This window comes from Nesoenas mayeri (genome assembly GCF_963082525.1).
Source record: "Nesoenas mayeri genome assembly, chromosome: 3".
In the NCBI taxonomy this organism is placed as follows: Eukaryota; Metazoa; Chordata; class Aves; order Columbiformes; family Columbidae; genus Nesoenas; species Nesoenas mayeri.
Genome location: NC_137544.1, coordinates 104,061,756 through 104,205,934, shown reverse-complemented (window position 1 = coordinate 104,205,934; position 144,179 = coordinate 104,061,756). Strand labels below are relative to the sequence as shown.

Genomic DNA, 144,179 nt, shown 5'->3' with positions numbered 1-144,179 from the left:
GCTGCCTCCTGTGTGAGCACATTGCTCTGACAAGCAACGGCACTGCAGTATGCAGCAGGACCAGGTAGATCAGCAGGGGAAATGTTCTCATAAGCACAGGCTATTTACTCTCAATTTTTCCCTCAGCTCACATTTTTTTAGCACAGCTGTTTTCAGCTTTCCAACTATCCCTACAAGGACAGAACGATTACATCCTTATGGGAATTGCCACAAGCATTCAGCAGCTTAACCCAGGTGCCAAGGCACCTTTTTCCACAATAGCAAGAAGGCAAATACATCTTCCCACCTCTTGAAAAGTGCTACTTGCTTCAACTGCTTGAGGAAAGACAACCTGCCATCTGCTTTACGGTGTTGTTTCCTTTAGCTACAGCCACTGGTGCTGGTCTGGGTGGCAGGGGACACTGTGTCAAGAGGGCTAAGTCCCAGCTGCCACTGAGAATCATTAGAAATTGTCACTTCTCTCTTCAACAGGAGAGGTTGCTTCCTCCCAACTTGACTGGCACAGCAGCATATGCAGGGATCTATCTACCACTGTCCCACCCCATGCAAAGGGTAAAAAGCATTGCTGATAGCTAAAATTAGAGACACACATACATATCAATGCAAGGTGCTGCCCTGTGTGCAGGAACGGCACAGACCCCTGGCAGGAGTGGGCAAAGGAAAGGCAGCAGCCTGGGAAAGGCAGCTGCAAGGCTGGGAGAGGAACAAGAACACCCGAGATACAACTGCAAACAAGGCTACTTCAGCAAACAGGCAGCATCAAGAGGGAAGTTCTACCTGCAAGGGTTGCAGCCCCCTCACAGAGACAACAGCACCTCCCCCATGGTCTTCTAAGGCTTCGGGCTCCTATAGCCACTTTTTTTTCCTCATTCCCAGGTCAGCAAGATGCAGAACATTCAATGCATGACCTCACGCTACTTTGGATGCAGAACAGCAACTGCTCTCCCTTGATTTTTCAAATAAATCTGTCACGTTGCAGCATAGCGGGGTCAATTGTCATACTGTTTTGTAGCCACAGACATCTCTCAGCCTAGGTACTGGTCATGTATTTGAAAATTCTTCAAATGCCATGAAAACCACTTTAAACTGTCATCCTAACCTTGCACCAAATTGGATCAAACTTCTCACTCAATCCCAGACCTCAGCAGAGCTGCAAAGGCAGCATCTCCACCAGGAAAGCAATGAGTTCTCATGTCTGCCCTCTAAGTCTCGAAGAATTAGACCACGAGCACTCCCAGATACTTACAGACTAGTTATCAACCTGAGCTAGTGCAAAATCATTGTGTTCAACAAAACCAAAGCCAGTAACAGGTCTGCTTTCCATGAGAAGGTATGTGAAGTTCTCTTGGAGGCTCCTCAAGCCAGCTTCAGTGCATCTCAGTCATATCCTTGCCATTTCTGACTCCAAAACTACCTCAGTTCCAGCAGAGCAAAGAGATACACAGCATCCTATCAACAGCCCTGCTTGAGAAGAACTTGCACAGCTGCAAGCACGAGCAGGCAGAGCCAGGTCTCAGAGCTGGCAGGCTGCTTGCCTGGGGTTTGTGAGCTCTGTCCCCAAGTCCTCCAGCCACAAACAGAGCCCCCCGAGCACCTCATTTTGACCACAAGCCAAGAGGTAAACCCAGCATTACCTCAGCAGGCTGTTACCAGGTGCTCCTGCACACAAATAGGTTGCTTGAACTCCTGATCACTAAGAGGTGGGCAATCAGGTAACCAAATGAAAATAATTCCTTTAGTGTTTCATCTCATCTGCTTTTTTCTTTTAACCCCACCTAATGCAGTTTACTTCACGAAGAGCCTTCTAGATGAAGAGTAACAGCACAGACTAAAAAGCCCGCACCTGCAGCAAGCGTTCAGTGCCAAGCTTTCTCAAGTGAACAAGAAACTTTGCACCTTCATTCAAGGCAACAGTTAAGTGGCCCCACTGCTCCTCAAAAGCCACATTTTGTTCTGAAGCTTTGATAATCTTTACATCCTTGGCACAGCTTTGTAATAACCAGACAAGCTCTAAAATTGTTCCTGTCTCATAGGTACATTTCTGAACGAAAAGCCAGCAAAAATAGCCTGCGTGAAATCACACTACCTGTAGCCCAGTTTACAAGCAGCACTGGCATATGGAGACTAAAATGCCTGATCCTCTCTCGCCTATATCTAGCAGCACTTCTTGGGGGGAAAGTGCCGTGTGGAAGAGAAAATAGCTGGAAAGATGCCTTAAAATCCCATTAAGTTGCACCTTTCTTCCTTGTGAGTGTTGAAGGGCATGACAAAAAACAAATCTTTTTTGTTGCAGATGTACCTGTCAAGGAGCAGCACATCTGGCTACGCGGGAGCAGCTGTCAGCCTCCAGCTGCAATACAAAACCAAAAACTGCCTTTCCTCAGCATACTGCAGACGTGCTGTACTGAGGTACCACATCCAGAGAGAAAAGAGTGGACACTTAAATAATAAAGAGGCACTGAGTGAAAACAGGAATCGGGTTCAAAGCAAAGAAGCGGTCCCTCTTGCAGGTGGCAGCTCAGTGAGGAATTCCTTGGCTGGGTGCTGTAGACAGCAAGTGTTCACACACGTCAAGGGGAAAACAGAGAAGTTTCTGGAAAAGAAAACTACTGATGGTTTTATGCATGTTCCCACAATTAGGGACAGGAGACCAGATGAGGGGCATCTTTGATCAGACCACAGATATCGCAGACTATGTAGGAAGAGACTGTAAGTACCAACCACTCCAGTCACAAGAACTGTCTGTTTCTAGCAACAGTTAAAGCAGCTTGATCTAATACAAATTGTGTATCACAGCAGTATTTCATGCTTTAAGTTGATTCTCATTGTCTGTTTTATGTATAATTCTGTATTTTAGAACAACTTGAACCAAATGAATTTGCACAAACAGCTATATTTTTCATTACTTTATGTAACAGATTTTTCATTCACACACTTTCCATACACAGCTACTAAAAGTACATGCATATACTGACTGCTTGTAAATGCAAGTCTATTTTTGTCTTGATAAGTAGAACGCTTTCTAATTTAAACCCTAAAAAGGTGTTATGCAGAACCTCAATGACTCTCACAAACCAACCTTTATTTGCCTCTGTTGAGATGTCTCTTTTCCATGTTCTAGCCTAACTACAAACAAATGTTATCCAACAGCAAGTTGAACAATACACCTTAGACAACTACTGTTGGAACATTTAAATGCAGACCACTGCAATAGCTTAATCCCTGACAACAAGCTACGGCCCAGCTTCACCAGCAGCACTGCTGGCCCCAGCACACACCCACTGACACAACCTCTGCTACCGAACACAGCATGGGTTAGCATGGCATCCTTGGCATGACTTTATTCCTATAATCTCATGTGATAAACACATTTTCCCATTAATCTCTCAATGCTGACAGTTTTAAATATAGGTAAAGTGTTCTAGAGCTACAACTTAAAATACTAAACTTCAAGAATACAAACTCACACCTGCATGCTTTCAAAATGTCTGTGTGAGAATTATATTAGATAGATATTGAAGTGTTCTTTCTTTGTAGACAGAGCTCACAGATCATGACCAGCTCAGAAGTTCCAGTTAAACTGTAACTTCACTCCAGCCTCTGCTTACATTACAAAGCCATCAAAAAATGCAAGAGAATTACCACCACTCAAGCATGAAGAGCAGACCTGTAGTATGTTTGACTCAAGCATTACCATCCACACAGCAAACAAAAAATTCCCCCGCCCCCCAGCCTCCACATACAAAAGCTTTATGACAAATCGCTTAGACTAGATCCTTTTTTTCTAGTGAAGCATTACTAAAACTTTGCTGAATTAATTAATGTAATTGCATCACATAGAAAAGAATCATTATATAGGACAAAGATTTTGTGTATGCTCTGTTGCTTTTCAAGGCTGTGGTGGTTGTGTGCCATCTCAATTGTTATACTTTCTAGAACACTTTTTTTTTTTTCTGGTAAAACATTATGGATTTTGTTGGTAGAATCAATAATTCTCTCAATACTAAAACCGCATTTTATTGAAAACTTCTAAAAGGAGACAATCCTCACAACTAAAGCAAGACTCTGGCACAAAATGTGCTCGGAATCTTTTACAAAATAATTACAATCCAAAAAACAAAAAGCCTACATAAATTAGTACAAGTATCATAAAGTATAAAAGCTACAAGACAGGAAAATGATAGTTCTTGCAATGTAAAAAAATGCTTCATGAGCTGTACCCTCCTCTCACACCTTTCACGATGTAACTTTCGTTCGGGAGATTATTTCATTCACAAAACTGTTGTTCTTTGCCAACACATCGCTTCTCAACTCTTTCAGCTTCATTTTGATGTCTTCTTCTGACATATCTGTCAGAGGCAATGCTTTCACTTGACAAAGAAATTCCTGAATTATCTTTTCTCCTTCCTGAAACAGAGGGAGGAGAAGGAAAACAGAAAGGATGTTTAGATTGCAAGCAGGATTTTTCTGAACTCTGTCAAAGATACAAAGTATTATTTAGCATCAGAAACTTTTTGCAGGCAAAACCCACTGTTATTTTTGTCCTTGTTCTCAATACCAGAATGATCTAGTTATACTGGGATCAGGAGTTCCTCCCCTTTTCAACCCATAAGAAAAGAGCATCATTTGATAAGCAGAAACACAATATTTAACACTGAGAGCTCCTATATGTGTTCCACATTTAATTCCAGCATGCGCCCATATTCGGTGAGGATTGCTAACTATAATAGCATCAGAGTGGCCATAGTACCCAAACTAGTTACTTTTTTTTGAGAAACTGTAAATGAAAACCAACATTTCAATATGCAAAAGGAAAGAACAAATTGTAACCAAGCAACTGGAGAGTGGCCGTCACCAAGGAGAGCAGATGATAATTAAGCTTTATGCATATGCTTTTACACAAACAGGCAAAGTGGAACTTCTAAACAATCTGAATTGAACAGCAAGAACAAACACTTCAATGAATAATATTCGGGATCCCTGTATTAGAAACAACTCACCCAGAATACAGAATTTTGTCTAAGTCCTCTCCATTTTGAATTTTAGGACACTACTACAAAGCTTTCTTAGTTTTATCATGTATGACTAATGCAGTATGTTTTCAGTGTATAAGTCTCCAGTGGACCTGGAAAAGTAATAGCATGCATTTCCCTCTAAACATGATGTTAACAAAAGCAGACAAATTGTCTGGGTGAGCTATGCCATTCTATTGCCTAGAGAGCTTATGAAATATCATGTATTACTGAAATATCCAAGAATAAAACACGATACTGTATTTGTCAGAAGTGTTTGCCATGTCAATTTAATTTACATCAACTTAAGACCACACAGCCAGATCCAACTAATCTGAAAAATACTTTGTCATGACATCTAGCAAGCTGGCAAAAGAAAGGTAATGGTGCAGCAACTGAGGTGGTTGGAGGGGGAACCTCCTGGCACTAAGAGGTATGACAAACGGAGACAGGTCATCAACAACATCAGATCCACTTACTGATCCAGGAACAAATACAGTAGACTTCTGAAACTGAAAACAAAGTCACATATAACAGCCTCTGTCTAGAGCAAAGGCTTTTTAAACATATAAAATGCTTTGGATGTGGACTAACACTTCAAGGCTTCCATATACTGGAATATTACCAATATTGCCACTGAGGTATAGGTGGAGACAAATGAGTTACAGGGCTGCAGAGTTTCAAGCCAACTGCTGGGACACAAAACTAAGATTATGAGCAGATGCATATGTGTGCAGTAAGGAGGACCTGTCTACTGGCAAAAAACAATACAAGTTGTAAGGCAGCAGGTTGCTTTCTCAGGAGGCTCCAACAGAAGTCACTGGAAGGACTCCTAATGTAGCAACAAGACAACATGGGCTATGCTGCATAAGCTTCCTGCAAGCCATTGTTCTCCTTTACATCACCCGGCAATGAAGTTTCTTTTAAGAGAAAGTGAAGGGAGAAGAGAAAAAACAGTTCGCTCAGATGGCTTTACACAACTGTATTATGCCATGTAAACATAATCAGGTCCATGCTGAGATGTGGGTTTCCTGAACTTGTGCTTGAAGCCTGTACAAAGCCAAGAGCATTTTACTTCAGTTGAGAAGAGAGAACCAAGCTAAAATTCTCATATGTGAAATGGGAAGAGCTTCACGAGACCTGTAAATCAGACATCCTAAGTCTAAATTGTTGTGTCCTTCAATATGATCAGCTTGTGAGATGTGTTAGCACTGATGGGACATGGTAGGGCACAAATGAGAAAGCTGTGCACTCAGCTTTTCCCTGATGGGAACAGATCTGAACATGTTCATGTTGAGCTTCAAGAAATCAGCACTAATGAGCCCTCATAGTAAGGGGGAGCAAAACCAGATGCAACCCACATGCAGAGCCAAGAATAACCTAAACAACAACTAAAACAAAACCTGCAATTTAAATCCAAAGAAACATCGCATAGAAACTGAGTAGCCAACAAAAGTGATGAACACAAAATACTGGCTTGGTTCATGCATAAAGAAAACCCCACAGGACAGCCAGAGACATAGTCCCTTGTATGACTGCAGTTGCATGCCAATTACAGTAACTGCTGACCATTGGTCTTCAAGAAAAAATATAGTTTCATTCTCATGACTGTTTTGAAATAAAATTCTTTTCTATGTTAACTTAAAATGAATCTAAACCAAACCCCACTATCCTTGAACATCTCTTCCACCCCTAATGGACACACTTTATTATGGAAAAATGAGATTATAAATGTTAACTATCCCCAAGCTTTTGGGGAATCTGAATCATTAAACTGTCTTCCTTGGGTTATTCCAGCTAAAAAAATTTAAAAAGCATTCCTGATAGCAAACCTCTCTTTCTCTGTAGAATTTCTTGGCTGGTGGCTCTCCGTCAGATTCCTTGGACTTGCCAATGTTTTGAAATTCCTCCAGCTCCAGTGCTTTCTCTCTTGCACTTTCTATCACATGTTTTGGGAAAGCCGCCAACTCTGCTACGTGTATTCCAAAACTCTGGTCACAAACACCTAGATGCAGAGAAAAAAAAAAAAAAAAACCAGCAAAGAATTTAAGAGATAATATGGCTACACAGAGATCACAGAATCACAGAATCAACTGGGCTGGAAAAGACCTCAGAGATCATCGAGTCTAACCCCTGGTCCATCTCCAGTTCATTTACTAGATCATGGCACTAAGTGTCATGTCCAATCTCAGTTTAAAAACCTCCAGGGACGGCGAGTCCACCACCTCCCTGGGCAGCCGTTCCAATGCCTGATCACTCTCTCTGTAAAGAATTTCTTTCTAATATCCAGCCTAAATTTCCCCTGGCAGAGTTTAAGCCCATGCCCCCTTGTCCTATTGCTGACTGCCTGGGAGAAGAAACCAATCCCCACCTGGCTATAACTTCCCTTCAGGTAGTTATAGAGAGATGATATGAGCAAACTTGTAACTCTTCTTTGTTCTGAAGAATTAAGCATGTGAGTTCATTTGGTTCTCCCAGCATTTTCTGATTTACCTTCTGGAGTATACACAATAACACAGACTAAAGAATATGCTCTTATTTAATTACGCTCCCTTACAGCAGTAATTGCAGAGCTCCAGAAGTGCTTCAAGAAGAAAGAAAAACTCCTCAGGCAGAAAGAATTTCCCTCTAGTATGTGAATGAAATTGAATAATGGTTTTTATTAAAGTTCTTCAGCACAGTCTGTAGAATATGGTAATTCATGTAATTTATTTTTTAATATCTCTCTTGCATTTTTCTGTATTTATATGAACATAAATATGTGTGTATATAAATATAAATATTAAAAAGGTTGCATTTTCAATCACCGTTCTCCCCCTTTACATCAGTACCATGTAACTCTTCAGTCTCCAGGAGTTGTCTTTAATCATATCAAAAGCTTTCAACTTTAACTTTACACTTACTTCAATTAATACACTGTTTATAACATTTGGTTGAGAAAGAAAAGTTCTCAAAATTCCTCAAAATATGTAAATTATACACAGTTACATAAAATAATTTTCACTTCAATATCAAAAACCCTGTGATAGAATCTGTCAACTCCATTTGTTTACATTACCATAATTCCGATTGGCCACCCACAAATACTACTACATCCTTTTAATTCTGGTCTCCAGCAAGGAGTTATGAATAAATGAATTACACATGTAAAATGATACTTAACTAATTACCCATGAAATACTGAATAACGGAAGCATAGGTAAATGAAAAAGCTTCAAATCTTTTTCTGTTTTACTAATTTTGTAATATCTCGGGTTTATTAAAGGAGTTTAATATTTTTTAAGCAGAAATTTGTCTTCTTGATTTTAAATTTAAAAAAAGCACACCTTCCCAGACACAAAGCTAACTCAGGTCTCTGCTCAGTACTTTCTGTGCCTCCTAGCAATTCTGTCGCACTCTTGAAGCATGAAGACAGGGATTAAAATAATGTTTCAAACTTCCTCGTCATGCATTTCAGATTTAATTACACATTTCAAATGACATGAAACCTGTTGTTTCAAAACACAGCTGTATCCGAGCTGCCTACACTCACATCCTGGCCTCAAGAACATAGCCCTTCCAAAAGGGAAAGAGCACAACACTAAATGTAAAAACTTACACAAAAGATATCAAATTTGAGACCAAGTATTTTAGGATGAAGATTTCATAATGTTGTATCTCTCATCTGACAGAGGCTTAAGTAGATAGAAACAAACTATTGTGCCTCTATGCTCAATAGCACTTCCAAGAAAATGGATTAAACGACACTACATATACGAAGACAAGATGTGTATGACCAAAGATGGCAAAAAATTGATTGAAGAACAATAGGAAACTGGGCTTCCAGAGTTATATTCAGGACTAGAATGAGTAAGTTAATACAGGTTAAAAAAAAGTGGGGTGGGGGTCTGAAGGAAGATAATTCACACAACCATCTGGTGAATATTAGGGGTTTTTATCATAAGACTTGCTATTCCAAAGGATTTAGAAGGTAGAAGGTTTAGAATCGGTGTATGTTTCCTCCCCTCCCAGCATAAGTACTCAAAAGTACTTAAAATAAGGCACCTAAATAAGGATGTTTGAAGATACTATACATTGCCAGCTCTCTCTGCATTGAAAACACTCATAGTTTCAATGTACACTTGCAGTAATTTATGACTATACTTGTCTTCAGTTCCCATGCCACATCAAGTCACGTTTCAAATATCGATTTGAGCAAGGCCTTCAGAGGGTTGTGGACCTTCACTTGGTGGAAGGAGCTCAGCATGTGCTGGAGAACACGGGGAAAAAGGGAACTAGGAAAGAAGCCCAGGTGCCACCTCTCCACAGGAACAGGCTGGGGACCAGGGTCACAGCACTTTGGGGACTGATACTCAGACACAAAGCCTAGGGATTGCCTGGAAAAGTGCATGAACAGAGAGAACAGAGGCCATTTCTAAGGAATAAAGACCTCAAAAGACAAGGACAGAGAGTTAAAAGAAAGAAGACTGTGACAGCCAGAGATATCCTAACTGGCTTTAAGCAGACTCTCAGTAACGGCAGAGAAGAGCAGTTCTGGTCGTGCTTTGATTCCCCCCGCTCAGAGCAGTCTCCTAGCTTCACAGAAAAGTACCCGAAGCCTAATTGCAAGACTACATCCACAGGGGAATACAAAATTAGAAGTGGTTATACAAGCAAAGGGCAAGAAATGAAGTAATTTCACAGATTTAAAACCAGAATAAATGATTAAGAAATGGTCAATTAGTAACGTCATAAGAGTAAAACTAGCATGGTACCACTTGAGTGAGGCTCAGATTAGGATATAATAAAAACACATTTACCTATTATCTAAAGTCACTTAATAGTATGGTGATAGCCTGTGAAGATTATAAAAAATACCTTTAAAAGTATAATGGTAAAGTGTAATAATTGGACAGCATATTAGAATCATTTCAGAACAACATATGCCAGAAGTAATGAAGTGAAAAGTCCTAAATTGGCTAAAGAAATCAAGAAATACTAGAGAGAGTTCTAGGCTAACGTATACTGAATATGCACTGATCCTGAGAAGCAGAGTTATTATGATGAATTAGCCAAGCAAAAGCAAGTATTTGGTATTATGTCAACATGACAAAACAGCTTTTAAAATGAGGAATGAAGTTCAGCAATTGTACCTGTAAGATTAAATCCTAAATGAAAAAGAACACCAGCCTTCAGGACTTTACATACAAGACTAGCTCCTTAGCCTTAACAAGGGTGGCTGACAGTTATTGTTTTAGTAAAGATAATAGCCTAACTCCTCAAACAGTTATTCTTCATTTGAGAAAACAACACCCCACAAGGTAAGTTGTTGATCGGATCCAGTATCGCCAGAGTGTTCTACAGTAACCATGTTCTACCCACCTGAGGGTCACCTAACTCATTCCTCCGTTGTGGAACTCAGAAAATTAAGAGGTATTTCTAAGTGAAAACATAGTATAACAGTACTCTGCCCACATGTAAAATCAGAATCTCAGCCCAAAGGTTGGCAACCAGACTGAAATGCTCTTATGGGAAAACCAAAAATCACTGTAGAGTTTACAACTAAATTAGACTGCCATAAATTACCACACCCTGCAAGCCACTGTTACACAGCACTGCTTTACTTATCAGAAACACAGGCTCCTGCTGAAAGGAGCAAGAACAAATTACTTGGGACACAGAGAAGCTGGAGAAACCGCTTACTGTGGTTAACAGATGAAATTTTGAAATTTATGCCCAATTAAAAATTGTCTAATTTAATACCAAAAGGAATAACTGGATCTACTAAAGGATTTAATTAAAATACATCTGACTCACCTTACACTAACAAAACAGGCTACTGGTTTTACTATTATGCCATTTGCTAACAACTAAACATATGATGCTTCCTATATCAATCTACTGCATAAATTGGAGAAAACCTTTCTTAAGTGACTAAGTCTTATTACAATAGACATTATTAAAAAGTGTCAGCACATTAAAGTTGCTCTCATTTATTTTAAAAGAACAATTTAAGCAACGTAAGTCTTTTCTATCAGCAGGTTAAAATGGCTGATTTAGGAAAACAGAAAATAACATTTTCGAACCCTTCCCTCCAGTCTTTAAAAAAACAAAATGGGATCAACCTCAAAAGCCTTGATTGAGTGGCAGAAATAACCCAGAAGTCTTAACAAATAATCATCAACATCATCACCAATTGTGTTCACACACAGAGCTCCTGCCATACACAGTCTCTATGGACAGAGAAGAACACGTCTATTGTAAACCCTAAGCCTGGAGTACAACATCAATTTTTTTTATGACATGGTTTTGGTTCCCCCCCCCCCCAAATTAAGATTTCTTCCTCTCTCAAGGCAAAACGAAGTTTCCTCTATTCACCATTTACAGAATCTTACCTTCCTTGACACGATAAAGCATCGTCAGTGTGTCATCACTGGTCAGAGCAGTAACATGTAGGTTATTTACGGTTGGCACTTGGTCAGCAAGAGCTGTCAGTTCATGAAAATGTGTAGCGAACATACAGAAAGCACAGATTTTGCTAGCAATGTATTCTGAAATAGCCCATGCTAAGCCAAAGCCATCATAGGTAGAAGTTCCTCTTCCCAGCTCATCGATGATTATCAGGGAGTTTTCAGATGCTGTCCTGAAAACACAAGAGTATTTTATAAACACTTGAGAACAGCATGAAGGCTGGATATTGGAGTACCACAAGTTATGTTGTAGAAGCAAAGCATAAAAGAAGCAAAAGATCTTTCCTATTTACATAACGACAAATGAATAAAGTGCATATACAGATCTTTCTGAATTAGTTTCTCTGTCCCACCTAGACTTTGGCCTCCTGGTAGCAGCTCTCTATGACCACTGAAATCAACAGAAGGCTACTTCAAGAACTCACGAGCCTGCTAAAAAGGACTTAAGATCCTCCACTGAGATTCTACCGTAGAGGAAATCTTAAATCCTTCTTTCTTCGAGCACCTCCTTTCCCATCAACCCCAACCAACCAAACCAAATAAGCACAGGACTTACCTAAGGATTGAAGCCGTTTCTAACATTTCAGCCATGAAAGTAGAGACACCTTTCAGCTGACTGTCTCCAGCCCCAACGCGAGCCAGGATACAATCCACAATGGTGACTTCTGCAGACTCGCATGGCACAAAACACCCAATTTGGGCCATAAGAACAATCACACCTGTCTGTCGGATGTATGTTGACTTCCCCCCCATGTTAGGGCCTGGAGAAGAAATTTTGCAAATGAATTAGAACGAACAGTCATCTTTTCAAATTCAACAGTTCTTTTAAAGAACAGGCTCTAGATTAAAACAAAGAATGTTTAAACTTGCTTTGTTTACTCTCTTGCGAGGAAAGAGCAGCACACTTGTCTAACAGGTGCAACAAGTAGCTCCACTACTACTAAGGCTTGCTCATATGTCTTACTGAAAGTTGTTTTTTCAAAATAAAAGTGATTGGAGAGCATTAGGGGCTTCGTAAGTTGTAGGAGTTTTCAGAAGTATAAGCAGGCATCTAAAACACATGGTCATATCTAAAACTAATAAGCTTTAAATTAAAAGTCATCAGTATTACTGCTTAAGAATGAAAATAATTTTTCACCTCCAACACCAATTACAATTTGTCTGTAAAAATGAAATATCTTAGTTACAGACTGGGTACAAACTAATGGGTGATTTAAATTACAATCTAAAGGGATTCTGAGTCAGCAAAATCAGATATTAAAAAGCTAATTTTAACCGAAGTATTTTCCAGAAAACTGTTCATTACAACCAATTTTATACTTTAGCTAACCAGAAAAACAGGCATATTACCATGCATTTATTCTGATTTTTAGTTTTTACTGATTTATTTATTATGTTAGAAGTGTTCATTAATCATTCTCTAATTTCAGATCTTTGCTACTCAGAATGTATGTCAAGGACATCTGGATGGAAATTAAACTTCAATTAAATATATGAACACTAAAAATGTTTTCCTGTGTCATAAAATTATCTTAATTACACCAGAGAATAAGGAAAAAATGGTACAGTCATTAAAGCATGTTTTGCATTTGAAATCAACTTTAATACTAAACAAAGAAAACATTAACAGAGAAGCTGCTTAAAATCTTCCCGCAGACGGTGCCTACATGGCTACAGTACAACTGATGCCTGGTGGAATTTTCCAAATCACTTAAGCAGGTATAGGTTGCTGGGCTCCTGAGGTATCCTGGCTTATGGAGATACAGACACTAGGGCAAGGAAGACATATATTAAGGACGGACTGATTTCTTATTTCCTACTGTCCTAGCATTCTCTCTCTTCTTCCCAAATGACTGTTTCTAAATTAGTAATCACTTTCTCCAAACACTGCATTTTAACTACAATTGTAACCACTGATTCCATGACTGTTAGTTTGGAAGATGAAAAATAAGTCTGCATGTGCATAAGCACATAGAATATCCACTATCAAAGGAAACATTTCACAAGAACATTGTGGACATTTTCTTTTTTTAACGTAATACATAACGATCGCTTATAAATACCCTCCCTTCTTTTCCAGAGCTAAATTTTATCCCTCATACAAAAACATGAACAACTTACTAGGCTGATCACACTTTGTTGATTAGAGAAGTCATTTTGATAGAGTTTATTGGGTTGTTCATTTGTTTACTCTTTTTTTTTTTTTTTAAAGACATCATTAACTGGAAATACTTGAGACATTTAAAACTTATTATAAACAACAAATGAAAAAGAGAACGGAAACATCACCAGTAATAATGTGGAACATCTGCTTGCCCTTCTCAAATGTAACATCATTGGGGATGAAGGCCACCTCATCCTGCACTTCGACGCAAGGATGCCTGGCACCTTTCAGCACAATCCTTCCTTGTCCCTTGTCCAGAATGACAGGACGGACGTATGGCACTGGTGCTCCATTTGACACGTGAGCAAAACTGACAATTGCATCTAACTGAGCTATCACATCATTCATTGTCTGCATTGGTTCTGCATAACCTGTTTTTTATTAGAGACATAAAAATTCAACACAGTTAGAAATTTTTTTTGGTTTTGCTGAAAAGACATCTTAAAGCCTTTATTGAGTCCATAAAATTAATTCATCTGCATTAGAAGTCAATTTTTATTTGAGACAGCAGTCACCTTCTTTGAAAGTCTAAGATGTAATCCTAAAGTTTCCCTGCTTTTGGACTACAAAGGGAATTTCTTCAGACCAGGAACAGGAAGAGGTGAGGCCATGCTGATTGTTTTGCCTTAGCACGAGACACAGAGAAACAGCTTATCTTAGTACAGGAAGGCAAATGCTCACAATGGCAAGTGCTGGAAATCCAGTATGTTTCCTTCCTCAGTGACATGCTCTATCTTGACGCTCGTGCAAGCAAAGAGAACAGAGACACAGCACCGACAATTCAGACACAGCAAGCACTGGTGTTCATGTGAATGCTAGGATGGAGAGGTCTCTAAGTGCCTGTGACACCAGCACCCCCAGGACCAGTTTTTAAGTTTTGTTGTTTGTTTCAGTGAAAGGGATGAGGGACAGGAGTTTACAGAGGCAAACCATCTAACAACTGCAGATGGAGGCATGTGTCAGGAGAGGTGAGGAGCAACCTGCACGGAGAGTCCTACCTCTGCAAAGTACATTTACTCTTCTAACATCACCTCTTGAACTGGCTAGGTGTAGATAATTAACAGGACTCAAAGTCACTTTCATTCATTAATTACACACATAATCCAGTCTTCTTGATTAAATTGTCCCCACTTGGGGAAGAAAAATGCTTTTTAAATACACTTGTTAAGTCTATGACTGCACACCAGAGAAGCTTTAAGCAGCAGCAAAAGACTTCATTAAACATACTAGGTATTTATAGATGACATATTCAAGCTAATCCCGCTATATAATAGCCAATTAGCTTTCCACATAAATACACAAACCTTCATATGCTACACACAAAGAACACCACTTGAAAATTACCTACATTAAAAAAAAAAAATATATATGTAACAAGCTGATTTTGCAATATACTGGCAAATTCTTTATCATGACAACAGGTCATAGCTTATGAAGACTTCCACCGTAACTTATTACATACACAAATATATTAATATATCAGCTTCAAAGTGTTTATCTTCAATCTATTTACCCTTAGCTTAAGAATCATTGGTGCTTTCACTTTCCACTTCCCTCTTTCAAAGAACTAAGACTGTCCTGCTGGAACTAGTGCAATATTTCCGGAATCCTTCAGTCCAAATTCCCAGATGCCTCTTCTCCGTTTGGTGAAGGATAGTAAAGAATGCCCTGCAAGAGGCAATCTTGGAGCAAAATACATGGAAATTAATTGTGAAAACAATAATTTTTTTACTGTACCATACAGGTAATGACTAACTTGATCTTATACTGCACACCAACGTTCTTTCTTTACCATCCTTCACAGACCGTAGGTCCCACTCCTCACTTCTTTGTAGTCCTTTACCTCTTCTGGCTTCTACTTAGCCTACTGTTTGGGTAGAAATGCCCAGAGTCGGGGAGGTGGATGTGGCCTTTATGGGCATATTTTTTTTCCTTGTATGGGATTAGCATTTGCACACACCCCATCATGGCACATTTGCAGCAATGCCAGGAAAGTGTCTGATGGCAGAAGACAATGTATTTCAAACTTTCAACAACTGCGTAAGAGCCAGACCTCATTTTTCACACTAATTCTTTCAGGGAATGTTATGGTTCTCTATATAAAGACCTAGAAAGTAACTGCAAGTCCTCCCAGCATTCTAGACTGTGATACACATCAACATTGACACATTCACCTGAAGCAATGTTAATGATTTCCTTAACAATTGCATCCTGAGCCTCTTCATACTCTTCTCTGTTCTTTATATATTCATCATTGACGGAGCTCAGTTTGCTGTGAACAAAACCACAATATTTAGAAGCCGTGACATTCTGTCTTCACTGCTGTAATGCCAAACTTCTGGACTCCTATGAGTCAATACCAGTTGTCCCCACCTGTTTTAACAGTAAGGTTCAGCACAAGGCAACTGCTCTATGATTCATCCACACCAAGATATCCATAAGATTAATTCCAAGTTTAAGATCACAAACAAGGGCCAAAGAAGCAATTCTAGAATCTCTGAACATATCATTAAAAACCTTTCAGTAGTTACTTGTTATGGACACACTATGTGACAAGGATTTGCTCTTAAAGCTGAATTTCTGGCCATTTTGCAACAAGATGTAGCACATTATAGAACTGGCAGAGGAGAATTGCTGCTAAGCAACTGTGTAATTAGCCCAGAGTCCTACAACAGGCTTATCAGAGATTAAGGCATTGATTTCTTTCATTTAGTAAAAACCTCAGTGAACTACTGTCACTAAGAACAGGTTTTAGTCTCCAAAATAAGGTAAGCTAAAATGAACAGAGAGTTTAAAGATGTGTTTATTCTTCTCAAGCTTGTCTCTGAACATGAAGTAGAGTCTGCAGGACTGAATATGAAACATATGCAAGTAGTGCATCCACACTATAAGCAGAAGTCAGCCTTGTGCTTCTAGTACTATCTACAGAAGCAACTTTAACTTAACTAAGCACAGAGAAGTCTGTTTTATTAGAGATCTATGGGCTTCTTCCCTAAGTAACAGATGACACAGTAGAGAGTACCATCCTCTCAGTTACAGAAAAGCTTAACTTCATCATTATGCTTAGAATCATAACATATTTCGCAGCAAAAAAACACTGTTAAATTTCAGGGATGCTTTGAAAAATTATCCTCTGAGTAAATGTTAAAACAAAATGCAATTAAGGCTTACACTTCGTTCATTTAAGCAAACTGGTGTGAAATACACCAACATATCGGTTGGTGTGAACCAATATCATTGCCCTCCTTTCCAAAGCAAAGGATTTATTACGATGAAGGTGAGTGATTAACAGAAACAGTCACTATTGGTAATAGCACTGGCTTGAAACCAACCTTGCCCTGTAAGCAGTGGTTCTCACATGTGTCTGTCAATAAAGATCTCTCTCAAACTCGCTTCTCTGATGCTAACTCCAGCAGGAACTGTTATACAAAAAGCAACAGCACCATGGTTTGTTTGAAATAGACTGTACGATGTGTTAATCTGCTATTTTTATCCTTCCATATATAACATACATATGAGGCTAGTTTTCTCCTGGACCTGCCCTAGGCAGACGAGGAGGAACTTGTCAGGAGGTTGAAGTCCAGTTAGGGGCTGATCATTAGCAGTATTTCTTAGGTCTGATACTATTTATGCTTTAATTAACAACTTGAGTGTCAGGACTGAATGCACTCTCAGCAAGGCTGTGAATGCAGCACATTAAGGGGAGCTGTCAGTATGCAGGAGGATGGGGCTGCCATTCACTGAGGTATCTACAGACTAGAGAAACAGGTAGAAAAGAATTTCAACACAGGTATATCCCAAGTCCTGCACCTGGGATGAAATAACTCCATGCAATAGTACAGACTGGGTCCAAATGACTATAAAACAGCTGTGAAGTGACTTTGTTTTCACAAAGAGTGGTTCAGCACTGGAACTTGTGCCTCACGAGGTTATGAAGGATGCTTGGAGGATGGGCACCTGGGCAAGGCCTTGAGCTGCCTCATCTAGCTTTGGAAGAGGATCAAATTCCTAAGGAGGCTTTGCTTGGAGTGAGGGGCTAGACCAGCTAACTTCAAGAGACTGCCTTAAATCTAAGTTACTACCTGATTCTGCACATGCAACTTTCTACTCCTGTGTAAATATAATGAAGTACAGAAAGAGATTCATCTGATGAGTGAGGTAGTCCTTGCTTCTTCTAAATAGCTTTAGAAGTGCTAAAAAGTCAACAAAAAGTACAGATTTTTTGTATGGCTGACAGAAATGCTGTCCAGACATGGAGACACTGAAACAGCATTGATGCAATTAGCCTGAAGACTAAAATTTTTAATTACCTTAATCTACAGAACTACAGAATGCAAGTCAAATACATAAAAATAACAGAAATTACAGTGTAATTTAGAACAACAACAAAAAAGGTCATCATCAACAAAACTGCTGCATGTCATATTTGGTGATAAAACATAAATAGCTCTTTTCCTGTTGCAGCTTGTGAAAGTGTCTGTATAAACACTCACAATGAATGCAATTATGCTACTAGGTGCAGCTAAAACAGAGAAATTAGCCCAAGTCAAAGGACCAAAAATAGCTAACAGTTGGCAAAGTAAAAGGGAAATGTAGCTTTCAACAGAAAGTGTATGACTACTCCTCCCTCATGCCAGTCTTGCTCAATATCTCAGTCTGTGAACCAAGTAAATGGGTGAAAATTCAGCCATTCAAGATGTAGGGAAACCAGTTTGACAGCAAAATTATTAACAAAGGAACAACTTTATTTCTTTCACAACAGGCTTGAAAAACTCCCAACACGATCTCTTACCTGTTAGTAAATTTAACACCGTTCTTCTGTGTATCAACTATTGCATATTTTGAATTGTTACGGAGAACTTTTTCCTCCTTGCAGGTTATTCGGAAGTGGTGTCCAAACTGTGAATTAGTCTCCAGTTTGATACTCTTGCCAGCTTCCAAACCTTTGGTGAAAGGAAAAAAAAAAGCAAAACAAAACAAACTGTATTATCAAAAATCCTCCAGTTCGTGCTAATTCTGCTCACTAACTCCCATTCGTGTGATGTAGGCTCTCTTAGATACACTATCCAGTACAACTGCTTTCGTTCTGTACAGCTATGAGAAATACCCAGGCCTAACAAGTTTACTGATTCATTCTCTGCTCTTACTTTGATATGTTCTCAAACTGCATATTCAAATTAGATTTGTGATTACTGTATTGTTATGTATTCTCCAGAAATGTGAATAAAGTTCACAGCACACTGCAAGGCCATTCTGCATCACTGCTGTAAAGGAGAGTACCTGTAGTATTGTGATCCTTTTACTAATACATACATGCTGGTGAGAGTTTTCATTCCATCCTTACATAACCTGACCTTCCCTTCTTTTTATCCAGGTCTCTTGTTCAGACTAAAAAAAAAAAAAATCGAGCCTAAAAAACCCACACAAGCCTTAAAGGTGTACCCTAAAGTAACTACAGCGTTGCCAGTTTCCTTGTCATATTTGCATTAAAAATTGATATTTTTTTTTAAAGTTGGTATTTAAATGCCCAATTCATCAGCTGCATATATTTTTTTGCATAGGATAACCAATTATTTAAACATCTCATTTGCTTACATATCATATTTTGCAAAGAATGTTGAAAGAAAACTAGTGTGTCCTGAATTGACACTCAGGAGAATGCATTGGGTGGGGGAAGGGGGATGGGGGCTGTGCAAAAAGTTTCAATTCACGTCCTCAAGGGCAGTAAAACACAACTAGGCTTAGCCAAGACTCAGATGAGTTATAGTTCTATAAAATGAATTACTGCAGGATCTTGCAATATACAGGACAATTTCTGCAATATTCTGGAATGCTCTCGTTAAAAAAAAAGAAAGTCAAAAATTACTCAGTTTTTAACAGATTGTACTGTAGCAACTAAAGTCACCCCAAACTACTAATAAAATAACAAAAACATTCCTTAACTCCTCTACACCAGTTTTCATCACTTGATCTCAAAACATTTTACAAAGGAGCTAAGAATCAAAAGAAGTTTCATAACCTACCTAGTTCTTTAGCTGCACTCTTTAAATAGGACTGCATTTTTTCTTCCAGTTCATTCATTTTCTCTCTTAATTCTGTCAAGTTAGGATCAAAAGAAGCCTTGACAAGAAATTCATGATTTTCCACCTAGGAAAAATTAACAAGAAAAAAAATCATGTGAACACAGGAAGTAAAAATTTTAAAAATCACCACCCTGATCATACAAAATGAAATCAATTTACTTAATCATTTACTCAATTTATTTTTATGTATAATTTTGTAATGCAGTGCTGCTTGTGACAACTGGTATTTGATTCAACTACAAAACAAATACATCTCAAACACTTGTTTTCTCAAATAATATATTTTATACAAGCAAAATGCACCAATTTAAAAGATTCCTTTATTGTGAAATGGAGTTGTCTGCACATCTATTTGCATACAAATAACTGAGCAGTAGGCAGGATAAAAATGCAAATCAGAGGAAATTGTTATGTACATAATCTGTACGCTAGCCTAGACTTCAACAGCTAATCAAGACAGGTGTAAAAGGATGGGTTGTTTCAAAACAAGTCTGTTGAAGTAGAAGTTTCTGAAACACTCATTTCTTCCCAAAACACACTCAAGAGCTCATGGAAGAAGGCTACACAGTATCACCAAAAAACCCTATCCAATTTCAACCCAGTTATTTTGAGTTGAAAAGCATATACATTTCCTCTCAAGACACATTTTCAGAGGCACAGATGAAGTTGTATTTCACCTTTTTCCCCTCTCTTCCCCATGCTTCCACTGCCAGGTGGGTGTTTCTGATGACCTTACAAGCTTCTAGTTGAATTTGCAAGCACAGCTTGTAACTGCTAAATAAAAGCAACTCCACTTTCAACATACAAACTTTTAAAATCAACAAAATATTAGCACTGTTGTCCAACATGGAAACCAAGCACTGGATTTCATATTAGTAATATATTTCATTTAAGTTAAAAAACAACATTTCCATGAAGCTTCCTCCAGCTGCAAAGGTGTATGCAAAGCAGCTGCAAATACTTTGCAAGACACACCGAAACAATATGGTGGTTTACATACAGTTTCACTTTTACCCACAAGTATATGTTAGTAAGAGAAGGAACGAGAAGAGGAAAGGGAGATTCACAGTTTCTTTTTTACTTCCCTGACAATGAAACTATCACCCTGGAATGCACTGAACAACAGGAGCTGTAATGGCAAGAACCACTGCATACATCTTGTTCTACTAAGGACAACAAGCACTTGAAACCTGCAGTACATCAAAACAATTGTAAAAGCATTAGACTGAAGGCCCCCAGCTTTTGCAGCAACTTGGAACAAAGACCTGGGAATGCAATCTAAAGAGGAAAGCCACAGGGCTTATACATTTTTTATTTGGAATAGGGGGAAAAGTCAATAATCATATAAAGAAAATACATAGCATACTGTATATTCAACGGTTTCTATTTTTTTCTGAGAATGATCCTCTACCAACAGATACTTAATCTTCCACAGAAGTTCCATCATGGAAAACTGAATCATTGGCACCTGTTTTCTGTGTGTAATTACCAGCATGGCAAAGGATTATACTCAGCTATACCTTTTGGTTCCAGCTGTGTTGTCTCCAAACACATTGCAGTGGCAAAGGTCTCCAATAGCTTAATCAGAGATGTGGACTCCACAAAATAACAGATTATGAGATTTTGAAGGACCATCCTGAATCTTGGAGGCATTAAGAAAGGTGTATGAATGAATTCATTCTGTTACATCCCTGTTGATAGGCTTTCTCTTCCCTTTCCCTTAATAATTCTGCAAGAACAGCAATGAACACGCAGCAGAAGAGACTGTTCTGGTTTTACAGGGCAGACCGTGGATCTGCATCAGAGGCTGGAACAACACGCACAGCAGCTCTTGTCATGACTGGCTTCACGAGACAACCAAGGCTGACAGTCAAGTGAAAAGTTATTTTGTTACAGAGCTCCGAATAACTATTTGAAGCCTGGCATAAACCACAGCAATCCCATAACCTTAGGAGAAGACAGGCAGCATTGCCAAGGACCCGGTCTAGCTGTGGCTCCCGCCTTCGCCCCCGCTGCCATGTCAGAGAGGCTGACAGGCCCAACGCCGAGCCCTGAACTTCACCCCTCAGGGCCTCCTCGCCACAGACAAGCTTTCATTTCACTGCAGGCAAAGATCTGTACGTGGCTAGAGCTTATAATGTGCAAAAAAGCTACATTACTGCCTCATCAACAGCTCAGTCCAGCTGTCCTGGGGATGATGAAGTTGGTTTTCATGTGTTTGTTGCTAATTCCATTACAGCTTCAACAGACCTGTGATGACAAATAAACCCAGAGGCTGCTGGTGTACAAGAAATTAATCATAAAATGCCATGAAGCTTCGAGACAGGAGCATTAAAATAAAATTACTTCATCTTCTCTTTACATTAATAGCCTAGTTTAGGGACTATAGCAGTTCAAGATCACATTCACAGCAGAGTCAGTGGCTGGCAGCTTTTCCAGGTGTAGATACCAAGTCTTTAGGACATCTAGCAACCTATATCCCATTTACCTCAGCTTGAACTTAAAAGTGTGTAAAATCCAGGTTTGAGGACAGCTTCAAATATATTTAATTACATACTCCAGCTGCTATAGGGCAGCTCCTTTCTCATTGAGGCCTCCTGAAGTAACCCTTAGCAAGAGACAAGCAGAACTGCTCCATGTGATCAAGTGCATAGAAAACATTTTTAAATTAAATTAAAAGTTCAGCTAAACTGCTAGGGAAGTAAAATGATTATGGTTTACTAAAAATATTAAAAACCAGTGCTACTAATTAATCTATAAAAACATCAGGCACCCACAACTATATTACCCTCCAACATTCTTGTCAAGCTGTGCTCCTCCTACAGCAGGATCTCAGCTATAATTAGGTAAGTTACTTAAAGCAAACTTTTGGTTTTCCCTTTCGCAACCCTCAGTGTGAATATGGCAAACAATCTGGCAGGATAAGCGTTAACAGGAATGTGGTATTTGAGTTCTTCCTGCTTTTTATCTAATGAACTTACCATCCCTTACAGTCCAGTAAGGCTACACTTCACCAGAAAAATGGAAGAAGACACCAGTGAACCCAACTCGCTCTCTTATCCCCAAAAGAAGAATAAAAATACTCATAACTGTGACATTTCGCTGATAGATTGATCACTGAAATGCACTTAAGTCTAAATTACAACTCAGTACTGCATTAAATACAAATGTTAAATTTCGTTTAGAGATAAAGGAATGCAGCAGACACATCACAGATTGGTGTAAATACTATTGCCACCACCTTCACCCTATACATAACCTTTTACTGGCAAAAGTCATGCAAAGGGTTATAAAGAAAGCAAATGCCTTAACATAATATGGATTAAAAACAGCTAGACATTTCCTTTTGTTCTACTAAACACACTGCATTTTTTTAGTGCAAGTTTTTGCTCAAAGCTACTCTGAAATGAACGTTCAAAGTATAAAATACTTAATGTGGTAAATAGCAGATTAACATCCCAGCATTGACAATGCTTTGATACTTGCATATGTTTACTTACATGAAATGAGACCCAAGCGAGTCACATTTGCAAGGGGTGCTCAAATGAACAAGGTGACAGCAAATAATTTGCAGACTCTGGGACTATGTTGAGCTAACTAGCTAATCTGAAAAACAAGCCCTTCTGAAAAGGGCTGTGCTTTTAATACTCAAACCAAAATACTATATACCATAAGCACTAACAAACTTTGAAGCTGCCCTGACTTGAGGAGGTGGTTGGAGTAGATGGTTTTCCAAAGGCTCTTTACGATTCTGTGAAAGACAGGAATGGAAGCGACAGTTTCTCAACTATATTACAGCTAGGTAAATGAATAACCACATCCCACACTTTTTGAACTCAGACGTTTGTTTTTATATTAGAACGGATTATTGACATAACTTAGTTGCTATGACAACCTGGCCTTCAATCACACTAAGAATAGAGCTGGATGTTTTGTTTGAGCTCCCTAAAAATCTAAGAGAAATTTCAAGTCAAAGTTCAAGGTTTAACATTCATATGGAGAAGGTTTATTCTTCTCATAAAACCAGTGTTGGCTTATCTATAGCAATCTTCCAGTATCTTGAATGGGGAAAAAAAGATCCAACACACCGGATTCTGTGGACATAACTGACTTGCTGTTCTGTTTAGAAGGACAACAAATTTTAAAGTAGAAGCTGAAAAGAAATGTGAAGGGCTGGACTAAGAAGGGTAAAGGCTTACAACAGCTGTTGGCTTTAAAGAAAACAGAATCCCAGGGCACACAAACTGCATCAACAGATGGTCTGTAACTAGTATACAGCTATAAATTTCTTCATTAGCATATATCACAAATTACAGCAACACATCAATCAAACAGTCTTTCCTTAAACAGTAAAACACAGTTGATGAATGCATACACAGTACAAAGAGATAAAAAGCAGCGCTTCTGCCTTTGGAGAAAAATAAGTATCTTTAAAATTTTAAAGCTACGACGGTTTTCAAAAGTTCAACATCTTGCCCTTACTACCATGCATGGCACATGGTTAGGTATATCTCATATTTCTACAGTCAGCCAAGACTGACATTTATGACAATCCTAAAAGCCTCCCAAGTTTTCCAAAATAAGCGAAACATCTTACTGAGAAAGAAACACTAAATATAATTCTAACCACACAGAGGAAACAGTGGTATTATAAAAGCATGTACATTTCAAAATGCATCTAACCAATTCACTAATATAATGAGAAAAAATGACATACAAAACTAAAAAACTTGGCATTGGTTTACCCAATTAAGCAATGGTTCATGGTTTTGCTTGTGTCCTAAGCGTTCAACATTAAACAACAATTCAGCCATTTATAGTCATCCCTGCTCTTTCCTGCTACAGATTTAAGGAACAGGACTGTTCTCTCCAGCTTACTTTCACCAGTTTTTCCTCTTAAAAAAAAAATATGCCACGTTTCCCTTGCAAGCATAGCTCAAGCAATACTAATCTTTTATACACAGCTGTAGGTACAAGGCTAAGTTAATTGTAGTAACTTTCTCTCTAGTGAGAAATGTCTTTACACTGGAAAGTAAAGTTGATCTTTATACCTAGGTGAATAATTTTTCAGAGGTCAGCTTAGTTTTGAAGACTTAATCTTACCATATAGAACCAAGTCTACTGAACTTTGTAGAAGTAGAGAAATATGTAAGTAATAAACATATTCTGGCTACTTTGTAGATTCGAGATGTATCACAGTAACTTTGAAAATATTAAGAAAGCAGCAGAAAAGCGACAAAATAACTTCCCCACTTTTAACACTGTTGAGGTTTTTAAAAAAACGCTTCAGGTCCACAGCATCCAAGTACCCAAAGCATTTTTTCATTGAACAGATAATTTCAGACAGTCAGTGAACATGCTCTTGGTATTCAACTGCTACACTAGTAACAGTCTATATATTCCATGGCTAAAGTATCACTAACTACTTAATAAAGATGATCAATTAAATTTAGTGAGCATGGAGCAGATTGCAAAGTTCAATAAGAAACTTTAATTGCTAAGTAAACCCCCTCCCACACACCAGCCCATACCTTATCCATGTCCAATGTTGTTTCTATCATCTCTAGAAACTTTGAGAAGTCAGAGAAGATATCATTAAGAGGTGTTATAAATACTGCCAACAACAACATCTGGTGAGCTCCTGTTAAGAATAAACAAGAAAAATCATCATTCACAAAACCCCACAACTTCACTAGAATTCACTTATCCAAGAAAAACAACACAACTATACAGCTGGTCAATTTTTATGAAGATTGGTTATGAGTATATCACTGATACACATATATCATTTTCCCAAACTGGCATTATCCGATTTATATTCCAATTAAGCTTGTACTTATTCTGTCATCTTTGTTTATATCTGCTGGTATTAATTCCCTTCTCCTATGAGTCTTGTTTTCCTTAAAAAAAGACCATCTACTCTAACCAGGTCTTCATAGTCACTGATCTTTCCACTAAACAGGAAGTCACCAAACTTAAATTAGTCTTTTCCAATGCACTTTGCTAGGACAGATACTCTGTAACACCAAGTATAACTCCATAGCACACATACTGGTTGGTAGTCCACAGAACACTGTAAGCACCGAATACAAAATGCAGTTCACAGTTAAGTTAGTGCACACAGATACTGCCCATTTTGTGAAAGTAGTATTTTCTTCAGGCCTACAAATAAGCACCTATCCAGCAGCCAGCTGGGAAAACACCCTGTCACTAAATGAATGTTTACAGCTTTGCAGCACTTCAAGTTACGATTTAATCACAGGAAGATTAGCATTATTGACTATACCATTCATGCAAAACTCCTCAAGAAGAATCTAATACTATGAGCTTATAGTCATGGGATTATGTACAGAATTACAATATTTGCCTCCAGCATTCACAGGCAAGGCTTTGTACATTAACAGAGAAATACAGCATAAAGCTCTGGCTATTCTAAAGCCTCTCAATTTCTTACCAGACTAGGGAAAAATTCCTAATCTTTCCTAAGAAAAAATTCTGCACAAATTTACAGAAGTCACATGGCAATTACCCAAGTGAATAAGTGAATTTCTCTTCTCTCTCACAGCACGGTAACTCAAGTAGAAAGAAAAATTTTGGTTTGTTTCCTTTTCCTCCTGGGCATTTTTGCTTCCCAGCTCCCCCAAGCTATTAAAGTTAAAGCTCTTAACTGATGAGTAGCTATTAATAGAGGAAAAAAATTACGTATTGTTGAGAGGCTACTGAATTTGTAAAAATGGAGGCTTCTGCTGGCTAAAAATCTTCAAAACTGAGAGATCTGAAATAAAGCACAGCTTGTTTACTATTCCAGATCTCGTGCTCGCTCCATGTTATATCTTTTTTTTTTCCCCCTCTTGTAAGAAGATACATCTAAACCAACCTAGAAAATAAAAGGAAGAAACTGAAGAGCAGAAAAGAAGTTTCACACACATTCTTCAGAATGGACTTAGCATTGCCCAGTGCACCAGCTGACAAAGTACCTGGCACACACAATGAAATGATCCCCAGTAATCCTGAATTAATGAAAACTTATTGTTCTTGAACTTAAAAGTAGCAATTACAATTTCTCTTCTTGAAAGGATTAAACTGGGAAGTTTCATGATACCAGTTAATTATTTAAGTTTGAATGGTACGACTTCAGACACCATAGGAAGACATCACATTCAAAAATCAGAAAATATTAATTTGTTAGGTAAATAAAATACTAGTGTATTTACATATATTTATGGTGTGGTTCAAACTGATACAATGCAAAATTGCTTTACACTTTCAATCCAACTTCATATTCAGTATCCAACAATTGAAGGAAGTAAAATAGCAGAGTCAGTGAATACTGAGAATCTAAGTTGTATGTGTATGCTTTCATTAAAAGAATAACATTTGGCATTAAAAGAATATGAGCAAAAAAAAGAAAATCATCGAAAAATTCTAAATTAAACTCAAACTTGTCTTGTACCTGCATTCATAAACTCATACAAAAGATGCATGGTAAAAAAATAACACTTTTGCACCTACTCAACATTAATGTAAGCTAACCGTTGACACAAAGAATAACAGACCTAAGTACTGACAAGAGCAGAGATGCATACTGATCACAAAGCCTATCTGCTCCCAGGTACAGTTTTTAATTTAAACCATAATTTATTTATTGAAGCAAAGATAAGTGTTTATTAGATGCATTAAAGACTTCACCATTAATATGGTTTAAAATGTTGTAAAGCAAGCACTAATGTTCAAACTTGAAACATTTATATAGTTAGCTTTGCAAACAGAAGTATGAAAACTGAGGCTATTCTGTCAAGGGAAAACAGATAAATCTCAATTACTAAATGCACTTAAACCAGCCACTTCAATGGTACAAAGGGTCTTAGAAAAAATGAGGAGGAAAGAACAAGGAGTAAAAAGGAAATTAGGATAAAATACAGAACAGATCATACCTGTCTGAGATAAGTGACTGCCTAAAAGAAAGGGAAACCTGCAGCGCTAATCTGGGCTCTGCTAAAGCATTCAATAGGGTGCCACATGGGATGTTAAGATGCAAGATTCATGTTTAACACAACAAGCAGAAGGCAGATAAAGAGGACATCACCAACTTGCAAAACATGAATGAGATGGAAGGACATTAGCAATACAGTTCCTCCAGGGCACATACAGCACTTGTCTTTTTACAATGTGTGAATCAGTGATATTAATGCACAAAAGAAGGCTGCTTATAAAATTCACTAATATATACAATGTGTAAGATATCAGTAGACGAAACTAGAACAAAATAAACTAGGAGCATAGTAACTGACCTTGAAAACTGGGCTAATAGAAATGAAGTAAAATTTAACAGTAAGATGATGCATTGATAGATAAATGAGTTTCCTGTGTGAGTAGTGAAATAACCAGCTGGAAATAACAAAGGATGGGAAACAGTCAAGTTGATCACAAGATGCTTATAACACATCAGTGCAACAGTCATGGAAAGAACAGTACCAGAACACACAGTAAGGTATTTCCATAGCAGTAAGGGGGTATTCAAGCTGCTTTATATAAGATGGTAAAAATACACCTCAAACCCAGAATGTAGTTTTTGTATCCTGCATATTTACAGGTTTGAAATAAGGAGTGTCAGTATGAGATGAGATAGAAGATGCTTCAGCAGCTTCTTAAAGACAGACATAAGTACCTAGATTTTATGCCCCAGCAATTTGACTAATGAACAACTGTTTCCTTTTGCCAGCAATAGCAAAATGATTTGATGACTCAGAGTCCTTTCCTGTCTTATACAGGTTTCTTCTGTTTAAAAGATTAAAAAATCATCTTCACTTATTACCCCCCCAGCCTTCATCATCCATAAAAATAAGCCTCTCAACTTCATACCCAGGGAAAGGCAATCACTGCTGATCATCACTTCATGGTGTAGATACTCTATGTCCCCATAGCCATTCATGAGAAAATAAAGTTCTGAAACCGGCAGATACTCAGAATTGTCAAAATGTTTCTGACTTTCTATCTCTTGATGAGTTTTTGTACAATCTTAAACAGGAAAATGACCAGATCCAGTCTGAATCAGTCATGTACATTCAAAACTACCAGTCCATTCTTGTACTTTAAACAAGGGCATACAAGTACAAAGAAAATAAAAATAACACATTTCACCTATTTTAAATTATGTTAGATATACTGCTGATAAATGCCCTACTAAGACCGACTGATTCACATGTAAAAACAGCAAGCACCTTTTGCAGTCTATTAATTTTTCCATATGGCGATCTTAGCAGTTTGCCTCACACAGCTTGCTCCTCAAAACTTCTAAAAATTGGATTGTTTCCCTACCTCAACGTTATGACAGAGAAACTCTGTCGATCCAAATGCCAACTAATAGAAAAAGCAGCAAAGACAGGAAGCGAGCACTTTGAAAAAACACCTCAGTTTAAGATAGAAATCCAGGAGCTTCATGCTAGAGCAAAACCAAGCAGACTCTGTTTTAAGATTAATATTTTAGAAGTTGAGTTTCTTTACTTCAAGTCTTAAAAACTATAGTACAGAGAAGAAGATGATACTGGGTAATACCTACTGTCTACTCAAATACATGAAACAAACTTTTGCAACCATACCATTTCAAAAATTATTTCTCTTTAAGGCTTCGGTGCTTGCTTTATGCAAAGAGATTTTCAAACAAATTAATGGGCTTCTACAAAAATACGCTTTATGACAAGCTAGGACCACTACTGCTGTATTGAATCACCTCCCATTATTATGACACTAAACTTATTCTGCATTTTCTTGGCAACACATACTAAAAAAACAAGAAATAGCAAGCTTTATATTTCTGAGACTTGCTTGTCATAGCATTGAGCTTCCTACTAATGAAGATCAAAAGAAGCCCTGCCATGACACTCTTCCTAAATACAGGAACATTACAATTAAAAAAAAGCACCATTCAAATTATACCAATGATGCTTAAACTGGGGTTTTTTGCATTTAATTACAACTCAAAGAGCAAATTGTCTTCAAAAGGAACATAACTATGCTGTACAAATAGTTATCTTGTTTTTAGGATCACAATACACATGCAAATGGTCAGGAATTCTTAGAGATAAGTCAACATCAAAGGTTACCAGGCCACCACCCACAATTCCAAGTATTTCAGCTACACACTAACTGGAATGCTTTTTTGTATAAAGATTTGGCTATGTTTTTTTTTAAGTATCTGGTTCGTATTTCAGAATTCCAGCTCATTTCAAATTCAAATATCTTTAAGTTTTATTCCTGCAATAAAAGTACACAGGACAAAAGTAATCTTTGGAAGTCTGCACACTATTTCTTTGTATCATCAATGTAGTATAAAAAATTGAAAATAGACAGGAATAGCATTACCTTCATGTTTTTCTAGTGCTTGTACAACATTAGGTAGCTGATTAATAGCTTGATACATTCGGTAGCAGTCCTGTAAGGTTGCTGCTTGTCTCTGAAATTTCTTTGCCAGGCGGTTAAGATCTGGGAAGCGACGCAAGAGGTCTTCTTGAAGGCACTGACGTAGTTCTGGATCCACCACAAAAGCTTCAACCAAATTCAACCTAAATAAGAAGTTTCATAACAATTATTAGCATGGCATGGTCTAGAATTCTTTCATATCGCTAATTAGAATGAAAACATTTATCTGGCAGTTCCTTTCCTTTCTCTATGGCAGTATCCATTGGCCAACTTTCTTGACAAAAGAACAAATTAAGCTAGGACAATGCATGAGCTGAAAAAGCAAGGGCATTTAGCCTATGTCATGCTTCTGTAGTTTTTAACAGTTGGGCTATCTAATGAACAGCATTGGAGTTAAACTGTTTCATGTGAAAACGCCAACATCTGTTCTGTAGGTACGTCAAAGCTCACCATCTACTTTGAGATTAATCCTTTCCCCACCCCATAAAAAAAAAGCCATCCAGTAGTGTATGGGAGAACAGATATTAAGTAGCAAAAACCCACACTGTAAGAAAGAAACCCACACTCATGCCAGAGTTTAGCTGCCTGTGGTCAAAGCCAACACTGACACTGTGCAGCTGTGCAACCCTGGATCACAGAATCAGAATCCTTGAGGTTGCAAGGCACCTCTGGGCATTGACTACACCTACCCCTTTACTCAAAGTAGGATCACCTAGAGCCAGCTGCCCAGGACTATGACCAGTCACAGTTTGGGTATCTCCAAGGATGGCCCCAGCATCAACCCCTGGGGTACACCACTAGTGACTGGCCTCCAGCTGGACTTCACGCCCCTGGTCACAATCACAATCCTTTGCACCTGGCAGTTCAGCTACTTTTCAGTCCACCACAGTCTACTTATGTAGTCCATACTTCCATCATATGTCATGGAAGACAGCAACAAAAGCCTGCTGAAGTTAAGATAAACAATATTCACTGCTCTCCCCTTATCCAACAACCTAGTCAATTTATTGTAGAAGGCTATCAGGCTGGTCAGGCATAACTTTGCCTTCAAAAATCCATACCAACTGCTTCCAATAACCATCCTGCCATTTGTACATTCAGCAATGCTTTACAGGATTATTTGCTCAATCACATTTCCAAGGATGACAATGGAGCTGACCAACCTGTAATTCCCTGAATAGTCCCTTCTGCCCTTCTTGAGGACTGGAAGAAAGCAAACGTCATTCCTATCTTGAGAAGCCTCCTCCAGCCATCATGATCTTTCTGAGACACACACGACTGGTCCCACAATGACTTTAGCCAGTTACCTCAACACTTCTAGGGGGGTGGGTGTGTGTGTGTGTGTGTGTGTGTGTGTGTGTGTGTGTTTAAGGTGTAAGAAGTCTTATTTGGGCCTCCTCACCTTCAGCCAAGAGCTGCATTCAACCTAAGGCACTCATCCTTGGTTCTCACCTGAGCCATGCTGCAGCCATGCCTGTGCCTGGCCATGCACCCCACTGATCCAGACCGTGACCCATTGACTCAACTTCCTTGCTTCATCTCAGGTCATCACTATGGACTTGCCTGGAGACTCAGATTGTTGGCTGAACCTGGTTACCGTCACCAGACATCACCCCATCTGCCTCATGCAGGCACTGGGGGACTGTGTCCTCGTCAGTGAGGGCACTGTCTCTACCTGCCTTGTCACCATTGACTCCCACATTGCCTTCCCTTCAGACTGCTCTTGCTGCTGTTCTCTGACACTTGGGGTTGGTTGATTGGTTGTTTTTTTTAAATAGTGAAATAAATATTCTTTAAGTGCTGAAAGCAAGCATTAATCTCAATGAGAAATGACAGAGCATTAAATTCTATTTTCCCCAACAGAAGGTAAGAGAACTTTCATCCATTTCTTGCTTTCTTTTTTGCATCAGTTAACACTGTCATCCTTACATAGTCCATATTACTTGGCATTCACGGTTAAACAAAGAAAGTCAGATATTGCTCATTTTGGAATGCCATAGAGTTCAGCATTCCTTGATCACACTTCAGGAATACAAAGGAAGAACTGCCCCTTTCAGAGATCTCCATACATGGTATACTATGTTGATTTCTGGTTAAGCACATTAACATGCTATCTATCAATATATTGCCTTCATCAGGGAAGTTAATTAAATTTAGAGACATGCAAGCAGAGAAATGACAGCTTTCACAATATTATTTCTACTGTTTTGCTTACTGGCAGAAAAATGCACCAGTTTCAATGACAGGAACATTTGCATTTTCAAAGTGCATTGGAAATTACTTCTTTGTTGTTTTGAAAGCAGCAATCTCTACATTACACCATGCAGCATTCTGCAGAGAGAGCTAGACATCTGCAACAGCACACAGAGGTTAACATGCTACGCTGCCTCAGCTAACTACTAGCAGACAGGCAATAAAGAAACAAAGGCTTCGTCTAAGGTAACAAGAGATAGAGACCCCTGGACAGGTAGAAGTACATTTCTGTACATAAAAATTTCAAAAGGCATGTCCTCTGTTGCATAAAGTGTTTTACCCACACCACTGCAGTGAACCTTCCGTATTATACTGAACAGAATCAATGAAAATCATCTGCAGGAATGATCAGGAAAACTACAGGCCTGTCAATCTGACCTCGGTGCCAGGGAAGGTCATAGAGCAGATCACCCTGAGAGATACCACACGGCACAAACAACACAAACAAGTTATCAGTCCCAGTCAACACGGGTTTATGAAAGGCAAGTCCTGCCTGACCAACCTGATCTCCTTCTATGACAAGGTGACCCACCTTGTAGACGAGGGAAAGCCTGTGGATGGTGTGTACTTAGACTTTGACACCCTGTCCCACAGCGTTCTCCCAGAGAAGCTGGCAGCTCATGACCTGGATGGCTGCACTCTCCGATGGATCAAGAACTGGCTGGATGGCCGGGCCCAAAGAGTTGTGGTGAACAGAGTCAAATCCAGTTGGTGGCCGGTCACGAGTGGTGTTCCCCAGGGCTCAGTATTGAGGACAGTTTGTTTAATCTCTTTATCAATGATCTGGATGAGGGGATCGAGTGCACCTTTACTAAGTTTGTAGAAGACACTAAATTGGGTGGGAGTGTTGATCTGCTGGAGGGTAGGAAGGCTCTGCGGAGAGATCTGGATCGGCTGGATCATTGGGCTGAGGCCAGTTGTATGAGGTTCAACAAGGCCAAGTGCCGGGTCCTGCACTTGGGTCAGAACAACCCCAGGCAGCGCTGCAGGCTCAGAGAAGAGTGGCTGGAAAGCTGCCTGGCAGAGAGGGATCTGGGGGTGTTGACTGACAGCAACTGAACATGAGCCAGCATGTGCCCACGTGGCCAAAAAGGCCAACAGTGTCCTGTCTTGCATCAGGAATAGTGTGGCCAGCACGACTAGCAGAGTGATTGTCCCCCTGTACTCAGCACTGCTGAGGCCCCACCTCGAATCCTGTGTTGAGTTTTGGGCCCCTCACTACAGGAAAGACATTGAGGTGCTGGAGAGAGTTCAGAGAAGGGCAACGAAGCTGGTGAGGGGCCTGGAGCACAAGTGTGATGAGGAGCGGCTGAGGGAACTGGGGCTGTTCAGCCTGGAGAAAAGGAGGCTGAGGGGAGACCTTATCGCTGTCTACGACTACCTGAAAGGAGGTTGTAGCATGGAGGGGGTTGGGCTCTTCTCCCAAGTAGCAAGTGATAGGACAAGGTGAAATGGCCTCAAGTTGCACTAGGGGAGGTTCAGATTGGATATTAGGAAAAACTTCTTGCTGGAAAGGGTTGTCAAGCATTGGAACAGGCTGCCCCAGGGCAGTGGTGGAGTCACCATCCCTGGAGGTGTTTAAAAGGCATTTAGATGAGGTTCTTGTGGACTTGGTTTAGTGCTAGACTTATGTTATGGTCTGACTCTATGATCCTGAGGGTCTCTTCCAACTGAAATGATTCCATGATTCTATGAAAAAGACAAGAGAAGAATCCTACCTCTACATTTATCCATTCAACTATTGCCTTAATAAATAAGTTTAAAGATTGACATTGCTGACCCATTATGGTGCTTCATTTTTAAATAGGATAGGAAACATAGGGAATCTTTAAAAGATACACTGAAGTTTCAGCATGTATACAGAATTTGTGAGGAGTAGACAGGAATACACTTAAGGTACCAACTCTAAGAATACAGACCAAGATTTCTACAAGTAACGTCATAATAGCCAAACAAGTTCCAACTCTGATCCCTGTTGGTGTTTTTGAGCAGTTTCTAGCTTTCAGGCTTCTGTAAAATGCTTTGAAGGAATAACTATAATTATATGATTCTGCCACAGCAGATACATTGCCATTTCTATTAAAATTCCCCACAATTTACCTAAAGACCTGCCTTAAGACTCGCATCACAAACTTCTCTCAGAAGCACCAGCAGCAACTGGTGACTAAACACACTTTATAAAGACTAGATTTTTTTCCCATTAAAAAAAAAAAAAACCAACAAAATTACACCTAACAAAACTGCTTAACAGCCTAAATATTAGCCCACTAACCAAACAGCTACCTACTTTCCCAAGGGATTACAGAAGGACTAAATCCCATCTGCAGATCTTCCCCTCAAAGCATCTTCAGCCCTGTCAGAACTTACTGAAAGCAGGGGCAGTATCTGCCAACTTGTTCCACTCCATAGGAACCAAGTAAGTTGGTCATTTTAGTCCTGTAATACGGAAACAATTCCTTGGGCAAAAACAAGACAGGATTCACTAAAAACTTACTCATAAAGCATACCCACGTGTTCTTACCCTGCTTGGTCTTTAGCAGTTACAGTCATGGCAAACATACGCAAGACGTTGCACTATTCTGATGTTATGCCCTCTCACTTACCAGTGATACACAGGATTTGTAAACCTACTTCTCAATTATCAAAACATCACCACACATAAAGAGGCAGTAGTCACAAATACCTTCATATTTTCTTACCTGCAAAGTTGCATGAATTTCTAATTTAAAATACACTTTCTTCACTTAATAAAAGTACTAAGAAGAAAGCAATACACACATGTGGAGGGTTTATCAAATTATAAAAGTGAATTTTAGTCTAGAAAAATGCTACTCTTGCCTGGGGTAGTAAAGCAGAGTTGGGTGGTTTTATCCAACCTGCTTAAGTTACAGACTACTCTGTGATTTCCACATGAAAATTTCCAGTATAAAAACTATCTTCTCTGACTTCGATCACCAATCTCAGACATGGAAGAATGTGTAAAATTCAATTTTGTCCTCTACATTAGATCACAACTTGCCCTTTGACAGCCTATGTTTAAGGCCAGAACATTTAGTTTCTCTTCCACGAGGTTCTTCCTTACACGATCACTAATCCTAGCAGTCACATGCACATGAAATTACTTCTTGAAAATTACTAAATTTTGCAGTTGGAAAAGACCAGCAGCAACAATCTCTATAATGTCACTGAACCTTATCTTGAAAACCCAAATGCACAGAGAGTTGCCTTCATTCTGAGACAAAGATGCACAACACCCTTTCTGACTCCATGTGAAGCTCTGTAAGACACAGGCAGATTATGTTCTTTCTTTCTATACGCATTGCTTTATATTTATTCTCATTAAAATCCAAACCATCCCTGTTCTGTCCAGTCAGTCAGCCTGTTTTGGTTTTCATTAAAAGTTTGATCCTTATTTGTGTCACCTATAAAAATGTCAGCATCTTACCAGACAGTTGCCATCCTGATCATTAGAGAATATCTCAAGTGCAGCTTCTGGACTGGAGCTTATCTTTGCCAAGATTAAAACTTTTTATTTTTTTGCTCGTGCTTTTTACGAACAAACCCTTTACTTTCATCCCGCGACTCAGCTTGTTCAACAGCCTCTTGGATAAGAACTTGTCAATGGCATTTTGAAAGCTCTAATTTATTCTTTTTCTTCCTCCTTTGTCCACAACAACGACAAGTTCAAAGAATTCTCAGATCAGCATGATACAGTTGTCCTCTGCCAAAACCATGCTAATTAGACTGACATCGCATGACCTTCCTAGTACTGTTCTATTTTCCACCCCTATATTTGCCAAGGCTGACAGGTTTGTGTTCAGAGAACATTTTGCAGAGCAATTTCCTGTATGCTAAGAAATTCATAACAACGTTGCTGAACAGAAAGCACTACATTAAGATAATGCAACTATAAGCTATGCTCAATGCTCACAAGTAAGAAGACATCAACTAACAGCTTGTTTTTAAAATAAATACAAAAAGAAACACATCAAAAAAAATCCAAGGAAGTGTAATGAAACAACAGCTGACAACATTGCATCACTTGTTTCTGTCACACAGTCTAAAGGGAAAGAAAAATAAGGCAAAACTTTCCACCACAGATTTAAGACAGCACAGTCAAGATAACAGAAACAATTATAACTAGTGAAACCACAGTAGAGCACAAATGAAATCTTTGTTTCAAGATGGTTATTTAAATTTAAATTAAACCACAAAAACAGTAAACGCAATTTCCAAGTAGTTTTCTTGAACTTGGAAATGATATCCCCCCCTTTTTTCTTCCTGCTATTCAAAACCATAGCTATTTATTAGCTTTGAATTCTGGGCAATAAGAAATAACATTAGGCTTAAGATGCTCTTTGAGACACATGGGGAAAAACAAAACAAAACAACAAACACCTATTTCCAAGCTTCTGTTGGAAATGCTGGAATCCAACTGAAAGCATCTAATTATTTCCCACGTTTTATTGTTGATAAAAGGTCTCTCTTGGATCTACTATTAACAGACAAAAGACTAACACTCTACATCAAAAAAAAGCAAGCAAAAATGTGTTTTCTATCTAATAAATGGCACACACTTTCCCAAGTCACATCACATCACAATGCTTCTGTTCCACCAAGATTTACATCCTGTTTGACATCAGAAAAGATCACTTCTTCCTTTCCTAATGTGAAAACGTTAATCAAGCCTGATTTGCATACAAATTTTAAGGAGGGATTAAAGTCCTTCTGTCTGTAGAAATAATATATAAACTAACAGATTAAAACAAAAGACCAGAGTTAGAATGAAGAGAATGGTTTTAATGCCTGATTAGGATCGACCAGCAATAAATAAATAAATAAAACACCAACAAACTAGTGAGCTGTACAACAAGAGGAGTTAGAAAGAACCTAGGATTTCATCTCTCCTGCACCAATGTCCTGCAGTTCTGCACCTCTCCGTGCATGCAGGAAAGAGAACACTTTCTGCTTTCCACAGGAACCTCTACTTAGAAAAAGGGCTCTGTAGCTTTTTATATTATGGAACTTGGATCCCACCATTTTCCCTCTTCTAAATGGGTTTTCTTTTCCACACAAAGCACTTGGGATTTCAGCGCCCTGGAAGAAATTCACACTAGAGCAACAGTTGATTAATACAGTAATATACAGGGTGCTTCAAAAAGATAAACGCCAGTTTGAAATAATACTGCTTGGAAATTGGATCTGTCTTTTCAAAACACCCTGTATATGTATTTAATAATGAGTAATACATATATTTAGCTACTACTACAGAGTAATAACTTAAAATGCCAAACTCTGGTAGACATTTTCATGGCAAAAACTGTACCAACTAAAAAGTCCACATGACACACAGGAAAAAAGTTTCAAGACTGAAATCAAATTAAGAATGAACTTTTCACAGGAGAAGCTGACTTACTTTTAAGAAGATCTCAAAGGTTTTAACTCCCCTGGCTATACAACAGTCAAGTCTTCTGAAGAGCATACATTTGTATTCTCCACTTGCTAAAGGTTTTCTATGACTGCAGAATAAGATCAACTTTTCTGTCCAACTGTTAAACTTGATTACAGAGAATTTTACCAGAGAAATGCCACTTACAAAAGCAGCATATTAAGGACTGCTTTAGGATACACCAAGACTTCAATCTCACTACAAAAGTTTCAGAAGATACACAGTTATATCAGTTTAATTTCATATTTTCTTTATACAAAGGAAAGTGGTAAACACTTCATTATATCATATATCATTATATCATATCATTATTTTGGTTTCCCTTGGATTTCTTTCAAACTCAGATCTCTTCTTAATCAAAGGCAGTGGAAGTAAACCTCCCCTGGACACGCTTAACCCAGACATATAAAATTGATAAATTCTTCTTTTCCAATCCCATGGAAATTACCAGAATAACATAATAAACTACAGCCTCAGGTATTGCCTCCTCAATAGGAGGGCAAGGTAACGCCAAGCCACCATTTTCCCTCTTCTAAATGGGTTTTCTTTTCCACACAAAGCACTTGGGATTTCAGCGCCCTGGAAGAAATTCACACTAGAGCAACAGTTGATTAATACCAGCATTTGTGTTTTCCAGCCAGAAATGAGCAAGGCACTTTCCTAAGCTCCCTGTATAAACTTCCCCCTTGTGACCCAGTTGTTCCCTAGACACACACCGTCTTTCACAAAAACCAGCTGAAGTCCAGTTGTTACCATCTCAGGCAAGCAGTAACTATCACCCTAAATTTGCAAAGCTCGTTTCACGACAGAAAACCCCAGCATGCTTTACCGCCTTTGAAGTATTAAGGCAGACACCTAAGATGGGCACATGGGAGCCTCAAACAACTGAAGCCCACTATTGGGAATGACTTTGTTCCAGCACACATCTTAGCAGCACAAAAATCACACTGACCATCCCAGGTCATTTTGCCCAATCCTATCAGAGTTTTCACATGAATTTATACAAATAACAACCAAAACTTCTCAGACGAGCGCAAAGAAATAACAACAGAAAAAGATGTAGACAACCCACACACACTTTTGGAAGTGCTTAGTATCGCAAATCTTTCAGATAAAAGATTTTGTTATGAAACTGGAGTAACCTTTCTAAACAATTTGAAATAAAAATAACACAAAAACTGAGGAACAAGAGACCAGCAGCTTTAGAGAGACTAACACAGGCAAAAGCCTTACCTTACTCAAACACCACAGGCTTGATATCACTGATCTTTCCAATCCTCTACTGTTGCTGTTTAAACCCAGTTAGCAATCCAACCACAACAGCTGCTCACTCACTCCCCTTCCCCATCTCCAAACAGGGGAGAGGATCAAAACGCAAGGGAGAAACTCATGGACTGAGATAAACACAGTTTAAGAAAATAAGAAAATAATACTAATATACCACTGCTACTACTAATCTATATTAAATGGAAATAGAATGTAAAATAAAAGACACTCAATGCAATTTCTCACAAAGTCCGCCCTAACCGAGCAGCCAGTCCCAGGCAGCAGCACCTGGTCCCAAACAGTCGATCCCAGAGAGAGAAGAGAGAAAAAAGTAGAAAGGCCCAGAGGCCTCCACAAAACATCAGGATGGCAAAAGGCCGAACTAAAAGAACTCTCAAACAGAACTCCACTGAAACAGAGCACAACCGGAATGGGTGTCTGTCTCCCTAGCCTCCCATGCTGCATATTTACAGCATGATGCTAATGGCACGCAATGTTCTTATTGGATGTCAGTCAAGCTCTGCTCCATCTATGTCCCCCTTCCCAGCTGCCTCACACCTGTGGGCAGAGAGCTCAGAAAGACCTTGGCTCCCAGATGACAACTAAGATAACAACAAGCTCTTCCATTCTCTTTATTCCAACTCAAAACCACTGGAAATGTACTTAAAGAAAAACATTAACTCTGTCCTGGGGTGTTTCCTTCTTGTTCTCAAACTAAATCCAAACAACGACTATGAAATAGGAAAGCTAACTGCATGAAGAAAATTAACTCACTTTAAGTCATCTACTCAGTTGAGACCAGACACTGCACAGACAGAAGTTGCTCTGATTTTTGGCTGTGAGCCTCCAGCTGCTGCCAATATTTACCCAAACAGCAGGAGCAGATTTGCAGGGGACTCCCCACAAGCACCAGTTCTTCCAGTACTTTGAAGACACAAGATTTGAATCCAGGTTTTTGCTTCATCAACAACTCTGAACACTGCTCTCTGGATGAGTTGTATACATACCTCTCTAGTAAATCTTACATATGAGAAAGCATATCCCAAGCAAGAGGTCAAAAGGTTTCTGTTATTTTGATGAAATTGGTACAATTTTGTCCTGCAATATCAACATGTTCTTCTGAGTAGGGTCTCTTTCAGCTCTCCCAAATATGTGTGCATGCACAAGGGCCTGTAGTTCAGAAACAGACAACCCACCGAGTTCCAACAGTCCTGTGCAAAGGGCTTGTGCCCAGGTAAGCAAGGCTGCTTCTGACTCTGTGTGCCAAACAAACAGCCTGCACCTTCAGATGTATTCCCCTCCACACTTAACAGCTCAAGTTCTTCCGTTTCCCACCCGCTCTTGCCCAAACCGTGCAACCTGTTATCTCTCTTCTTAGCATGCTAGCACAAAGTTGTTTTGTTTCCTCAGTTAAGAACATGTTATAAGTGCTTCTGTAATATCAAATGACTTCACAGCTTCCTCCCCTGAAAACCACTGTTACAACCTAAAAAAAGCAAAGAGCTAAACTAAAAGATGTAGTTTGCCTAAAAAACAAAACTTTCAACCTGACAGTGAAGGAGCACAACAGCTTATTTGAATCCTCAATTCAGAATGTAAAGTCCATCACTGTTTTATGTGGAGGATGTGAAATTACAGGCTTCTAGTAATGAAGTGATATTGTATAATAGGGCAGACTAACAGAAACAGCAAACCGGGAACAAACAGTGACACACTGATGCATCTTAAAATTTACCTGTAACATTCATGTTCTTGAAGACAATGCTATCATCCCAATAAAATTATAGGAATCCTTGTACTTTGATGACCTTAGAATCATAGAATCATTTGGGTTGGAAGAGACCCTCAGGCTCATCTCCACACAAGTATCTGATACCCACAGGATGTATTTAGTACTAGGAACTGGCCTTCATTCCACTGTTAAGGACAGGTTTTTTGACTGAACTCACTACTACTGTCTTTTAATCTCAAATTATTACTTGAAACACTCATGAATATGCTGAATATTTCTTGCAGCTCCACTGAAATATTCTCTTGTAATGCAGAGGCCAAGGTTTGAAGGGCAGGTTTAGACCCTGAAAGAGCCACACAAATCACACTGCATGTACTTCCAGAGCACTGGGTACACAAAATGTGCTATTAAGCAGCTGGACAGAAATGCTCTGCAGCAGGGTCCCTTGCTGTTTAACCTGAAAGATTAAGCAACATAAGAGAAAGTCACATCCAAGCATCAGTCTCTTATAATTTTCCTAATTAGTCCCCAAATCATCCTACTATGAAAATGATACTGGCTATTTGCAAGCCCAGAACAGCCCACTTACACATATTTTTTTAAATTCAATAAATGTATTATTCCAAATAACCAAAGTTCACTCCTCTACATCAATTACACTTATGTAACACAAAATTAATATGTATCAGGGAATCAATAGACTCCCACCCTACACGAAGTCCTGCATATACCATTTCAGCACAATGTCAAAGCCTAGAGATTGTAAATTAAACCTCTGAGATTATATCGGGGTATCGCGCACAAAATAACTATTTTCTATAACAATCAAGCAAAGCTTTGGAAACTGTATGTGTTGTGAGGCTGCAAGTTAATGAGCTCAGAACAAAAAACAAAACAGGAGTATCAGAAAAGGCACTGTTAACTCCAACATAATGGGTTTTTTCTACCAAAGATACTCATTGCAGTCTTATGCAGTCTAAAATAGGTCACCAACAATTAATTATTTTTGCACCAGTGTTTAAACATTTTACATGCCCAACAGATTATACAACGTAAAGAAGAAAACAATTCTTCAGCAGAAAAATAAAACCTGGGGTCTTATCCTCGCTAGCAAGGTACAACTTGGTGCAATTATGGTCCTGCTCCCAAAGCAGACTGCTGCAACAGCAGTATTTTTAGAGCCTGAGGGAATAGAGTGCCTGGCATAACTCTCAAGCATATGCAAAAAACCAGCACACTAGCAGAGCTCTGCTTTTCCTCCTCTAGCCAGAAAGCACGTCAAAGCGAAGAACCACAGGGCTCCCCACAACGAAGAGATGCAGAAAGGAAACGTTTTTTCTTCATTTATAAAGCAAAGGTGGCAGTGCTCCTGATGATACCATCGCACACCTCTCTCTTTCCATGGCCAAGACCTGGAGGCTGCAAGTTGTGCTTCAGAGCAATAAAGAGAGGGATCTTCAGGAGCATTTCTACAGGTGACCAGAGCTTGTCAAGGGTCCCACCAGACAGGACAGAAGGCCACCCGTGCCCTGCAGCAGGGACCCAAAGAGCCCTACCAGCATCTCCCTCTCGCCAGCTCCCACCAATGGTCCAGTCTGTGGTTGGGACTGCTACACGCTCCCACAGCAGACCAGCCCTGCTCTACAAGACTTGGGTCCTGGAAATGCTAAAACACTTAAGCAAAGGAGTATTGTTCCTGTCTATATTCTAAAGACATGTTCATACACCTGTGCATTCAACCTATACCATCAACAATCACCCCAGTCACAGGTAAAACCAACATCGAGCACATTTACTTCCCATTCCACAGCCTGGGTATATTACTTACAGTAACAGTCAGCTATACAAGTTACAGAAAAGAAAAAGAAGCCTTCACTTATGTATCTCAAAAGTTAAGTTTCCTGATAAGAGTAAAGCTTATTTTTTAATTATTACTGAGAACTGCCATTCAGACTGGAACTTTATGTAATAGCACTATTTAGATTTGATTCACCACTCCTCATTTTCAATTAAGAAATAACAAAATTACTACCCTTAAAGAATTAAACAGTTCCACAGAAAAGGAACTGGGATAAAAAGGGAAAATTCTCACCTTATAGCAACCTGCTGCTTCACAGAATGATAAGCACTGTTCCCAACTTTTAAACATGCACGCTTATTGAAGAAAACACATACAGAAGATCTATCAGCAAAGCTTTGAATATAAGATGTTTTACATAGCCAGTTCTCCCATGTCAAAAACCCAGCACGATCTTGCTGGACTAAACAGACTCCTCCCCTCAAGGAACTTTACAGACAAAAGTGATAAGAGGATATTTCAGAAAACAAGATTAAGTATCTCCTAAACACTCTGGCAGAAAAATGTTTTCTGTTTCCCCAGTGTTACAAGACACTTGATTAATCTATTTCCATGCATACATTATTTTCCATAAAATTTCCATAGTCCATCTTCTGTAGGAGCTAAAAAAATGTATAAGTAGCATCTTCATAGTGAATGTCAGAAAGGCAGCAGGTTTATTTAGCAACAGTAGAGAACAGCTCCATTCCACAGGTTTGGACACTTTTCAAAGTAGAGGACAGGCAGATATCCAATTTATCCTCCTGTAGCAAGTTGGGTAATCCAACTCACCATACAAATTAATTAGTGTAATCGCTAAAAAAGCCAAGATACCAAGAGAAAGCAAACACAAGTCAGATCATTAAATGTGAAAAAGAGGCTTTTCATATTGCTTGATCTGCATTTAAGAAGATGTTTATCTTCTTGTTTATGATGACAGCAGGTCATGGATCAGCTGCAGAGGAGCAAAAGGATTAATTTCAGATGACAACTTCCCTCACTTCTTCACGGATTAGTTTTCAACAGGTGAACAAGCCAAACCAAATTATTCTGAGACCAAAATAAAGGGAGCAGCAGGACCTGAAGGCCAGAAAGGGGAACTGGGATCGTCCCTTTGGGCAGCTACCGAGTTTTACTAGATTAGATGCTATACAACGTTACACCCTTGATTGTTTTAGCATGCTAAATTCCCCATCAAAAGAAGAACAAAGCAGTTACATGGACTCTAAGGGGAGTGACAATAACAAGGGAACTGGTGACAATCCATGGTCAGGGAAGCACAACTACACGTTTTCATTTAAATAGTTACAGATAGTGTCAGCCAACTACAAAACAATCAGTGTCACAGGTTGCTGTAGGATACGTAAGAGTCAAAACCAAAAAACTCTCACACTGAATTCTGGCCAGTGAAGACCAAGGAAATCCTACATACAGAACCAGTGTGAGCAAATGTCAAGGACATGAAAGCAAAAATACCCTAATTTAAATAAAATATAAGAATAACCAGTTTCACAATACTTTTTTTTTTTTTTGGAACATTGTCATTCCATCAACAAACATAGTAGTTAGGCTTCTGGAAAACAAATGCCCATCTTTTAAGAATTACTAATAAAGCCCAATTTCCCACATGATAACAAAGAACAATGGAGATGGCAGAGCAAGAACTCATCAGGTACGGTACAGTCATGGGCAGGTTCATAAACTCCACCTACTGAAACTGCCCCACCCAAAACCTTCCACAGGAGCTGAGGATGGAAAGCAGCTAAGGCTGCTTCTCAGCATAGCACCTTACATAACAGAGGTTTTGTGCCAATCTCCCTTTTCAATTAAAAACAGCATTTTGGGACCCAGTGGTAAAACAATATTACTGCATGGTCTTCAAAGACAAAAGACAGCTGAGGAAAGGTATTTCCAGTACTACTCTCCATCAACACCATACTCTTTTAAATTGCTAACCTACGCATTTCCTTAAATGGCTGCAGACCAAGAGCATACTAAACAAGTTCTATTTCTTTGCCGTAAAAACAAATATTTCTTCATTTGCATTCATTTTGTACAGAGGAGAAACCCAAAACTGTGTCTAAACAAAGACTTTCACAACCCTTATGCATGATAAATGAAATTAAATTACAAGTCGAGACAAATTTATCTTGCCAAGAGCTTTCATTGCCGTTTCCTAACATACCACCTTTCTAATGTTTGCAGCTATAAATTAAACAGAGCAGAAACAATATGTTCACTGTTCTTTCACGGTGAATATACCATTCTCCTGCATACAATGCTCAAATTAGTGACCACCGAGGATACTGTGACAAACCAGAGAGCTTTGCAAACTTACATAGCAGAAGTTTTCTTTTGGTCACAATCTTTAACTGGCATCTTCATCAACATAATGATGTGATTTAAAAAAAAAACAAACTGAATAATTAAACACAGATTCTAAGTAAAATTTAACTACTGCAGTAATTACCATTCACCTCCTTTTGGCAGGCTGAGAGCAAGCAGACAGTATGGCAGCTACAGAGTCACTTCTCAGTAAATACATAGTAATTTGATTATTTCTTAAAAAACTAAAAAACACTTTGTCATTTTAACCAAATTTTAGTTTAATTATCATTTCCCTTGAGCCTCAAAATTCAGATGCAAAGGAAACTGACTAAAAGATTAATGTTTCTATTTATTTTGCAGTAAGTGAGGACTTGTCAGGAAGAAGTGGGTGAGCTGGAATTATCAAGTAGGAGATACTACAACTACCTGCTCCAGTGCTGCACCACTGAACATCACCTAGAATTTATAGATTCGTAACACTGATTGCTGATCCTTGACACAGAAGACAAATGATGTGGATAACATGCAGAATACAAACAGCTCTTAGGCACTTCTCCATCTCAGACAGTAACACTGGCTTCCCCACACCTGAAGATGTCATGAAGAGTCTCTTTTTCAGCTCTTATTTACATCCTCCTGTTCCCTCCTCAAACAAGAAAGCTAAAAACAAGCCACTCGCAACACAAGAACTTAAGCTTTTAAAAAGGTTTCAAGTGCCTGGGATTTTGATGGAAATTCCTTGCTAAAGACGTGGCCTGTCTGACATGCCCTTGACTAGCACAGCTTTTGTTTGATGTTTCTAAGACAGCACTGGCTGTCAACCTCAGCTTTACAAGCAGACCCAACTGAACATACAGGTTATCTAGCAGTTTTGAAAATAGTAAATATAGGTGAAGGGAGAGGAGAGAGATCAAGAAACACTGAGAGCTTCAGGCTCTAAATATTTCTCTAGGGAATTTAGAGATTATAACTTTTGGAATGACAAAGAAGACATTTTTCTAACATTTCCAGAGGCTTACTGGGAAGCCAATACCATTTTCGTGTCACTGGAATGACAACTTCTTTCATGCAAAATATTTATTGCATCAGGATCTGCATGACAATAACAAATCACATTTCTGTCTTCCAACTACTCAGATTCAACCTGTATTTCAGAAGCTTTTTTACAGGCTCCCAGCATTTAAAGTGCATTTTAATTAAGCCATTTAGACAAAGGTCCAAGTTAGTCACATTCTCCCCTCCCTCATTGAGGATACAGGCCACCACGTACTCATTTGACTGCCTGAAATCAGCCTGCTGCTGTGGAGAAGTACTGACCTGTACTTGGAAGAGTACAGAAGGTCTTTCCAGAGCTGTTCACCACAATGACAGAAGCAACAAAGCCCATCTGTGCTGCTTTGCAGGGACAGTTGCAGGTTAGAAAAGAACACAGAAGTACTGCAAACCTATCAGAGAACACTTTACATTGGAAGGGAACTCAAGCCCTCTAGGTTCTAGCCCTTGCTCAAAAAAAAGGCTAATTTCAGTTGAACACTGAACAAGAACAGAGATCCCTCCATGTCTCTGAGTACACATTCCAGGGACTGAACATCCTCACGGTGAAGGTTTTTTTTCTTTATATCCAGCTGAAGAGTCCTTTGGTGAAGCTGCTGTGCCCTTGCAAGAAGCACCCGGCTCCACCTTCTGACTTCCACCCACAGGCAGCTGAAAACAGCACCCAGGTGGGTCCATTAGTCCTCTCCAGGCTACAAACCCAGCTCCCTCAGCCTCATACACTACATGCTGCAGCCCACAGGCCTGCTCAGTGACTTTCTCCTGGACTGGCTCCTGTTTGTCCATCTACCTGCACTGCCAAGCCCCATGCTTAATACAGGACTCCAGATGCAGCTTCATGGCTACCAAGCAGATATGAACAATCATGTTCCTCAATCTGCTCTTCCCAGTGGAGCCCAGTGTGTGGTCACCCTTTGCTACTGCAGGGACATGCTGATGACTTGTCTGCCAGCATGTGCAAAGTGCAAGTATTGTGCTTCACTACAGCAAGTGCCAGGGTGGCTCAAGGCCTCCAAGAGAGCCACAGCCTACGATCATGGTGGTTCTTGTTGTCTCGAGGTGGCTTTGACCACTTCTTCATCTTGATGGGGGAGGTGTGCTGCAGATGCTCACCAAAATGCCCCACTTTCCCTTGCTGTCCCCATAATCCTGACCCATAAGCTCTTGATGTTCCCTTCACAGCAGAGCTCTGGGCGTTCCAGCCATACCTTTGCAGAAGCACAACCATGCCCCTCTTCCCTTCCTTTTTAAGGAGCATAAACTACAGCACTCCAGCTGCGTGATCACATTTCTGCGATCCAAGGGAGATCAGAGGCCTGCACTGCACAGACTTGTAATTTCATCCAGACGCTTCCCATCCACGCTGTGTATTTGTGTGCACCTGAGATGAGCCCCCAATGCACAGCTTCTGAGCTATCCCATATGCATTACCCTGCTCTGTCCCTCCATTTATCTGCTAGAGAAAGCATATGTTAGGTTAGCTGATTACTAAATAAAGCACTGTAAAGGCATTCAAGTCTGCCTACACTAGCTAGCAACAAGTTGCTTTTTTTTTTTTCATTTTTAAACAAGCTGCTACTTTAATTGTCATTCAAGACTGATTCATGAGAATGTTCTACAAACTTGGAAGTTTTTCCCTGCTAGCCATTGATCACCTCAAGCTTCCTAAAAATCTATTACTTTCTGACTCTGCCAGAGACAGAACTGGTTTCTACAATTTGGTCCCCATGCAGTATCATATTCAGGAATGCAAGAGAAAAGCTCAAAACAGGCTCGAATCAGAACAAGTGATGTTGGAGCACAACCTGCAACTCCTCTGGAACTGAGAAGTCTGCACTGCACCTTTTCTACTACAGGCCATAGACATAAGACGTTTGGCCAGACTATGCACAGAAGACGAAAAAAGTCAGCTGGAATTTCAAATTTGTGCTGTACACAAGTGTCAGAGTTTCCCCCCCAAAAAACAGAAAAATAAAAAATTCAGCATGACTTCCCTTAATTCCCTTTTCAAGACATAACCACTATTTTACATTCTGCCACATTTCTCAGACTTTCCAGTATTGGAAAAACAAATATTACCTATTGAAGTTGCTTGCTGTATTACAGTTAATAATATTATGCAATTAATAGATGTATTTGCACTTCCTGTCTCTGCAACTACATTCTAATTTCAGAAATCTGCTGACTATAAGGTGAGGAACAAGACCCTTATGTACTTGCCTTCTCAACACACCACATGGGAAAAGTAGGGTTGTATCTTGTATATTTATAATTATTTTTTTATTCATGGAAGACCAGCCAGACACGGACAGAAGCCCATGTCTTTCAAGACAGACAAGTATTAGGAAATTCCTGTTTTCTTAGTTCTTATCAGGACCTGTTCCAGTAGATAAACCTATTTTATCTAAAGCATATGCACTATATACATTAATTTGAATTGTTACTTTATCTGTGGTTAATATGAACTACTGACATAACACTGTGCTCTATTTATCCATAATGGTTAACAACACATTGCAGGCTACAAACTACTAAAAGATGATCCATCTAGGTCCAAAAGATGACTGGCACCACCTACAGGTCTTAGCAGAGAGTTGCAAGAGTGTAACTATTTCAGACATTCATTCTATCCTACTGGAAGAAAAGTTAAAATAACTCCTGAATAAACAAAACAACAGGCTTACTCCAAAACACTGTCATCTAACATCATTCCAACCTGGATAGTTTAGCCCAGTTTGATAAGAGGTTTGCACTGGCTACTGTTGAACAGGGTGCTTTAATGTGGCACACTTCGAGCTGAGAAATAAAATCAGTAACTCACCTTGACAACAAAGGAAGCACTGCTTTTCTGTGAACAGTAAAGGAACAGAAGTCCGGATATTTCCTTCTCAAACTATCCATATTGTCTAAATTATAGTTTGTAACTCTTAAAACAGCTGCAATATACAGCAGAGCATGAAGAAAACAACTTGGTGACCACCTATCTTTCCAAAGATATTTGAATTTGTCAGTACATCTCATCAGTCCCACTAACAGCTTCTCTTATTATGCTTGTTCCTTTGGATTAAAAAAAGAACAGTCCTACATGCTTTGAACAGCATTAAAATTGGGAAGATGGCACACCAAGGTTTTACAAGTAAAATACATTGCCTTCACCCCAAAACCAAAGAATTACATTCACTGAAGCAGTACTTGAAAGCAAGATGAATTAAGACAGGCTTAGCTATGCTGCGGAATAAACTGAAGAGCATGACTATAGTCACACTGTAGTATTTCAGTGTCTAGAAGCACAAATTAAAACAAACAAACTACTTTTAACAAATTGCAACCCTGATGATTCTGTGGCTGTGCAGGATACCAGAGGTTATCAACGGACCTCTTTCAACCTCATAACATGTCAACATACCAACCTTTACAAGCTTCACTCCATTGAATTACTTCCCTCCTCCTTTAAATACAGCTTATCTTAAATGCAGTCAACATCAGCCATACAAAATAGCAACACAAGCCTCATCAGCTTTCAAAATCTTAAAACCAACATAACCATAAAATTAAAGTCAGCTTAGATCTTAGGATCCAAAACTGACAGAAATAGGTGATCCTGGGCATATAATGATGAAAGAACTAACAATGAAAGCTCTTGTAACACACATAAGATGCAGCATTCAATAAACTTGGGGACAACTATTTCAGTGTCACATTAATAACATTTCCAGGTGTGCTCTGATCAAGTTACTAAGTACCATTTTGCAAGCAATTAGAGAAAGTAGAGAAATTTGTTGAAGAGAAGCAGAATTACTCAAGTCTCCACAAATCTAGACAGAAAACTACTCCTTGCATAACTTCTTTAAATGTCCATGTGTCCTGGCCAAAATTTCTTTTTTGGTAGTAATGATCCATGCTTAAGCTCAACATCATATACAGACATACCTGTAATGTCTTATCTGAAGTACCAGCCTTATAGAAGGTATCAAAATTAAATTCAGTTTTCTGGCCTCTTCTGCTTTGTGAAGATACATATTAACATACATTTGGTAACGCATTAACCTGCTGTTCACTTGAGTTGCATGAAGTTTGGTTTCAGATGATAAGAATATAGCTATATTTAGCACAAGTTTAAAAAAAGTATAACTTTTGTTTGCATGGTGAATACAAGAGATAAAGACACACACCCTCTGTAGAAATATGGACATAGCAGTTTTCCTTTCTGAAGGTCTGAGAATTATCTGTACATTCTCAGAGATTTCCCAGATTCTCTAAGGCTTCACCTCAAAGAATCACAGAATGTTAGGGACTGGAAGGGACCTCGAAAGATCATCCAGTCCAATCCCCCTGCCGGAGCAGGAACACCCAGATGAGGTTACACAGGAAGGTGTCCAGGTGGATTCTGAATGTCTCCAGAGGAGACTCCACAACCTCCCTCAGCAGCCTGTTCCAGTGCTCCGTCACCCTCACTGTGAAGAGGTTTCTTTTCATATTTAAGTGGAACCTGCTGTGTTCTAGTTTGCACCCACTGCCCTTTGTCTTATCATTGGCTGTCACTGAGAAGAGCCTGGCTCCATCCTCCTGACACTCACCCTCTATAATTATAAACATTAATGAGGTCATCCCTCAGTCTCCTCTTCTCCAAGCTTAAGAGACCCAGCTCACTCAACCTTTCCTCATAAGGGAGATGCTCCACTCCATCATCTTTGTTGCCCTGCGCTGGACTCTCTGAGCTGCCCAGAACTGGACACAATATTCCAGATGTGGTCTCACCAGGGCAGAGCAGAGGGGAAGGAGAACCTCTCTCGATCTACTAACCACCCTGCTTCTAATACACCCCAGGATGCCACTGGCCTTCCTGGCCACAAGGGCACAGTGCTGGCTCATGGTCATCCTGCTGTCCACCAGGACCCCCAGGTCACTTTCCCCTACACTGCTCTCTAATAGGTCATTCCCCAACTTATACTGAAACCCGGGGCTGTTCCTGCCCAGATGCAAGACCCTATACTTTCTCTTGTTATATTTCATTAAATTTTTCCCTGAACACCTCTCAATGGATACTGCTCCCTACTGGTATGCATGCTGACATGCCACATGCACTGCTACACCTGGTGACAGGCAGCAGTACCAAAAAGTAAGGAAGAAAAAGACCATTCATATTAGGGCCACAATATCCAGGCAACATATGGCAAGAGTGCCTCACTATGACTAAAGGCAGTTTTTTTCTGGAAATAGGAAGAGGTCACTTAACTGGGTGTTTTGTTGGGCTTTTTAGTTAGTTTGGTTTGGGGGTTTTTTGGTTGGTTGGTTTTTTTGTTGTGTTTTTTAATTGGCAAACAGGGAATAACATCAAAATGTTATTACACAGATTGAGCATTTGCAGTATCAGTAATATGAATAATAGTTAAGAAGTGGCTGCTACATTGCCTTAGCCTGTAACATGAATTATTTGACCACCTAAACATATCGTACCTCTCCTCTTTAAACCACGATAATTGTAAAAAGCATTTAATCTAATGGTAACCTGTCAATTTGCATCTCAGGGAAAAATGTTTTCTGCTCTGTTTAACTTCAGTGTGTTACAGGATAGCACACAAAAACCTCGAACCACCATTATTTCTTGGTTGTAGCATTTTGTGCTCAAGAAAGAGCCTTATCTAAAACAGTTACTAATGTGTACGTCTATCAAACACATAATACTGTTACCTTTCTTCAATTCTATTTTTGTCCATAAGTGGTTGTTTGATCCACTGATTAACTAGTCTCTGTCCTTGAGGGGTTCTGCATTTATTTAGTAAACCAGCTAGAGACTGTGCAGTGTTAGCATTTTCCACAGAACTCTGGAAAAAAGAAAAAAAATATAAAGAGTTAGTGAAGTTTATTAACACCCACTGAATGACACCCAACTTCGTTACCTAGGAACAGATCAGTGCTTTTTTCTGTATTCAACTAGGCACACATCAGAAAAGACAATGAAAGAGCAAGGCATTAAAACACTTAAGCTCTGTTCCCTGGAACATGGCGAACAAGGAAAAGGTTTGTCCATTTTGAAACCAGCTGACTGAACAGGAAAGTCAGAAACATACCTAATCACTGGGCAGCTTGCCCTTTGAACAGGAAAAGCGGAAATATGTCTAGATATTTCCTAGTTTGCCTTTCGTAACGTCAAAAAATAGGGGTCCTGTCTATCAAAAAAAGCAGCAAGAAACAAGACTTGGGTTCAAGGGTTTGGCTGGAGATCTTTGAGGGGTGCTGGGGACAGAACACAACAAAATTAGGCCATGGGAGAGAACATAGTTACACAAATTCTCTCAAGCTTCCCCAGGTCATCCTTGTAGTATACTATAAACACCTCTAAACTTACTCTGTTCACATTACAGCTTATTATCTATAATTATGTTTAATATTAACAGGACTCAAGACAGCCTTTTGGACATTTTTTCTTGGTGTTTTGTTCAATTTGTGCACAAACAGCTAGGAAGCAAAAATTTTATATAACATTGAAAAAGAGCAAACAAGCTCGTTTCAGCTCTTAACTTTGAAATTAAAATCTCAAACCTCCCTACCCAAGAACACCTACAAATAAAACAGCAGGCAAGCTTTTAATCAGGAGTGGGTCTGGATGCCTGTAAACAACTGTGATGTAGAACCAGTGTCACCACAACAGTGAGAAGGTATCCTGACACATAAAATCCCTGGAAGATCTAATCTCTAAAGTGGATGTGCCTATTTTCAGTGTTCTGAACAGTATTACATACGAAAAAGTTCTGAATCCAAGAAAGTGTCACAGAGTACACATACTATACATGAACAACCTACTTGAGCGCATCCAAGTTGGAAGGCTACAGTTTCATATCATCAACTGCATCTGCTCCACCATATGAACTCTACCTACATACCTCACAGAGCAGCTCAAATTACAAAATATTTTGTAATTTCCTCCCCACAGACAGCTTGCCACACAGGCAACAACGCAGCTTCCTGCTACAGAGTGAACCCTTTGTTCCAAGGCTCACGACAGCCCCTAAAGACAGACATGGCAGTGTATTTCCTATCACAAAATTCATAACACCTGCAAGGATTTATACAGGGATGTAGATAAACTTCCTAAATCATCTCCATAAAGCTTGAGAAGACATAGAATTTTTGCTTCATACCCTAGACAGTGGGACAGAATCAGGAAATAAAGCAAAGGAAAAAAAAAAAAAAAAAAATCAGAACACTTCTCTCTCTAGGGTTAACCAGCTCAGATGCTGAATATATGCTCTTTTTTACTTCTAGGTATCCCTCTAAGATAAACAGGGGACCATACTGTGATTTCTTCCTATAAAAGTGGATTAACTCCAAGCAAAGATCATTAAGCAGAGCTTGCACAATGAAAACAACAGAAAAAGCTGATAAAATACAGCACTTTGTCCATTTTCCCACAACCATAAAAAACGGCAAAGAAAACCAGACATGGTGGAAAGTATGGAGGAGACAGGTAACCTGCTTGGATTTGTCCACCCCCACCAGCAGTGCTCCTGCCATATGCCTCCTGTTCTACCGAATTCAGGCTTCTATTCCCTTTCCCAAAACCAGCACTACTGTATAAAGCAACTCTGCTTTTGAGCTCCCCATCATACCACAAAATTACAGAACTCTCTACCACCCCAAGTCTGCTCCCGCCACTGCAGATGTGAACTTCTCTAAAACTGACTAAAAAAAGACAAAGCATGGTTCCCCACACTGCTCAGCCAGATTCCTCAGCAGCTACAACCATGAGGTACTTCTAAGGCTCTTCTCATATCTGCATTTGACACAGACACCTGTTTGTGGTGACTTCCTACCTCCTTGTTGATCTTCTCTTCTGCATTGAAAGTAAGCTAGCAAAAAACAGAACCAAAAAAGGTGGCAACAGTGGCTAACAGAGTTTAAAACATACTGTACAGGAGCAGCTGAAAGCAAAGCTAAAATGTAGAAGTTGCCATTAAGCACGATCTGCCGAGTTGTGATTAGGCAACCGAGCTACTTATGAAGCAGCTAAGTAAGTATACTGAAAAACACCAATTCAAGTGTCCATTTCTTACCTGGAAAAGGTTGAGGGCTTGAACAGCTGCGTTATCTAGAACCATATATTGACTAAGATCAAAAGTAGTCAGTTCAAATTGTCCAAAATTAGACTCATCTGACAGCAATTCTAAAAACTTGATAATGGCTGACAAAGATGAAACAGCAACCTGAAGTTTAAAACATAAAACAAAAACCACCATATTCTCATTAGAAACACTACTGAACTGGGGAGTATTTGATAAATACCCCTGGAAAATTATAATTGGGGAAGACTTTGATCCATGTCAATTCCAGCAGGGCCCTGACAGACTCATCCTGTTTGACAAGACTTCATTTTCACAGGAACATCCTATGGCACTGCAGTGTCTTTCTAGGTAGGTGCAAGAACAATGAACTAGACATCTGCATAATCTGATAAACAAACTGTGAAATACACGCCTCACCAGCTTTCCAAAGCTGTTATCAGGATGTTTCTGGCTCAGGATCACAAACAAGTTATTGCAGATAAATAAGATATCATGGATCATCTCAGGCCATGGTTTCAGGGTTAGTTTTCAGCCAGAACAAGGATCTGTTCTGACTCACCGCATGGCCTTACAAACACTAGTGCCAGCACAAAAAAGGGAGCAGCACGACTGACTTGTTCAGCCGCAACACTCCAAACAATTTTAACCTGTTATGAAATCACACATTAAGTGAGAATAACTCTGTACTTTAAACTTGCAGTGAGCATCAGCACTGAAGGGCATTTCAAAACACATTAAAACATGTTCATCTCAAGCAAATTACCTTTTGTTTGCAGCTAAGAGAACAAACATGCTCAGCCAACATGCAGGCACTAAATAATATGCTTGAGTCTTAAGATGATACAAAACACAAAAATATTATCATAAACATTATTTTGTTTTCAAATAGCAATTCTCCTGTCATGCAAACTAATCAAAGTTTTGTATTTCAGTCCTTAGGCTAGATAGATTACAAATAGGAAGTACCTCTTGTGCGTAGTCTATTTGTTTACCAGAATTTACTACTTTAAAGAGGTTAAGTGCAGGGTCTTCTCATTTTTTCCCAGGACCCTGGAATCCAAATTTGACACAGTCTCAAGCTAAGCAGGACTGGTAAGCACTTTAGCAAGAACATAGCTTAATATACTATTGGTTGTACAATATACTTCCCTAGAAGTATGGGAATCTAGCATACAACAGAACCAACAAGGAGAAAGGGGATGGGCTCACAACAGGAGCACATTAAACATTGTTCTGCTCTCTGCCCTCACCTGTTTTTCCATCTCTGGCAATGCTGCGCTATTGATTTGTTCTTCTTTTTTTGATTTCAACAAGCGATTGAGATCCTGAACAATATCTTTAGTTGTGAAATCTGCCTTCTTCCTGTCTGTAATTAGGATTCCTCCTCGCTGAATGACCTGTTGTCCATAAACAAAGTTATCAATTACTTTCAATATTCAGGGGACAGACGTTCATCACACCAAAGCAAACCCTGAAGAGATATTAGGTTACTGCTAGGTTGCAGAGAGAATGACAGACAAGATTTTACCCTTAGAACAACTTTTCCTGGTTAAAATATAAATGAGCCAAGAGAGAAATAATATATTTTATATGAATAAATCAACACTTCTCCAAATTAACATATTGCTCCTCCATTTCTCCATAAATCATGGAGCTCAACTAATAGGCTAGACTACAGTTTTTTAGATATTTTTTTCTAACTGTAAGCTGCAATGGTTCCCTTACTTGTCGTAGTTTTCCCATCTCTCCTGCAGTCTCTCCTCCTGGTAGTACACATTCCTTCGGTCCCAGTTGAACCAGCAGAGCTTCAAGGTTTGAGAACTGATCGTTATCTGGAAACTCACAGACGCTCAGTTTTCTCAGCGTAGTGTCAACATATCCCACTCCTACAACTCTTTGTCCATCAGTAGTAGACAGTTTAACCCCCACAACCCCAATGGCCGATGACATATCATTGTTGGCAAAGAGAACTTCCTCAAACTGGGCGAGATTTCCTGGAGAACCCTATTTAGAAAAGAAATGTATTTTAAAGAGTGTGTGTGCACATGCATACTATTTTTTTTAAAAGATAACAACAGATAAAACTAAGTAATGAACAGTCCACTAATATAAAACACAAAACTGTTCTGTTTTTTTAACCATTAAAATTTTACATATCTCCTATACCTCAGGCTTCCTTAATTTCTCAACCTGTGGCAAAGATACAGGACAAGCTCTTACAGCAGTAGAAGATACAGGGATATGTAACAGACCACATGATTTACCATCACACCCCCAATGTCAGTCCCTGAAAATCCCCAAATTTCAAGCTGAGGGACTCAGGAAAGAACTGGGGATTTTTTCTTTCATCACACAATTATAAAGAAAGGTAGAAAATGTGTACCTTGTATGCTAAATACCAGTCATTTTCTTTGACAGATTTACTCCCTGCTTTGTTCTTGTAAACTTCAACTCTGTAATGACGAACCAGAAGCAGATCTCTCACGAAAGATTCAAAGTTCATTTTACTAAGCACAACACTCTCAAGTTTCTGAGTTCCTATTAAAAACATTAAAAAAAAAAAGGAAAAAAATTATCAGTTATCCAAATATGTTCATAAGGTTTATTTTCTGTAACTGAAATCCCCAAGAAGCAGAGTTAACAGCCTTCAGGAAGGACATTACTCTGATATTGACAGAGCAACCATGCAACACCACAAAAACACAACATTCAATGGATTAACTGATCAAGAATGATGAAAGCACACACCATATACAAATGAAAGCAACATTCATGGCAAAATTTCACTAAAACTAGGTATACATGTATATTAAAAGACACATTCCTTTCACCCTTTCTCTTTCCTTATAACACTCTTGATTTGTTTTTCTAATTAATCTTTCACATGTTTTAATTTAATGAGTGGTGGAAGCCAGCTGCAAGTTTTCCTTCCAGATAACATCTTTTCTTTCCTGGACAAGACATCTGTTGACAGAATGGACCATCATCCTAGTCATACTCAGGAGATGGCAAGAAACATATGCCAAGACATTTCCCTTTTATTGCAATATATACCGTAAAACTGAAGCATTCTCAATAAAGTTTAAAAGTTTATATGAACACTTAAAAAGTGCCTAACTGACAAACTTCTTGCTTCTGCTCCCATGGGGGTACAGGCAGATGATACAGTTAAACAAATTTAACTCCATGCAGCTGCATATACCACTTCTACCTCCCCACCTCCAGCACCAGCCTACTCACAGAACAAGATAATTCCACTACTAAACAAACTGGGGTTTTGGGTGGGTATATTAAGTTTTCTGCCATACCAGCAAGTGGAATTAACTCCAACTGGTGTCAGATACGTTAGAGATAGATAACATATAAAGTAAGCGCAAGCAATAGACAGGGATTATCACATCCCTGTTTTCAGTATCATGCCTTCATCACATTTGAGGATCTTCCTCTTTATGTGAAAGATGTTAAACGGTGAATTTCCATACCCATAAGAACTTATGGGTTTATTTTAAATAGGATTTTTTCATTTTCTTTCCTCAGATCTCTAGTAAGACTTTTTTTGGAAGCAACTGAAAAACTAATTCCACATAATTAGGTTCTATTTCCCAGTGCAGAATCCCTCAACAAAACACAATTTTTCTTTCTTTTCACATGAGACAACACACTTGCATAAAGTGGGGGGCAGCTGAAGCTATATGCACTTCCAAATCATCCTGAAAGCAAAAATGTAGCTTTATGCTGACTTTTAGTTGGATATGCTAGAAAATGCTATAGTTTGCAGTGTTTTAAAACCAGAGCTGATCATAACAGGCTTAAATCTGTGCAATGACCACTTTCAAACATAATTAAAATAAACATACTGATTCACGTGTTTCTAGTCTGGAACACATATCAAATTCTACACTTGAAACTACCAAGCTCTACAATTTCTCCATAAGTTTTGTTTTTTATTTTGTGGCTTGGGGGAGAGGGCAATGCTTGGGGTTAAGGTTTGTTTGTTTGTTCATTTTGAGGTGTTTTGTTTGGGTTGGTTTGTGGTTCCTTCTGGTTTGGGGGGGGGTTTTTTTGTGGGTTTTTTGTTTGTTAGTTGTTTGGTTGTTTTGGGTTTTTTACATATTAGCTCATCACTTGTGAAAAGTCTGAAAGAATGCCATGCTCTTTTTAATGTTAGTGCACCAAAAAACCCAACAGATCATTCGTAACAAACAGGTTCCAATCAAGTTTATTTTGCAAAGTATGAGCCAATAACTTTGCAACATTGTGTTCCTCGAGATTAAGGATAATACTAAGGTTTGCCTCTTCTGACAAGATAAGTTATCTCAGTGCTCTGCATCCAACATCTGCAAGCTCCACTGTCTCACACCAAGGGATAAATCAAAAGCAACAGGGGGTGGATGGAAGAGAAAATCTTATGCAATACATAATTAAATATCTGATTTACTTCTGCAGGCCATTGTTAGTCAAATGTTAGGTTACCATTGTTTACTTATCACCTGCACTATAGAACTGTATTAGCCCAGTCCTCATTTATCACAGAAAATGTCACGCAATCATTATCACAAACTACCAATGCTCTGGAAAAACGTGATTAACTGCTGTCAGCCTACACAATATGTCGTGTTCATGTAACTATCCACACCTGACAGTCCTGCAGTGTGAACTCACACGAACAGAAGGAACACTCAGCCCCACAATTTCTGCCGTAGGTACCTTCCCACGTTTGCACACCCGCATCTGCCACATGCATCCCGCTGAAGAAAGAGCTGCATTCCGTTACGCTCGCTTCGAAGCGGCAATGGATCAAAGCGCCCATTAAAATCCAGAGACCTTTTAGTACCTCCGCTCCCGCGTTCTCCACCGCGGGCACAGCAGCGGTAGCACCGCCCCGGCCCCTGCCGTGCCCGGCACCCACCAGCAGCGCTGCCGGGACCCGCAGCGGGCGGGAAACGGCGGCAACTCACGCCCTGACAAGGTCCCATCCTTGCAACACGCCGCCACAGAGAACTAAAGCCCGATGGAGCCACGAAACGCGACGACCGGCAGCGTCCCGACCCGAGTGACAGCCCGCGGGCCTTACCCTTGAGAACATGCGGCTGCTGCACCGGCACCTGCCGCCCCCTCCGTGCCCGCTCCCCTCTGGACACCCGAGGCCGGCCGCCCGACACCGGCCGCCCCTCCGCAGCAAGGCCCCCGGGAGGAACGCGTCCACCCCGCCCCTCAGGCCCGAGCCCGGCCTGCCCCCACACCCACCCGGCGTCCCCGCCAGCTGCCGGACGACGGCGCGGGTGCGGAAGAGCTCGCGGGCGGCCAGCAGCGCGTCCGCCCCATGCACCGTGTAGTAGTCGCCGCGCTCGAAGAAGCGCACGGTGGTGTCGGGCTTGTCGGGCAGCGAGAGCACGGCGCGCACGAACCCCGCCTCGGCCCCCGCGCCCTCCGGCCACAGCGCGTCCCGCGGCGGCTCCACCGCCATGCTGCCGCCTCGCGACACGGGCCGCCGCGCGCGCTCCGGCCCGCCCGACGCGCGCGCGCGCCAAGCGACGGCACCCAATCGCTGCGGGGTGTGAGCGGTACGTCGCGCCCGCCCCGCCCCTCTACGGCGCGCCACACGGAGGGGCCAGCTGACTCGCGGGAGCGGGGCGGGTTGGGCCTTCCCGCGCGCCGTAGGCTGCCATGGCAACGGCGGGGAGGTGGGGCCACGGCCCTGGGGCTGCCTCCCGCCGGGCCGAGGGGGCTGCTCCCCCCCCGCAGCGCCCGCGGGGACCGCGCGATGGCGGGAGCCGTGTGTCTGTGCCACTGCCCGCCAGAGCGCAGGCGCGCAGGCCTCCTTCACACAGGCGTGTGGGAGCGGCTGCAGCCACCTAGGTGATAAAAGATCGATACTAACATGACCATCTGGACTGTCAAAGAAGACTAATGCTAACATGATCAAATCACAGCGATCAGTCAAAAGAAAGTGGCCTTGCCGGGTTACACAGCATTATATGTTTGCTATTACTACACTGGTGCCCCCGGCCCCACCCCTCCGGGGTTTGAACACCGCGCACGGCTCCGGCAGCCTCAGCGCCGCTCTGCGGGACTCGAACCCTGGGCTCCAGCGATCGGACAGACTCTGCCTCCCTGACACAGCTGGGACAGCAGGCGCACGGCACCGCTTGAATTTGGGAAAAAACTTCTTCTCAGTGAGGGTGCCAGAGCCCTGGAACAGGCTGCCCAGGGGGGTTGTGGAGTCTCCTACTCTAGAGACATTCAAACCCACCTGGACATGTTCCTGTGTGACCTCACCTAGGCGTTCCTGCTCCAGCAGGGGGATTGGACTGGATGATCTTTTGAGGTCACTTCCAATCCCAAACATACTGTGATATGTTTGTGAGGAGTAAGAGTGCGGGGTTGTGAATGTTGGGCTGGAAGGCCGCCCTACATATCCGTGAGAGACAATGAGTGTGATGGGTGTGAAATAAGAATCTTTGAAAAAAAAGTCCTGTGTAACCTCTTGGTCCAGGCTTGTATCTGTAAAGCTATAAATTGAGAAAGAGTTAAATAAAGAGAGCTTGCTTGCTTGCTGCCTTTCGCTGGGCTCAGCTCAGGTCTGCCTGGCTCTGCTCTCACTGCTGACACGAACTCTGTGTGCGCCGTTCTCCACCGCCACACGGGCACACAGCCACCGAGGGTCTTCCCGGCAGAGGAAAGGACTCCCAGGCAGCCATGCCGAGGTGCTGGCTGCACTTGCTCCCTGAGGAGGAGCAGGGTGCGCAGTGTGTGCAGCATGCCGAGCAGCGGGGTGGGCTGCCACAGGGCAGGTGCTGTACACAGCCAGAGTCATGCTGCTCCGGCTGCCAGCAGGCAGGACGTGGTGGGGTGAGGGGCCCTCCTCTGCTCGCAGGGGTGTCCAGAGACCCCGAGGGCCCCCTCTGGGAAGGAGACAGCAGTTCTCCCCCTCCTTACAGGGGGGTCACTCTTCCCAGGCAGCACAAGGAGCAACATGACAAGTGGCCAAAAAAATGATGACCTGGCCCCATTGACACACTGGGGTCCCCAGCTCAGGGACCAAAGGGGCACTGTCTGCACCAGGGTGCTTGGAAGGAGCCTGAGCCCTGGCTACACCCTGGTCCCTATGCCCAAAACACTTTTTAACTTTTCATCATATTTTCCTTGCACTGTCCTATGCATTTTTTAATTTTGTTTTCCCTTCTGATGGAAAGACACAAAGGAATAGAAACAGTATAGGTACAATCTAACAATCTTTTTTTTAGTGATTATTAGGAATAATGGGAAACCCTGGTTTCATCAGATAAATCAAGCTGGTTTGTAATATTTTTTTTTTATCTTGAACCACTATTTTTTTTCCAGTGAGTTCCAAATCCTGATACTTTTACCCTAACTCTGCTGTCTGCACCTTAGCACCTATGATCAAAACACTTCTTAAAACTGAAGAAATGCCTTAAGATTTATTGTGTAAATGCTTATCCCTTTTTCTGGTTTGTCCACCTTGCCGCTTTGGAACATCCCCTCATCTGTGTCCCATGGCTTTCTCTGTCCTTTCCACCCTACCTTACGTCAGCATCTTCCACCTCATCTCTTGCCCTTCCTCCTCCTCCCAGCCCACCCCTGGCCCCAGCTGTGGCCGGCTTTTGGGACCTCTTTGCCCACATTCCTCACCCAGCTTTTCTCCTCTTTCCCCTTGGTGAATCATGGTGCTCACTTTTCCTACTTCTTGATGTCAATAGTTGTTTTCCAAAAGGCCCTCAGAGGCCCACATAAGGAATACTTCAGGTTTTCACACCAAACCATCATTTTATCACCAGGGCCACCCTGATCTGAAGATGTTGCCGTGTGCTGGCTGTTCCTCCACAGGGAACGCTTTTGTGTCCCCACCTCTGCCCCATTCGTGCAGGTGTCAGCCCAGGCTGCCTGTGCTCAGCCCAGACTTCCCCACCCAAACCCCAGCCCTGTACCCCTAAACTAGCACAGCTTTTCCAGAAGGGACTTTCAAAGCCCTTCTGCAAATGCACTCACTGAAGGTCAACAGGTGTGTTTCTCTTCTCTTGTGGAGAAGAGAAAGTCCAATCTGCCTCCATTTGACTTAGGAAGTAAGAAGCAAAGCATAAGGTCACTAGAGCCTCAACAGCTTTGTAGTTGACCAAAATCTTCCCCTTATCTGCATAACAGCTGTAAAAATAACAGTGCTCTGGAAGGGCAGTTGGATTTTTTTCAGTGCGAACAAGCGTTCTTTTCCTAACCTTATTTTCAGAAATGGCTAACCTGTCTGCTCTGCTACTTCCTTCCTTGCAGAAGGTACGGTACTCACACAGGAAAATTCAGCCTAAATAAGTATCATTTAGCAAATACATAGCCTTCTACAGGCACAATGTCAGGCAACCTTGCCAAGAGGTGATAATACCAGGTCAACCCAAAATAGAGATGAATAGCTGGCAGTGCCTGACTTTGAATGTAACAGTGACTACAGATAAAGCAGAAGATAGAACAAGAAGGAAAAACAGTGTCCTGTACAACCAGCTGGAGAGGAGGTGGGCTCCAGGGACCTCATTACCACCTTCAAAAGAGATAAAATGATGTCTGTAATTGCTGCATGTTGCAGTGCTTCCTTCTCTCTCCCCTAGGCTGGTGACACCTCTTCATGCAGCACTTTGCTCAGGGCAACTCTGCTGATCTGCGGGCTCCCATTTACTGAAAGCCACCACCTAAACCAGCCGCTAATGCTCTTAGTGTGGTGACCGCAGCCCAGGAAAAACATTTATGTTGTGACACCTCTTGCAGAAAACGTCACTGGCTCGATGACCTTTCCTCCGAGCTGCTGCTGTTTTCCCTGCCCCATCTCTTCCTCTGGGGCAGCTGGACACGCTGGCTGAGCTGCACAGGTCTTGCTGAGCAGGGCTTGGTTGCTGCACCATGCTGGGGCTAACACAGCACTCCTGCTTTCTGCCTTGCCTGCCAGGAGGGATGGGAAGGAGATGGCTGTAATTGTTAAACACGTTACAGGTGGGATGCTAATCCAGATCTTAATTAATTTTGTTGCCTTCCTTTGCATAACCAGCATATACAGAAAAGTCACAACAGCTTTTCAGTTAGGAACACAGATGTCCTTTGACCACTCTAAAGAAAAAAAGTCCTTGTTCACTAGAGATTAGTTAATATTCAAATGTTATCAGTCGCAGCTCTACTGCTTTTGAGTTGGTGGGGATGTTACCTGAAAATTTCATGTTAGACTGGTGTGTATGTATGTATAATGCAGCAGAAACTTAAGATTAACAAGATAAGAACATTTAGTTAATGTGAATTCAAAACCAGAAAATGTGGCTGTTAACTTGTAAAGGGCCTTTTAACTTTCTTGTAGGCACTCTTGTCACTCTGATCAATTTGGCACAGCAGTACTCCACTTTGCAGGTGCCTGAATTAGTAAGGATTCTGCAGTGCATTTAGGGGTCAGTAGGGAAAAAACCCCACTTCTTGCATGTACAAAGTTTTTACATGCTATAACCTGGTAAGTGCTGCCTCCAACATTACATACTGCTTTTTGTCTACCGCCCTCTCCCTTGCATACAGCTGCCATTGCGTGTCACTGGTAAGACAAGGAGGACAGAGATTTTAGGAAAGTTCATGAAATTCTGTGGGGATGGGCCCAACTATCCCCAATTTACAAGCCAGCTCTACAGCCTGCCTGTGTGCCCAGCAACGCACCTTGCTAATACCAGACTGCAGCCTCTCCTGGGAGCTGTGAGAATTCGGAAACTAACAGTTGTAAAGGTGGATCAGCCGAGCTGCAAGCATTTTTAGTTTCCTAGAATATTTTTCAGCCTACATCAAGCAGCCTATAACCCACTGCATGTTCTGGCAAAGTCCAGTGGGTGAGGATATAAATAAACACAGTTCGCAAACAATGTTATTTCTCTACCCAGCTCATTATGTTGTTTGGGATGGCAGGGAGTGCACCAGTGTCAACAGACCCTACGTACACAACACTCTGACCTTTCATTTTGTAGTTTTGGAAACTATGCTTAGGGATTACTTCAGTCTTTGGAAGATAGTTGTATAGACTTTATTGGTCATGCTTTCTCAAATTTGTTATTTGCATATCCTCTTCTAAAAAGTCTCTCATTGTCCTTGCATAAATATTTATTTAATTTTGCTCAGCAGTAATAATAACTAATATAATATGCTACTGTCATAATTCATAAGGAAATAATATATTTGCACTTGCCTATACAAACACTATTTTCCCGCTTTGTATATAGGCACCAAGATAAAAATTACTACTAGGGTTTCTTGTACAGTTTGTGTCCGTCCCCTTCTCTGTAACAAAAGATCTCATAAATACCCAAGTTATTTAATAAATCTTCAGTCTGCCTTTTATATCCTTTATCACAATTGACACTAGAAGAGAAGGAACATGGTATCAAAAATTTGTGTAGAGCTTTAGATTTAAAAAAAAAGCTCCTTCAGGGACGGAAGTTAATGAGTTAGGCAAATGGAAGCATGCAAACATTTACCTTGTCAAAAACTGATGCAATGACTAATACTCTTTTATTAAGTTCTATTGGTTTGTTTCTTTTACAGGAATCTTGCTTTTTTAACTTTGCTGAAGGCTTTCAAAGTATTAAAATAGAGAATACTTAGTACTTTTCTATTTAATACCATATTATTTTTCAAGAGCAAACATCTTAGCCAGCAGTTCAAGACTGCTCCATATATGAGAAGAAACATCACATGCATATGTAGAGAGCTGACACTATCTGAAAGCAGCTTTTTTGTTTTTTAATTTCAGCACATTAATCTCTTCTAGCTATAAAAACTATAGAACGTAATAAAGCTGCAGGATACTGATACACTAGTTCCCCCTCATCCTTCTCCATTTCCCAATAAATGCACACTTTTATGCAGATGAACTTTTGTACAAGTGTAGTGTTTGGTAAACAAAGCAGAAGAAAAGCCAATATAATGATCAATAAAAATATTTAGAAAAGGAAACTAGGGACAAACCTACTATGGACCACCATTTTGAGGGCTGAACAGCATCATGTTTTTACCGTAGTAACTGAGTTTAGAAACAGTGTTATACTTCAGCTGTGGATTTAAACTGTCTCCTATTTTTTGAATTAATTTCTGTAAGCTTTGTGAGTTTCTGACCCTTTGGTTATTTTCAGTCAAATTTGGCAAGGGAGCAGACCATATTAGAGACAAAAATCTTGTGCAAGCATCTATAATATGGAAAGCTCCATTAGGAGAGGGGAAAAAAAAAGGATCTGTCTCCTCCTACTGTGGGAAAAACAGGGAGAAAATAATTTTTAAACAAACTCATTAGGACAAGGCCCAGGCCACAGAGCAGTCACATACCAGCCAGTCAAGTCAGCACACGACATCTTGTTCTGTTCAGGCCAAAAACAAAGTATGAAATGGGGAGGAAACAATAACATTATTATCTTGGAGAGAAGGAAGAAATGCCAAGGATACAACATTGCAGACACTTAAGGAAGTCTAGTATATGGAGAGTGAATTGAGGAAGAGAATAATACATGACTTGGCATAAGACAAACATACTGAAAATGAGGCTTTGTTTGTCTAACAGCTTACAGAATTGTATGAAATTCAGCATAGCTCAGCAGACCGCCTGCAGACCTGGAGAGAAAGGGAGTGGTGTATAGTGGCAGCAGGAGAGACCACCCTACAGAAGTTGTCACTGAAGAAGCTGCAAAGCACTCTGGTGAATTCCCTGCTTCAGGATTTTTGTGCTTATCAGGTGCAGCAACTTCACAGAACACATCAGTGTGCATGTCTCCGCCGCCCAAAACATACTGCAGACACAGAAGTTAGGTAAGGCCTGGGGGCTGCAGCAGCTCAGTGTACACACCCAAGTTGAGAGCACCAGATGTCAAAAGACCCAAGGGAAGGCATTGTCCACATTTTAACATCTGACACAGTAACACATACACATCAGCTACCACCCTATTGGGGTATATTTCATCTTATGAGCACAGCATATAGAATATCCTCTCAGTAGTTTACACTCCTTTTCCTTTTTTCTAGGGAGAGAGGGTCAAAACAAACACCACATCAGTAATAGGATTTGGTTTTCAGTTCATTATTTCTTCAGTAACAGGAGTTACAGCATTTCCTTTATGCCTGTAAATATGCTGGGCAGACTATACATGTTTACTTGCTAGCCAATATACATTACAGATTACTGACTGCCAAAGCAAGCTCTTTTATTAAAGCCCTGGGAGGCAGATAGCCTCTGTGATTATGATCAGCCTCTGTAACACTAAACACAGCAGAAACAGATTCTAGGTGTGCAACAACTTCACAATGAATAGCTGTGCAAACTACGGCAATGGTGTAACAGCTCTTCCCCAGCTCCACCATCTGATGCCACGTCCACCCACCAACCCTACACCAGAGATGTTCTAGATTAGAGGCTTGTTTTATTATCAATACTTACTTAGCACCTGAAGGAGTAGTCGATGCATTCCTGAAATCGCTACATTTGGAACATGTTTATTTTTTGTACAAACAATCCATATTTTATCATTTTTACCCCCATTGCACATTAAAAGCAGAAAATTGGATAAAGCATCCTTTTCACAGCTTCAAGATAAAAAAATCACCCTATTGAGATATTAGATGGCTAATACAAACTTTGGTAATTGGAATTCTAGAATATTTTCACCTGTGCTAAGGTTGCTTGCTGTAAGGAAATACTACACTGCTGAACTTGTAAGCATGGTAACTTAGCCAATCATCATTTGAACAAAGAACAAGAAGCCTGTTTCAAAGTTTTATTAATTCAAGTCATAAAAAAAGTTACAGTAACTTCAAATATGTACAGTCAGCAATAAAAACATCATATTCAGTTATATGGGAGACAGTCTTGTTACATGTCTACAAAAATCACTATTTTCAATAAAACTCCCACAAGGGTAAAATACCTATTTAAGTATGTATGCTCCAGAACTCTACTAACAGCAGCTGGTAACTCATTTCATCATCATCATAAAAAAAAAAAAAATCTCAAGGAGCAATAGTTAAGTTTTACTTCAGTACGATGAGGCATTTAAGATTCAACTCTCAACAAATAGTAAAAGTAATAGCCCGGTTACCAGTCTTGGCTGTTAGGAGTTTTAACGATCATTAGTGTGAGCACAACTGCCTTCCATTCAGGAGAAATAAGAGTTAAGATCCAGGCCTCAAATGTTTCTGTTGTCTCTTGTTTGAATCTTGCTGTGTCTTGATCTGATTTAATTATGCGTTCAGTCCTCTATGCATTTCATTCATTTCCTTTACCTGGACAGGAAAAGGTAGAAGGAGATCATCATTTGTACTACTTCTCAACACCAGAAGTCAATAGGACTTAACAGCCCAGATTTTCATGAATAAAGGGATTTGATGTAACATGAACAGAACCAAACATGCCAAGACCACTGAACACTTCAACTTAAAAAATAAAAATCTGAAAACACACACAAGCATTCTTTGGGGTGTGTGCAGGGAGCAGACTTTACTATTTACCTACAACACCCTCTGGATTTCTTTACAAAAGGCTCTACACTAGGTGTGAAGCACCATGCTCCAGTAGCATTTGCAACTATTCCATTGGCAAGTAGCTCTTCAATAGAAACTGCAACCTTCTGTCTCCATGACAGAGCAAGACTATCAGTATCTCCTGTGGACTGTATAGCCCTTGCTATAGATTTGTAAAAATAGTACTTGCTGTCAGCACCACCCCCACCCTGGGGAAATGCAGCAGGTCACCGGTTTCCTTTGAAACTAGGGCAGAGCAAACAGGGTGAACTGTATGAAAACTAGTTACAGAATTTGAATACTGTGTCTCCTTGAACACATCTGAAGCACCCAAAGCAAGCTTTCTGACTAACTACAGCAAACTTAGCAATTTCTGGGTTCTGGAAAAATCCTCCCCACACATACGATCATAAATATAAATTAATTACCTCTGCTTTCACGTACTTCCCTTTCCTCCGCCTTGTAAGGACCTGTAAAAGGAGGACAGAATAATCGTGAAGTTTTATTTAAGTCTTGACTTACATGTAACTTTACGTGGTTGTGATTTTAAAACTCCAAACTCAAAGCTTTCACTTCCCCATTCTTACAAAGCAAAGTACATGAGAGATTATCACTCTCAACTAGTTTAAACGAGGAGGCAAGACAGGTACTTTCTTCACCTCAATTAGTTTTTCCTAATACTTTAATTTTCCACATAATACCCTTCAGCCTTACTCTGAAACAGAGACAGTAGTAGTATGTCCATCACCTCTTTCCCACCCTCCCAAGTCTCAAAAAATAAGCCAGTTTACAGGGGGAGACTGTTTCTATCAGAGTCCAATTACCCTAGTATGTTGTTATTTCCCAAATTACACTGTTACCCATTCTGCTTTGTTAGAACTTACCAGAACAACAATTGCAGCAACTATTGCTATTATTACTACTACAATGACAGCAATGAGGCCAGGAGTCAGAGACTTCATGGAAAACTCCGGTGGTATTTCATCAACATAGTAAACCGCTGTCTTCTCAAACGTCAGCATTTCATTATCAATACTGACATTGAGTCTGTTATTATGAAAGACGGAGTCACCTTTTAACTGAGGAGAGAAAAAAAAGAGACTTGCTAGTTCACATTGTAGTAGCGATTCATCCAGGCACTGCCATAATTCATCTTGCTTTAGCCAGTACCCAGTTAACACTATGGAATGCAAAATACACATCTAGTTTTTGGCAGACTTTACCCATGAGACACTTACATCCTTTTCAAAGTAGTAGGCCACATCAGCTATATCCACATCTCCAGAAGATTTCTCTGAGGAATTTTGCTTCAAATCAATTGTAATGTAAGGTTTCTCATACTGCAAAAAACAGAGTATGTCATTAAGAAGAGGCTAATTTAAATTCAACCAGGAAATACACAGCAAAATATTATGTTCCAACTTGTGAACTCCCATCCTGAATCAAGTTTATGGTACTTGTTCTCAAGCTAACTGTTTGCAATACGATTCAAGTTCCATTTTTTTTAGGCAAAGTAAAAATTAATCTATGAGGAGAGCAACAGGTAATTTCTCAGTATTTCAGTTCAGATACAGCTATTTGCTAGCTGCTCAATAACGGTGACCAGTTTGAGAGCTTATAATAAGAGTCGTGCTCTACTGCCTTAGACAAACAAGAGTTTTCAAAGTTATTCACAAGAAAATAAAATTCTAATACGTTACTAAATAAATGTGTCTCTTACCAGAACATCACCTATATAGCGTCCATCCAGCATGTAACGCTTAGAAATTGTTTCCTTGAAGAATCTGCAAGGATATTAAAGCCATAACTGTTACAATAGTACTATTTTACAAATCTATTTTCAGGGAAGACTATGATTCTTTTTTTTTTCCTGCAGTCTCTCTGTTGTGAGTTGACCCCAGCTGGCAGCTGAACCTCCACCTAGATTCTCACTCTTTTTCCCCCTAGCAGGATTGGTAAGAGAACCAGAAGGGCAAAAGCAAGAAAAATAAAAAACAATCACCCTCATGGGTCAAGATAAAGACAGTCTAGTAAGTGAAAGGGTTGGGGAATTAAAAGAAATCCCAAGTGATGCAAAAGCAATCAGTCACCATTAACAGATCAGTGCCCAGCCAATCTCTGAGCAATGGGAACTTGGGAAAAACATCTCCCCCCGCCCCGTTTTATTGCTGCATGTAACAGTATGGGACATCTCTTTAGTTAGTTCGGGTCTGCTGTGCTCCCTTCCAACTTCTTGCCCACCCCCAACCTACTCGGTGGGTGAGACACTGAGAAGGCCTCTGAACTGTAAACAGTGCTCAGCAACAGATAGAACATTGGTGACTCATCAACACTGTTTTGGTCACCCGTCTAAAACACAGCACCATACCAACCAAACCCAGTACCCTCTCATTATTAAGTTACACTAGAGCTCTGTTCATTCCTAACATACGTTACTGCAGTGTTAAAGAGAAAAGTCTGAGCAGTTTTCAGAGTTTGGAAAAGGAGTTAGAGAGCAGCAGCTTTTCCACCAGTGAGTGTGTGGGAATCTAATAGCGACAAGCATGTTTTCCTTGCTGTGTGACTTCTGACAGAGAAAAATAAGGTTTTATTTTAGCCAAAAAAAAAAAAAAAAGCTAAGCTGTTGTTTTTCTCCTGTTACTTCTATGCAGTCCCTCTTCCATCTCTGTCAAGTTTACTTTTTGGGCAGTTTCACCTTATTGCCTTCCATTTCCTTCAGCATATTAACTTGATTTTTAAAAAGTGGCATTTAATTTTAGACAGAAGTAAATCTCAATAGCAGTTAATTTATTTCAAATAAAAATTAAAGCAATTCTATGAAGGACCTGTAGGTCACTTCTAAAATGAGTTGACAGGTTTGACAATGCTTTGCTGTTTGCTGAAGTACACTAGATGCCTAGTACTGCATACAGACATTGCCACAACATCCCATTATCATAATCACTTACCTCTTTAAAGATTCAGCATTCAGAGGGGTGTTGCTCTCAGCATGTTTCATTTCAATTATGATCCACCTGAAGTAATAGACAAGTACAATGAATATTCTTAAAGCAAGTACATATAACAATGCATACTAAAAATTTAACCACAGGGAAAAACAAAACAGAGCAGTGAGATTAAACAAACACACACACACAAACAGCCACACAAATGAAACCCCAAAACAAAAACTAAAACGAACCAACAAAAAAAGCCCCCACAAAATACCACCAAAAAACAAACCACAACAACAAAAACACCTTCCAAAACCCTTCAATGTCTCCTTGTTACTGAAGAAAAAAAAAGGCAGTAAACAAGCACTTATTGCTCCATCTTCATTCACCCTCATCGCATCATTCGTACATATAAATCCTCTAAAACATAGAACCTAATATAGGAATGCTTCCGCGTCACAGCACACCCTGTTGAAAGACTTACATTGTTCTGACTAATTGACTGCACTTCAAGTCTGCATCTTGTTTGTCAGTTCTCCTAACACCAGCGGTATTCACACACCAGCAGGTGGTTCCATTGCACTGCTTCGCCTTGAAGATACCAGTATTTTCGCACTCAGGATCATAAAGGCCATCAGTATCTTCAAACGCATCTTTTGGTTTCTCACGACGGCCTGATTTTGAGCCCATCACTTCTGCTTTCATCAACAGGCATTTTGAAGTCACTGAAATTAACCAAAAAGTCACGTTATTCAGCACGTTGAAAACAGAGCTCTTAGTCTGTAAAAACACGAGGCTACCTCAGAAGCAAACAGCCACTATGAGGAAGAGCAGGTGCCTAAGAGGTAGGTGGTGCAGAAAGCCAACCCAACTGGGGTGCATCAGCCTCTGAGGGCGAACGCATAGGAAGTCCAGCCACCCTCTATTTTGTTCAGCCTACGGATCCTTAGTGAGCTGAACCTGAACCAAGAATAAGGTCCTGAGACAAGGCTCTTTCATCTCTAGATCCGCAGGAAAAGTCATGGCATGCATCCAGAAGGAAGCTAAAAATTAATCGTTGACAAACCCTTCCTAGTATAGACTGAATGGATGGGCGAGCCCGCAGCAGTGTAGCCACGCACACATTCACACAAGTCACACGGGAGAAACCCTAAACACTTATGTTTTGTCGCCAGACGATCTGGAAGGCCAGGAAGAAGCTCATCTTCTGTGCTACCACTGTATGCGGGGAGCTCACTGGTCATTTTCACGCGTTCCCCAGCGTTCAGCCGGCACTCTTCCTCACCCCGGTCCGGAGAGCACACCCGGGCCCAGCGCAGCCGACACGCGTGCTTTACTCACAAGTCTGGCAGTTCACGGACACGCCGGGGGAGCCGATCGAGTCGCACCTGCAGACACCGCTTTCCAGCCGGCAGTTGGTGACGCGCTTGTTCTTCTCGCAGATGCACTCTGGAAAAGAAGCGCGGCCGTGAGCCCGTGAGCGCCGGCGCTCCGGGGAGGGAGCCGGGCCCCGGGACACCGCCACCCGCTCTCCGCGGGCGGGGAGGAGACAAAGCCGCCCCTCACCGGCCGGAGCCGGCCAGGTGTGAACACCCGCCCCTCCCTACACAAGTACGAGAACTTCCTTCGCGACCCACGGGCTTTCACCTCCTCCGGCCGGAGACAAAGGGCCGCGGAGCCCGGGCGCCCCTGCCCCCCTCCTCACCTTCCCGCCCGCAGGGCGGCTCCTCCCCGCCCGCCCGCGGCCCCGGCACCGAGGGGGCGCCATTTTGCGGGGCTGCGCGGAGCGGGGCGCCAACCGGGGCGGCTCTGCGGGCGACGGGGGGCGACAGGGGCGGCAGCACAGGGTCACAGCGAGGGGGGGCCCGGTTGTGGGGCACCGCGGGGCGAACGGAGGGTGCGGACACTTACGGCTGTCCTGAGCGCAGACGGCGGCGCAGAGCAGCAGCAGGAGCGCAGCCCCGCAGAGCGGCTTCATGGCTCGGGCCGGCGGCGAGGTGCGGAGATACCGGGGAAAAATCCTCAGAGGCGCGGGCAGAGGAGACGGAGCGTTGTGTGCGCGGCAGAGCCCGTGTGAGCTGCCCGACAGGTTCCGCAGGTGGTGGTGGCTGCGCCGCGCCCTCCCGGCTCCGGTTACACCTGCGACGCGCAGGGGGTGTTGGCGGCTCCTCCTCCCGCTGCGCCCTCCCCCCGTACCTGAGCGAAACTGGCCGGGGCAGGGCGGGTCCTCGCTCCCGTCCCGGCCCAAATATAGTCTCTTCCGCAGGGCTGGGGAGGGGGGCAGCGGCCGGGGGTGGGCGGAGGTGAGCGGCGCCGTGAGGTGCGGTCGGTCCCGGGATAAGGGGCTGTGAAACTGCCCCGCCCGCGCCGGAGAGAGGAGGAGGGGGCGTCGTCGTTTGCGGGCCCGGGGGCAGGTGCCCCCGCCGTCGAGAAGAAACTGTTAGTCATGAGGGGAAGCTCCCGGGCGTGTTTGCTCTGCGGGGCGGGGAGGCCGCGCTGCTCGGCGACGCGGAGGGTGAGGGAGCAAAGTCGCCTCTGCTCCGGGCTCGGGGTTTCCCGCTCCCGCTGGTGACTTTCAGAGGGCCGGGCTGCTGCAAGGCCGCCCCGGGGGCCGGCCCCGAGCTCCCTGCCCTGGCAGTGTAGCTGCTGCGGCCTGCGCCTGCTCTCCCTCAGAGATAGCCTGGGGGTGTCTTCTGTTTTCTCTTCTCTCTAGGGACATGGGGTTACAGATCAATGACCCAGCAAGCTGGAAACCGGCAATAAATATTAACACTTTGTAGTTAGCTTTTCCACATCCAGTGGTGCCCTTTGAGCTACACCATAAGGACTTAACGTTTAAAATGAATCCTGATAATCCATCAGGTTAACTTAGGGAAAACCAGAACGCCTATCTATACAGAATCAATTATTCCTTTTGGATCTTTCTGTTCTGTTTTCTGAAGTGCACGCTGGATCACCGCACCTGGGGGCTGCTCCGAAGAGCTGCGGTGCCCGCGCTTCCCTGTTGGGAAAGCGTGGTGTCCAGGGCTTTGTCCCAGCGCAGCAGCTGCTCTGGGAACCTGCACAAGGGCAGGGGGTGCCCGAGCCCTGCCCGAGCGGCTGCCGACGGGGAAACGCGGGAAAGCCTGCTGCGACTTCTAAAATGGCTTTCCAAAGTGTAAAAGAGGTGCCCAAGATGGAAGGCGAAAGATGGGCATGGTACACTGGAAGTGTGTTCCGAAGCATTTTCTGAGTTTATGAATTCAGTTAAAAAATATGCATAGATCTTTCTGAAAGATATATTAGTGTCCTAGAAAAACAAGTTATTTTAGTAGAGGAGAAAACCAAAATGACATCCCTCTAAGGCCATTCCTGCATTTATGAGAAATCAGCCGAGTTTCCAAAGACTTGAAACTTCCTCTTACCAGTGTTTACATCATGTTGCTGCTTTTGTATATGCAGACCTCAGCTAATGAAACTGTTTAAACCTTTTGGATGTTCTGAAATGCAAATGCAGGTTAGCTGTCTTTGTGTTTTTGTCTCTGTGTGCAGCTGTGTTTGTGTTGTATCTTTGGCTTTGTATTTACTGTTGTCTACAGGTGCTCTACTGAAATCAGATCGGTCCAAGTTAACTGACTGTTCCTTGGTCAGTGACTGCTCCTGGTACAGCCCGAGTTAGGCTTTTGCAGCATTTATCTTGATTGCTCTTGCGGTTTTGTGTGGCTTGTTAATACACTTCTGATACACTTGTCAAAGACTTGAGAGCATGATCTTAGCAATGTGAAAACTTGAGAGGACTTTTAAGTCTCAAGTGTGAACTTGTCGCATTGCCACTGTCAAATGATGGCCTTCCTTAAAAGATGAATGGGCAGGATCAATGGGCTCAGATATGCCCCCCTAATTGTAAAGCTCATTTTCTATGTAAATGTTTGTTCAAGATGAGAAGGGTTACCTGTTGTTATCAAATCACCAAGCTGAACTACATAAGCCTTGATAATAAGGAACAGTAGATGTTATTATATACTTTTGCTTTTTTAGAAAAACCTATATGTAAACGCAGAAGAAGATAACAGGCTGGGTACATGCTACTCTTCCTTGTTCTCCTAGCCCTTGTTCTGTGTATGTAAACCTCTAGCCTAGTGTTAAAGATCCAAGCCTTAGTCTGCAGTCTTGAAACCTCACAGTGGTTATTGCTGGAAGTAGCACTGCTGCTTCAGCCACCTCCAAATACCAGATGGGTCTTTGTTGTCAGTATCCAAAAAAGACCCATAAGCTTTCGTGTCTAAGGGTTGAGCGGTGTTAGGGTATCTGTGTGGACACAAGCCTGTTACAGCGTGTTTTGGGTTTTTACTGTGACACGTTATGTTTTCCGTGAACTGTTAGTTATCACTTAGAGAAAGCCGTACCATAACTGTGGTGCAAAGATAAGTGCATCATGTTGCTTTTTGTAGTATAGCATTTAATTTGGTTCCAATTTGCAGGAGCTAATAAAGAACTCATTATCTATAATTTCCCCAGATTTTCAAATCTGAGGAAATCATTGCTTAAACATTGCTCAGTATTTTAGAAGCAGAGAATTGCCCTACATGATGTAATTTTCCAGCAAAGCAATGGAAATGAGGGACTGTTCACAACAGCAGTAATCTTCCCCTCTTTCCAGGTTATTTTGACAGCAGCTTCTTCATAGAATCAAAGCCAGTGGGGCAAGCATGTGATTAAAAAGATGAAAGGGACCAAGTATCATGGAAGCTTCATTACACAGATACCTTGGTGTCTAGGGGGCTGGAAGGCAGTGTCTTTTTTGTATCTTTTGTGGCGATACATAATACTTTGTGCTGGAATACGTGACCTCATTCAATGGCTATTCTATATTAACTTGCCTCGGCTTATGGCTCTAAAGGTAAAGCCTTGCTTATTGGTTATAAACAGGACAATTTTATCAACGGTTGGAGATACCTTCTCTTATCAAATAGCTGAAGGCTGATTAGGCAGTGCAGTGTAGGCTAGTTGTGGTTTACACTTACTAAAGCATAATTACAACTCAGACAAATTATAATTTAAATGCTATGAACACACTACTGGCTCTATCATATAGCAAAATGAAAAAATGTTTTGATCACCAGGCCCTGGAGAATATGTAAACTTGCATTTGTAAAACTCGTGTGTTTTTCAACGTTTGCTCTGTAATTTACATCTGCTCCAGATTTGTTGGGAAAATAAAATTCAGTTCACTACAGTATGCAAGGGCATCAGTGGGAGATTTTCTGTTGACTTCAGTGAACTGTGAATCAGATCCGAGGAGACAAATCCAGCTCTTTCTGAAGTCAGTAAGAACTGGTGGGATACTGGGATCTGGCCTAGGTCTTTATGAGGTCATTTCCAGGTCTTCTCTATAAATTAGGTAAGTGGGCTTTGTGATACTCCCCAGGCACAAAGGAGGGACAAAATCTGCTTTCAGGGAAAGTTGCAAGGATGCGTGTGAGTCACTCCTGAAGTATCAGGAAACGATGCAAGGTGCGGCTGTGACAGGCTCCGTGGTCAGCAGATCGGAGAGATGAGTGGAGGGAGCGTGATCAGTGCCACTGGAGTGTTTTGCAATCTCACTCTGAGATTCTTCAGAGGCTGCAGACCTGATCGGTTTTGGGTGTACCCTTCTGACGATAAGCAAAGTCTCGTCCCTAGAAAATAGGCCATGTATTATACCAAATTGCAAAACATAGCCTTGCTAGTGTTTTCCCAACAAAATTAATGACTTTTGAAAATTCACGATAACTTTTACTTGGTTAAGGCTGACAAAGTTATAAACAACCAGAAACTCAGAAGTGCCAATGAGTTGTTTTGGATGGTAGACGTATCTATATTACAGACTTGCTCAGGAAATTTTTATTAGGGCAGTTTTAGAATGCTTGTGTTCAACTTTGTTTTTTTCTTCAGACTGCACCAGCTGCATAGAATGAAGTGCTGAAAGGACTGCAGGAAGAGGACAGTACTGAGAAATTGTATACAGCATCTCGTCCATGGTGTGTTTCTGAAGATTCCATGCCCTCACAAACACGCCACTGCTGCTCAAAGAAGTGTAATAAAACTGGTATTTCTGCCTATTTTATTTTTCCTGCAGGTTTGAAACCCACCATATAGCAGGTAAGTGTTGCTATATTGATTTCAAGAATGAGAATATTTGGAGTCACAGAGAACTTAAATGTTTTGGCCATACAGAGCTGGTCAAATATAGAGCCAAAAAGAAAATAAATGAGCAGTCACATGTCTTTGCTAGACTGAGTGTCTGACTACATCTCATCTGATCACTGTAAAACCAAAACAAAACACTAGTTTATGTGTCTTGCTTATTTTGGCATGTTTCTAGATTATGCCTTTTTTTTTTTCCCTTTGAATAAAACCACCTAATAGACCTGTTTGTTTACCTTGCTGAAATTATCACACACACTGGAGACAGAAGTTAGTTCAGAGCCAGTGGCAATGCTCATAAAGCTGTCCTCAGCTTCAGAAGCCCACTGCTTGGTTCTCTGTCAGGATGGAGACCTTTGAAAGTAAGAGTACCTACTAAGAGGAAAAGGGCTGTTGGTTTGGAGGTTTGTAAAAGTAGACAGGGGTGTAGCCACAGGAGAGAAATGCTCATGTGATTAATGTATGTTCTATTTGTGTCTTTGAGGATTATAGAAACCAACCTGTCTGATATGTTGTGGCATCTTCACCTCTCTGCCAGGGCTGAGTCTTAACTCCAGTGGGTGGGGTCAGTCACAGGCTCATCATCCTTGCCTTGTCTTACCTGAAAATAGAGCTCCATGGTTCTTATACTGACAGCATTTGTTAGAACATCTGTTCTCAGCATTCACAGCTGCTTAAAATGCTCAGCATTGAATGTAAAAAACTTAATAACTCTTCATCCAGATGACTTTGTAGCAGAGAGGCAAATCTATTCAAACACTCACTGGTTTAGTAGGGTTTAGAAAGGGCTCAGAGGAAAACAGGATTGCAAACTGTAGGAAGAACAGCTCCATTTACACTAAAATTGTTTCAATTCTGGCATCTAAGATACTTTTCTTTTGCCCTTTTAGCCATTCTTTGTGAAAGAAGATACAGATGGAACTATGTCAAAAAAGCTTGTTAAAAACTGGTTGAAAGTCCAAAATAGTTTTTAACATGTTTTATCGCAGGACAGCATCTCTGCACTGTAGGCAGAAGTAGATGGTTATACAGACAGAGGGTTGTCCTGTCTCTCAGTATGGTGTTATCAGAAAGCACATTAAGTACTTTTCTCCCTACCTGAAGGTGTCTTGTCATTAAATCTGCTTGTGTTGGACTTGTCTGTATGTACAGGTCGCTGCAAGGCTCGCTAGGGTGTGGACTTACAGTATGGCAGGTAACCCACAGAAACAACCTATGGACACAGCTGTAGCCAGCAGTCGGCAGAGGATGTCTGTTCCTCAAGGAAGATAGGGTTAGGGTTAGTGCACGCACACAGGCTGTTTCCATGGAGCAGCTCACATCACAGGCTGTAAATCCCCACCCTCTCTTGCCTCATGCTGTCTTGCGTGTGTAGTCATACCCCAAGCAAAGGTGAATAAATACACCCATGAGCTGAGCAGGAAAAGCTCATCCTACAGATACCATTTAGTGTAACACAATGCAGAGCAGAGAGCGGGGCTGAGAGATCTGGGTGTTCCATAGCTCACAGGATACTTTCTTTTTCCCCCACTGAAATAAATTGCTTCTGTGTTGTGACTACTTTCCTGGTTGGTGAGTTTCCCTTTTTTTTTTTCAGTTAGCAATAGCTGTTACCAAAGTTCATCTATTTCTCTTTGCACTTTAATTTACAGCCCTTATACTACTCATTTTATTGCTTCAACTGCTGAGTGAGAGAACTTTTACAACTGAACTCAGAGAAAGAAGAAAGCTTTTTGACCTGCTTTGGAGTAATTATAGAGCCCATTGCTTCTTGGGAGGGGTGCTCAATGTTTAACAAACTGTGGCAACTCTAATTTAACTGTTGAAGCCTGGACCATTGGATAGGAATGAAAAAAATTATTCCAGACTCCTTCCAGCTCACATTTTAACTGGTCTGTTTTCAGTCTCCAGGGGGCTGTCCTTGAAGTTCTACCTTCCCACTGCTGAACTTGATGCTGTTCCTTTCTTAGCAGTATGAGGCGACTGGAGCCAAACTATTTGCATATGAAAATAACCTTCCCTTAGTTGAGAAATTATAGCTACATTACTCTTGATTAATCCTTTCATGGGGTGAGTCTTCTGAATGCCATGCCATGAAAATAAGGCTCTTGACAACAGAGAAATTGTTCTGTCTTAATTACTACTATTGTTTCATATTATATGGGCTGTGGTCATGGACAAATATTCAATTGTGTTCTACAGTGTAAAAAACAGAGAATACATAGATACCCTGTGTTTGAAAGAGTTTGTGATCTGAATTATGTCACCAGTAAACTGAGAGATAAAACTAAACTTCAAAATGGGAAAATGGAATGAGAAAGATTTGATGCAATTTACACATTTTGCCCAGTTATAGAATCACAAGGCAGCTAGCTAAGAGTTTGAAGGTTCTCACCTATTCTTCATCCACTCAAACAGCTTTTGTTTTAAAAAATGCTGAACTCACCTTCAGGAAGAAAATTTAGGACATTGTTTTGAAAGCAGCAAATTTTTCTACTTTTGATTTCCCTAGATAAACAGATCTATTTCCTACATAGTAAGTTGCTTAGATCTTTCATGGTTTTGTGTACTAATACGCACATATATATTACATCAGTGAGACTATGCCTTTGTGTTATTCACTAGCTGTAAATAAAATATTTTTAGATAATGTAATTTTAGATTTTTTTAAGTAAAATTCTTTTATTGGTTTTATTGGTTCAGCTACATTGTCATCATGAACATTTTTGAAATCTATAGTTTGCCAGTATTATTCTGAGAGGAAAGAGGAGAAAAATACAAGCTCAGGAACTGGCATTTCTCAGTGTGACTGTGGGCAGTGCTGTCCCTCCCCGCAGGCGCTGTACCTTGGGATCCTGGTGCTCCTGGCAGCTGGAACAAATGGCTCGAGTTCTGGTGGTAGAGAGTAGCCTGGTATATTAGTCCTCGTTGCACAATGCAGTATGAAGAAACAGCACAGGCACAACTGGGCAACAAATAACCATGGTTATTAAATACTTATCAATGCAAAATACAGTCTCCAGTGGCTTTAAAAAATTAGAATATGGTGGGTGACTTTAGAAGGTTGAAAAAACACTTAAAAGGGTACTGCACAGTTCATCATCTTTTCCTTTAGCATAAACTATGCACTCAGTTTTGAGTTACTGATGTTGATAAATACATCATTCATCACTTGCCATTTTGTGACATGATGGTGAACACCTAATGTAGTCCATCTCATGTATTTATTTTGATGAAGTAATTGGAACTCTTCACGTAAGACTATTTCATAGAATCATAGAATAATTTTGGTTGGAAGAGACCCTCAAGATCACAGAGTCCAACCATAAGCTAAATCTGGCACTAAACCATGTGCCTAAGAACCTCATCTATGCATCTTTTAAACACTTCCAGGGATGGTGACTTCACCACTTCCCTGGGCAGCCTGTTCCAGTGCTTCACAACCCTTTCTGTAGAGAAATTTTTCCTAATTTCTAATCTAAACCTTCCCTGGTGCAACTTGAGGCCATTTCCTCTTGTCCTATCTCTTCCTTCTTGGGAAAACAGCCCAACCCCCTCCATGTTACAACCTCCTTTCAGGTAGTAGTAGACAGCGATAAGGTCTCCCCTCAGCCTCCTTTTCTCCAGGCTGAACAGCCCCAGTTCCCTCAGCCGCTCATCAGACTTGCTCTTTTACAACCAGCACAAAAGTGTCAATCATTAAAAATAAATCTTAAAGGCTTCCACTGTCTGCTTTGAATTAGTTCATACAGGATACATCAGTCTATTTACAGTAGAAATTAACAGCAAGTTCAAACTTATGTCCCCAGTACTTTGTGAAGATTTGCTGCTGCCGAGACCTTGACTGTTTTGAAGGAGCAGGAGCAGCATGTTTGAACATGCACCATGTTTGCTGGAGCTTTCACATTCTTTTACCACTGGCTGCATTAGTCTATTCAGTACATTTCCTGTTCACGACAGAATTTCCAAATGATTTTTTAATTCCTGAATTTCTCAATACCTGAGAATAACTACAGCTGTTCTTGGATTTTTGTATTAGAAAACCCTGTTGTGTGCCTAGAAGTTATTTTCAAGTAAACAAAGCTGAGAACAATTTTCCTGTCCATTCATCCATCAATGACATACACTTAAGTGGCACTGAACCATTTGTAGTTCTAATCATCCTGTAACATTTTTCAAAAGCAAGGATTTAGCTGTAGGGCACCCTCCCAGTATCCCTACCTGCTGCCTCAAGCAGCAAACAGGTGAGGCACCTTCCCTCTGTTATGCTTAGTCCTGGCCCAGGCACCATGATGCCATAATGATTTGTTTCACACATCTCATCTAAATCCTTACTCTCTTACCACATAAAACACAGGTTTCTTGTGATAGATGTGGGTTCAGGTGATTTATGTGTTCCTTTTTAATTTACTGAAACTCGTGTGACTTGCTACACCCTTTATTCTAAGAGGGTTAACCATGTGTCCAAAGTTTGCTGTTTAGATGAATGCTTCAGTTTCGGTATGGTTTTCAGGGAAGGAGCTTCCATCCCATGTGCATATGAACATGGTTGATTGGGAGGCTGGGTTCCCCCAACAAGGTCAGGAGGTGTCTCTGCAGGGGAGACCTTTTTTCCCCTCAGACTCTGCAATAAGTAGGAAAAGTCTATAACTGAGAAATATATATTTTATTTTGAACAATGATCTGTATTCAAAAGAACTAATGGCTCTTCTTCATGACTTGGTTTGGAAAGAAATACCAGGTGTTCTTCGTGTGGTATTTTATTTTTCTTAAACAACAAAAAATTCACTGGAAAGGATATCATAAGCCAAAGGCATTGGCTTTTCTACCTCATAAATATTATAGATTTTAAAACGTATGTATATCCTAAACATAATTTATTAAGATACTAGCTCTGTGTTTTATTCAGTGATGCTTCTTAATCTATCTGTAAGCAACCCAATCACTAAACTTTTTAAGCTTTTCTCTTTCTTTTAAAGGAAGCAAAGTGCTCTGCACCTGCCTTTCTGGACCTAGCTACTGGGTACCTACGTAACTATATATCTCATGTAATTATATTACAGTGCATTTTTTTTTTTCCAAAATAAGATTTTATAACAATCCCAGGTCTTATATATCTATGTATCTATATATCTATCTATATCTATATATCTATATATAAATACCCTCAAAGTATGATAAGAAATAAAGATGAGGAGTAGCTAAATTGATTTAATGTCGACCTATAGGAAGGATTAAGAAGTACAACATTAAATCCAATGTACTAGACAATGCCACATTGTTTAAATTCGTTGTGGTGAAACAGTGCCCCCTGATGTCCAGCAAGCTACGTAGACAGAAAAGTACAGAAAAATATATTCTTCCAGATATTCTGTAATGAACTGTTCAGCCTTCTAAAAACTGCAGTTAATAATATGCAAAGTTGAGAACCAGTTAAGTCCACTATAACACGCGAGAGTCAGGTGAAGTTCTGCTTCCTTATTGTCACTGTGTTCGGGCATCAACCTTTCCACATTGGTGTTTTTCCATGATGTTTCCACATTGAATCCTTGAGTCACCCCCATCTTAACATTCCTACCTCAGGTTGTAGAGTCCTGCGAGGAAAATAAGGTAAAGTTGCAGACTTTTGTCAGCTTTTCCTCACAACTTTGGTTTCCTCAGAGTCTGAGCCAAAGTTATGGAACTGGTCAGTATCAGAGCAGAGTGCCGGGTGCTGGAAGGTAGGGGACAGCACAGAAAGGGTTAAAGAGTCACAGTGCCTGCTGAATAACTGGATTGTAACAGATCTTTGAGAGGGAAAGGAAAAATAAACAATCTTCTACTATTTTGTTGCAGAATCACTAGCTTGAAAATAGAAAGCTACAGGAAAAAAAACCTATACAAACCCTGGAAAGCTCTGCGTGGATCACGATCTACATTGTACGGTGCTTTTTATTGGTAAGCCAAGGAATACAAATGTGAAGATGTAAACAATAAGAATGAATGCACTTCAGAATTATCATTACAGTTTTATATCTTGCACTGGGGCAAAAAAATGACAGAAGCTTGTTTTGTAGTCTAAACAGTTTAGATGGTTACATGACATTTCTGTAACATATCCTTAATTTTTTTTTTCCACAGTTATCAAATGAATGGTAATTAATTGAAGAGCGCTTTGAGTTCCTCAGATGAGAAGTATTACCCAAAAATAAAGAACAATTTAACGTAGGGTAACTCATCCTGAACATGTAAGTGTAGGATGAAAGAACCTCAAACAGACAGACTTTTGCCCAACTGATTTTTTTTGTATTATCTCTGCCCCATTGCCAAATTTCCTGATTTCAGCCTGCTCCACAGAGAGCTGTTCTTAGTTCATACATTTACCCCCCGATAGGTTTTTTTCTCTCTGATTACACAATCATAACACTTGATAGGACCTTTCCCTGAATCCCAGAGCACCTGAATAAACTTATCTAGCAAATTATTAATAAAAGATGAGGAGTAAAAGGGCCTCTCTTCTCATTACCATAACAAATGAGACCAGTTACATTTTAATTGGCCTGTACAGTGGGGAAACAGTGAAACTGGATGTATTTCTCACCATCTTCCTAGAATAAATCTTTAGCTCTTAAAATCCAACAGTAAGATTTCCCACAATCTTACTAGCGAAGGGATTTTTTCATTCTTGTTAGGACATTTGAACCAGACTGCCTTAGACTAATTGCATAATACTACACGCATTAATTGCTTCCGTGGAAAAGTAACAGCAGGATATGTTGCACCTCTGTTTTTCATGAATCACAGAATCACAGAATGCCAGGGATTAGAAGGGACCTCGAAAATCATCCAGTCCAATCCTCCACTGGAGCAGGAACACCCAGATGAGGTTACACAGGAAGGTGTCCAGGTGGGTTTTGAATGTCTCCAGAGTAGAAGACTCTACAGCCTCCCTGGGCAGCCTGTTCCAGTGCTCTGGCACCCTCACTGAGAAGAAGTTTCTTTTCATATTTAAGTGGAACCTCCTGTGTTCCAGTTTGTACCCATTGCCCTTTGTCCTACCATTGGTTGTCACCGCCAAGAGCCTGGCTCCATCCTCATGACACTCACGCTTTATGTATTTATAAACATTAATGAGGTCACCCCTCAGTCTCCTCCAAGCTAAAGAGCCCCAGCTCCCTCAGCCTTTCCTCATAAGGGAGATGCTCCACTCCATCATCTTTGTTGCCCTGCGCTGGACTCTCCAGCAGTTCCCTGTCCTTCTGGAACTGAGGGGCCCAGAACTGGACACAATATTCCAGACATGGTCTCACCATGACCTTAGCGGTTCAATGTGCCTTCTTCCTCGTGTCCCGTGTCTCCTGGGGAGCTGTTTGTCCTCCTGGGGGGATGCTGTAAGGACGCCAGGGTGAAGCGGCACACACGTCCCGTGTCGCCACACCCAGAGTGACCGGCCACACCGGCTTCGGGGCTCACCTCGTCTCGCGCGGGAAAGCGACTCCGTGAGCCGAGCCCCGGCCGCCTGCGCGGGCAGCGCCATCGCACGGCGCTACACCATTATCGCTGAGCTTTCTAGAGCCCTGACGCCAGCACGCCGCGCTCTGCGATCTTTCGGGCGCGCCGCTCCCGCAGCCCACGGAGGACGCGAGAGCCCCCAGCCCAGCCCCACAACCGCCCTGCCCCACTCTGATTGGCTGCGGGCCCGAGACGAGCTCCGCTGAAGCCACACAGACCAGCGCCCCCCGGCGGCAGGGGGAGACATGGGGAGGTAGGCGTGTTCCGCTGCCTGATTGGCTGAGGCGGCCGCCTCGCGCGCACCGATTGGCTGCGAGAGGCGCCATCTCGAGCTGCGCGGCGGCGGGCTGTGGAGCGCGGGCAGGGCTGTGAGGGGAGCGGGCTGGGCCGGGGCCGCTCCGGGCCCGCTGCGGGGAACCCACACGTCGGGGGGCTGGGGATTTGTGTTCAATGCGGCTGCTGACCAGGAGCTGGAGGGCCTGGTAGGCTGCTGTGCCAGCCGGCCTCAGGCAGCCTCACGGGCGGTAGAGCGACCTGCTGAATAACTAAATGCATTTGCTCCTAAAGCCTTTCCTCACGCTCCGCTGGGTGTCTTCTTGACTTTACACCTACAGACACCTCAGGTTTGTTTCTTCCGTGATGCCTTCAGGATATGTCCTACTCCAAGGATGAGTTTTTATTCCCAATTGCTATAACTGTTAAAAAAATAAAGGGCTCAGGACTTTAATTTTAATGTTATATAGCTAAATTATAGTTCTGTTGCATTAATTCTATTGATGTTCTTTTCAAAATACACATTCACAAATTGGGGGGAGAAACTGAGTTTTTTGGTAGACATAAGTAAGTGTGCAGGGCTCTGAGGATCTGTCAAACTGCAACTTTTTATGGATTTTTTTAATTTTTCAGAGTTTTGAATGTAAAAAGAACGAAGGCTCCTTCTACTGAAAAAGAGCTTTGTCAAATTGGAACTAAATTTAAAAAATCTACAGAGTTGGCTTAGGGCACAAGACTTAGATAATTAGTGCTGGTAAAGTTAATTTTTATATCGTCTGACATACAAGCTCTACTGAAGCGCTTCATTTTAACAAAAGAAATACAGACAAGTTAATTATTTTTGTAGTTATTTTTTTTTCTTCTTTTTTTTAACAGGAAACTTTACTTACCAATATGAAACACAGTCTGATGTGTCAGACACCTCCCACTGTCACTGTTCGTGTAAAATCAAGCGCATCCAGATCACATCAGCAAAAAAACCTCATTAGACTAAAGCGGCCTGCTTTTAATGACCATGAAGAAAATGGTGATAAAAGGGTTCCTAGTCATAAGTATAAATGTCCGAAGGGACCATGTCTAGTTATTCAGCGTCAGGAAATGACAGCTTTCTTTAAATTATTCGGTAGGTTAATAAAGATAGATTGATGTATTGACTGAACAGTAGAAAAGTATTAAGCAAGCGTGGTTTCTAAACTCAGTAGTTTAGGGAGTGCTTTTTATAGAGATACTAATGGCTGCGTCTTTGCCTAAACATATTTTGTTGCTATATTTTAGTGTACTAATATTTAATGCTTAAGTTAAAAATACAAAAAGGGCTGCCAAACTGATGAGAATTATCTTTTAAAATTACAAATGAAACCAAAGTGGTATAATTCTTCCTTTTATGAAATTTGCCCTTTCCTTTCTATTTTCTCTTATATGTCAACAAACACATGTAAAAAAGATTACATCTTGTTGTACACAAGGCTTAAAAAAGGCTGGACTCCCAGTCTTATAGGCATGTTATTTATTGTGGGAATAAACATGTAGGGAGAGAAGTGGAATGGGATGAAAATCCGAGGAGTTGTGGCATCTCTTTTGCAATTGCGTCTCTTTCATACGAAGTTTTGTATTTATTTAGTTTAGTGAAGAGATTAAGTAATAGTGGGAGATTACACTTGGTTTTTATTTGAACTTTGAATACAGGAGTGACTCAGAGGGAGTTTGCGGTAGTCCTGTTATAGTCCATGTGCACAGACTGATGCACTGACCACAAATGATCATTGCCTTATAAAGGTTGGCAGGTAATCAAGGTGCAGAGGTCTCGGCAGTCTATGGTTCACCAGAAATAACGGTACGCCACAGGATGGAACCACTTACGCTGGAAGAAGTTACTTAAATAATAAAAATACTGGTGATTTTTCACCTTCACTTGAGCTATTACTGAAAATGAATGGCATGCAATCACTAGGGTGGTTTGTCTTCTTTTGTGGCTTAAGTTTTTTCATACCTAACCTCTTTCTCCCCTCAGTTTCTCTGTTCTCTAGTGGGGGGTCTAGCTTCTTTCCTTTTATTTAGTTTAGTAAAAGGGCCATCTGTCATTTATTTACAAATACTTTTTAAGAAAAACAATTATGGTGTTTGAAATTTACAACTTCCCTTGGTTGCAGATGATGATCTAATCCAAGACTTCCTTTGGATGGACTGTTGCTGTAAAATTGCAGACAAGGTAAGTGTGTTTTCTTCTCAGACAAGAGAACATATACTGAGTGAAAAATATGCCCTTAATCACTTGATACTGTAATGCAAATACAGACCATATCTTTTTCTCATGTGTTTGTACGGATGTTTAAAGAAACTCAATTAATGCTTTCCTCATTGATAAAAATGACCAAAATATCTTGGTGCAAGATAAACGTGCATTTAAGGAAATGATATACTGAAATAATACATTCATATTTAACAATGAATGTAACATTTTACATTTTAAAACAGTATCTCTTGGCAATGACTTTCGTTTATTTCAAGAGGGCTAACTTCACAATAAGTGAGCATACCAGAATCAACTTCTTTGTTGCTCTGTAAGTACTTTTAAATTATCTGGTTTTATTAGGATAAACTTTGCATTATTTTCTTTGTCTATGCCATTGATAATTATGATATACAATGAGACTTATCAGGTGTGTAGTTGTTTAGGTTCTGTATGAAGTATAGAAACATGATCTATATACTGTATATAAGTAGTGCAAATTGAACATTCTTCCTCTGCTGACCACCTGTGTGGAACAAGCTTGAGCAGCGGTGAGGGGATGTTTGCATTGGTGTTGTGACACGTAGTGTGGCATTATGCCTACCAAACTGTAAATCTGTGAACTTTTTTAAGCATTACAAGAAACATATGCAGGACAATACATGGCAACATATATTTTGCTCACACTTCCTGGTATAAGAACCTATTTTATAACTTTGCCAGCCCCTAAGTCATTTGTACCAAAATGTTTCATCATGATACACATCTTGGGTGTCACTTATTAAAGTTTCTGTCAACATGATTTAAGTCAACTGTAAAAATGTTGCTAAAGAATTTTTGAGATGTTTTTTGAACAGTTCTAAAATTTCTATCCTTTGAAATAGAGGTGCAGTCAGGACTCTGTCTTTACCAAGCCTATATAATCTCTTCATATATGGCCATTTAGCATTTCCTCTTATAATGTTGTGGTGCTCAGGCCATCTTTTTCCATACTAGCACTTCTCAGACACTCTGATTAGCACGCTAGTGCGGGGAGAAAGATGGCCATTTCTTCTCCTGCAAATGCTGTTCTGGGCAGCATCCACTAAGCATGGAGGAAGAAACTGTCTGATTCCACACTGAAGGGAGGAAAGCCAGGCCAGAAGAGCGAGAGGATTGGAAAGGGACAAAGGGTCTGGTGAGACTGGGACTAGAGGGAATATCGGGGTTAGGAGCAAGTGAGAAAATTGGTGAGGAGACTAAAAGTCGTATTTTTTTCAGGTATGATTTACAGGAATGTAGTAGCAGGTGGATCCAGAGGAAGTAAATGTCTTCCTATTGTCTGAGAAGATGACCCAGAACCAAAAGTAGCACATAGCAAAGGAAGGGAGAAATATGGACATTAAGAAAATAATTTAAGGTTTTCATTTATACATTAAAGTAGGCCTGTATTTAGTTGTTTGCTGCTAATTTAATGTGAGCAACATAATTTTCAAAGAGTTAAAATCCATTAAGTAAAAAAATGTAAAGTTTAAGATTTCACAAGGTAGGTTTAAGCTTTATTTAGATAAATAGTCAGAAACTGTTCACTTTAGTACAAGGATATCTTACCAGTTTGGAGAAGGCTGTCAGGCTATGTTAGTTCTTGCATCTAGTAATTTAGGAGACTCTAGGGTAAAGCAGTTTTTATAGTAGCTTAAGTTAAGGTTTTATTTACCCAAAGGGTACATACGAAACTTTCTGTTTCAGAAAATACTCTACTCATGAGAGAAGACTGCATTTTGCTAGTTTTTCCCATAATACTAGGAAAAATAACTATTTCAATATCACATCTTTTAATGTTAGAAATCATGCTAATACAATGATTTAAGATTGAATAACTTCTACAAACACAAACATATATATGTTTGAAGGTATCTGGCAAATACAGTTGAAGAAGATGATGAAGAATCCAAGTATGACATTTTCCCATGGGCTTTGGGAAAAGCCTGGAGAAAGCTCTTCCCCGATTTCTTAAGGTTAAAAGATCAACTATGGAGTAGAATTGACTACAGGGCTATTGTAAGCAGACGCTGCTGTGAAGAGGTAGGGAGGGTTTTAATATTGTAGATGCTGAAACAACAATAATTAATATCACCTAACACTCTAGCTCTATACAAATAATGTATTCCCTAAAGTGTGTAGACAAGCCATGGGAAAGAAAAGATGTGGCTAAAATGTAACAATCCGCTTATCCTCCATGATTTTTTTTTCTTCTGCATTTAAAATACATTATTTGAAACTGTGCTTTTAAAGTAAACTAGAATATTTTACATTGCACTACTGTTAAAAGTGACATCTATTGACTAGAGTCCTTCTGCTTTGCATAAGGATTTATATTTAATTTTTACCACTGTTTGTTTCACTTCCTTCACATCAGAAATAATTTTGCATGTGTATGTTTGCTTTACAAATTTTAAGTTTGTACACAAGTAAAACCTTCAAATAAAAATCCCAGCACCTCATGTAAAATTTTAATCCCTTCAAAATTAATAATATAACTTCAATTGACTTTTCAAGTCAAGGGTTTTTCACTGCGTTTAAACAAAACTGAGAACACACTTTTAACATTCTCTAATATTAGTTCAGGTTTACAACCTACGCTTTTCAAACATAGTAGGAGGGAAAAAAGACATTCCTCACTTTTCAGGTGGAATGTATCTGTCTGGAAAAGCCTTGTCATGTTCCAGGAACAATGTTCACTACAGCTGGTTGGAAAGAAAATCTCACTTACTCAAGAATCCCATCTCTGGGGATGGGATTGGGAATGCTTTTCCCAGCTTCCAACAGTCAATAGTCAGTGACCTTGTGAACCAAAACACCCATCTAGTTGATATTTAGTAGTTAGTCAAAGACACCATCTTCAACCCAACATACAAAATGTAAGCTGGTATTTGTGATGATTCACATGAACATAAGAAGCTGTAAATTGTTGTGTTTCCATGTTTGATACGTAACTGGCTCACTTGCTCATGCCCAAGATAGCAAACTTTCTAGCGAGACAGCAGCAGATAAAGATCATATCCATTTCAGCTACATGGTATTAATTCTCTGCCACTTATGAATTGGATACCATGTTTTCAACTGTTACGTTTTCCCATTATTGTTATGGCTGTTCTGTCAGGTGATGGCTATTGCTCCAACACATTACATATGGCAGCGAGAACGTTCTGTGCACCACAGCGGAGCTGTCAGAAGCTACAAAAATGATGAAGCACAGCTGCCCCGAGGACCTAGTGCTACTCCTACAGACTGCCTGCTTTGTGGTAAGAAAGGAAGATTTGTACGACTAGGATTATCATCATCTTCCTCCTCATCTGCTGGCACTTTGGAGATGATGGAATTACATTCAACCCAGAATTCAAAGAACACCATTTCAAGTGAAAAAATGCTCATTGACTCTCCTCATTGTGCTCAAGGTAGGGTTTAATACTGCAAATAATTTTCAATTACTTTAGGGAATTGACGCCATATTTGCCCTACTACTGTAGGGACTTCTGTGTCCTTGGTACAAGATGTGACCTCTATGTGTTAGCAGACATCCCTATTACATATGCAGTTACCTTGGTAGAACTGTGCTTTTACTGCCAGTTTGATTTTTACATCTTGACCTCCTGGAAGTACCAAGTGTTTTGTATTCTGTGTCTCTTCAAATTACCTTAATCTGCTACAGTAGATTTTCGGTTGCATTCCAGTCTATTTAGGCATTTATTACTATTCTTGCATTATAAACTGAGAATTCTATTTTAAACACTTAGGATTGACTAGAAGAAACAGTAAAAATACTGGTATGTGTCACGCGAGTTAGAAGAGTGTGTGTTACATGAGTTACAGTGCTCTTGTTGAGAGCCCTGTTTTTAGAAAAGGCAGGCCGGTCAGTTGCTGTCATCAGTTTGGACATACATTAAATCACAATTCATATTTTCCTTTAAGTGTATCTCAACTGTTGACAGAGTTTATGCAGGATTCCCTTTTGAGACTGGGGTAGAAGTAGAAATCAATACAAGAGTTTATTATAAAAACTGTTTTATGTCATTGAATCTTTGCACATTAACCTACTCAAAATAGCATCCCAATCCTTTGTTTGGGAAGCCTCCATTATATACAGCAGTTATGGAGCAAATGCTCATTGCTTAATTTATTAAGACTGGAACACAGCTGAGATACAAACTTCCTGGAGGAGCTGAAGAAGGCCTCAGTTCTGCAAAGATACTTCCATGTGCTTAACCACTGCAGAGTTCTTAGTATACTTATTTAATAATGGGTTACATATAATTTAATAAATTTAATGTGTTAAACACCACCACATGCTTATGGGAAGACTTATGTGAGACCCTAAAAAAATGTAATTTCAGGTCCGTTTTTACTTGGGAGACCTTGCTTTTCATATCTGACAAAGGTCAGAAAAATTGTGTTTATTTTGACCATTTAAGTAAAGTTCACAAATAACCAGGCAACTATCTGCATGGGTGCTGGAAGTGAACCAAAGCTATATATGTAAACAACTGGTCTTTTTCTTGAAATAAACACAGCTTTATCAAGAGAAATTCAGTGAATTTCAGTTTCTTCAGTTGTGCCTTGTTCTTAAAGAAAGTGAGAGCCACCAGTTGTTAGCCAGTGAAGTCAGAAGCTGCTTCGTAATAATTTTTTTTCTCCTTATTTCTGGTAGACTGTCAGAACTTACCCAGCAAAAGGAGACAAGGTAGCACCTTGAACCAAGACAAATCGATGGATTGGTTTACAAGTAATGAAGAATGAAATACACCCAACAAGACAGAAATGGATATTGTGCTTTGCGGAACAATCTATGTCACATTGCAACACCACACCTGACGATTCTGTTAAAACTTTTCCCTATAGATAGTAGGTGGGATTTCACACTTCATATGCAGTAGAAATCAAAGCAGTCATTACTTAAAAGTTACACAACTTGCAAAATGTAGCAGCTACTTTGTTAGATTTTATTTTATTTTATTCTGATACAATACTTAAATTAGCTAACATCTCAGCAGCATCAAGAAAGCAGTGGTCGAAACTTTCTCAGCTTGGTAAGGAATGCTAATTAAAAAACAAAACAAGTTACTACTTCAGTATTTCAATACACAATTATTAGTTTATTATTATAAATTTTATGATTTCACAATATAGCAACATGTCAAATGCTAGTACAAAAATTAATATTTTTAAAAATAAAATATCACTAAACATTTAAAATAAAAAAACTTGTGTCTCACCTGAATGAGCATCCTGCCAATAAGATGGTTTAGCAATGTAAGGCACTGAGCAGTATGTTTCAGCATCATCAGAAAGTGGTTCTGTGAGAAGTAAATATTTTTAATTCCTTCCAACAAGTTTAAAACCTACATGCAGACTAGAGTTGCCAACACACATGGATTATTTTTCCTTGACATATTTTCATTTTCTTTTTGCTTCTGTTAAAGTTGTCAGTAGTACATTCAGACCTCTTTGCTCTTCTACTATGGATTTGGAAGTCTATACTAGTATAAGGCACCTTTTTTGAATTTGCCAGAACAGCAGGACTACAAAACACAGCACACTGGTAACTCTTCTTCTATGGAATCCTTAAGCCATCGGGGTCCTCTTGCCCCTCAGGGCCCCATCAGGGGAAGTAAAACAGACTGAACTTTATGAAAAACAAATTGGAAACAGTAGGAGGACAGTCATTTTTTATTTGTAGTTTGCAATTTATTTTCTGTTTAGTCTAGATTTTTAATAAGATATTTAAATAACCATTAATATAGCCTTTTTCAAACCTGACAAGGTCCAGGCTGTCCAAAAGCTTGTCTATTCTTCACAACAATCTCAGCTGATCTAAGAAAAAAATACTGCCTCTTCCTACAAACTTCACCTTCATTATATCATTGGATTATCAAATTGCAGTAGCAGGCTATCTCATCAGCAATAATGTTCTTACCATTGTATTCACTTTCTTTAAGAACTACTTGATCCTGAATGGGGGCTTCTTCATATTCCTTTTGAGATGGTTCTTCAATATTTTCTTTAGTTTCCACCATGTGGCTTGATTTGAAATTCTTGATTTTAGCAGGGAGTACCATCCAATTTCTATGAGTTACCTCAATGATATTTTCACATACAAAAGGGAGCTTGTAGGTCCATATTTTGTTTAAAAGGTCAATAACCTGTGTAATGCTTTTGAAGAAATACAAAAGAAAAAGTAGCATTTTGAAAACTCAAATCGTACACTGTTAGTCTCCATTCCACTGCCTTTGGCACATTCTTTATCTTTGAGGTTACACGAGTTCTTCAGTTTTAGGGTAAAGGAGCTATCAACCTGACTACTGAACTGGAAAACAGCACAGTCATTTTGAGGATGTCATTAAGTGAAATCTTCCACTGACCATAATGACAGTGTTCCCAAAATAAACACCAAAGGATCTGACTAAGTGTAATTTATACTGAGTCCAACTGCCTAAAAAATAATTACCCAGGGGAAAAAAAAAAATCAGTTAAACATTTACTTAATGGTGAATGTGTATTTTAAAAGATGTTTAGGTGATGCCTGAATAAATGGGTAAGTTCCAGAAGTAAATACTTACTTTGCTAAATACACAGCACACACACCACCTTGTTTTAGACTTGAGTGTACAACAGGCAGAGCCAACTGAGGGTTAAGCATATCCAGAACTATCTGGAAGAGAATGTTTTCCCAGTAAATATTAATGTATCTATAATTTTTTCCATAACAATGCTTCAAAAAACAATGTTTATCTATGGAAAATGAATGCATTCAACAGCAGTATGTAATCACAAACCAGTTTTATGACTGGCTCTCAAAACTTACACTTTAATTACCTGCTAATTAAATTCCGTAATACTGACATTAATAAAAACTTTTGGAAGATGACATTTACTAACACTTTTGGATACCTAGTTTTCAAATGCAAAAAAAAATAAATGTTCAAGTGCATCTTTATCATGAAAAGGTCACACTACTGTCTTGATGTCTAACTTGCTGTTTGCATCAAGATTTAGAAAACTTCTGTCTTTGGCAATTTATACATCTGCTGGAAAACTATTCAAACTGTAAAAGTCAGATATGCAATATCTGATCTTTCCTGTAGACCACTGCTTTTTTAGTTTTTTTAAAATGGTATTTTTATGCTATATATTTTATTTCTTTGCTCAAACCGTTTAATACAGTTGTCGTTTGTTTAAAGCGTTAATGTGAGTAGTTTGTCTGGTTTACACAGAAGAGTGCTTAACATCTAGCTGTTTTCCCCAGCACACCTCCCTTTAAAAGATCCGGATATAAAAAGCAGGACAGGAGAGCAAGAGCATTCCTTACTCAAACTTAGGCTTTAGTTACATTGTGCGTTCTGTATAGCTGATAGGAAAGTGTTTACATATTTATATTTTCAATAACGTTATGCATTTCTCCTGAATTTAATGTTTAAAATGCAATGTCTTACATACTTTCTTGGATTTTGGAGAAATCAGTATTTTTGTAAGTTTGTCTTTGCTTACAGACAGCAGTGATTATTTGTAGGATTTCTACACTACAGCCATATTGCTGTATTGGAAACCTGTAACTGGAACCTTGAAAATACTTGTAACCTGACCAAAAAAAATGACAACGTTTCTTTCATTGATGGAGATCTGATTGTTTTTTCTCATGTTAAACTGTGTGTGGGAATCCCACTGTGAATGTGAGCACTAGAGGTTTTAATTCATGCATCAAACATAGATGTCAAATGGCGGGATTTTTTGGACTTACTGCGTCAAGTGTTTTAGATTTCATATCTGCAGCAGCTGTTGAAATGTCTTTCAGAATGAAATCCACGTTGTCCGGCCACTCTTCCCTATGTCCTATTTCCCAGGCAGCACGCCAGTGCCTATAATTCTTCTTAGCTAAATTATGATGATCTTCTCTGATTTCGTAACTTACAACATGTCCTTTGGGCCCAACTGAAAACAAATGAAAGACACTAGGCTTACTAATTTTCCCCTTGTAAAAAAGAATTTAGGAAAAAATAGCACAAGTAAATAACAAAAGTACACCTTTATATCTGACCTTCACTTTAGGAAAAAATCATATATGAAACAATCAGTTGCAATTTATTTTTTCTTTACATTTAAAACAAATATATGCAGATAAAGTGGTAGGTTAGTTCTTTTACAGACTGAAATCCATCCATCCACAGGTGATCCAAAGCACAGTGATAGCAGTACAAACTGTTTCTAAGATGTCTTCCCAAAGAAACTCCTGCACCAAAAGAGAACGTGAGCATCTGTAGCCCTATGGATCTGTGATTCTCTTGCTAGAGCTACCAGAGGTACCAGCTAAGAAGTGGCAACTTAGGTTACTGCTCACAGATGCTGTAAAGCTGACAGACAGTGACTGCTTCTGCTGTTATTGATTTGAAACTACTGTTTTCAAAGTGGTTTTTTTGGTTTTTTTTTTTTGACAGTCCTCATTTTTACAAAGGTTTGCTGTTTTCCATGGATAGTTCTTTCTCCACCTGTTCTTCTTAGGGTTGTGGAACAGCTAAGAAAACCCGCAGGCCAGCCCAGTGATCTCAGCCCCATAGACAAGCTTTCAAGTGTACTCTTTTACACAGGCTTGCTTTATTTTCCTGTTATTGTTTGTAGTTGTAAGAGATTATTTTATTATTTAAGTATAAATTTACTATCCTGAGATTTACCACGTACAAATACATACTGTTCTTCATAAAGGAAGCATTAACAGGCTATCCTAACCCAGCAGGGTGTGCATTGCTGTATTATTCCATCCTTGCATTACTCTAATTTCTCAAACCTATCACACCATTAGCTTCCCTTTCTCCTGGCTAGTTTTAAACAGGCAAAGAGAGCTTTCAGCAATCCCCGAGCAGGGCTGGCTGGCGTTTGTACTTGCTGAATACTAAACTTTCTCAGAAAAACTCAAGCTTTGTATTGTTATCCTGAAGCACACACCAAAGGAGAGCAGATACACAGCATTGCCACATGGAAGAGTAAGAGAAAATTAATTTGCTGTCCTCAAGTTCTAAGGTTATTTATTGGTCTTAAACAAAAAAAGTAGCTGATTTGTTCAGTTTGTCTCCTTACAAGACAAACAAAAAAAGTAGCTGATTTGTTCAGTTTGTCTCCTTACAAGACTAAGAGGAAGCATCACCTCCCACAGATACTTGGCTGGCTTTAAGTGGGAGTACTGAAATGTTTTGTGTCTTGACTGTTGAATGATGAAGAGTATAACCACAAAGGCAGCCTAAACTGTAAACATTTAAAAAAGACTTCATAGCCTATAACTATGTTTTATAACATGCATTGGGAAACAGTAACAAAGAAAAGTTGGTGCTGAGGTACCATAGCAGCTCCAGGATACGGGGGTGCTTCTCAGGCTCAGTGACCACTGCTGGCACCCTCAGGTATTCAGTTACTCTCATGTGAGGTGCCCACAAATGCTGACTTTGCCTTCAGCATATGCAACTTGTGTTTTCTGCTCTACAAGGTCAAGGTGAGCCATGATGAGGCTCCTGTCCCTGCTCTCAAAGCTCACCTCTAATATTGCAGAGAAATGCAGCATTCTGCAATAACAGAAATACCTTAAAACAATTCAAAAACCAAATTCAAGCAGTGCTTTATTTTTTAGGGATGCTCAAAAACAATTCCAGCGCACAACTGTGGTTGTTTGGTGTTTTGTTGTTTGTTGTGTTGAAGTTGTTCTATCAGGAGTCTCTAATCAAATTACGCTGAATGTGGTCCATTAACAGGATACCTACAGATGAGATGAAAAGTTCACCCTCACTCACATTGCTGAATGCAAAGCTCACTGCCTTTCAGAGCACTGAGACCTAGATCAAACCAGACCAGCTGTAACATGAAAAATAACAGCATGTATCCACATAAGCATTTTCACTGGTACCCAGCAATCTGATTATTCACGTGGTCAATCAAGATGGAGAAAAGGAAACTGAGGAAGGCAAGAGATCAGAGAGAGTCTGGTATGGTGAAGCCAAAGCCAACAATAATGATGTCTGAAACTCAGCTTTCTGTGGGGCCTTCAGTAACTCTTTGCATCACAGCCCTTGAAATACAGTCAAAATGGTTTGCTGTCCCTGCACTGGCTCTGGCACAGATTAGTTTTCCTTTAAGTCAACAAACTATATATGAGCACGTGAACTGCAGCAAAACATTTAAGTGACCATAAGTATTCGGTCAAAAGAAAGGCAATGTGTGATAATGGAATTGTGCTGCTTCTGTTTTCTAAAACCAGGTTCTCACCTGCTCTTGACAAAAACAAGCTCATAGCACCAGACCCGCTGCCAGTTTCCAAAACAGTGTCTCCCGGGTGGATATCTATCATCATTAACATAGCACTTATATCCTGCAGATGAGAAAAACATGGCACATTACTAGTCTTGAAAACTTCCCAGTCACCAGTCATCCCAGCCATTGAGCAGCGTAGGCGAAAGGGACCTGGGGGTCCTGGTGGACAGCAGGATGACCATGAGCCAGCACTGTGCCCTTGTGGCCAGGAAGGCCAATAGCATCCTGGGGTGTATTAGAAGGGGGGTGGTTAGTAGGTCGAGAGAGGTTCTCCTTCCCCTCTACTCTGCCCTGGTGAGACCACATCTGGAATATTGTGTCCAGTTCTGGGCCCCTCAGTTCAAGGACAGGGAACTGCTGGAGAGGGTCCAGCACAGGGCAACAAAGATGATGGAGTGGAGCATCTCCCTTATGAGGAAAGGCTGAGGGACCTGGGTCTCTTTAGCTTGGAGGAGACTGAGGGGTGACCTCATTAATGTTTATAAATATGTAAAGGATGAGTGTCATGAGGATGGAGCCAGGCTCTTCTCGGTGACAACCAATGATAGGAAAATGGGCAATGGGTACAAACTGGAACACAGGAGGTTCCACTTAAATATGAGAAGAAACTTCTTCATGGTGAGGGTGCCAGAGCACTGGAACAGGCTGCCCAGGGAGGTTGTGGAGTCTCCTTCTCTGGAGACATTCAAAACCTGCCTGGACACCTTCCTGTGTAACCTCATCTGGGTGTTCCTGCTTCGGCAGAGGGGATTGGGCTGTATGATCTTTTGAGGTCCCTTCCAATCCCCAACATTCTGCAATCCCGGTGAGCAGCCCGTACCTTGGGGTACGCGATGGTGGGTCCCCGCGGCATCAGCAGTACGTACTCCTCCAGCGAGGGCCGCCTCAGCAGCAACGGCGCCCCGGCCGAGGTGCGCATCATCTGCCCGGGCAGCTGCCCGATGATGTCGCGGTGGGGCAGGACGCCGCCGGAGCTGGCCAACACCGAATCCTCCGCCAGCCGACACATCATCTTCACCGTCGCGTTGTGCTTCCTCCGCATCTCCGCCAGCGCCAGCTCCCCAGCGCGGAAAGGGCCGGGACGCGCTCCATCCCCCTGAGGGGCAGCAGCCGGAGGGGCGGCCGCGCACTGCGCCACCGCGTCCGCTTCCTCAGGCGGCAGCAGCCGCCTCACCCGCTCCAGTGGCGACAGCGACGTCTCCCACGCCCTCCTCCGCGGCCTCCCATCGCTAGAGGAGAAGGAGGCGAGCCGCCGCAAGCCCCGCCAGACCCTCATGGGAAAGCGAGGCGGGAATGGACGTCTAACGGTCGCCCCGCGCGCCTGCGCCGCGCGCCCGGGTGACGCCAGTAGGCGTCACCCGGGCGCGCGGCGCAGGCGCGCGGGGTGAGCACGCGGCGGGTGCGTGCGCCGGCGCAGAGAGGCCGGTCAGGGAGCGCCATGGCGGCGGCAGCGTGTGGCGGGGAGGCGGTGGCGGCGGCGCGGGCCCTCTGCGCGTTCTCCCCCCGCGACCGCCGCTTGTTCGCCATCTCCAACCCGGATGGGCGGCTGCGGGTGTGGGAGACGGCGGGCAGCCGCCTGCAGCACGAGTACGTGCCTTCCGCCCACCTCAGCGCTGCCTGTACGTGCTTGGCCTGGGCCCCGCCGGGGGGACGCCCGCCCCCCAGCAAGGTACGGGCGGGGTGTGGAGGGAGAGCGGGGCAGCGGGGAAGGGGGAGTGTAAAGGCGGGTTGGGGGACGGCAGTGGCCCGTGTGGGTTCGACGCGTGGCCGTGGGCCGCTCGGCTTCACCCCGCCCTCCCGGCGCCATGTGGCGGGGGGCGGCGTGGCCGGGGAGCGGAGACGCCGTGTCCCGGTGCCGGAACGGGGTGAGGGTCCCATGGGGAGGACCGCAGCTCCGCAGGGTTCAGGCACGGCTCCCCCGCACGATGCTTGTCCACGTGTGACGTCCAGCAGGGTGGGGGGAATCTGCTCTTCACAAGGCAAATTTCACCTCTTGGCCGGGGAAGTGGCATTGGAGGCTTTATTATTTTTTTCTTAAAGAAAGGGACTATCAACAGAAGCACTGACTGAGTAAAATCATTATCTTTCGTATAACCCGCGTGGAAGAAGCCTTCCTTGAAGGAACAAGGTATGGTACCCCACAGCACGTCTCACCTTGATCTGAAAGGCGATGCTACAGAGCAGGTTGGCTGCTGTGCGTCTGCTTATCTTACAGTTCACAGTCCAGTAAAGGCAGCGTCTCTCCACTCTTCCTTACCCTTGGAAGTATTTCACAGAATCACAGAATGTTAGGATTTGGAAAGGATCTCAAAAGATCATCTAGTTCAATCCTGCTGCCAGAGCAGGAACATCTGGAAGAGGTTGCACAGGAAGGCATCCAGATGGGTTTTGATTTCCCTGCAGGCTGCTATGCTGTCTGTGATGTGTCTTCCCAGGCTCAAGAATCCTGCAAGAAGGTATTCAGTAACTTTATTCAGAGCACACATCAGAGGGCTCCCATGTTCTCCATTCTGAATTTGTTTTATTTAACGTAACCTCAGGTGAACACTGAACTTGAAAATACCTGGAGTTTATACAGTAAGGTACCTTTGCATCCTCTTTATGTTGAAGTAATGCTACTTCCTCTTAACTAGAACATATCATGTCCTGAGGAAAAAATGTATTCTTTGGATAAAGTATGTGAAACCCACCTCTTTTAGCATAAGAAGTAGGGAGGGCTTTTAAAAATGCGTTTTGGTGTATCAACAATTTTGTTTTTTTGAAATACTGGAAGAGGTATTTAAAAATCCTTAACATAGAGATTGCTAATCCAAAGGAAGACAGTATTGTCTCATTTTCCTCATTTGAGCAGCTTAGTCCCTGAACTTTGAAAACTCCCAGAACATTTGAAGAATATGGCAGAAAGGGTTAGTTTTAGATTGGTCTTAACCTGTTCATTTGTCATGTGACTTTGAAGCAAAAAGGATGCATGCATTAATTGCAGGGCTGTGATGGTTCTTCTTCACTCTTAAACTGAAAATGACATGTGAAAATGGGGTTAATTTATCCTGTGTGAAATAAAACTTTAACATAGTGCACTGCTGTGGTGCCGTAAGTCAAGCACAGGAGATTTCTGAGTGCCTTTTGTAACCCTTTTCTAGAGACCCACCCTAAAGGCCACAGATGCTCCAATTTAACCTGGTTTAGGGTTGTATGAAAAACAGACTTAATCAGACAGCATTTGGCTACATCGCAGTGTTTTCTAATTATTCTAGTAGTTTGAATGCTGTCTGCGGATTGAACATTGGTACATTTTCAAGTGGAGCTGGAAAACACACCATTTCTTGGAAGAGTTATGCCATAAACTTCTGTAATTCATTGATCTCTCCATAGACTGGAGAGCTAAAGCTGCTCTGCCCAATAGATTTTATTGAATGTGGTTTTTCTGGCATTATTTAGTCTCCCCCACCCCCCCCCCCCGCCTTTTTTTTTAGTCCTGGAGACTTGACATCTCTCTAGGTAGTACTAGTATGTTGTGTTCAGGTAGTGCTAGTATGTGGTGTCCAGGAGTATAACTGTGCCAGTAGATATCTGTAGTTGATGTTGGACCAAGTTACACCTAATGTTTTGGACTGCTGCCATGTTAATTGAAGTCCATGTGTTACAGGGGAATATTAGAAATTAAGTTTTGAACTGTAGGCCCTGGAATTGCTAATGCCGAGGTGACTTACTCGGATGTTCCCTGCACACGTGCTTTTGTAGTGTCAGCACTTCCTGCTTGCAGTGTTCACCATCTCCTGCTCCACGAAGTTGTGCCTTGTGCCCAAGTGTGGGGACCACTGACTTTCAAAATACCTTCTACTTTCTTTGTAATAAGTTGCAACTGCTCTGTCATCTGCAACTCTCAAGACTCGAGGCTTCTCCCCCTTTTTGGTATTTTAAGTGCGTTACTTCACACATGAGCAGCAGGGGTCGGATTTCTATCGTGTTTTTAAAAAACAAAACAAAACAACAAAAAAAGTCTCAGTGACTGACCTACTCAAGTAAGAACATTATGGAAAAATATATACACAGTCCCATTTAAAATAACTTCTTTTAATCATCTGTTCTCATTAAAACACTGTGTTTTTTCAGTCAAAGTTGAAGGATTTCTAAATAAGCTAGAGCTTCCATGAATCTGAGAAAAAAAAATCAAAAGTAAGCTGTTACTTGGTATCCTTCAGCTCCCCTCTCCTGTCCATGAAAACAAGATGCTCTAACATTTAAGACCCTGATCCACAAGTGAATCCCACATGGATCTCTACTGCAACTGGTAGTCTATGTACTAACCTAATGCAGGGCAGCAAAGTGTGATCATTTTTTTTAATAATTTTATTTTTTTAATTCTTGGGGTGTTTTTTCAAATAATTTCCAACATTAGTAGGTGTCTGGATTTTCCACTGGCATTTCTTTCGTGCAAAAATTTCTGACAAAATACCCCAATAATTCTGATAAAGGGTGGTCAGTAAAGAAATACATTTGAAAAAATAATCGGAGACACTTTCACTGCCTCTAGCTTTCTTCTTGACACTGGAAATTACTGTGAACTTAAGTGGGAATTTTGTTACACCTTTGGGTTCTTCCAAGAGAAATTGGCCATAACAAGCTGAAGTGGAGGGTGAGCAAATTTTAGTTAAAACATTTATGCAAGGCAAGAGAATAAAATCTGTTCTTAATTGTGATTTTGCTTTGCAGTCTTGGGAGTGCGAGATGTAATTAGTAAAACTACATAAAGAGATCGAAAAGTACCAGAAAACACATAAACTGTACTTAAATCTCCACTGGATGTGGCCCTTGTCTTTGCATGTCAGACAACAGTTTCAAGATAGCTTAGTTGGCATTGCTGCCAAAAATTTAACTAGTTGAGTCTTTTCTCTTGTGTTGTCTTAAAACCTGGTCGATTTATTTGGTGGTGCTTTGTGACTTTTATGGTTTCTCAGCACCTATGTTTTCATAATATTTTATAAACACTTTTCTTTCCCAAGAAAGATGAAGCCTAAACAAATGCTTGCAAAAAGCAATGTAATCTCTTTTCTCAAGAGCCTGCTTTTGATATAAAAGTATCTTTGTGACATTTTGGTGTTTATTAGCCTAAACCAAAACACTTTTCCTTGCAGAAGATGTCTGTGTTAAATACAGAGGAAAAGAAAGTCTGACTTCAAAGAGCCAAAGTATTTATCCCCCACTGTTAAACTTCTAAAATTTAGTTGTGGTGAAAACTCCAAAATCCTGATTGTCAGTGTATCTCTGGACCTGAGTAAAAATTATTTACGTTTTCTGTGTGATGTCTGTTGTATGACACATTAGCTACACCACATGGAGCTTGCACAGAGCTGACTGCTCACATTTGATCAGTCTCATTTGTCTTCTTCTGGCTGCTCATCAGTGCAAATGTATTTGTTGTGTAGAGGAAGTGTTTGCTTTTGTATAATTTAATTTCTTTTTCTGAATTGGAGAGAATGCTTTGCTGTGACATAACAAATGTAAGGAGGCTTACCCAAGTCTAATTTAAAAACTAATCAGTAGCATTAGGGATGTTTTTTCTTATATTCAGAAGTCCTTTTTTTTTTTTTTTTTTAATTTTATCTCTGTGTGTGTGATTAATTATGTGGGATTAACTCAGTGAGAATAAATGAAGTGGCTTCTTCTGCCTTCTTTTCAGTTTCACATGCTCAAGAGCCTGTTTTATTCCTTCTTCCCTTCACAGTGACGTGCAGTGTTCACCCATTTTTGATTAAGAGAGATGAAGTGAAATCCCTCCTTGACGTGGTTTATAGCACTTACAGAGCAAGACAGCCATGGCTGAAGAACTGCCTGATGGAAGGAGGAACTCTGATACTGTTGATAGGACTTGGGCAGAGCACCTTGCTTTGAGTCCTGGTTGCTACCCTCTGCAGAGTAGGGTAGAACTTTCTTTTTAAGAGGCATTATGAGTGCTTAGTATTTGCAAGACTCTACCGAATAGCTTTTGAGAAAAAATAAACTGATCATTCTCAATCAAGCGTTTCCATTTTATGGATGAAGTTTTCAGATTGTGTTAAGCTTTACCTCTGCCTCTGGGACACAAACTGTGAAAAACTTAAGTGTGTCTTTTTGCCTCCTGTATGTGGTAGCTAGGCCAGCAAAATGGCCTCCACCAGATGTTTCCAAGTGACTCATAGCAACTTCGTTACCTTGTGCATGGAGGTACAAGATGAGTCTCTAGGTTGCTGCATGCTTCAGTGTCTTCATTTTGTTTCTTAGCAGAGTTTGTGCTGGCTGACTGGGACTCGGACTTACAGAAGGTGTTTTTTTTCCCTTCTGCTTTAATACTGAGATTAGCTGGTCAGACTAGTTAATATCATGTTCTCTCTGTTTTCTGTTTTTCCAGGATGGCCCCCAGAGGAAAAAACGGAAGTCTGAAGTTGCAGAAGTGGACAAGCAGTTAGATATCCTGGCTATTGGTACAGCAGTTGGTAGCATTTTGTTGTACAGCACAGTAAAAGGAGAATTACAGAGCAAACTAGTAAGTAATACACTCTTCATCACATGCTACCAAATACTGATGGTTTCAGTCAGTTTAGGATGTTGTTTCTGCTGCTCAAAAATGGAATAATTTAACCTAATTATTTAGATTTTTTTTTTTTTCCTCAATAGCTTTGTATATGAATAGAGGTGCAGTAATTCAGGTGCTTCAGAATCTTCAAGTGGTCCTTCTTCTGTTGTTGGCAGTATGTACATGTTGAGAAATCTTGGTGTTGAAGTTAATGCAGTATCTTAACATTATGCATGGATTTGTTATTTTGCATTAAATATAACAGTAAAGATGAAATGCCTAACTGTAGAGTTAAGTTCTCTGTGGCAGTGTCATAGCCTCAGTTCCTGCAGAGTGTTGTGGGAGAGGAGGACAGGATCCAAGTACTCATTGACTCTTGGGAAGGTGTTGTGGTGCTCGACTCATCTGAGAGAAGCTTTTGAGCTCTCTCAGCACATCATCTTTATTGAATGAGATATGCTGATTTTTGCTTTGCCTTTCTCATTGATAACTTCCCTGTTACTCCTGAGCACCTTGTTTTCAGTCTTAAATTACATAATAAGTGAATTAAATCTGTATGAATGACTTTGTGCAATACTTTGAGATACTTGGGCATACTTTTGCTTCTAAACTGTTGTATGTAGAGCGATAAGTATACATGAATTTAGAGAAAGCAATGACTTCTTAAAATCATATGTGCAAGTGACACTAGCTAACAAATATCACCTCTGCTTTATGGAAAAGCTGTAATTATGCCTGAAAACTATGAACAAAATAAAAGAGTTTTGGGTTGAAATGTACAGTTTCAGTTGCTTTGAAAACACTGGCTGCTCTTCTATAGGAGCAGGATAGCAGATGTTATTTGGTGAGTACTTGTTTTTTTATAGATAGGATAAATTAAAAGAATAGAATAAAAGCTGTCACTTCCACCTGTGCTTATTGAACAGAATGTCTTACTGTGATGTATTTTGTGTTGCTCAAAGCTGATTTGCTGTGACGCTTTTGGGAGTAGCCTGAGCTGGCTGGTGCTGATTCAAAAGGGTTTTTTTGATAACTCTGAAGTGCTAGAACAAGAATTAATTCAAATACTTATGTGTATGGATCAAAATACAAAGTGTCTTTAACTTCTATAGCTGTATATGTATATTGGTCTTTAAAACCACACTCTTCACCTTGCCAAATACTTAAATTTAGTTCTTGAAAGAGCAGCTCGTTCACATTGTTTGTGGGGAAGACTCAGTAGTCAAGACTTCTTCATTTATTAATGAGTTGACCATTTTACCTTTTGTAGGACGGTGGTCATGACAATAGAGTAAACTGTGTGAGATGGCATCAGGACAACTGCTGCTTGTATAGCTGTTCAGAGGACAAACACATTGTGGAATGGAACACACAGACCTGCAAAGTAAAGTGGTAAGTGATGCTGTTTTTTGGTGAGATTCGTTTGTACTTGCTTTTGTGTATTTCCTCCCTCACAGGTTTCAGTGAAGCCCTGTTGGAGGTGCTGCATTCTGCTTTCCAGGCTTCATGCCCACTGTACAAAATTGTCTGTTGGCTGTTATTTTTCTAAGATTTGACTTTTTTTTTTTTTTTTTTAAATGAATAAAAGAGTAATTCATAGATGGGTTTCTTCCTCTGTGTATTGGAAAGACTAGATGAAACAAGTAACTGCTGAGAGGGATGTGGGTCCCTCCATACTAACTGTAGTGGGTCGTGGGCTTCCAGTCACCTTTGTGATGCCAAAAAATGTAAATTCTAAAAAATATTCTTGGAAATATGGGGGAACAGATATTGAAAAACCTTATACCAGTTAAACAGGTTGCATGCACCCGACTTTGCTCAAAGGGCCTTGCTGTGATGATAACCCACTTGGTTTCGCTCACTACTGATTGCAGTGAGGACAGTTCCACTTGGCTGTCTGAGCAGGCTGCTACTCTTGAAAATACTGTTGAACAAAATAGAGCTAAGTGCAGAGCAGTGAGATGTCTGGTGTAGGCATATACTTTCTTTTGTAATAAAGTCAAACATTTTAAACTTTAAAAAAGAAACTAAAATTTCTATTCGTGATCCTGGTTATCTTCCATAAAAGCCTGGTGTTTGACAGCACCCTGACCCTTCTCTAATGCTGTTTCCTTTTTCGTAATGTTCCCACTGTGGTGTTATTCTTACAGCAGCTCTATCCGTTTTGTTAAAGATGTTGTGGGCACTGCAGACAGCCCATCATCAATAGCAGCTCTGATTTCCCTAGAAAAGAGATGCATCCTTAGGTTGTATTGAAACCCAGATGATGACTGTAAAGTCTCTCCCTAGTCATCTTTTCTTAGGATTGAACACACCCAGTTTCCTCACCTTTTCCTTTTACTTGACATGCTTTAGCCCCTGAGCTGCCTTTGTGGTTCTCCACTGGATCTACTCCACTATGTGAGTGACTTTCTTTTACTGCCCCAATCTGGACATAATGCTCAGATTCAGTTTCAGAAGTGTTGCACAGAGGAGAGCAATCACTTTACTGCTGACTATGCTGTAGCTAATGCAATTCAGTATGCGCTTAACCTCGTTGCCACAAGGACTCCCTGCTTACTCATGTTCCACTTGACTATGAGGACCACAAGCTCCTTTTCTGCAAGGCTGCTATCTAGCCATTTGTCCCCAGCCTGTACTGGGATTTTTCCATCCCAGATGCAGGACTTAACATTTTCTTGGAGCTTTGAGATTCTGGCTGCCTGTTTCTCAAGCCTGTTGAGATGCCTCTGAGTAGCAGCCCTGTCCTCCAGCATATCAACTGCTCTCCCTAATTTGGTATTGAATGCAAACTTGTTTTGTATGCATTCTCTCCTGTTTTGAGGTCATTAATGAAGACTTGGGTAATTACTGAGGATGTTAAATAGTATTGGGATGTCCTTAGTGTGTGGCACCAGTAACTGTCTACCAGCTGGACTTCACACCAGTGACTGCAACTCAATGATCCAGCTAGATCTTATCCCTGCTTAGAGTCCATCTATTCAGTCTGTGTATTTCCATTTGTACCTGCAAGCATACTATGTGAGTTACAGAATCATAGAATGTCCCAAGTTGGAAGGGACCCACAAGGATCTTCAAGTCCAACTCCTATCCCTGCATATGACAACCCCACAGTTCACACCATGTGTCTGAGGGTGTTGTCCAGTCTCTTCTTGAACACTGTCAGGCTTGGGGCTGTGACACCTCCCTGGGGAGCCTGTTCCAGTGCTCCAGCATCCTCTGGGTGAAGAACCTTTTCCTAATGTCCAACCTAAACCTCCACGACACATGTTCCTGCCATTCCCTCGGGTTCTGTCATTGGTCACCAGAGAGAAGAAGTCAGTGCCTGCCCCTCATCCTCCCCTTGTGAGGAAGCTGTAGCTGCCTCCTCCAGGCTGAACAAACCAAGTGATTTTAGCTGCTCCTTATACAGCTTCCCATCCAAACCCTTCACCAACTTTGTGGCCCTCTTCTGGACACTCTCTAGTAGCTTTATATGTTTTTATCCTGTGGCACCCAGACCTGCACACAGTGCTCCAGGTGAGGCCGCACCAGTGCAGAGCAGAGTGGAACAATTGCCTCCCTGCCCGGCTGGCAATGCTGTACTGGATGCACCCAGGACACAGTTGCCCTCTTGGCTGCCAGGGACACTGTTGGCTCATGTTCAACTTGCCATCGACCAAAATCCCCAGATTCTTCTCTGCAGAGCTGCTTTCCAGCATCTTGTTCCCCAGTCTGTATGTACAGCCAGGGTTGCCGTGTCACAGGTGCAAAATCCAGCACTTGCCCTTGTTGGGCTTCATGGTGATTGCCTGGTTCTCCACTTTGTTCTGATCCCTCTGCAGGGCCTCTCTGCCCTCAAGAGTGTTGACAGCTTGTCCCAATTTTGTGCCATTGGCGAACTTACTTAGTATTCCCTCAAGTCCTGAGTCCAAGTCATTTATAAAGACATTGAAGAGCGCTGACCCTAAGGTGGCTGCAGAACTCCACTAGTGACCGGTCACCAGCCCAACATAACCCCATTTACTAGAACCCTTTGAGCCTGGCTCATCAGCCAGTTGTTCACGCACTGCACTGTGTGTTTATCCAGCTGTGTGCTGGAGATCTTGTCCAGGAGGATACTGTGAGAGACAGTATCAAAGACTGTGCTGAAATCCAAAAATATCGCATTGACAGGCTTCCCTTAGTCAACTAGGTGGGTAACCTTGTCCTAGAATGAAATTAAGTATGTTAAGCAGGACTTTCGTCTCATGAACCCGTGCTGGCTGGAACCAGTGACTGTGTTGTTGTTCAGATATTTTTCAATAGCTCCCAGAACAGTCTTCATGATTTTGTCAGGAACAGAAGTGAGGCTGACAGGCCTGTAGTTGCCAGGGTCATCCCTGTTGCCCTTCTTGTAGTTTGGGACAGTGTTTGCCAGCTTCCAGTCAGCTGCTACCCATGGACATCTGATTCACTGTTTGCATTCCATAGTGTGTATGTTCACATACAAGTACTTGAGATGGGTCCCAGTCATGCTGCTTTCTCAGGAAATGTGAGAATTTTTCCTGTCATGCTTCATCTTGGGTGTTCCCCTCTGCCCCTGTCCTGTACCACTGCTTTTTTGGGGGCTGTGGTTATAAAAGGTAATTAGAGTCATTCTATTCTTTAAAGATGGAAACAAAAAACAATTCCTGGAGCATATACATTAAAAGTACACCAGCAGTATAATATTTTGCTTTTTACCTGAAATTTTTCTCTGGTGGTATTATGAGTCACACCTGAGGTAAATGAAATTGGGAAGAGTAGAAAACAATTATCTACAATTTTACCTAAATTCCTGAGACTAGAAGGAAAAAATTATCCAAAATAATTGCTCATGCCCAATGTACATGCGAGATTGCCTGCATTCTTCAACAGTTGTCAGGACCTGGAAATGAATCTTTGCGTATCCCACAGAGATTTCAGGATGGTTGCTCCTGGGGTAGGGAACTGGTATTCAGCTTCTTTTGATTTACAGGCTTCTAGACACTTTCCTATAGAGGTACGAATTGCTAGATAGGGAACTGAAACCATGAGGCTTTAGGCTTGACTTTCTTAATTACTGTGGAAGTAGTGTGTGGAACCACCTCAGGAGGCCTGTGCAGCCCACATTGAAACCGCTGGCAGAAGGACACGCTGTTGGGGAAGAGTTTCTGAAGAGGCAAGACAAGGTGTTGGAGAGAAGTGGTCTAAAACATTTCAGATTACTTCTTGGTTCTCTGGTTGTAGCTTTTTCATTTCTTAAATACTCTGAATAATAAGAAGCATTCTGTACAGTTTTTTGTTTCATGGAATCCTGTTTAAAAACTCTTTCCTGTAAAATTATCCAAAGTAAAAACGAATGGATTTTTGCTGTGTTTCCGATTCTGCAGTCTAGTTTTGACTAGTCTTTTTGGTGCACTTAAAGATACTTTCTTGGGTTCACATTATTAAATGGTTTGAAATTCTTAGTCCTGACCTCTTTGGAAGAGAATACAAAATCTTATTACACCCCTCTGTAAGGTGTAATATTTGTGAAGTTTGTAGGCAGTAAAACTTTGAGGTTCTATGATATCTAATCAAAAGTGATACAGCAAATGAGCTCTGTTTTGGAAGACAGGAGTGGTGCTGCTTGGGTGTGTGAAAGTTATTTCAAGTATTTCTAGGGAAGCTGTTTACAGTCAGAATGTAATGGGTTGCAGGGTACTTCCTAACTGTAAAGGATTTGTGTTAATGTTTTCCTTGCAGTTTTGTTCTGAGAGAAGTGACTAGTGCTCAGACTCCTTCAAATCAGATGCAGGTTTTCATGACAGCATCTTTCCTTTTTTTGGTTTTAATAAGTAGTGCTTTGAACCATAGACTTTTAAGGCAAAGTTTATTATTGTCAGTATCGTTGACAGATTTGGGAGGAGGGCCAGGAACTGAATGGGCGTTGAAACTCTGAATTTTCGTGTTAAGAATGCCCTTCTGAATGGGTTGGTGTAAGCTTTTTGCTTTATGGGGCAAAGAGAAGTCTTGTGATGATATGGCTTCTCTTACCCTATTTTGAGTAGCAGAGAACTTTGAGAGAGGAATTCAGAGCACAATAGGCAAATATTTAAAAACAAGTCAACAGTTGTTCAGTATTAAATAGCTTTACATTTTTGAGTTGTTGTATTTTTGTGTAAATTGATTTGAAGGAGAGAAGCAGAAGCAGAATAGCTTTGACCTCATCTTTAACTACTTGATTTTTCTTTTTTTTAATAATTTCGGCCTTAAATTTTCTAGCATGGTTGATGTGCATCTTGAGATTATGCTAATAAATATCTTTTTTTCTATTTCTCCATCTTTCTCCCTTTGTCCAAAAACCCTCCATCCAAATTCTAGCAAGTGGAAAGGTGACAATAGCAGTGTCACCTCTCTATGCATCAGTCCAGATGGGAAAATGCTGCTGTCAGCTGGTAGAACTATAAAACTGTGGGACCTGGAGACCAAAGAAGTCTACAGAGTAAGTAACTTTGTTAAACTAAATGCAAAAAAATATATTCTTCTTGACGGGTGACATTATGTATGTACCGTTTCCTGATAGAACATCAGAAGATTTCACTGGGTGTGAGGAGACACTTGGCAGTTTTGGGGTTGCTGGAAGCTGCTGCTGTGATGATACTTCAAGTGTGGTTTCAACTTGCTGAGAATTGAATGAGGACGTTAAATTCCTTGGCTGTGTCTGAGCACACTACCAGCACCCTTTCGCAAGCCTGTGGCGGGAGGATGGATGCTGTGTGTTTCACAGGGTTCCTCTCCGATACCCTTCTCGCAGGAGAACTCGGTTTATCACAGTGTTAATTACTGCTGGCATGGGTTTGTGTGTGAGCTCCCTGACTTTTAACATGAGTTCCTCCTTGAAGCCTTCAGGTTTCGTAGCTAAACTTCATGTAACTAGTGGTATTATCAGTTTTGCTGTTGAAACAGTTGGAAGGCATAGGAGTGAACTCCTTGTTGTTTCCTGAACATGACTCAGACAGGAGCAAATTACTATGTTTTAGCTTTTCCATGCATGCAGCCATGTTCTCTTGCCCACTAGCAGGTGGGACACAGCAAACCTCTGAATCTCTTGGTACTTGTTGTCAGGTAAGTGTGCACACGTGTTGTTACTGTGGACTTCCGGGCACATGGCAACTACCATGTATGTCCACATTCTGTGATGACCAAAACCACTATGTACAAAACTAGATTGAAGAACTGATTTTTACAGCCTAAGTGTGTCAGCAGAGCTGTGTGTTCATCTTATAGTTGAGAACAAAACTATGAATCTACTTTCTTTGTATAAGTTGAAGTGTAAAATTACATGGGAGAGAAAAAAAATGTGCTTTCTGACACTGACAGCAGTACCGGTGAATGTGATATCTTTTACATGGAAGTAGTCCCAGTGAATTTGCCTTGATTCCCCCATTTAACTTCTAAAATTCTTATAAATTTCTTGAGGGTCAGAAGAAATTTCCTTGAAATGCAAGGAAGCTGATCACTAGTAGAAAACTCACTGAAATGTACTTGTTTACTTAGTAACACTTGAATCTTTCCTAACGTTGAATGCTGCTTCTTTTTCTCTTAGCATTTCACAGGCCATGCTACATCAGTGTCATCATTAATGTTTACCACAGTGAAACCTATGAATGAAAACAAGCCTTTTGATGGAATTACAGGTCTTTATTTCTTGTCTGGAGCTATACATGACCGATTACTGAGTGTATGGTATGTAAGCTTTTCATAATTTGTAACTTTGATTATGATCAGTATGGAGGATAGACTCAATAAGTATGTTCTGAACTCTGATTAAGCAGAAGGAGCACTCTGGAAAAATGCAGTGATGATCTCTGAAGTGGTGGTTTCAACTCACTGATTGTTGAATGAAGACCTGAATTTCCTTGGCTGTGTCTGAGCATGCTTCCAGTTGCCATTTGAGTCGCTAGTGTATGCTATGAACATACTGTGTAATCGAGTTCTTTGTACTTGCTGTGAGGTTTATGCAGAGTTTTCTTGCTAAATTTCACTTTGGAGTTAATTTGCACGTGGAATTTAGAAGACTTATTAATCTGAAAGCTGAAATTACAGCATGAGTATTTTGAGTGGGGTAGATACTGCCACAGTTGCTGGTAATTTATAGGCTTTATAATGCTTTTTAGGTGCAGAGGGTGCTGTTTGTGCTATGGTAAATAATGTGTACTGTTTGTGTCTTCCAGGCAGATCAGATCAGATAGGAAAGAAAAGAATGCTGTGATGTCTTTCGCAGTAACAGATGAGCCAACTTTTATTGACCTGACTGTATCAGAAGTCAAAGAAGAGGTAGGAGCAATAGTTTGTAAACAAATATGTTCAACAATTTTTAATTGTCACATCAGTCTCCTTTTAAGGGTATAAAGAAAGAAGCTTGGTTTTTAATTTGTTTCCATTACACAGAGATGAGATCTGAATGCCAGTTCGTAGGTGTAAGGATATTTATTACAAGTGCATTTATAAAGCTGGTCATTTGAAATACTAATTTTCAAAGCTACTAAGTGCAAATTCAGTGTTTTCTTCAGAAGTGTTGCTTGGGATGGCAGAACATCAATTGTTTCCCGTTTAGAACAAGTTAATAATCAAAAGAGCTGTTACGACTTGGCAGCAAAAAACCACACACAAAGAATATTTCTAGAAATCCAGTTTGGGTGTAGTCCTGTTTTTTTCTGGTATCAAGTGACTTTGACAGTGTAACTAACTGCATTTTGAATTAACTAGCCTTTACTGAGTTGCAGTAGCAGTTTGTGTTCCTCGAGTCTCTCAGTTTCAGCAAGTGCAAGTCTTTCGAAGTAGTTGTTATACGAAAAATGTCTGCCTGTGAAACATGTTCACAAACTGCTTTAGTAATTATTTAAAACATTTTTCTCCTGCTGCCTTTAGATTCCTTTTCTAAAACCAGTATTTCATGCTATATTTTCTAATGTTTCCAGTTGTGCCCTCTCGCTGTGTGGATTGGAGATAAGAGTATTCTGTAATGGACACCTGTCATTTAATTGCTCAGAATACTCATCTTGGGTTCTTTCCTCTAAGCATATTTACAATGTCAGCCACTTTGTAAACATTTTCCTCTAGACATGTCGGACACCATACTTTTGGAACTTTGCTGCTTGTGATGACACATATCGGCTACTGTGCAAACTGTTCAAATCTGGGTATATCAGTAGTGATACTGTAAAGTACAGTTATGATGGTTGTACTTGAATGTTCCTGAGATGTTAGTGTCTTTCATCTTTCTTACGGATCTGGTGGTATCCGTAATACATTTAGTTACTGCAAAAAGTTGGATCATAGCCATGCAACTATTTCTTGATGTCCTGTACTTATGGGAGCCTTGTCCTTTGATCTAATTAAAACCTTTTACTGTGCTTTCTTTCAGCCTGTGAAGTTAGCAGTTGTGTGCAGAGATGGGCAGTTGCATTTATTTGAACATATCTTAAATGGGTAAGTTAGTATTTGTCTTGAGGGTGTCTCTGGGAAAGGTCTGGGATTACTGTCAGGTAGAATTAGTCTAGTCGTGTTGCGGCCTTTAAGCTCTTGTATCTGTTCACAAACCAGATTCTAGCTAGTTCGTTGTCTTGAGTTACTGGACTCATTTTTGGAGAACTTACTTGCTGGGGCCTGTGCTGCACTTCGGTATTCTCTTGATTAGCCAAGATTTTGTGTCTGTGCCTCATCTTAGTCATCTGTAGAAGGTATAAACTGGCTGAGTTTGCTGAGGACCTGCTAAGGAAAGGTGCTTAGATGTACAGGGTATTGAAGTGTTTAAGCTAAACCTCTTGGAATTTTTTTCATTCCTTTTTTTTTCAGTTATTGCAAAAAACCCTTAACATCAAACTGTACTATCCAGATAGCAACGCCTGGAAGTGACGAGGACTCCACACCAACACCAGTCCCTATTCTAGCAGCTGCATTTTGTACAGACAAACAGTCTCTGCTGCTTGTGTATGGAAACACCTTACAGCCCATCATAGAGAAAGTGGTATGTAAAACTTACTGGAGACGTTTTGCATTTTGTTGTATGGACTGCATACTGCTCTCGGAGGGGATTTTTTTTCTTTTTAAATTTTTTTTTTACTTTTCTAAAATTTTGTAACAAGAAAATACTTATTCCTTTCCCCTTTTCTGGGAGCTATGGCTGTTGCCCCTGAGCTGTTTTGAAAAGCTATTTGTATTCTTCCATTGTTTCAGTTAAAATGCAGGTTGACATTACTGCCTCCTTTTCTCACAATTTCAGCTGTTATTGAGACCATTGAAACTATTTTTAATACTGTTTCAGTTTACCTATGTGAGCTTCTTGGGATAGCATAGAGATCTGGCAACAAAAAGCAGATCCACAAAGCAGCTGCTGTTCTGGAGCGAAGAAAAGTTAATTCTACTTTTTACCTCTGGAATTTGCTCTCATCTTTCGGTAGCATAATGAATCACAGAGGTGAACCTCAAATATATTAACTGGTTTTGTTCCTTTCCTTCTAGTCTTTGAACACTACTGAATCCCACATATGCTTGATAAGGGACGTCAAGAAAGTGTTGTCGCTTAAAACAGATGTTGCTCTCACAAAGGTGAGCTTTGTGTGAAATGCGATTCTCTTGCTCCTTGTTTTACTGTGGAAATGGTAGAATTCACTGCTTTCTTTTAAAATGAGATTGGGTTTCTGGACAGACCTGCTCAGAGCTGCAGTGGTAGTTAGAGATGGCCGTAGCACTGAGGCAGGTGTGGGTGAAGTGTGCTTCATGGCTGCCGTGTGTCCTGATACGCTCTCGCACACAGTTAACCCTCCTGTAGCTCATAGCAAGTCCTGTTCTCAGCAGGTCTGCTTGGTACACAGGACTGGCTGGTGGTTTGTTTTCTGCTTGAGATTAGTTCTTCCCCTCGAGTCCAACAGTTTGTACAGCCTCTTTGACCCTGAAGATTTGGGGTGAAGTCGGGATGGCTTAGTTTTAGAGTGTAAATAAAATGTCATGGAGCCTTAAATGGCATGTCCTTTTGGCTCTTTCTCGAGGTGGCCTTCATGTGTTCCTCTCACGTGGATATGGCACTTGAGAATGTGAGCTTGACCCTCAGATGGCAACAGTGTCCACAAAGGCCACTTGCCACCATTTTCTCTTGTGCAGGATCCCCTGAGGGTTTAGAGACAGTCTGCGAAGTTCTTAATCAGTGTGCATATTCAAGGCCTTGAAGATTTGAAATGCTTGCAGTATCAGTGAAGTGAGCAGACAGCGCGGTTTTTCTAACCCTCAAGTTACCTATCGGATCTGGTGCTCCATCAGCCAGGTGGGGTTTTTTGCTGAGTCCTCTGTCCTGGAGCTGGTGGGTAGCAGAGCTGAAATGCAGTGAGAGCTGTAGGAACGCCCTGGCATGCGGTGATGATACCCAACTTGGTTTCGCTTTTAGCTGAATGCCAGTGAAGATGCATTTCTCTTGGCTGTCTGAGCATGCCATGTGGGGAGAATGTCAGTGATAATGTGGTGAGCGAAGGGTATTTTAAGACCATTGCTGTTCTAAGGTAAAATTCTTGAGTCACAAAATACCATTTTTTTACTTTTACGGGCAGCATACGGAAGTTGTGTTGCTTACTGTAGTAGATTATACTTCTGTTACTTTAGTGGGCACCCATCAGGACTCTCACAAGTACAGAAGTTTGGGCAGATGCTTCAGAAAAGAGCCTGCTCAAAAGCACTGTGGTTAAAGAAGTGTTCTGGAAGTAGCAGGTAGCATTCTTGATAATCTGGAACTGGCATACTCCCTTACGTCCTCTGTGGGTCAGGGGAGCACTTGGTTTTAAATATATTGTCTTTAAAATTCAGTCTCCTTTGTATTCATTGAAGATGGATATGCCATAGCTTGTTTGGTATAACCTAAGGTTGCTCTGTCATCGTGATCATACTCTAATTCAGACTACAGAGCTCTGCATCTGAGCAATCCCTAGAAGAAAATTGGTGGGATTGAAGTGAATAATAACTACTTTTACTGCTAGATTGTGCTGCTGGTTTTGATCACTTCTTACCTTCCAATGGAAGCTGAATTAATCTGCATGTGGTTTATGGGCCTGACTATTAGTACATGTGGTATCTGTTGGCAGCAAACATCCAATTATTTGTAGCTAGATACAAACATTTAGTTCAGTGAGTGTTATGGAACAAACTTGTAAGAAAAATGATTCACAGGTGAATCCAAAGAGACCGTTTCTTTAGTTAATTATGAAAACTAGCTGAGTTTTCCTTGAGGTTATTAATTGCTTTTAAAAATTTAGGATTTTTCTAATATATATGTCTAGAAAATGGTTGTGGCATGCTGGTTTTACCATGTACATGAGAGTCTCAAAATCAGTATTTTAAATTGGAAGAGGGCTCAAAAGACTAGCAATTCTTACCAATGTGGTTATCCCTGTCTACTAGGTTAAGACGCCTGTTGTGAACTCGGACACCAAAGTTCTAGTGCCTGGCATTCCAGGACATAGTACAGCTGTCAAAGCTCCATCCTCTGGAAAGGAAAAAAAGAAAAACAAGAGGAAACCAGGAGAGTCACAGGTAAAGTGCTTCCTCTTTTCAGCACAGCAATAACGGAGAAACTAGTACTGTAAATCATGGTTAAACTTATTTAGGTGAACTTGAACTTGCTTTGTTTGGTGTGGAAGCAAAGTTAATGATATCATCATTTTGTATGAAAGAGACTTCCCTCTGCGCAAAACCTTTTCCCTGTTGAAGCCCTGTGTGCCTTGCCCTGCCCGTGGCTCTGCCACGTTCCTACAGAACTTTGTCACACACTTGTGTCTGTCTCTCTGTGCTGAAGGTGTATTACTGCTTTTCAGTCAAAACTTCATCCTCCCATTTTTTCCCTCAGCCTATTCTCTGTCAGTACATTGAAAAGAATATGCAAAGTTTTGTGCTATTTTCCAGCAGAATCAGAGGAAATGCTGTAGGTTAGGTACTTAGCTTTCAGCTGATGTTCCTGAGAAACTGCACTGAAACAGCACTGCCCTTGTTTACCATCTACAGGAAAGCATCGAGGAGCGCCTAGAGGCATTGGATATTGATGTGAGCAAAGTAAAAACTCCAGGTGGCCTTCCTCAAACAGATAGCTTTGCGGTACTGCTGGTTCAGGGCTTGGAAAGCAACGACGCAGAAATCTTAAATGTAAGTGTTAAAAGATCGTTGTATACTGTTGAATCTGTTCACTGAGACTTGTCAGGAGCCTTCCTGAAAGCTGGGTAGGCTGAACAGTTGAGAACCTGTTATTTCTCCCAGCTGCTTTTTGCTGATTTGCCGCGCAAGGCAGTGGTATTATGAATTATAATAGCGGTATTACCTTTTTTCGTTGTTGTTATTTGCCTTGCTTTCTGAGTCAGTCCATGAACTTTGAGCTGCTACTGTTTATGATAAATTTGTTACGTCACAGTTCAGATGTTTTACAAGCAGTGTTACTCATGCAGACATCTCTCTAGTTTGAGCTGGAGCGTGATCTGTGCTTAGTCTCCTGAGTGTGTGGTTTCCAAGTAGGTCCTGTTTGAAAAATCTGTTGATGACAACAGTTTCACTTGGAAAGCTTGCTTGGAAAGCTGTTGCACTTGGACGAAGAGGAAATTATAGTCTGGGGCAGGGAAGTGAATTCTTAAGAATCTGAAGCTGAATAGAAATTATTTGTTGCGGATGCTGGTGATGGGTACTTACAGAAGTCAAGCACGGAAAATAGCGAGGGAAATTTTAATGTGCCTGTGATGTTTTGTTTCTAATATGGGGTGGGTGGGCTAGAGGCAATGCTGGATTGTTTTAGATGTGTTTAGATGTTTAGATCAAGTGTCTTATTTTGTTAATTGTAGCTGACTAGAAAAATGGAACTCCTTTCCGTAGTAAATCTTCTTTTACTTGTTGTCCTCATCTTGGGATACAAAGGTAGTGGAATAGGAAAAGAGATTTAAAGCCAGGAATTTTTGATGGTGCTCATTGCTCATATAGATTAAAACTGAATGATTCTCTGATCATATTTTTCCGTTTTAACAGAGAGTACTTAACACAAGGAAAGAACACGTAATAAAGAACACAGTAGCCAGAATGCCTATACATGCTGTCATTCCACTGCTGCATGAGGTAGGAGAGACTACGTTTCTTGTACTGTCATACAAACCACATTTGGTTTGTGTTCTATTTGGGGAAAGTCTAGGATATGTGTCTCTATTTTTATCAATGAAATCCGTTTGGTAGTTTTACAGGACAGAAATTGTTCTTAATTTATCTCTATACGATCTTATCTTCTCTGACTGAAGCTTGACCAAAGGACAAAATGCCACTGTCAATGCTAGGATGAGCATTAGATCAGGTAGTAGTATCTTAAATGATTATGTGGGAAAAAGAAGTAGTTAAGCTACACCTTGTTTAGTCTGTGGCAAAAAAATGACCATTGCCTCTTCTTTTAAGCTATTAAAATGGATGATAATTTAAAATATGAAAATAGCAGTACTGTCCAGAGCAGGTTGCATGAGCATAAATATGGTACTCACGTGAGAGAAAGAAAAATAAAATATGTACTTTAAGCAGTGAGTTTAGATAGCAGTTGAAAACTGAGAGGCAATTTCTTTCCTCTTTTGTTTGCTATATTTAAGCTTTGCAACATCACTTAGTTACAATTTTAAAAGGGATTTGGCTTCTGAATTGCTTATTCCGTGGTATTAAATAAAATAAGTGTTTGGACAGAAATATTTTAATGATTAGCCTTATCTAGACATTACTTTGTTTAAACTAAACATTGATGAGTTGCTCATTATGCTAATGGCACTCTATAACACAACTGTTAGATTTCTCTTGTATTTTAATGTGTTTGCCACCAGTAAGATTTCATTTTTATTTGTGGTACTAATCTTAACTGAATTATGCAGATGGCCTGCTCTTGAGTGCTTAGACTTCATTGAAGCATATGTTATGACACCTTCTTAGACTTATGTTAATGAGGTGCAGCCTTTCTTCCCTAGAACCCTTGTCAGAGGATCTAAGTGCAAGTGTTGGAGTACATTATCTCAGTGGATGGCCAGATCTTCGTTTAACTGTCCTCTCCAGAGGCTGATTTGTTCTGTGAAACAGCCTTTGCTTGATATACCTTCACTTGTTTCCCCAACTTGTCCATCTTGTAACAGCTGCTCTACTGAGCAGATACACAGAGACATAAACAAAGGGATTTCCTTCTATGTATTCCTGCCAGCTTTAAGCTTCTCTGAATATATTGCCTGTTAAGAGTCCCAGTTTTATTGTAATAATGAAAATCAGCTTCTGCAAGTTATCAGCCTATGTATAGGATGGTAGAGCCGGCAATGTCATGTTCTGGAGCCTGGCAGTGGTTAATCCTAGCAAGCTTCAAATGCCTGGAGATCTTTCTGTCACAGTATTAGGACGGTCAAATGGATGTAATGTTGTGTTTTCAAACTCATTATGTGTTTATTACTTACTGCTGACTATTTTTGTCCTTTCAGCTTATGAAGAGATTGCAGGGCAACCCATACAGGTAAGAGACAACTCAACTACAGTTTAATTCACCTGAGACTTTTCTAGTGTGTGTGTTCTGGTCCCTCCCTCCATCTATGTGATTGATTTCCATAGTAAGTGTAATTAAACTGCAGCATCTTGAGGTAAAAATCTCACCTGATGGTGGGTGCAAAAGGAACTTTTATTAAGGCAGTGCTTTGCTAGGATGGCTGAAGTGAAATTAAAAAGGGAAAAGGATACCTGAAGTAAGCATATAACCCTGAGAAAGTATCTGAAAACCCAGAATATTGACATTGCAGACCTGATCAATATGTAAAATAAAGTAGCTTCTTTGGTTTAATTATCAAATATATTTAGACATGCCTTGCTGTTGTGTTTAATCAGTAACAAAACCAGGTCTTCTTCCCTGCCCACCCCATCTTGTTATATTGTTATAAGGATAGCTTTGATGTTCTTAATTGTGTTGAGGTGTTAGTTGTGGGCTTTTTGTGTGTGTTTCGTTTTGTTTTTGTGTGTGTGTGTGTTTTGTTTGTTTTTTGGTTTTGTTTTGTTTTTTAATAAATTAAAATTCCCTCATTATAGGTAGAGAAAAAAGTAGCATGCTTTGGTCTTTTATTCATTGAAACCTCCCATAAAAGACATCAGGAACAGAGACCCCTGAATATGTCCAGTTTTAATCACTCACTTAAATGCCTGTTCGTTTCCTAACAAATAACTTCCATAGGTATCCCATCTGGATAGTGAAATTGTTATATTTCCATCTGCATTTATGTTCTTATGTAATGAAAGGGGAGCACTTTCCATAGAACTATTTAGCATCTAGAATTTGAAATGGATGTTTCTCAGCCGATATCTCTTTGATATAATTTATTTTTCTTTTCTAGTGCCTCACTAATGGTTCGATGGCTGAAATCTGTTTTTACTCAACATGCATCCTACCTTTCCACAGTAAGTATTTTGCGTTAATGCTAATGCGTGTAACTAAAACTAGATTTAAATATTTAAATATATGTGTGTTCTTCCTTCAGGAATCTGTCTTCTGCTCTCCTCGTATGGCATTGCCCAAATCAATGTACAGAAGGCTATACTTCTGCCACTTTTGCCAAATTGCTGCACATTGGTTATAAATTTTTTGTCTTAGTCATTCGTGACATAATTATAGTCATCCTGAAGTCAAACCAAGATAAGTTATGTCATACCTGTGAGAGTCAGGGAACAAAATTACTGTCAAAGAGTAATCTAGCCTGTGTTGCTAAATCTTGTAGATCTAAATTTGCCTTGTTGTTGTAATGTTCATCTCGAGGCTGTCTTGGGCATGACTAGATTTATAGGGTAGGAGTGTGCCAAGTTGGCAGGGTAGTAAGTAATGTTGTAGCTTCTGTCCAGCCTTGCTTGACAAGTGATGGATAAAGCACGCGTGCTTGGTTAAGAAAAAGGCATTTTGTCACTGTTGATCCTTTCTCCCATTTTTTATAGGATTGCTGCGCATCACAACTTGCACACTTTGCTGAGGCTGCATTTGTACACTGGTGTATATTTGGTTCCCATTTACACAGCTTTCCGAATAGTGCTTCAGTACCTGCTTTACAGCAGTGGCTGTGGAAAGGAAAAGTAGTATAAGAATTGCCATGTTTTGAAAGTAGTTGTGTTTCTAAACATGGCTAAATGTTAACTGATCAGGCTGCAAGTGGTTTCTGTGAACCCGCGGCTCTCCCTTCTGTCTGCAATAATGTGAGCAAGGATTGCTTGCCCCAAATGTACAGAAGTAGTTTAAAATTTAAAAATAAGACATTTCTGATGTGTTGATTAGCAGCTTCATTTTTCTTTGTCCTTCTCTTCTCCCAAGTTGCCAGACCTTATTCCTCAGCTGGGAATGCTATACCAGTTAATGGAGAGCAGAGTAAAAACTTTGCAAAAGCTTTCCCGTCTTCACGGAAGACTCTACATTCTTGTCACCCAGGTGAGTCCCAACTGAATAACATGGGCTGTGTAGAAGTATTGTTTGCAGACTTAACCTCCTGTTGTGATTACACCTGGTGGGACCTGTCACCGGGAACTTAACAGAGCCGCTGTACAGCTATGCTGGTAATGCTCAAAGCCGTACGCTTAATTGACTGTCTAGTCAGTCTCTGCCCACCGAAAGTGTTTAGTATGTTTTTCCTGCCGAATGCATCCGCTAGTCCATGAGAGTTTTAAAGGGGAATAAATAGGAGGTACTGGGCCGCTTCAGAGCAGATACCTCTAAAATTTCACTTTGTCCTTCATACTTGTTTGGCTGTTAAACTAACACTACAAATGAATTAATCTGTGTTAAACTCGATGCAGACTTCCATTTAAATTGTTATGAGTTTTGTTGACCTTAAAGGCTGGAACATATGATTGCATCTAAGCCTAATCTGCAAATTCCATTCAGGTTGCAGCATCAGAAAAAGCTCAGGATGTAGCTGACGTTAATCAGACTGCAAAGTTGGTGTATGAGGATGGTAAGTGTTGTATGCCATGTGTAGCTTAGCTCCTGAATTCACGTGAGGGCTGGTAATTGATGGCCGTTCATCATGTTCATGTGTTTATCTGTTAGTGTACGGTCTGCAAGTAGAGAGCTTTTGTGGCAAGTCCATAGCGGGAAAATCAGTGGTTAAAGATGCAGGCGTCTTGTAGTTCTTTGTTCCTTCCTTCCCCTCCTTCTGTTTCCTTCCCTCCCATCTCTGCTTCACAATTTAAGGAATCAGTTAATGGGAAGTTCAGTATACTGCTTAACTGGCAACCCCAAATTTCTAGTGTTAGCTGCCCTTCAGCTAAGGTAGATACAGTCAAGACACTTTCATATTTGGATGAGCAGGATGCCAGGGTAGTGGATGACAGTGTGTGTGCATGTACACTTACAATTTGGCCTTTATTTCTACTGCAACTTCATACTGCATAATTGTAATGGAAGTGACTTGTTCCTATTTAATGTTGATCAACCTAATCATCAGGTAGAATTAGTTTTGGAGTTGAAAGAACATGGTTTGGAGATTTAGCAGCATGTGGAGTTGGGCTTTGTTTGCACAATGACATTTTAAAGTTTGTTCTTCTGACTGAGGAATTTTCTCTTTGCAGAATCCTCAGAGGAGGAAGGCTCAGATGATGAGATGATTGCAGATAGAGACTCTGATGTAAGTGGAGTTGGATCAGATCTTCTCCCATTTGCATGTAATAAAAATTATGTGATTGTCAAAGGTTCAAACATTCCTATTTATTTTTTCCTCAGGAAAACTGGGATGAAGATGAAGAAAAAGAGGAGCAATCTGATGAACAGGACATGGACATGACTGTTGAAAAGGAAATCAACGGTGATTCTGATTTGGAACCAGAAAATGAAAGTGAAGAAGAATAACAGCACAAAAAAATAATTTTAACCGTTTAAACAAGTGGGCCACCAACCTAATTCTGGATCATCTTGCAGAAAGGTGCCATATTTGCATATAGGGAGTGCAGACTCGTGCACAGCCTGTGTGCAGAGGCACATGTGGGGCACTGTGCATTTCCGAATCCAGAATGTTTAACCATGGCAGCCTTCTCTTGCCCTATTTCCCTGCGCTTACTTATAGAAACATTTCTTCCACCTCATGGTCAGATTATGCTTGTCATGTGGACATGCATTTGTATCTCAAGTGAAATAAATCTGCCACCGCTGTTTGTGTGGTAAACTTGGTTCAGCTTTACATTGAATTTGTTCCAAATATTCAAAGATCAAAGTCAACTGGTCTATACCTTCTTTCCATGCTTCAGTTAGCAATAGCAAGTGGGCATCCTGCTGCATTTTTAAAAAAAAATGAAAAGGAAAAAAAAAGATATTTTTGTAATATTTAAATTCTCTACTGGAATTCTTTTATTTCCCCCCATCCTCCATTGGTTTAGTTACGCCTTGGCACTATCTAAATGCCAACCTGACTTAAAAATGGCTTTTTCTTTTTTTAAATATTTGAACTCATGACTTTTATATGTACGAATCGGTGACTTTTCTTGTGCTTCAAAAGGACATTAGAACTATCACTGGCTCCTAATTTTCTTTTAATGGAGGCTGTATATAATTTCAGTGCTAACCCAGAGAATAGACTGTGTTCAACTGGGTGGGGGAAAGTAACACAGGGAATTGAGAAGGTGAACGCTTGTGAATACGTAGCGCACAGCTATACCTTTATTACAGATTTTTAATCTCTCAGTGGCAGAACAAGGACAGCTCTTTGCTCAGCTAATGGAAGCTGAAGTGGTGCAAACACATTTTTAAGAGCAAAACAAGGTAAAGGTTTGAGCCATTCACCACTATAATGTACAATAATATATTTGTCTATAAATGGAGCTGTTGCAACTAAATACCACCCTCTTTGTAAAGTGAATAAATATACATCTCCTTTACCAAATACCTGTCCTGTGGTGTTTGTTGAGAGAGACCTCAGGTAGTTGAGGGTGGTGGTGAAGGATGAAATGCTTTTTGTAGAAAGATTCCTAGTGGAGGAAGAAGACAACCTAAAAGGTTACAGTGTTCTGCAAAGCATCTGTTACTCCATATGTTTCAGTTCTATCTGCTGTTTTGTCCACTGCTTGGGGATTGCATTGGGGTTGCAGCATTGCCTGGAGGTGTAGGGGATTGTGATGGACAAGGCTGGAAGAGACATTTTCTGTCTTCGGAGAGCTGGACGTCTAAGGGCAGCAGTTGGAGGCTTCCAGTCATTGGAGGGTTTTAACTGACAGTAAAGTAGTGTCTTAATAACTTGTAAAGCTGAGCTTTTATTTCATTTCTGAGATGCTGTGCAAATAAATGCCAACACTTGTGCTCTGTCTGTACTCACACAAGCCACCAAATTAGGCTGAGGTGACGTGTAAGATTTTAACCGGTACTAATGTTCTATGCAGGCAGGCTTCAAATCGGGCAAAAGAGGGATGTGAATGAAGGTCTGTTGCATCTCAGCTGAGTGAAGGTCTGCTGAGCTTTTGGGGTGTGGAGTAACACAAGGAGCAGCTGTATTTTGATTGTGCAGGGTCCTGCATGTATCTGTCCCAGCGTTTCCAGGAGCTGATGCAGGAGCCCTGTTTTGGGGTCAAGGAGCAGGCTGAGTGTCCTGTTGACACTGCTTGGGTATGGCGAGTGGTGGCACTGGAAACCTGCCACCAGCCCTCATTGTACCTGTAAGGTGGGCATGACCTGTGTCCATCCTTTCATTGCACCAGAAACCTGTTCCAGGAGTAGAGCTGTGGGAGAACCTGGCAGCAGGAAGAGGAGGGGGATTTCAAGTGTTTTTTGGTCATTCTTGCATCTCACCGACACTGAGATTCTGTGAGTCTGTTCCAGTGTCAAGCAGCAAGCTGGTAGCAGGGGTCTGAGTTCTGGTCTCCTGCTGTGGTCGTATGACAGCTGGGTTGCACTGTCCTCTGAGCCCTCTTCCCTGTGTCATCTTCCAGCAGCTGTTCTGTGTGAAACCTTTTGGGTACGGCAGCTGCAAGCAATTGGACTGGTTCCAAAAATTAATGCTCACCTTAGAGCTGACAACTGACAGTCCTGTGCACTTTCTAATCCTTACAGCTATTTATCTGCAAAGCCAAGGTCCCAGCCAGCTGGTGACTAAGCTGTTGGTGTCTTTGTCTTCCAAAGATGCCGCAGCGTCTGGAGAATGAGGCTGGAAATGGGGCAGGTCCTCCCTTGCAGCCACAATCCTGGTAGTTTTGGAGCAATGAAGAGAGTAAGAAGGACAGAGCAGTTGCTCATTTGGAGCAGCAGAGGTTGGATGAGGGTTTGTGTGAAGAGCCCAAGGTGTGTCCAGAGCAAGGCTCCGTGGTCAAGAAGTCAGCAATCAACGGGGAGGAAACTCTGAGGCGTACTGTTGTTTTTATTTGCCTACTTAGTATTGTATTCTGTTTATAGGTGTGTATTTAACGTTTGTCCGGGCACCAGTGCACAGTGTAAGGGATTTTTGTTTGCTGGTTTTCATGTGGCGGTGGCCTTATTTCCATGTTACAGAAGTAGATAAACTTTGACTGTGGTAGGGAGCAATACCACAGATGGCCAGGGAGTGTCAGGCCAGCTCCACAAAAATTCCTCCCATTCCGGGGCAGCAAGAGCCGCCTGCGACTTGTGCCTTTGAGACGGTGTAGTCACTTTGTTGCTAAATACATCCTGCTGTGAGACCCTGTGGTTCCCATTCTCGCCTCTTGTTATGGTCCTGCTTCCAGAGGGACTTAGTACTACACCAGGACGTGGTGCGAGAGCTGCTTGTTGCCCCTCTTGCTCAATATTTCAGTGTTTCATCTGGTTCAGGGAGGTCTGGTAGAGGAATAAGCTGCCGGTGTAGGATGTGCATGTGTGTCTGTGAAAGGTTTTGCTGTGTAGGAACTTGGAGTAGGGATGTTCTGCTGTTGGTCTCCCTGCATGCTATGGGAAGTGATTTAATTGGTTTTAAAAAAACCAAACTTTTTTTTGGTTCATCCTTAATATTACTTTTGCTAATAGGTTCTCTGTCACAAAATAACACTCTCAAATGACCTTGGTTAAGAAGCAAACAGAAGCAAACCACACTGTTGGAGACATGGTAGAGGAGGAGGAGGAGGACATTGAAAGGGACAAAAGAAGGAAAGATTTGGGATGCACAACTAGTTCTTAGAAAATTCCTGATTACTGGGAACATCAGCATGTAGACATTTGGAAACTTCACATGAAAATTACAGAGATGATACATAGCTTGTTATCCAAGTTGTAGTTTAGGCTGTCTTGTAATGAAACAAGGGCTTAGTACTGCATTCTCCCTTCTTTGCGTGGGAGGGAACTGTTTGGTGAGAAGGAAAACTCATTCTGTGCACAGTTTTGCCCTTTGCCCTGTAACCTGTGCATACACCAAGATAAAGTCTCTGAGAAACCCATCTGCAGCCTTTGAGATGTTGGTTCTCCGCTGCCTGGAAGAAGGGGGCTGGAGAGAGATGATTGTGGCAGACACTCAGTTTCCTTGCATGTGTGTCCAAACTCACAGCTGTGGGACCTTGATGAACCATCCGGAGACTCTCTGCTTCCTTGGTTTGTGGGAAAGACAGGTATTTTGTGAGTTAATTTATGGTGGGCAGCTTAAAACTTCAATTTTGCTTTAGAGCAAGACTTGGAAGGAAAGATTGACCTTGGAAGGAAAAATTATTCCTACATCTCCAGTCCGCTAAAGGTGTGGGTGACTACTTCGGCTGTTTGCCAGGTGGCCATACCCTTCCAGTTTAGGATTGGGTTTGTGATCAGTCTTGGCACCTCCCTGCTGGCATGCAGGTCCCTAAGCTCTCTAACTGGGTGTGCAGAGCACCTGGAGTCACCAGGAAAGCTGCTGGAGCTGTCGTTTGGAGGTGATCTTGTGAAGCAGGTAGTGTGTAATATCAAGTTACGGTGTCTGGATGCCTCAGCTCTTATGTTGTGACAGCTGTGGTGTTTTTCAGTTTATTTAAACATCTATAAAGGATTGTTTTGAACTGGAGAGAGATCCATTCTCTAGGGACCAGATACCATGGGGTATCAGAAATAATGTGTGGGAAGCCACTGCACTGAGCAGAGGAATTCACTTGCCAAAATATCTTCTGTTGTTGCTGTCATTACTGGTTTTGACTCAACTGCTGCTTAAAACATAGTCTCTTTTTTGGGTCTTTTCTCCAAAACTACCTTATACCCAAGCCTTGCAAAATCACAGAATCACACAGAATCACAGAATCGACTGGGTTGGAAAAGACCTCAGAGATCATCGAGTCCAACCCTTGGTCCCACTCTAGTCCATTTACTAGATCATGGCACTAAGTGCCATGTCCAATCTCAGTTTAAAAGCCTCCAGGGACGGCGAGTCCACCACCTCCCTGGGCAGCCATTCCAATGCCTGACCACTCTCTCTTTAAAGAATTTCTTTCTAATATCCAGCCTAAAAGAAGATCATAATGAAAATCCTGCTTGGAAGGGAGCCTAGGCCTCTGCATGAGGAAAATTTTGTCCAAGTGCCTTCATCTCTGCTTCTGTTTTGGCAGCAAGATACAAAACTACTCAGCAAGGATGTATGAGAAATAAATAAGATTTGTGTGAGTGAATCTCACATTATCTAGGAGGGGAAGTGAAGTCACAGTCAGAGCAGGAGCCTATCCAAAGCTCTTCTAATCACGGAGATGGGGTTAACTAGGTTATGTCAAATACCTTGGTTCAGTAATGAGCACTCTAAGTTATTTAGGAATAACTTAAGGAATTAATGGTGCATTTTGCCTCTGAGAACAAAATATTTCCCTTAAGCTCCATGGGGGCTTGGAGGGGAGGGGTTTGTCTCTAGGTTCCTCCTATGATGGTTACTGCACACAGAAGCTTAGAACCTCCTTGATCTCTGCATCTGTGAATTGGAGGTCTGTTTGCTTTCATCAACATTAGAGAGCACGGGTCTGTGGGTTATTTTAGTGACTTCCCAAAGCCCCTGCAATAAACCAGTCAACAGTATTTCGGTGCCTGACGGCACGTGTCAGAAAGAGCCAGCTTGTGTGTTTTTCATGCTCTCTTGCACATAGTAAACTCATTATTCAGCTGTTTGGCCAACGGGAGGCAATAAATGGTTTATAACCATGGCAACAGTTGCTGTGGGAAACTGGCATCAACAAGAATCTTCTTCATGGCCACATCAACGAAAGTATTAAAAATCTTCCCACTCTGAGTCGGGTGAGACCATTCTCAAAAATGGTGGTACAGAGGTATGTCAGACTGAAATGATATCACACAGCCTGTCTGGTACAGGAGCCGATGACCCTTTCAGCTGCCTTGAGTTGAAAGTTCCTATAAATGTTTTCTGCCCCCAGCTGAACCTGAGTTTTTTGGGAAGGGTGGTTGACAGCAAAGGTTGGTAGAAACTGCTTTGGCTGGAGTTGCTCTGTGTTGACTCAGAGATATCTGTAACACAGAGAATATCATGGTGTGACCTCAGGGAATGTAGCAACACAGGTATTTGCAGTTGCTGTTTCAGCTGACTGGCTTACAGCACCAATAGGTTGGAAGGAGCTTAAGTCTTCTCCAAACCTGCGGTTCTCTGAAGCTTTATTGTGCATTTGGGCTCCTCAAAGCAAGGTGTGTAGTTGAAGTAGAGTTTGCAGATACAATTACACATTTGTAAAAGGGGTATATTTAGTGAAAGAAACCAAAAGGATGAAGGGAAGGCTCTTCTGGAAAAGATGAACTATGGTGAATGCTTCAAACTAAATGACTTTACCTTTAAATAAAAGGAGTTTCAAAGTGAAAATTCCTGTTCTACAGTCTCCATGTTTCCAGGGAAGTGTTTCCATGTTTATAGGGAGGGTTTTCCTCTGTGTGTAAATAAATTGCTCTCTAACTAAGGTAATTCCACAGCAGAATCCATTTGTAAGGTGCTGAAGCCTGCACTTGCTGCAACTTAGCGGAGGAGTCTGATAACAATTTTGGAGCTCGGTTGGTGCTTCCAGGGGTTGTCCCCCCCAAGATGCTTCCAAAATGTTTCAAGTAGGAAACGACATGGCACATGCTGGTGGGCTGATTAACATCTTCCTCCTGTGTCCCGGGCAAGGCCGCCCTTGTCTCTGCAGCACAGGTCAGAACCATGGCCCACACGGCTCTTCATGGATGATTTCCTTTTAGTCCGACTGCCTCATAGGAGAAGCGTATAATGCTATGGATGTAAGGCTGCTTTTAGTTCAGAAGTGGTGTTTTGAATGCTTTGCTTTTCTGGAAGCTTCGAGTTTGAAATGGTACATTTTCAGAGGAAGAAATTAATTTTGAGCACACTACTAGTTTGCACAAAAAAGGGAGAGGGTGAAGTGAATTATAAGGGAAGGAAAAATTGAAGAGATATTTTGGAGGTTTTTTGGCTGCTTTCTTTTGGGAGAGGGTGAAGCATTTTATTTTAGTATCCTAACAAACTGCTGACATTTTCTTTGGAATTGCTTGTTTTCAAACTGACTTTCATATTTTCATTTAACCTCCTTTAGGTACTCACAAAAAAAAATCCCCAATTATGTCAGTTTTGTTTTCTTTGTGTTTTTTTGTTTGTTTGTTTTAAATTAATAGACGGTTGAATCCAGATCAGGTTCCACATCAGATTCCAACCTGGAAATTTTGTTTCCTGACTTGGTCCTGGAGAGAAGAGCTGTAGACAGGTAGTGCAGCAGGCAGCGGCGCGAGTGAAATCCTGCTCCAGAGCCGCTCACCAGATGCGATGCTCTCAGTCTTCCATGTTCAGAACTGCTCTGGGAAGCTGTGGTGCTCCTGGGACAGAACTTGAGCGCAACGCTGAGGCCGGGCACAGGAGCCGATGTCACTGTGTCACTCAGGAAAGGAAATGACTGATTAGACAAGGCCTTGAACTTTGAGGCCCAAGATTTATTTTCTCCCAGGGATTTAAGATTAGAGCCTTAATTGCATCTGCTAAGAAATGCCCTGAACGTCAAAAATAGGGCAAGCTGAGTGGGGGTCCAAGTGTCATCGCATTATGGCTGGTGAAGGATTAGAGTAGATTCTCCTGTACAAATCATCCTTCCATTAACCCTTCCAGTCAGCTCAATGCTTCCAGTTGTTGGAATAACATATCCTAAGAGTGCCTGCTCTTGTTCCTCTCAGTATCCCCCTCCTTGTCAGTCCTTCCTCTGGTTAATATCTCTCACTTGCCAAGGCCAAATAAGCAGTGCTGTTTAAAAACAGCATTTAACACTGTTTGCGTGATAGTGCTATAATATCTTAAAGAGAGGGGAGGCCTGGGGGGGAGTCTCATCTGCTCCAGCTCTCTTAACTGCAGCATTCTGCACTTCTGTACTCGAAAAGAGTTTAAAGTATGATTTCATGGGGAACAATTCCAGCTCAGTATGTGAGGAAAGGAAAGGCTGACAGAGCAAAAGGGAGTTGTATGTGTGTGCATGAAATCCTTGTTCATTAGAGACAGGGGGGAAACAAAAATGAGCGACTGTGCAAGTTCTACTCTGATGTGTGCCTCGGGGGAAGAACTCAAGTGCGGCCCTGTAATTTCCTTTTAGAAATATGGATACAGCTGCAAGTGATGAGAAGTCTTAAAACAGCTGCAGATATCTTCCCTTGGTTTTCAGGTCTTGCCAAAGGGGGCCTCCAGGAGTTATCGTAGTGTTTTATACTGATACCTCTTGCTTTGTATCTGAGCTGTCTTGCAGCAATTAGAGTGGGTTTTGTAGAGCGTGGTCCCAGCCATTTCTCTTGGAGTTTACAGGGAGATCCTACATCTTTCATGTCCTCTTGTCACTGTGGTGCCAGTGTAGCAATGTCACGTGCCAGATGCCCACGCAGCTGCTCTCTCAGTCCTCCTCCTCAAGGAGACATGGTGGGAGAAAATAAGATCGTAAAAAGCTCACGGGCTGAGATAAAGATAGCAAGATCACACACCAGCTACCATCATGCACAAAACAGGCCTGAGTTGGGGAAAATGAATTTAATTTATTGCCAAATAAAAGAGATTTGGATGGTGAGAAACAAAGGCAAAAGTAAACCAGCACACTTCCCCTCCATCCCAGACTGAACCGCACCCCTTCATTTCTGACACCTCCTTTCTGCAGAGGTTGGGAGCTGTGGTCAGTCCAGAACGGCTTTCTCTGCCGCTCTTTCCTCCTCACACTGCTTCTGCCCCATCATGGGTGCTCTCTGTGGGCTGCAGTCCTTCAGGATAACAGGTCCTCTGTTCCTGGAGAAGACGAGACTAAGACGAGACCTCATGGCGGCTACAGCTTCCTCACCAGGGGAGGAGGAGGGGCAGGCACTGATCTCTTCTCTCTGGTGACCAACAACAGAACCTGAGGGAATGGCAGGAAAATGTGCCAGGGGAGGTTCAGGTTGGACATTAGGAAAAGGTTCTTCACCCAGAGGGTGCTGGAGCACTGGAACAGGCTCCCCAGGGAGGTGTCACAGCCCCAAGCCTGACAGTGTTCAAGAAGAGACTGGACAACACCCTCAGACACATGGTGTGAACTGTGAGGTTGTCACATGCAGGGACAGGAGTTGGACTCGATGATCCTTGTGGCTCCCTTCCAGCTCAGGACATTCTATGATGCTATGGGCCACAGCTTTCTTCAGGAAATATCTGCCTTCTCCAGCGTGGGGTCCTCCACGGGCTGAGCATGGACGCCTGCCCCACCATGGTCTGTGTCCCCCCTGGCCTGCAGCACCTTCTCCTCTCCTGCTTCTCTGACCTCGGCACTCACAGGACCATTTCTCTCACTTTTTTTCCTCACACCTCTCTGTTTTTGTGGCATTTCACCCTTCCTTAAGCACGCTTTCCCCGGGTGCCACCACCGTGGCTGAGGGGCCGGGCTGGGCCCTGTGGCGGGACCGGCAGAACCAGCCCCGGGTGGTGCGGGGCAGCCGCGGCCTCTCCTCACAGACGCCTCTACAGCCCCTGCTCCCTGCGCCTCCACACGGGCAGCCAACACCTCACCAAAAACTACGTGCTAAACAGGTGCTATGAACTTGGAGAAATTCAGGAGTTGCTTCAGTTTGGCTTTGTCTTGCTCTTCAGAGAGTTCCCAGCCTTGTTTCCAGGGCTGGTTCCCACAGCGAGTTTGGGGGTGGATACCTTGCTGGGTCATGGGCTGACTGAAGAACTACCCTGTTTTTGGTGAGCACCAAACTGCTCTCATGTAGTGAGTAAAGTGTTAGGAGGACAGGGTATGGGTCTGTAGCTGAGGGTTGATGATCTGACTGAAAATAAGAAACTCCCTCCTTGACAGTGGTCCTCACCCCTTACCTTCCCAATTCACCCTCACATACTCTCTGCAGGGTGCTGAGCACTTGCACTCCAAGCCCACAAACTTTTCCTGAGCATTCTGAAACACCCTGCCAGTACATCATTGAGATCACTTTGCTAACGATGGTGCAAACACGAGCGTGTATGCATCCAGCTCTGCCTTCGGCGTGCGCACCTGGTTTTGGAGCTGTGACGACCACCAGTCGGCACTGAGTATGGAGCTTGAGAAGGTATTTATAGATCAGCTATTGATTATGTGGCTGCAGATGGCTGTAAAATCGGCAAGCTGAAAATTAGGCAGAGGTTTGCAAGAGGAATAAAGCTGCAGTGAATTTAACCAGCCTGCTTCACTAAGGTGGGAGATGAGGTGTGCTTGTCAGGAATGAATTGATGGGTGGGATGGGGGCTTAGGTTGCCTGCCTTGTGCAGAGATCCATCTCTGGCAGTCCTAGGTTCAGTATTTTAGAGGAAGGCACAAGAGCCCAGCCATGGGCAGATACAATATTTCATCCTAATGAAGGGCATAAACCCAGCTGTGATCTCTGCTTCGGAGTGCTTGCTGTGAGCTGTTGGTATATTTATGAATTAGACGAGAACTGAAGATCCCCAAGGGATCTGGTTTCCAGTCACACCTCTGTTCAGACCCTTTGCACTCCCCAGGACCCCTCCTTGAAAATTCAGCTATTTGAGGAAACAAAGCAAATGAACCCAGCTCTGACCTACCAAGGCTCTTTTACCTCACTCTCAGTGGAGTCATCCAGAGTGCAGACTCTCTTTAAATCAACTTTATATAAGCTCTTAATTACACAGCTTAAAAAAAAAAAAAAAGAAGTGATGTCCAGATGTGAAACAGGGTAAGACATTGACTCCTACTTGGAAAGAGGCACTATGGAGTTTTCCACTGAAATGTATTTAACTGTTTAAGTGCCATGCGGGATTCTGGAGGTTTTGCAGTTGTCGATTAGGAGACTGCTGGTTTGGTAGACGTGTTGGAAAGGTTCTGTGGTAAGCAGGCAAGCTGCACTGCAGCCTGATGGTTCTTCCTCTTCTCCCACAATGTAATGAGTCAATTATATGGTGATGCTTCATCCAGTTCAGGATCTGGTCTATCTGAACTGGTCTATGTAACCCTCCTGCTGTGTCAAAGCCAAACTCAAATAATGCAATGGTGGGCAGAAAGCTGTTACTGCTGCTTTCCAGCTCTATAGTTTGTGCCTGTACAGCTGTCCCTCAGGAGAGGCGAGTCCAGTGCTTCAACTGGGTGAAACAAGGACTGGGCTGCTAATGGACAGCTGTCAATTCAGTCCTTCAGCTCTGCCACAGAGATAGGCACCTGTTTGGGCCTTGTGTGCCCTGACCTGAGCATGAGCAGAGGAGTTTTCCTGCGGAGGTAGAAGGGGGTGGGCTGGGTGCCAGGGGAAGGTCACAGGGTTTGGGGCTGTGGAACTGTGTGGTCCTGTATTCCTCCAGACACTGGGGACACGGGAAACAAAACTGTCTTCTCCAGTGTTATCCGAGCAGTTGCAGAGCCCCTGGATATGTTTAGTAGGACATACCCAGAAAAACCTATACTTTGACACAGCTATGCCTTCTTTTGCAGAAAATGACTGCTTTGTCCAGAACTTCAGACTCACTAAGAGTCCTATGATGGAAAACTGCTGGAGTAGGCAGAGTGGGTTGAAGAAAGGTTGGTTTATGTTTGCGTGAATAAAACACATGATCATGTTCTGGTATCTTTTGGGAAAAGCTGTGTTGTTATCGCCATCGCAGGGGTTTTGCCTAGCTACTGGTTTGTTCAGTAAAATATTAGAAATTGCAAGGATTCAAGAATTTGTTGCTGTAATTGCTTGCTCAAAATTCAAACTGAAAAGCAGCTGTAATTTGGGGTTCAGTTTGTTTCTAGGTTTTTTTGTCCACTTCAATCACTTAGGCAGCAGCAACAATGCCATATGGCTTGGGCACCCAGTTGTGCATGTACCACTAGCACAGAGGCAACAGTGCAGCAAATTGTTCCAAGAATAATTACTCAGCTGAAAGTTGCTTCTTTGAGCTGTTTGGAAAATATTTGCTAACAATCAGTTTCTGCATAAAAGTCAGTACTGGTTTGTAGGTAGCAAAATGAGCTATATTTGTCAATTAAATTATTCACAAACATTTCAGCCAAAGCTTGTTTTTTTTAAACAAAGAAAATATCTGTGTCAGTAGATATTGTTCTGCGTTAAAACTCAAGAGCTTTATCAGGCATTACCTGAACCAGCAGCTAAGTTAAAACTTAGCAAAGCATCTTATCTCCTGAAATATTCAGAATTAAATAGGTGTTGAGAGAAACAAAGAAAGAGATTTTTAAAACAAAACGAAGAAATCATCAGTAGGGGTTCTGAAGTCTGGTTGCCTCTCTTCCTTCAGTAGCAATCTAGGTACCCTTTTTCTGTAGAAGTGGCACACAAGGGCTTCCCATCCATAAGAACAAAGCCTAGGTGAGAAATGGGAATTGCTTTGTTAGAGTGGGATGGTTGCAGTGTCAGGCTGTGCAGACTCCTTGGATGTTGGAGGAAGGAATAAGCACGGCACTGCATGTGTATTATTTTGCTCTTGCTGTGTTCTCCAGAAACCACGAGGCTGGCATTTGTGTTTATTATAGAAATATAATCAAGAGGATCAGTTCTAGCAAATTGAAGTAACTTGGAAGGAGGTTAAGCACCGCTGTGTGCTGGCCTGTTGTCACTTTTCCATCTGCCCACTGCAGAGGAGAGCTATGGGCAAGGGACCCCTCAGCCTGACCCAGCACACGGCCACTCGGGTGCCACACAGGGAACGGCTGTGTTACCCTCTGCTCTATAGCTGCTTTACAGTCTCCATGCAGGGAGGAATGGCAATGCATGTGGTGTGGTGAGTGCCTCATGAAATCGAGTTGAGTGTAGTACAGATAGCTATATCTTATTTGATTGGATCATGTGGATATTTTTTCTATATTTAAGTATAGGTATACTTAATGTATAGACCATACTGGTCTGGATTTTACCGCTTTCTCACACACCTCTCCTCCCCTCAAAAGAAGACCCATTTTGCAGTCATGCATAAAATGTCCTACCAAATTGTTCACATAGTAGTATCTTGTCGAAGCATGTTTCTTATGGAATTGCATGTCTTGTGTCCTGTTGCACTTCAGTATTCTCCTCCAAGTATCCTTCTAGCCTGGTCCTGCTTAATTCGTGAGGTCTAATGAGATCACAGTCCAGGGTGAAAGTACTATGGGCAAGCTACCTGCACAAGTCAAATGTATGCTAATCATAATGTATTCAAGTGTCCTGCAAAACCATAACTACCAAATAACAGGGCCAGTAGCTATATTTATCAGGAATGAAATGTGAGTCTCTGTGAAGCACAGGAGTTTGAATCTCATCACTTGTGACAGCTGGTGTGTGTTATGGGACATAACAGAATTAACAGCAAAGATAGGTGCCTGACACCAGCAACTGCCTCCTCTCCCACTGTTTTGGTTTGGTGGCCTCACTAGTCAGGCTGTGTTATTAGGATGGAAGACCTGTAGACAATAAAGGCTGTAAGTCAGTACAGCTGTGTAGCCAGCCACGTGGTTATGGATGATGAGGATATTCCCTGTATGGTCATGAAGATTAATGCAGAGTTGGTCTGTGTTATTCAGTCCACATGCAAGGAATGGTTGGTCCCTTGGGACTTGTTTTGGTCATGATTAGTGCCACATTGCCTTTACAGTTGAAATGCCCTGTGTGCTATGACACATATGGAAACTGCATCATCTCTCTGGAAGGCAGAAGCAACTGATGGCATTTGCTGTCTTCTGCTGTCTTGGAGCAAGCAGTAGGTTGTAAATTCTTCTAGTGCAGCTTTGTGCAGCTGGCACTTTCTTTCTTCAAGCAAGAACACTGGCAAGCTGCCTGCCCTCCCCCGAGAGCCTCATCCTCCAGGTTTGTTTGCACACTGCTTGCCAAACGCCTAAAAAAAGGAACCAATCAGAGTGAGTTTGCTTAATGCATTAATGAATCTGCTTAGGTGTCATCAAGTCTAATTTCTTACTGAGCTGTGACAGTTTAATGCCTTGGGACTGAGTTGCTGAGGAGAAGGGTGATGGACGGCCAGAGGAGTGCTGAAACCTGAGGACTTGACCATGCCATGTTCCCCAGCCCAGAGTTAAACTTCCCTGGGTACTAACGGAAGCGTGTAAACAAAAACACAGACGAAGGTAGGTCTCCCTTCTTGTCATTCTTGCAGCAAACATGTTATTTGCTTTGTGGTTAATTCCCTTTCGCACAGGAACTTGAACTCTGAAGCTAGTTACACAGGAGTAGATTTTACTTGTTAGCATTTGAGTCATAGTTTCAAAAAAATTTTTTTAAAGGATCATTTGGGAATGCAGAATTATTACTGCCTTTGTTATTCCTAACAAAATGCAAGAAAATCAGATTCAATGCATGCTAGCTCCTTCCCTGTCTCCTGTGGTGATGCACTGACAGTTCTGTAGCAGATCTGTTCTATGTGTAAAGGCTGGCACACCAAATTCTGACACTTGTGAAAAAGCAGCTGGTAGCCAGCAGCACCGATCCTCAAAGAAAGGGTGTGCTGCAAGCCCTTCGCACCGGGAAGGCCACTCACTCAGAGGCTGAAGTAAGAGCGGCTGGCTTTTTGGCCAGTGTGAGGAAGGTGCATGGATCTGTCCATGCAATGGTCCACCAGTGCTTTTGAGGTGAGCCTGATCAGATGTTCCTTTCAAACAGACAGCATTAGAGCTCAGAGGAGCACGTCTGTGGTTTTCCTTCATCACATGTAGTCAGGCTTGCCTTAAATGCCCAGTGTAACTAGGCTCTGCAGCCAGCCTCTAGCGACACCCCTTTGCTGGCTGAACCGGAGGAACATTTCGCTCTACCCCAGGTGAGGCTCTGTTGCTGAATGCTGTGCCGATCTGGACTGCAGGAGTTGTGCAAGTCTTGTGTGCACCATGTTCCTTCCACAGCTGCTCCAGGGCTCTCCTTAGCACTTCTTCGGGGACCAGTGAGATCCCAGTGAGCCATTCCTTTGCTTTAGGAAAAAAAGAGGTCGAGAACTTCCCCTCATAAGGTGGAACTTCTCTGGGAAATTTCTAAAACTTTAGACTTCCTATAAATGCACTAGGTCTATTCGCCAAAATATAGTATTTTTTTTAGTGGAAACTTACAAAGGCAAGCATTCAACACAAAAATGAGAGCTGTTTATGTTTCAAGTGTTTGCATGGTTTTATTAAATGTTTATCGAACACCTCAAGCATTTAGCTGACTTTTAGCTGCTGAAAATTGTTTTGCTCTTTTTTACCTGTTCTGTGGAAAATAAAATATCACAACCAAACTATGTGTTTGGAGAAAATTCGTATTTTTATTGAAGAATATATTTCCAGTGAAGAGTTTTATTGCATCTTTTAAAAAATGCACAGACAACAGGCTACATAAAGAAGCTTTATTCCATTCTGTGTGCTGAGGGTTTTTCCCTAACATTTAAAATCAATTACAGGTTTGCTGTTAGCACTGATGGAAATGAGATAAGACCTAAACTGTCATCTCTTCTCATGCTATGATTAAAAAAAAAAACCCACCACAAACAAAACCAAAAAAACTTGAGCAGTCAGAATCAACCAGTCCTACGGTTTATTAAAATTTCATGGTCAGCGTTTGCCCCACAGACCCAGAGCTCTTTGGCAGCTGCAGAGAGGAAAATGACCCTGCCTGAGTCTCCAGCAAACCCTGTCATGGCATTTGGCTTGCCACCAGACCCAGATTTCCAAGACACTTCTTTGCTTGGGCTCTTATTTTACTACTCCAAGGTACAAACAATGCAAACCTCCACTGTCTGTCGATAACTGCTCAAAAATCACGAAATTTGGCATTAAGGAATGCCCATATTGACATGGAGCAGCACTTGTGCCCCACAGCAGAGCACAAAGTTATTACCTGCAGGAAACTCACTTTTTAGTCCTCCAATTTCTTGTGAGGCAGCATGTCTTGTAAAAAGCCTCAGTAAAGTCTGAGAAAATGTTGTTAAGCAGATGATAGAGTTTTATGTTCGAGAAAGAGGGTGAAGTCCTGGCTTTGTTTTAAGAGAATGGTGAAACTGCCAACATAATTGCTCTCACTCAGATGAGGAATTGAATGATACAGCATGAGTAAGGTGTATAAAAAGAGATTTGTTTCCTTAGCAGCTGAAGCTATCCCAGTGGGATCCAAAGTATCTCAGGACTGAGCGATGGGAAACCAGTAACCATCAAGGCTGAAAACTTTTGTTTCCAAGTTGTGTGCTTTCCGTTTCCCAACCACAACTTCACTTGGCTAGTTTACCAAATGCTTTCTTATCTGTGGCTGAATGCCTAGAGTTTCTCGCAGAAAAATGTGTGGTGGAGGAAAAGTGCATGCTGCTGAACTTCCCTTTTTCTTGAGGGAAACACCACAGAGAGGATCTCCAGCCTGATCAAGCTTGCAGTGTAGCTGCGCAGGGCCACCAACAGGATGCGGGGAAGAACAAACGGTTGCAGATGGAGTGCGGAGGGGATATCAGAAGTACATACGCACTGCAAAATGCAGCACCCCATTGAGCTGCTGACCCTGCTCTTGGTGAGGCCTGGTGGGGTTTATTTTGCAGGGCCATGAGGAGTGGCTGGCTTGGGATCCACAAACTGGTTAGCAATCTCCTCTACCTGGGCACTAGTTCCACATGAGGTTTTCTCCCTGCCCCTAAATTCTCTTTTCTTGGGGCCCATGTCAGTAGGCGCAGTTACAAGGCCTAGTTTTGCACAGAGGCTTGAATTGCTCTGAGCTCTGCCAAGATGGGATTTATGGCATTTCAATACACTCATTGTTTGCCTTTTCATGAGCAAACTCCACTTCATACCCAAGGCTCAGCACACAGCTACGAGCTTGATGAAAGAGAGCCATCTGCTAAATGACCTGTTTCCACTGTGCTGCTACCACCTCAGAGCAGGCAGGGACGATGTCGTTCCTCCTCAGTTCTCCCACCAATGCACTGTGCTTGCAGAATTCCTCCATACTTCATTTCTGGCTTCTAGTGTAAATGATAGCTTGACTGTTTTTCATTTGTTATTAACATGTGTTGTGGGCTAGTGGCTGGAAATAATTTTCTACCCAAGACTGATGGGGATAACGTGATTCAGAAGAGAAGCCATTTCTCAAAATGTCCCAGGCTGGGCACACTGGCTGCTTGATTTCAGTGAGGTCAGACTTGGTCCTCTAACTTCTAGTATTTCTGCCCTTCCAGCAGGTTCAAGGAAGAGAAAGTGAGGCATCCTATACAATTTTATTTCAAGAGCAGCTATATAAATCAATCAAACAAACAGCTGCCTCAACCCTTTCACACAAGTTAAAATCCAAGGTAGCCATACACAGCTTTTTCTCCACTGTAGGAACAGAATTTTGTTTAAAATAGTGAAGGTGAACAGGGGAATATAGCCATCAACTGCTGCACTCTTCTCCATTAATTTATTGTAATCTGTAAATACTGGGATTATGTAGGGTTTTTTTCTTAACGAAATATCCACCGGCCTGTGCCTATTTTTCTGTTCTGTAGTCCTCAGGCAGTTAATTTCTGGAACCATAGAGGATTTGAATGGAAAGCCATTAACAACAAAATGGGGTCCTTCCTCATCATGTCTCTTCTCCATGTTTATGTTGTCATGATGTCCTCCAGCACAGGAGAGTGAGGAAGCCGCTGTTACGTCGCTGCCTGTTTGAGACAGGCTGTTACCTGCCTGTGAGTCTGGGTACCCTCCAGCTTGTGGTATGCACTTTGCCAAGTTATTATCAGGGATTGATGGGAGCTGAAAGTGTTTTTCAGGACCTCTTCAAAGCTGATGGCAGGTAAAATGAGTTGTGGGCCTAATTTCTCATCTCTATTTCCAGTTCAAGTCTCCATCACCTTCATTACATGGATGTACAACAGCTTGAACAAATCTTTCCATCCACTAGCACTTTTATTTGTCCATCCAAATGATCACACTATTATCTCTTTCAGAATGAATAAAACAAGGTATTTTCCAGCTTTTTGTAAGACTTAAAGAAACAGCCCTGCTTCTCTGTGTCACCTTTCCCTCAGTGCATTAAGGGCTATCTGCTGTTTGACCTGTGCTGTGCTGTGAGGGTTACTGAGAGGGCTTATCAGGTCCAGCATGCCAAATGTGGTTTGGTGGCTGCCACCTGGTAAAACATGTGGGAAAATGTGGGCTTCTAAACATGCATACTGTGCACCTTCACCCTTTGTCTCCATGGTGGTCTGTCTCCGTTACCATGAATGTACTTGTTGTTTTGCAGGTTTTGAGGTTGTGTGCTCTCTGCTTGTAATCTTTGTGAGCCATTCAAATCAGAAATGCAGTCCTGAAGCCTCACACCCACACCCCAAATTGTGTCGTCAGATCTTCGGCTTGGAAGATGAATGGTATGAGGGGAAAATGGAGCTCTTGGGACAAGTGCAACTAATCTTTCTGTTGGAGCAGAGGGATTTTAAAGTCTGAGGATTGAACTCTGCATCACCGGGACTCATTTTGTGGATCTTTCCTGGGCTTTAATGTGGTGTTGTGAAAAAGGGTTCTATTTTTCGTGCAGCTTTGATGCTGCACAGCTGCCTCGCTGTGTACAATAGCTTGCCAAAGCACTTAGAAGCAAGTTGTCAGGGCCTGTTACCCCTGCAGTTGCATTCCAAAGCAGCAGAGCAGGTATAGCAAGGCTGCAGTTAGCACTGTGAGTTGCTCTGCAATAGTGGTCCATGGTGCAGTGTTGTGGAACTAATGGGCTTTGCCCACCCCCTTAGAGGTGCAGCAGCCCAGGTCTGCCTCCAACAGACAGGTACCCATGTTGACATTCAGAACACTGCACGTTTGGTAAAAACTGTTGAAGCCAGGTTAAGTTTTCAGAATGATTTCGGCTAACAGGTACCAGTATAAGTTGGGGAATGACCTGTTGGAGAGCAGTGTAGGGGAAAGGGACCTGGGGGTCCTGGAGGACAGCAGGATGACCATGAGCCAGCACTGTGCCCTTGTGGCCAGGAAGGCCAATGGCATCCTGGGGTGTATTAGAAGGGGGGTGGTTAGTAGGTCGAGAGAGGTTCTCCTTCCCCTCTACTCTGCCCTGGTGAGACCACATCTGGAATATTGTGTCCAGTTCTGGGCCCCTCAGTTCCAGAAGGACAGGGAACTGCTGGAGAGGGTCCAGCACAGGGCAACAAAGATGATGAAGGGAATGGACCATCTCCCTTATGAGGAAAGGCTGAGGGAGCTGGGTCTCTTTAGCTTGGAGAAGAGGAGACTGAGGGGCGACCTCATTAATATTTATAAATATGTAAAGGGTGAGTGTCACGAGGATGGTGCCAGGCTCTTCTCGGTGACAACCAATGATAGGACAAGTGGCAGTGAGCACAAACTGGAACACAAGAGGTTCCACTTAAATATGAGAAGAAACTTCTTCATAGTAAGGGTGCCAGAGCACTGGAACAGGCTGCCCAGGAGGGTTGTGGAGTCTCCTTCTCTGGAGACATTTAAAACCCACCTGGACGCCTTCTTGTGTAACCTCATCCGGGTGTTCCTGTTCTGGCGGTGGGATTGGACTGGATGATCTTTCAAGGTACCTTCCAATCCCTAACATTTTGTGATTCTGTAACATCTGGTAAACTTGCTGAGAAGGCTTTGGACTTCTGCATGATAGCCAACCCTCAGAATTACAGGGTGTGTTTGCATACACTGGATTAGCAAACTGGCTCACAGGCCCTGCTTTTGAAATGCCTGTGTAAGAACCAGATCTTTTTCCTTTTCCCTTTTCCCCCCTTTTCCCTTTTTCCTCCTTTTCCCCCTTTTTTCCCCCTTTTTTACTTTTTTCCTTTTTTTCTTTTTTTTTTCCTTTTTTCCCCTTTTTTTCCTTTTTCTTCCTCTTCCTCTTATTTCCCCTCTTTTCCCCCCTTTTCCTTTTTCTTTTTCTTTTTTTTTTTTTTCTTTCTTGTGTCCACCTACCCTCAGATTGTGTTTGTGAGGAGTATCCTGAGGTGATGATTAGCTTTTGGTTTTGTCGTGTCCTGTCCACTCCCATTATATAGGAACAGTTCTATTATGTTCAGTCAAATGAAACTCAGACTTGCACAGGCCAGCAGGCACTTGCCGTTGGTTTCTCTGTGTCCCCAGATGAGGTGCAGCTTCATGTGGCTGCTGACTCTTCAGAGGTCTCTGTTGGAGTTTGTGGGTCCTCTCTGGGGACAGGTGCTGTGATGTCCTTGACTCTCAGGGACATCTTGTCCTTGTCTTCTAAGGCACACTTACAGCTCAGGGCTAATGGGTTGCACCTGTTGGTATCATGAGTGTCCAAGAAGTATCCTGAAGTCCTTTTTTCAACCCTTACAGAAGTTAAAATATTCTCTATGACTTCCTAGGCATACTACGATTTCTGCTGCACTGCTATATCGAAGAAGCATTGGAAATGGGCTTTTGTCTCACCAAAGTCTGATATGGAAATATGTCTCAGGTAGGTAGTATGTGAGTTTTCACTGTCTAAAATAAGGGTTACTCAGAATGGAGATAATTATTTTATAATTTCATGGAAGAAGTTGAGACAAAATATCAAATGGTCAGGTCTAAAACTTACTTTTACACATAAATAGTTGAAACAAGCACATTTTCTCAGATCACATCAATTTTGTGGATATACCAGGTTCTCCATCAAAAAAATTTGGCAAACTGTAGTCAAGATACTCTATCTATCTGTCTGAAAGCCCCTGATCCCCACACATAAATCTGTAATAATGCTTAGCTGTCAGCTTTTAATATAGTACCTCTGCAAATGAGAATAGTGCCCTTAAACCCCACATTGTTTTAGATTTCTTTTTTAAACGCCTCAGCATTTTCTCCTGCAGCTGACCCGGTCCCGGCTGTTACCCTGCCACAGAGAGCTGTTGCTAGATGAAGAGAAGCTGTGTTTTGCTGGTCTCAATGCAGTTTACTTACTCAGAGGTCCCAAGTGAGGTTTGGAGAGCTTTCGCCTTCCCCAGTGTCCCAGTGTATTTTAACAGTACTTGAGTCACCTCCTGAAGAGCTGTGAAGTGCCACTTGAGGCAATGCAAACTGCTCTGGGCTCATCAGAGGGAAGCTGAAATGTAAGTATGAGTCCAAATTATTACTGTAATAATTTTCCCTGACCTTAGTGTTTCATAGTCTGTGTGTTTATGCTTTAACGTGCCAAGTTGTCATTTCCTTTCCCGCTTTCTTTCATGAGCTTTGTTCACAAAACACATCTCCTTTAAGGAAACCAAAGCAGTGTTTTTTCTGAGATTTTTGTCTCAGATGTTGGCCTCAGCATGCAGTGGTGCAGAAGGCCCTCCCTTGCAACAGGAATTCTGAAAGTGTAGATGCCAAAGCTGTAGGCTTCCCTAATGTATGGTTTTGTATCTTAACAGCTCCTCTCTGCTTGCCGTTTGTGGCATTAAGGTGCATGCCCTGCACACTTTTCTTGTCACTCCTTGGACAATTTGAGCTATTCTTCATCTCAGCACTTGGTGGAGGAAGGGTTGTAGAAGGTGGTATCCCTCTCAGAGCCCTCGGGACCCTGCTCATTAGGGGACAGTGTCTAATGAATAAAGAAGAGCCAGGGTTGTCCTGATGCTCCCCAGGGTTGGAGAAAGGCAGATACAGCACTATCTATGCTCTCCCTGTTTCTGTCCATTTTTTTCTTCTCTTTTCCTATCACTCTGAATTCGGATTGATAAAAATGAACATTTTAAAAATAAAAGACCTTCACACCCACCTTTTCTGTATATTGGTATTTCAGCTCCCATTAGTTTTTATCAGTGGAGGAGTTGTTGCAGCACAGCTTGTACTTGTTACTGAAACTCAGCTCGTTCCTACAAGTCTGCAAAGATTCACTGGAACCTCCAGTCCTAAATTAATAACCTGCTTTGTAGGTCATATAACCAGAAGGTCTGTTTAAGCTCACCAGCTCCACACCTGTCTGCTGGGCTCTAATTAACCTGTACTCTGTGCACCTGGGCTGTTTCCCTCATGGGCTCAAATGCCATGTGATATCGATTGCCCTTGCCCAGTGTACACATGAGGTTGCCACGGGCAAAGCCCAGGGGCTTGCAACCCAGCAGAGGTGGCTGTGAACAAAAGAGAAGCTGCCTGCGCACCAAGAGGCTGCCGCAAAGGGACGTGCTGCTCAGCAAGTGTTCTGTGTGAAAGAAGATGTGCCGAGAGGAATTGCTGAACAGGTTTCTGGATACCAGTGTGTAAGGTGCCATGATTTCCATCCCTGCTGCGGACGGGGGAAAATGCTCTGCTCAGCCCA

The 144,179-nt window shown here is 41.4% G+C and overlaps 5 protein-coding genes across 7 annotated transcripts; 2 read left to right on the top strand and 3 right to left on the bottom strand.

Annotated features, from left to right (window-relative positions):
• Positions 1-4,003: 4,003 nt before the first annotated feature.
• Positions 4,004-56,073, bottom strand: MSH2 (mutS homolog 2). 2 transcript variants are annotated; one of them, XM_080341247.1, is made up of 14 exons: positions 55,834-56,073; positions 55,359-55,505; positions 54,100-54,249; positions 51,737-51,870; positions 30,071-30,270; positions 25,240-25,349; positions 19,649-19,772; positions 18,418-18,568; positions 15,800-15,897; positions 13,751-13,996; positions 12,018-12,222; positions 11,387-11,634; positions 6,845-7,017; positions 4,004-4,407 (listed from the first exon to the last, which is right to left on the bottom strand). In XM_080341247.1, the coding sequence occupies exons 1-14, from the start codon at positions 56,056-56,058 to the stop codon at positions 4,237-4,239; spliced, it is 2,382 nt and encodes a 793-aa protein (XP_080197373.1). In that variant the 5' UTR covers positions 56,059-56,073; the 3' UTR covers positions 4,004-4,236. The 2 variants fall into 2 exon arrangements, with proteins under 2 accessions (XP_080197373.1, XP_080197374.1); XM_080341248.1 differs by lacking the exon at positions 54,100-54,249.
• A 10,779-nt stretch (positions 56,074-66,852) lies between these two features.
• On the bottom strand, positions 66,853-72,546 carry EPCAM (epithelial cell adhesion molecule; the record flags this gene model as incomplete). Its single annotated transcript, XM_080341167.1, has 9 exons — positions 66,853-67,398; positions 68,064-68,105; positions 68,520-68,714; positions 68,874-68,975; positions 69,356-69,419; positions 70,584-70,649; positions 71,053-71,293; positions 71,910-72,017; positions 72,480-72,546. The coding sequence occupies 9 exons, from the start codon at positions 72,544-72,546 to the stop codon at positions 67,357-67,359; spliced, it is 927 nt and encodes a 308-aa protein (XP_080197293.1). The 3' UTR covers positions 66,853-67,356.
• A 12,491-nt stretch (positions 72,547-85,037) lies between these two features.
• On the top strand, positions 85,038-91,503 carry SPDYA (speedy/RINGO cell cycle regulator family member A; the record flags this gene model as incomplete). Its single annotated transcript, XM_080341745.1, has 6 exons — positions 85,038-85,620; positions 86,648-86,706; positions 86,973-87,058; positions 88,620-88,791; positions 89,870-90,164; positions 91,415-91,503. Exons 1-6 carry the CDS (start codon positions 85,392-85,394, stop codon positions 91,501-91,503), a joined length of 930 nt encoding a protein of 309 aa, XP_080197871.1. The 5' UTR covers positions 85,038-85,391.
• A 256-nt stretch (positions 91,504-91,759) lies between these two features.
• On the bottom strand, positions 91,760-98,364 carry TRMT61B (tRNA methyltransferase 61B; the record flags this gene model as incomplete). 2 transcript variants are annotated; one of them, XM_080340901.1, is made up of 7 exons in its annotated part: positions 97,874-98,364; positions 97,009-97,111; positions 94,502-94,692; positions 93,324-93,415; positions 92,681-92,916; positions 91,980-92,060; positions 91,760-91,803 (listed from the first exon to the last, which is right to left on the bottom strand). In XM_080340901.1, the coding sequence occupies exons 1-7, from the start codon at positions 98,327-98,329 to the stop codon at positions 91,760-91,762; spliced, it is 1,203 nt and encodes a 400-aa protein (XP_080197027.1). In that variant the 5' UTR covers positions 98,330-98,364. The 2 variants fall into 2 exon arrangements, with proteins under 2 accessions (XP_080197027.1, XP_080197028.1); XM_080340902.1 differs by lacking the exons at positions 91,760-91,803; positions 91,980-92,060 and adding an exon at positions 92,324-92,389.
• A 119-nt stretch (positions 98,365-98,483) lies between these two features.
• On the top strand, positions 98,484-123,385 carry WDR43 (WD repeat domain 43). Its single transcript, XM_080342699.1, has 18 exons — positions 98,484-98,722; positions 103,442-103,576; positions 104,877-104,998; positions 109,952-110,072; positions 111,177-111,316; positions 111,805-111,907; positions 112,998-113,062; positions 113,429-113,600; positions 114,095-114,181; positions 116,018-116,149; positions 116,618-116,755; positions 117,620-117,706; positions 119,080-119,111; positions 119,977-120,040; positions 120,939-121,052; positions 121,506-121,575; positions 122,192-122,247; positions 122,343-123,385. Exons 1-18 carry the CDS (start codon positions 98,492-98,494, stop codon positions 122,466-122,468), a joined length of 1,995 nt encoding a protein of 664 aa, XP_080198825.1. The 5' UTR covers positions 98,484-98,491; the 3' UTR covers positions 122,469-123,385.
• The last annotated feature ends 20,794 nt before the right edge of the window (positions 123,386-144,179 follow it).

Excerpts from the sequence above, each read along its gene's own strand:
- MSH2 (XM_080341247.1), bottom strand. The coding sequence starts at position 56,058 with ATGTCATCGGCCATTGGGGTTGTGGGGGTTAAACTGTCTACTACTGAT. Across the intron at positions 13,997-15,799 it reads AATCATTAACATTGCTTCAG|GTTATGCAGAACCAATGCAG; the intron begins GTGAATGTGTCA and ends AATAAAAAACAG. Across the intron at positions 4,408-6,844 it reads AATTCTACAGAGAAAGAGAG|GAAGGAGAAAAGATAATTCA; the intron begins GTTTGCTATCAG and ends CCTCTGTTTCAG.
- WDR43 (XM_080342699.1), top strand. The coding sequence starts at position 98,492 with ATGGCGGCGGCAGCGTGTGGCGGGGAGGCGGTGGCGGCGGCGCGGGCC. Across the intron at positions 103,577-104,876 it reads GAGAATTACAGAGCAAACTA|GACGGTGGTCATGACAATAG; the intron begins GTAAGTAATACA and ends TACCTTTTGTAG. Across the intron at positions 113,601-114,094 it reads AGCCCATCATAGAGAAAGTG|TCTTTGAACACTACTGAATC; the intron begins GTATGTAAAACT and ends CTTTCCTTCTAG.